This window comes from Mustelus asterias, chromosome 14 (genome assembly GCF_964213995.1).
Source record: "Mustelus asterias chromosome 14, sMusAst1.hap1.1, whole genome shotgun sequence".
Lineage (NCBI taxonomy): Eukaryota > Metazoa > Chordata > Chondrichthyes > Carcharhiniformes > Triakidae > Mustelus > Mustelus asterias.
The window spans coordinates 11,915,699-12,059,877 of record NC_135814.1 but is presented as its reverse complement, the minus strand read 5'-3'; the positions used below and the strand labels follow the sequence as shown (position 1 = coordinate 12,059,877).

General features: G+C 45.0%; 2 protein-coding genes across 5 annotated transcripts in view; one reads left to right on the top strand and one right to left on the bottom strand.

Annotated features, from left to right (window-relative positions):
* Positions 1–32,351: 32,351 nt before the first annotated feature.
* LOC144503506 (glycophorin-C-like) lies at positions 32,352–111,757 on the top strand. Of its 4 annotated transcripts, none has more exons than XM_078227892.1 (4): positions 32,352–32,800; positions 41,136–41,284; positions 99,929–99,994; positions 109,678–111,757. In XM_078227892.1, exons 2-4 carry the CDS (start codon positions 41,263–41,265, stop codon positions 109,872–109,874), a joined length of 285 nt encoding a protein of 94 aa, XP_078084018.1. In that variant the 5' UTR covers positions 32,352–32,800; positions 41,136–41,262; the 3' UTR covers positions 109,875–111,757. The 4 variants fall into 4 exon arrangements, with proteins under 4 accessions (XP_078084018.1, XP_078084021.1, XP_078084019.1 ...); XM_078227895.1 differs by lacking the exon at positions 32,352–32,800 and adding an exon at positions 32,875–32,981; XM_078227893.1 differs by lacking the exon at positions 32,352–32,800 and adding an exon at positions 32,875–32,997.
* Positions 111,758–140,060: 28,303 nt separating this feature from the next.
* LOC144504122 (contactin-associated protein-like 5) overlaps positions 140,061–144,179 on the bottom strand; it is an 824,359-nt gene continuing 820,240 nt past the window's right edge. Inside the window, exon 28 of the mRNA XM_078229298.1 lies at positions 140,061–140,257. Coding sequence (XP_078085424.1) covers positions 140,061–140,257 — 197 coding nt within the window. The remainder of the gene's footprint in view (positions 140,258–144,179) is intronic.

Sequence of the window (144,179 nt, the reverse complement as noted above, 5' to 3'; positions counted from 1 at the left end):
TTGTCCTAGAATGCCCCACAGGAGGAAGCATCCGCTCCATGTCGACTTTATCCATATCTTTTATCATCTTGTATACCTCAATTTGATCTCCCCGCATTCTTCTAAATTCCAGAGAGTATCGGCCTAAACTGTTCAATCTCTCTTCATACGACAAACCCCTCATCTCTGGAATCAATCTGGTGAATTAATCTAGTAAGAAGGGCCGGACTCACATATAAGGAATAGCTACTAGGGTGAGGTACCTGAGAGAGCTCTAGTGGAAGGCAATGCTTTCAGAAGAGGTGACGGCTGGAGGAGCACAAATCTGGTCACTCTAACAGAGATGGGCAGAGGGCAGTTAAGGATCAACCACACTGCTGTGAGACTCGGGTCACAAATAGTTTAGACTTGTAAAAAGAGCAGGTTAACGAATGTAAGAATGCAAGAATCAGGAGCATCAATTGTTGTAGGGTTTTGGATACAGTTCAGTAGATCTGAAGACGTCTTTGTAATCACATGTCGGTTAACTGTAAGGCTGGAATTTTCCAGACACCTCCCTGCTCCCTCGCAATTGGCCACCGGTGGCATCTCTTAGTCCCACCGAAGTCAATGGCAATTTGCGTGGCTTGCTGTTCCCGCTACTGGGGAACTCACAGCATGGTCGATTTTGGCAGGACTGGAAGATCCCACTGGTGGGAAGGGCTGGAATATCCCATTCTAAGCATTCATTGACTCTCAGAATTATTTATAAATGTAACATAAAGGGTACAGGCTCGGAGCTGTTTCTGTGCTTGCTTGTACACATGGCTCTGTCCAACACTAAACTGACCGTGGGTCATCTGCTGTCTTACACTCTTTAACCTGCTCTCTTATATCACTGCATGGGCAGTACTGTACTCAGCCCCACATTAACCCGATATGTACAAGGCCCTTATACTATGTCGATGACCCTCCTCAATCATAAATATGAACATGTGAACACAGAAATTAGGAGCAGGAGTAGGCCACTCAGCCCCTCAAGCCACCTCCACCATTCAATAAGATTATGGCTGATCTGATTTTAACTTTAATTCCACATTCTCACCTTCTCCTGGTAACTTTTCACTGCCTTGTTTATCAAGAATCCATCCAGCTCTGCCTTAAAAATATTCAAAGAATTTGCTTCCACTGTCTTTTGAGGAAGAGAATTCCAGAGATTCACTACCCTCTGAGGAAAAAAAAAATCCTCTTCACCTCTGTCCTAAATGGGCCACCCCTTAATTTTTAAACAATGACTTTCTAGTTCTAGATTCTCCCACAAGAAGAAACCACAACAACCCTGCAGTTTTGATTGAAACATTAAGGATTGGGTTGCACGGTGGCACAGTGGTTAGCCCTGCTGCTTCACAGCACCAGGGACCCGGTGTTCAATTCCGGCCTCAGGTCGCCATCTGTTTAGAGTTTGCACATTCTCCCCGTGTCTGCGTGGGTTTCCTCCGGGTGCTCGGTTTCCTCCCACATTCCAAAGATGTGCAGGTTGGGTTGATTGGCCATGTTTAATTGCCTCATTAGCGTCAGGGGGACTAGCAGGGTATACACATGGGGTTATGGGGATAGGGCCTGGGTGGGATAGTTGTGGGTGCAGGCTCAATGGGTTGAATAGCCTCCATCTGCACTGTAGGGATTCCATGATTCTTTCAGGATTTTTAGGATCCTCTTTTTAAATAAGTAGATTATTACTGTGGCGTTAGTGTACCTTTAAACGTTTTTTTAAAAATCATGTTCTCTGCAGTTGTAAGCAGACCTTTTTCAGTTTTGTTTTCTCATTGTTTCCGAGCTGTCTGGAGAAGTCCTTTTATTGCTACTTAAGTGGGCTTTTGCTTATTTTTACTCTGGGCCTCAGGTACTTTCTGGAATCAATTTTTATGATCCTGCATTTTTAAGAGGAAAACTGGTTGGCAGGTCAGATGACAAAAGCTCTTTTGTTTTCAGTTTTGAGCTGCTGTTTAGTTTGAGTTCAGAAGGGGTGGACATCAGACTGAAAGCAGTGTCTCTCTCTCTCTCTTTCTCTCTCTCTCCCCCTGATTTTGGAAATTCTGCTGGTTAGCTGAAAGCAAGGCTTTTTGCCGTCCTGGAATAGAGAATCTGCTGTTGGTGGCTTGATCAGAGTCTTCCTGATGTTCTGGGAAGCTGTTCTGACTTCAAACTGTACTGAGGGTATCCAGAGGGCTGCTAGAAGTTACAAGCTGAGATGTCAGGGTTTCAATTCTCCAACCGAAGGACTCAATTCCAGTATCACGTGAGCATTAGTCTTTGCTGTGTTAAATCTGTGTAAGGGGCTTATTTTGTCTAAAGGAAGTTTTGTCTGATTGGACCATCTTAGATATATTTGTTAAGGGCTATTCATTATTGTGGTTCTTTTGTTTTTGTTTGAAATTGATAAAAGTTATTGCTGGTTTTCTTTCTATGCATGTTAGCTATATTCTTAAATAAACTTTGTTTGATAAAAGCTCCTTAGTGGGTCATTTGAATCATACCTGAAGTGAAACATACCTTGCCTATCCTCGCCAAATTCAAGATGCAAAACTTATAATCCAGGCGGGCTCCATAGAACACTTCGGAATTTCTGACCTGAACCATAACAATTCCTGTAAATAGTACTCCAGATGTGGTCTCACCAATGCCCTGTATAAGTGAAGCATAACCTCTCTACCATTGCATTCACAATGAATTATAACATTGTACTAGCTTTCCTACTACCTGCTGTATGAAATGTGGATATTTGCAGATGATTACACAATGTTCAGATTGAAATGCTTGCGAGTCAGTGGCCACATGCGGTCGTCATAGAATTTTACAGCATGTTATTTATTTTCTTTAGCAAAGGGCCCCAAGCCAAGCAGTCACTTCCTGCACAGAAGAAGGCCATTTGGCCCATTGTTCCTGTGCCAAGCCTTTGTTCGTGATATCCAATCAATTCCGATCGCCAGGTGTTTTTCCATGTTTCAATGATTGCAAAAGACAGCTGAGGAAACCATTACAGATTACTGCACCGCTCGAGGCTAAGGCATCGCTGGAAGATAACGTTTTAAAACAAAAACAAAGTGTGAGAAGATGGAATTAATTTTTCAGCTGCTGTGCCATTCTAAGTAATTAACTGCTTCATTTAATAATTTTGTATTGGTCTGAATTCAGTTGCACACGAAGATTTAATGCACAATTATTTTGCCTGAAATGCATGAGTTATGTGCTGCACAGGGCAAGAGTCGTAGGTCACTGACTATCTGGCAAGTGTAATGGCTGGAATTTTCCTGCTGTTCCCATTGGCAGGATTTTCTGGTCCTTCTAATGTCAATCCCCTGCCACGGGGTTCCCGGTGGTGAGGGGTGCATAAAATGGGAAACCCCATTGACAATGGCGGGACCGTATGATCCTGCTTTCAGCCAATGACGGGTTGCCCCACTGCCATAGAACTATAGAACCATAGAATCCCTACAGTGCAACAGGTGGCCATTCAACGCATCAAATCTGCACCAACTTCCTGAAAGAGCATCTTACCCAGACCTACATCCACCCTATCCTCATAACCCCACACATTTACCATAATTAAGGAGCAACTTACCATGACTAAGTGGCAATTTAGCATGGCCAATCCACGCAACCTGCACATCTTTGGACTGTGGAAGGAAACCGGAGCAGCCGCAGGAAACCCATGCAATCAAAGAACAAAGAACAAAGAAAATTACAGCACAGGAACAGGCCCTTCGGCCCTCCAAGCCTGCACCAACTATGCTGCCTGACTTAACTAAAATCCCTTACCCTTCCAGGGACCATAACCCTCTATTCCCATCCTATTCATGTACTTGTCAAGGTGCCCCTTAAAAGTCACTACCTTATCCGCTTCCACTACCTCCCCTGGCAACGAGTTCCAGGCACCCACCACACTCTATGTAAAAGATCTGCCTCGTACATCTCCTTTAAACCTTGCCCCTCGCACCTTAAACCTGTGCCTCTAGTAATTGACTCTTCCACCCTGGGAAAAAGCTTCAGACTATCCACTCTGTCCATGCCTCTCATAATCTCGTAGACTTCTATCAGGAATCCCCTCAACCTCCATCGCTCCAATGAGAATAAACCAAGTTTCTCCAACCTCTCCTCATAGCTAATGCCCTCCATACCAGGCAACATCCTGGTAAATCTTTTCTGTACCCTCTCCAAAGCCTCTACATCCTTCTGGTAGTGTGGCGACCAGAATTGAACACTATATTCCAAATGCGGCCTAAATAAGGTTCCATAAAGCTGCAGCATGACTTGCCAATTTTTAAACTCAATATCCCGGCCGATGAAGGCAAGCATGTCGTATGTCTTCTTGACTACCTTCTTCACTTGCATTGCCACTTTCAGTGACCTGTGTACCTGTACACTCAGATCCCTTTGCCGATCAATACTCTTAAGGGTTCTGCCATTTACTGTATATTTCCTATCTGTATTAGACCTTCCAAAATGCATTACCTCACATTTGTCTGGATTAAACTCCATCTGCCATCTCTCTGCCCAAGTCTCCAACTGATCTTTATGCTGCTGTATCCTCTGATGGTCCTCATTGCTATCCACAAATCCACCAACCTTTGTGTCGTCTGCAAACTTACTAATCAATCCAGTTACATTTTCCTCCAAATCATTTATATATATTACAAACAGCAAAGGTCCCAGCACTGATCCCTGAGGAACACCACTTGTCACAGCCCTCCATTCAGAAACACACCCTTCCACTGCTACCCTCTGTCTTCTTTGACCGAGCCAGTTTTGTATCCACCTTGCCAGCTCACCTCTGATCCCATGCGACTTCACCTTCTGCACCAGTCTGCCATGAGGGACCTTGTCAAAGGCCTTACTGAAGTCCATGTAGACAACATCCACTGCCCTACCATCATCAACCATCTTCTTCACTTCCTCGAAAAACTCAATCAAGTTTGTGAGACGCGACTCTCACTAATATGTCCACTTATTTCCAAGTGGGAATAAATCCTGTCTCGAAGAATCCTGTCCAATAATTTCCCTACCACTGATGTAATGCTCACCGGCCTGTAATTACCTGGATTATTCTTGCTACCCTTCTTAAACAAAGGAACAACATTGGCTATTCTCCAATCGTCTGGGATCTCCCCTGTGGCCAGTGAGGATACAAAGATTTCTCTCAAGGCCTCAGCAATTTCCTCCCTTGCCTCTCTCAGTATTCTGGGGTATATCCCATCAGGCCCTGGGGACTTGTCCACCTTAACGTTTCTCAAGAACCCCAATACCTCCTCCTTTTTGATCTCAACATGACTCAAACTATCTACACACCCTTTCCCAGACTCGTCATGGAGAGAATGTGCAAACTCCACAAAGACAGTCAGCCAAGGCCGGAATTGAACCCGAGATCCTGGTGCTGTGAGGATAATAAAGGTGCCTACACGTCTATTGTTCAGTTTCACCTTAGACTTTGTAATTAAAGGTTTATGATGTAAAAGCAAATACAGGCTTTAAAAAGCTAAGCAGTTACTTATGAATCAGAGGTACATACTGTGGAGTAGAAGTATCTGAGTTCAGTTGAGAACCAAGTCATCAAGAAACAAAGCGCTTTTCACAGAAACTGCCAGTATTGTCAAACCAGTAAAGTAAGAAGCAGGAAGTAAGTCCCAGAAGCTAAATAATAGTCATGAAGTAGGGAATGAGGTGGCACAGTGGCACAGTGGCACAGTGGTTAGCACTGCTGTCTCACAGCTCCAGGGACCCGGATTCAACTCTGGCCTCAGGTCCCTGTCTGTGTGGAGTTTGCACATTCTCCCCGTGTCTTTGTGGGTTTCCTCCGGGTGCTCCGGTTTACTCCCACAGTCCAAAGATGTGCAGGTTAGGTTGATTGGCCATGATAAATTAACTCTAGTGTCAGGGGGATTAGCAGGGTAAATATGAAGGGTTACAGAAATAGGGCGGGATTGTGGTTGGTGCTGACTCACTGGGCCGAATGGCCTCCTTCTGCACAGTAAGAAGTCTCACAGCACCAGGTTAAAGTCCAACAGGCTTATTTTGTGGCAAATACCATAAGCTTTCGGAGCGTGCTGCTCCTTCGTCAGATGGAGTGGCCTCTGTTCTCCAACAGTGCAAACAGACACAGAAATCAAGTTACAGAATACTAATTAGAATGCAAATCTCTACAGCCAGCCAGGTCTTAAAAGGTACAGATAATGTGGTTGGAGGGAACATTAAACACAGGTTAAAGAGATGTGTATTGTCTCCAGACAGAACAGCTGGTGAGATTATGCAAGACCAGGGGCAAGCTGTGGGGGTTACTGATAATGTCACATAAATCCAACATCCCGGTTTAGGCCGTCCTCATGTGTGCGGAACTTGGCTATCAGTTTCTGCTCAGCGACTCTGCGCTGTCGTGTGTTGTGAAGGCCGCCTTGGAGAATGCTTACTGAAGATCCAAGGCTGAATGCCCGTGACTGCTGAAGTGCTCCCCCACAGGAAGAGAACAGTCTTGCCTGGTGATTGTCGAGCGGTGTTCATTCATCCGTTGTCGTAGCGTCTGCATGGTTTCCCCAATGTACCATGCCTCGGGACATCCTTTCCTGCAGCGTATCAGGTAGACAACGTTGGCCGAGTTGCAAGAGTATGTACCGTGTACCTGGTAGATGGTGTTCTCACGTGAGATGATGGCATCCGTGTCGATGATCCGGCACGTCTTGCAGAGGTTGCTGTGGCAGGGTTGTGTGGTGTCATGGTCACTGTTCTCCCGAAGACCGGGCAGTTTGCTGTGGACAATGGTCCGTTTGAGGTTGCGTGGTTGTTTGAAGGCAAGAAGTGGGGGTGTGGGGATGGCCTTGGTGAGATGTTCGTCTTCATCAATGACATGTTGAAGGCTCCGGAGGAGATGCCGTAGCTTCTCCGCTCCGGGGAAGTACTGGACGACGAAGGGTACTCTGTCCACCGTGTCCCGGTCCTTCGGCACTGCAGGGATTCTATGGTCCTATGAATGAAAAAAGGTGTCCCAGAAAGACTTGAGGTAAAAGGAACAAAGAACCAAAATCTGAACAAGGTACTGGTCACTGACGGTAAACAGAGGTTCCCACTTAAAGACAGGGCGGCAAAGCTGCAGATGGGGAGAAGTCGGCTAGCGAGAAGCCAGTCTTCCGAGACGGAAAAGGGTGGTCACAACTTATTACAGCCTGTGGAGCACTGTTGGTTTGTTAGCGTGGCTGGGTACCTGAGAGCTTGTGTGGAAGCTTGAATGGACGTGGCAATCCAAAGCAGAGGAATACTGAAAGGAAAGGTAGAAAACTGGAAACGGATCCATGTTGAAAGGATCCATCTGAGAGAAAGCCTCGGGTGGCAGAAAATTCCAAAGCGTGTCCTTCGAGATTGATGATTAGAAACCCTTGTGTGGAAGTCAGAGTTCCAGTGAGACCAGTTGGTTAACAGTGGGGGGCATTGGAGGAAAAATCCACCAAATTTATTTTGAATGGCATCTGTCACTTGGTTTCAGAGTGTGGTCTGTCTGGTCACTTTTCGATGATTTGTTTACATGGACCGCGTTCTTCCAGAGAGCATTAGAGTATAACATATATTCTGTAACTTGTGTTAACCTTTCAAATCTGTACATATCTATGAAGGTATAGCTGGTGTGAATGAGTGATGTAGTTTTGGTAATATTTTCATCTTTAATAAACATGTTATCCTTTTGTTAAAAGTTAATAATCGACAGTCCTGTGACTCTGGTCATCCACATCTCTAAATTTATTCATTAGTGTCACAAGCAGGCTGACATTAATACTGTAATGGAGTTACTGTGAAAATCCCCTAGTCGCCACACTCCGGTGCCTGTTTGGGTACACTGAGGGAGAACTTAGCATGGCCAATGCTAACCATCACATCTTTCGGACTGTGGGAGGAAACAGCAGCATCCATAAAAGTGGGCGGCACAGTGGCACAGTGGTTAGTGCTGCTGCCTCACAGTGCCAAGGACCCGGGTTCAATTTCCGGCTTGGGTGTCTGCATGTTTTCCATGGGTCTGCATGAGGTTCCTCTGGGTGCTCCGGTTTCCTCCCCCAGTCCGAAGGATGTGCTGGTTCGGTGCATTGGCCATGCTAAATTCTCCCTCAGTGTATCTGAACAGGTGTCGGAGGGTGGCGACTAGGGGAGTTTCACAGTTACTTCAATGCAATGTTAATGTGAGCCTACCTGTGATGCTAATAAATGAACTTTAAGTGTCAAAGTGTGCTATCTCTGAGTAAGATAGCAGCTCCAGTGGAAGGCATGTGTTTCTAATGTCAGAGGAACAGTGTCCAATCCAGGTATAAATTGATTAATCTAGTGCAACACTTCCAAAGGAGAGGATAAATGCGTGTGGCACAATTTGTCCAAATAAATCATCCTGACAACACAATCACAAAATAGATCCAATTTTCAGTAAAATAAAATCAAACACCCTGAGGAACTCGAGGGATCAGTATGCATAATCTTTTCTTGATTTTTCTAATTATGGCTCAGCATCAGCTCAAATAATGTGATTAGAAGTAGTTAGAAAGGTCAGTGAAACTGTGTACAGCTGTGCCTGTCTGTAGTTCTGATAGATTCCTGTCTCGCGGTCCCTTGCTATGTGTGGTTTCCATTTAACTTCAATCGCAGCTTGAGCACTGTAAATCATTTTAACTGCTGCAATCAAACCAAAGTATTCCCTTTTTTTGTGTGGGGTGGTGGGGAGGGAGGTGGCGGGGGTTGGAGGGGTTGTTGGGTGGGGATTACTAGTGGATGACTTATCAGTTATTTCTGTTGAATGGGCCTTGAAAATTTGAGTCACATTTTTAGGCTGTGGCTAGCTGTTCACAGATAATTGAATCCCAAGTTTATACAGTCACAAGATCACTCTGCATCAAAAAGGCCCACTTGTTCTCAGTCTTTCCGAACACCAATCTTCCCCTCCATTACAATATTGGGTTGTCAACTCAGGCCAGATGTATTCCTGGAGATTTCATAGGAACAAAACATATCGGCACAGGAGTCGGCCATTTGCCCCCTCGAGCCTGCTCTGCCTTTTAACGAGACTATAGCTGATCTTCCTCAACACCATTTTCTCCACACCATCCCTATATCCCTTGGTATTTTAATATCTCGAAATCTATCGATCTCTGTCTTGTATGTACACAGTGACTAAGTCTCTACAGCCCTCTGGGGTAGAGATTTTCAAAGATTCATTGTCCTCTGAGTGAAATAATTCATCCTCATCTCGGTTCTGAATGACCCACCTCTTATTCTGAGCCTATGAGTGGGATTTTCCAGCCGCGTTCACCCCAAAACCAGAGAATCCTGCCCAAGGTCAATGGACCTTTGCATGGTCCATGCCCCCTCCTTCCCCCCACCCCGCCCGCTACGATGCCTGTGGTGGGTAGGAAGGGAGAATTCCCTCCTATGTTCTCTGGTTGCAGACCCCAAGCCTGGGGGGAGCATCCTTTCAGGAGAATTGAATATAAAAGCAGGGAGGTTATGCTGCCATTGTACAGGACACTGGTAAGACCACTTTTTGGAGTATTGGGTACAGCTTTGGTCCTCTTATTTACGGAAGGATGCAATTGCATTGGAAGCAGTTCAGAGAAGATTTACTAGACTAATACCAGGAATGGGCCTGTTGTCTTATGAGAAAGGTTGACTTGTATCCACTGGAGTAAGTGGCAACTTGATTGAAACCCTTAAGGTCCTGAGGGGTCTTGACAGAGTGGATGTGGAGAGGATATTTCCTCTTGTGGGAGAATCTAGAACTAGGAGCCACTGTTTAAAAATGAGGGGTCACACATTTAAGACTGAGATAAGAAGAATCTTTTGCTCTCAGACAGTAGTGAGAAGTGGACTCCTTCCTCATAAGGCAGCGGAAGCAGAGTCTTTGAATATTTTTAAGGCAGAGGTAGATAGATTATGGACAACTTAAGGTGTGAAAGGTTATCGGGAGTTCCAATAATCTATAATCAATCATAATCTTATTGAATGTTGGAGCATCCTCGAGAGGTTGAGTTGCCTACACATGCTCTTAATTCCTATGTTCCTGCATCTGCTTGTTGAGCCATTAACAAATGTTATATGCTTTAATGTGGTCACCTAAATGCTGGAGAACATAGGCCCAGTCTCTTCAATCTCTCCTCATAGGACATACCCACCATTCTGGAGGTAGTTTGATAAACTTTCTCTATGACCATTATATCCTTCCTTAGGTGAGGAGGCCATGTCTCTACACAATGGACCATAACTTCGGAGCTCCCAGCATCAGATTTAGGGCATGTACCAAATTTGGAACAATCTGACCTATGGAACAACATACCCAGCCTGGCTGGAACCTCGACCTCTGACCCCAGACTGCCTCATCCCTGACCGCTATACCTCCCAACCTCCAAGCCCCCTGAACTCAGACCCCCTCCGTGATCTCAGACCCTCTCCCCAACCTCCGACCCCCTCCCTGTCCTTTGACCCCGCCCAGCCTCCAACTCCTCCAAACCCACCCAACCTCCAAACCCCCACATTCCCAACCCCTGATCACAAGCTGACCCCCGATCCTCACCTATTAGAACTTGGCCACCCAATTCCAGCATCTGGATAAAAGCAAATTATTGCGGATGTTCCAGAACCGAGCTCTTTCTTAAATGAATCCTAGCTCCTATCTCGACAATCCTTCCTGCAGAAGGATTCGCGCTGTTAAGCGGTCTGTCTTAAGATGAACCCGTACTCTGCTTGTAAATCTCTTTTCCCTTTATAAAATAATCTCAATAGGAGTTAATGTACTCGGACTTCCGAGTGGCCCTATTATGTTCTTCTGGGTTTCTGAAGATTTGAGCCGTGTTTTCTATTATCATCTCAGCACGATCGGGATTTATTTTAGTTCCCACTTGTTCTGGGCTTCTCAAGTAGAGGAAATGGTTTCTTTCCATCCACGCTATCGATGTTTTAGTCACCTTAAATATCTTAGTTGGATCACCCATCAGCCTTCTGTACTCATGATCACAAGCCCAACCTTCATAATTTGTCGTGGACCATAAGATCATAAGACATAGGAGCAGAATTAGGCAACTCATCCCATCGAGTCTACTCCATCATTCAATCATGGCTGATCTTTTTCTCATCCCCATTCTCCTGCCTTTTCCCCATAACCCCTGATCCCCTTATTAATCAAGAACTTATCTATCTCTTGTCTTAAAGACACTCAATGACCTGGCCTCCACAGCCTTCTGCGGCCAGCATCATACTGGTGAATGCGCATTACCCCATCTCCAATACCAATACATCCTTCCTGAGACGCTATCCGGAATTCCCCAAACTCATTGGCCCCACCACTGCAGCCAGCAAAAACGGCAAGTTTGGCACTCAGCCGAAACTCCACTCGCTGCAGCAGGACTGGAGAATCCCAACCGCGGGCGAGGTTGGAGACTTGTGGCCTCAGAGACCCGAGAGCAGAGAGAGGAACTGAAATAGCAGCCATGACAATTTCATAAGAAATTAAGAAAAAACATGCGGCAGCAAATATAGTTCACTAGCGTCTTAATTCTCCCACCAATTGCCCTGTTGTATTCTCAACATCTTAATATCTCCTTATGTATGCAGGTCGGTGTCTGACTTTGTCTGATAACACTTCTGTAAAGTGCTTTGGGACATTTTTCTCTGTTAACATCATTGAATATTGGAAATGAGAGTGTGATACTGCCCAGAAGGAGGCTGTTTGGTTCTCTATGCCTGTGCCACTTGTTTTAAAGAGTATCCAATTAGTCCCAATCCCCCGCTCCTTCCCAATAGTCCTGGAAATGTTTTTCTCTTCAAGTAGTTATCCATTTCCCTTCAGAAAGTCACTACTCAATCTGTTCCCACCAGGTGGGAGCAATTTACTGCATCATTCTTTCTTCCCTTCATATTGCCCATGGGTCTTTTGCAAATCATCTTAAACTCGTGCCCCTTTGTTCCGGAACTTTTCGCTACTGGAAACAGATTCTCTCGGTTTCAGCATTCTTCATCATTTGAGCATCTCAATCACATCCTCCCTTCGCCTTCTCTGCTCAAAGGAGAGCAACAGCAGTTTTGAACTGAATTGTATTAGTGGTTAGCATTGCTGCCTCACAGCGCCAGGGACCCGGGTTCGATTCCCGGCTTGGGTCACCTGTCTGTGCAGAGTCTGCACATTTTCCTGGTGTCTGTGTGGGTTTCCTCCGGGTGTTCTGGTTTCCTCTCAGTCCGAAAGACGTGCTGGTTAGGTGCAATGGCCATGCTAAATTCACCCTCGGTGTATGCAATCAGGCACCGTAATGTGGCGACTAGGTAATTTTCACAGTAACTTCAATGCAGTGTTAATGTAAGCCTTACTTGTGACACTAATAAATCTTAGAAACTTAGAATCTTAGAAACCCAACAGCACAGAGAGAGGCCATTCGGCCCATCGAGTCTGCACCGACCACAATCCCACCCAGGCCCTACATATCCCCCATATCCCTACATATTTACCCACTAATCCCTCTAACCTACGCATCCCAGGACACTAAGGGCAATTTTAGCATGGCCAATCAACCTAACCCGCACATCTTTGGACTGTGGGAGGAAACCGGAGCACCCGGAGGAAACCCACACAGACACGAGGAGAATGTGCAAACTCCACACAGACAGTGACCCAAGCCGGGAATCGAACCCAGGTCCCTGGAGCTGTGAAGCAGCAATGCTAACCACTGTGCTACCGTGCCGCCCTTTTTAAGTTCAAATAAACTTTAAACTTTAAAACTTGAATTTATTTATTATTGTCACGTGTTGGGATATAGTGAACAGCATTGCGAGCTGTTACAGACAAAACATATCATTCATTGAGTAAATAGGGGAGAAGGAAGGGATGGGATGCAGAATACATTCTCTGTAGACTCTCCACAACACTGAACCCTCTCATTCCGGGCACCATTCTAGTAAACCTCTTTTATAGTTTGTCTAAGACTTGAATATCTTTCTTAAAGTGTGGTGCCCAGAATTGAACACAATACTGCAGCTGAAGCCTAACTAACAGTTTATAAAGGTTTAGCATTACTTCCGAGCATGTGTATTCATTGCCTATAGTGAGAAGTCAAAGGATCCCATCTCATTTTAATAGTCTTCTCAACTTGTCCAGCAACTTTCAAAGATTTATGCACATGCACATCGTCAGCTCTCTCAGTTGCTCCACCTCTTTTAAAATTGCACCATTGTTCATAACTTCATGAGTTTTGCTCATTTTCTGACCAAAATGTGTCACTTCACACTTGCCTGATTTAAGTTAAATCAGCTACGTCTGGGCATTTCTTCTGAAATCTGTTACTGTTTACCTCAGCCTTTGCTGCATTTCCGGGTTTCGTGTCACCCACGACCTTTGAAGTTATGACCTGCATCCCCAGCTCATTAATATAGATCCCAAAAAAAAAAGCCGTGGTCCTAATGTTGGCCCCAGGGGATATCGTTAGAAACTTCCTTCCTGTCTTGTAAAAACAACCGATCGTCACTACTCTGCTTTCCATCCCTTGAGCAACATCATATTCACAATGTCCCTTTAATGCTTAAACTTTGCGAAAGAAAATGACTATTATGTAACACCTTTATACACATCAACCACACGACTGTCATCAACCCCCTCCATTATTTCCTCAAATAGCTTGATCAAGTCAGCCAAACGAGATTTGACTTCCTGCATTTTAATGGAAGATCTGGGGTGGTGATTCTCCAATCCCACTGCGCTAATAAATTAGCAGGCTGAAAAATTTCAATGGGGCCAGATTAGCGCGATCCGTGCTGGGCGTCCGGCCCGAGCGCCTCTCCCAGCACCAAATTTCAGAATGCCAGAATGCATTACCCATTCAGGGACTAATTTAAATATTACTTAATTGTGATTAGCAGGACTGGGACTGAAGTCTTCAGGGGAGCTAGCCTTTCCCATCCCGCTAGGAGTATTTCACTCCAGCAGGGTTTACAGTAGCTCCCCACTTTCGGGGAGCTAGTGGCCCAACCCTATTAGAGTGAAGGGGTGGCAATCGTGGCCCCCCCAGAGGGTCGGGCAGGGGTGGGGGGGGGGTGCCCCTTGGGCATTGGCACCTTGACAGTGCCAACTGGCCCCCCGGCACTGCCCAATGGGCAAAGTGCCAATGCTCGGGGGCAACTTGGCACTGCCTACCGGCCATGGGGCAGTGCAAAAGATGAGGCATATGGGGGGCAGGGACGAGGGGTGGGGCCTCATGGCGGTGGGGCTGAGGGGGCGATCAGTGGGGGTAGGAGGTCCAGCTGCTATTCTGCCTGAGGATCGGTGGGGGAAGGAGGAAGGCCAGTGATCAGGGCAGGCTGGGGGGATGGTCAATGTGCTGGTTGGGTTGGGACTGCAGGAAGGGTCGGGACTGTGGGGGGAGTAATTGTCGGGGCCTGCCAGAGGGTCAGGACTGGGGGGACCGGTTGGGGGTTAGCTGGAGATTGGGGCGGGCAGGCCGGGAGGGAAGGGTCAGGGCTGGGTCCGGGAATTGCTGGAGGGCCAACGATCGGGCCATTGTGGGGGTAGAGAACTGGCATTGCGGGGGTTACGAGAATGGTGAGCAACTAAACTGACCAGCAATCGGGAGGCCGGCAGTGCGGGGCCACAGCACATGTGCCGATCTCGGCACTAACAGATTGACGCATGCGCAGTGGCCCACTCAACGCGCTGATTTCAGCCTCTCTGGCGGGAATAGGCTCCATCCCCTGAAATATATTGATCTTCAGGCTGGTGGCCTCTGCAGTGCACAGAATGTGGGAGATTCTTCTTTGTACTCCCACTGAAAAAATCAACGTGAATTACTCCATCTTTCACGCGAATTCGACACTTAGAATTCTTTTGGGAGAATTCCGGCCATGATTTTAAGCAACATTGAAGAACAAATGGTTCTTTGATTCTTTTATCGAACCCCTTCCAGCAGGTGATGTTCCACCTTCCGTATCCTGAAAACTCCCAAACTATTCCAGCTCCCTGAAGGGGATAAATTTTCCGTGAGTAAATCTTTCAACAAGAGAAGATCCAGCGACTCCTTAACCTCGAACATTTCGAAGAGTGCGAGCGTAAGGTTATCTGTATTATTCATCGCAGGCTGGTTGAGTGCCAGAAGTGACAGGTCGGTTGTTCCACCAGGATTAGTAGTATATTGCCCTGTGGAGTCTTTGATTGTCTGTGTCTGCCCTCGTCCTTTTAAAAGCTTGAATCAAATTCCATTGGAATTCATCACATTGGCACCCTCTATCACTGTGTGACAGAAAGTCCATTTGTAAAAAGTGTTGGATTTCGGCACAACTTTGCCATGTGGAGTTATTGATTCGGGGAAGGATCTGCGCATGTCAGAAAGAGGTTTTCTAACAAGAGACAAGCAGGCCAGCTAAATAATTAGGTATCCTCCGGCGGTGGTCAATTTTCTCCCATTAATGAGGACTGATGAACTGACGGTTTTGTTAACAATCAGGGAGTTCAAATGTCACCAAGTCTCTGACGTCTCACATCTGTCTTGCATTCAGGAACGCTTTTAAGGTAATATTGTAAAGACTCAAAGAACTGATGAGCCTCCGGTCATTAGGGACCCCGTCAATAAGGAGAATGTTGATATATTCGTGCATTCTGTGGTTAAAAAAAAAATTCTCTCAGAGGATTTCGAGTTTTCGGAACTCTCTTCCTCAGAAAGCGGTGGTAGCAAAGTCTTTGAATATTTTTAAGGCAGAGCTAGATAGCTTGATAAACAAGAAGGTGAAAGGCTATTGGAGGGTAGGCGGGAAGGTTGAGTTGAGGTTACAACCAGATCAGCCATGTTCTTATTGAATTGCGAAGCAGGCTCGAGAGGCTGAGTGGCCTACTCCTGTCCCTAATTCCGATGTTTGTAAAAATGTCGCAAAGCTTTTTAGTTCCTGTGGATCAACGAAGTTTTCTCCTGAGGAAAACTAATTAGGGACGTTGGATGAATTTGATTTTAAATTCGAAGACTAAATCTGGAATTGAAAGCTAGGTATCAGTAATGATGACCATGAAACCATTGTTGATTGTCGTGAAAATCTATCTGGTTCACTAATGTCCTTTCGGGAAGGAAATCTGCCGTCCTTACCAGGTCTGGCCTACATGTGACTCCACAGCCACAGCAATATGGCTCACTTTTCAAATGCCCTCTGAAATAGTCTAGCAAGCCACTAGGTTGTATCAACCCACTACAGAAAAGTCAGAAAGGAATGAAACTGGACAGACCACCCTGCTATTGACCCGGGCACCAGAAATGATAACAGCGCACCAAGCCTAGGGTGGCACAGTGGCATAGTGGTTAGCAGTGCTGCCTCACAGCGCCAGGAACCTGGGTCAATTCTGGCTTCGAGTCACTGTCTGTGTGGAGTTTACACATTCTCCCCGTGTCTGCGTGGGTTTCCTCCGGGTGCTCTGGTTTCCCCCCAAAGGTGTGCAGGTTAGGTTGATTGGCCATGCTAAACTGACCCTAGTGTCAGGGGATTAGTCAGAGTTATGGGAATAGGGCCTGGATGGGATTGTGGTCGGTGCAGACTTGATGGGCCAAATGGCCTTCTTCTGCACTGTAGGGATTCTATGAAGCCCTGTCAAGTCCTCTTTACTAATATCTGGGGGCTTGTGCCAAACTTGGGAGAGCTTTCTCACTGACTAGAGAAGTAACAGCCTAATATCATCATACCCACTGAGTCATATCCCTCTTGGAAGGAATGATCATAGTATGGTTGAATTTAAAATACAGTGAGAAGGTAAAATCCAAAACCAGTGTCTTGTGCTTAAACAAAGGAGACTACAAAGGAATGAGGGAGGCCTTGGCTAAGGTAGACTGGGAGCAAAAACTTTATGGTGGGACAATTGAGGAACAGTAGAGGACTTTCAAAGCGATCTTTCACAGTGCTCAGCAAAAGCTTATACCAGTGATAAGGAAGGACTGTAGAAAAAGAGCTAATCAGCCATGGATATCTGAGGAAATAAAGGAGGGTATCAAATTGAAAGAAAATTCATACAAAGTGGCAAAGATTAGTGGGAAACTAGTGGATTGGAAATCTTTAAAGGTCAACAGAAAGTCACGAAAGAAGCTATAAAGAAAAGTAAGATAGATTATGAGAGTAAACTAGCTCAAAGTATAAAAACAGATAGCAAAAGTTTCGACAAATATGTAAAACGAAAAAGAGTGACTAAAGTAAATAGTAAATATTGGTCCTTTAGAGGATGAGAAGTGGGATGTAATAACTGGAAATGAGAAAATGGCTGAGGCATTGAACAAGTATTTTGTGTCAGTCTTCACAGTGGAAGACTCAAATAACATGCCAAAAATTGATGACAGGAAGGTTATGGCAGGTGAGAACCTAGAAACTATCATTATCACAAAAGAGGTAGTGTTGGGCAAACTAATGGGGTAAAGGTAGACAAGTCCCCTGGCCCTAATGGAATGCATCCCAGGGTACTAAAAGAGATGGCGGGGGAAATAGCAAATACACTGGTGGTAATTTACCAAATTTGTTGGACTCTGGGGTGGTTCCCGCAAATTGGAAAACAGCAAATGTGATGCCACTGTTTAAAAAGGAGGGAGACAGAAGATGGATAACTGTAGGCCAGTCAGCTTAACTTCTGTAGTAGGGAAAATGCTTGAATCTTTCATCAAGGAAGAAATAGCGAGACATCTGGGTATAAATTGTCCCATTGGTAAGACGCAGCATGGGTTCATGAAGGACAGGTTATGTTTGACTAATTTGGTGGAATTCTTTGAGAACATTACATTCGCAGTGGACAATGGGGAACCTGTGGATGTGGTGTATCTGGATTTCCAGAAAGCATTTGACAAGATGTCACACCAAACATTGCTGTATAAGATGAAGGTGCACGGTGTTACAGGTAATGTGTTGGCATGGATAGAGGATTGGTTAACGAACAGAAAGCAAAGAGTGGGGGTAAATGGGTGTTTTTCTGGTTGGTGATCAGTGGTGTGCCTCAGGGATCAGTTTTGGGACCGCAATTGTTTACAATTTGCATAGTTGATTTGGGGTTGGGGAACCAAGTGTAGTGTGTCAAAATTCACAGATGACACTAAGATGAGTGGCAGAGCAAAGTGTGCAGGGGACACTGAAAGTCTGCAAAGGGATATAGATCGTCTAAGTGAGTGGGCGAGGGTCTGGCAGATGGAGTACAATGTTGGTAAATGTGAGGTCATCCATTTTGGCACAAACAACAGCAAAAGGGACCATTATTTAAATGGCAAAAAATTGCAGCATGCTGTGTGCAGAGGGACCTGGGTGTCCTTGTGCAAGAATCACAAGGAGTTGGTTTGCAGGTGCAGCTGGTAATTAAGAAGGCAAATGGAATTTTGCCCTTCATTGCTAGAGGGATGGAGTTTAAAAACAGCGAGGTTATGTTGCAGCTGTATAAGGTGCTGGTGAGGCCACACCTGGAGTACTGTGTACAGTTTTGGGCTCCTTACTTGAGAAAGGATATGCTGGCACTGGAAGTGGTGCAGAGGAGATTCACTTGGCTGATTCCGGAGTTGAGAGGGTTGGCTTGTGAGGAGAGACTGAGTAGACTGGGGTTATACTCATTGGAATTCAGAAGAATGAGGGGAGATCTTACAGAAACATATAAAATTATGAAGGGAATAGATAAGATAGAAGCAGGGAAGTTGATTCTCCTGTGGATGAAACTAAAACTAGGGGGCATGGCCTCAAAATAAGGGGGAGCAGATTTAGGACTGAGTTGAGGAGGAACTTCTTCACACAAAGAGTTTTGAATCTGTGGAATTCCCTGCCCAGTGAAACAGTTGAGGCTACCTCATTGAATGTTTTTAAGGCAAGGATAGATAAATTTTTGAACATCAAAGTAATTAAGAGTTATGGTGAGCAGGCGGGAAGTGGAGCTGAGTCCATGAAAAGATCAGCCATGATCTTACTGGATGGCGGAGCAGGCTCGAGGGGCCAGATGGCCTACTCCTGCTCCCAGTTCTTAAGTTCTTATGTTCTTATACCTTAAAGACGATATCCCAGATGCCACCATCATCATCCATGGATAATGTCCTGTCCTACTGACAGGATAGACCTACCCAAGACCATTTCTGTTCCGTCGTATACAATTGGGAGGAATTGCCCTGGGAGTCCTCAACACTGACTGCAGATCTCATGAAGTCTCCTGGCATCTGATAGAACACAGGCAAGGAAGCTTCCTGCAGATTACCGCTGACCACAGATTCACCACCTCCTCTTCCCCTCCTCAGCTGATGAATCAGTCCACTCCCATGTTGAACACCAATGGGAGGAAGCACTGAGGGTGACAAAGGCACAGAATGTACTTGGGGTGAGGGACCTCAAATACCATCACCTCTATTGACCAAGCTGACTGGCTCCTAAAGGACATGGCTGTTAAACATGTGTCTGCAGCAAGTGGTGACCAGAAATTGAACGGGACCATATAAATACTGTGGCTACAAGAGCAGGTCAGAGGCTGGGAATTCTGTGAGCAAGTCACCACCTGATTTCCCAAACGCCTGTCCATCGACAAGCCATGATATGGAGATGCTGGCGTTGGACTGGGGTAGGCACTGTAAGAAGTCTCACAACAACAGGTTAAAGTCCAACAGGTTTATTTGGTAGCACAAGCTTTCGGAGCACCGCTCCTTCATCAGGTGAGTCACCTGATGAAGGAGCAGTGCTCCAAAAGCTTGTGCTGCCAAATAAGCCTGTTGGACTTTAACCTGGTGTTGTGAGACTTCTTACTGCATCTCCAAGCCACTAGTCAGAGGTATGGTGGAATACTTTCCGCATGTCTAGATGAGTGCAGCGACAAAAACATTGCAGCTCAAAACCATCCAGGGCAACGCAGCCTACTTGATATGCACCCCATTCACTAACATTCATTCCCCCCACCACAATGCACAGTGGCAGCGGTGTGCACTATTTGCAAAATGCACTGCAGCAACTCACCAAGGCTCCTTCGACAGCACCTTCCAATCCTGATATCCCTACCACCTAGAAGGACAATGACAGCAGATACCTGGGAACACCATCACCTGCAAGTTCCTCTCCAAGCTGCTCACTATCCCGACTTGAAACTATATCACTGTTCCTTCACAGTCGCTGCATCAAGATCCTGGAATTCTCTTCCTGGTAATACTGTGGGTGGACTTCAGGAGTTCAAGAAGTCGGCTCACCTCCAGCTGCTCTCGGGCAATTAGGGATTCGTAATAAATTCTGGCCGAGCCAGTGATGGCCACATACCATGAAACAATGTAAACCAGAGTAGGTTCTGAAACATGGTCATTTTCAATGCATTCCATCAATTCCAAAAGTGTTTGATAGGTTAAGCATAGAGAAGATGTTTGCTGGGAGTCCAAAATGAGGAGTCATCCACTTAAGGTATTCTCAAATAAATCCTCTTGGTAGGTCAAGGAAAATTTGTTTATGTACTGCGTATTTACATGAGGAAGTCATCACCACTACATGGAGTAGCTGAGGTGAATAACACTAGGGCGTTTAAGGAGAAACTGGATAAACACATGAAGGAAAAAGGAATAGAAGGGGATATTGAAGTTCAATGAAGTTGGGTAGAAGGAGGCTTGTGTGGAGCATAAACACTATGTGGAGCAGCCAGGAAATGGAAAGGCTGAAGGAGTTCCAAAGTTTAAGGGGGCTGCAAGCTGGGTTTTATTCGGCATCTGGAGAGGGGCCATGAGGATGTTTGCTTGTAAAATAGCAGCAGAGGGGAGCCTAATGTCTTTCTCCTGCCATAGGATATCAAAGTGGAGGGGAACCTCAGTGCCTCGGCTTCCCACTGGGTGGCTAATTAAACCATGCAGATGACAAATTAAGGCCACCTCTGTCCCCCGCCAGCACTTTACCAGGTTCAAGAGGTGCTGCCAGATGATGGCAGCACTGGGAGGTGGGCCAATGTCCTGGCAACGGCCTGTTAATTGGCCTCCGCTGGTGAAATGATGCCCAAATGGCCTGTTTCTGTGCTATAATTTCCATGACGAAATCAAAATCTCAATCAGCATTATTGACATCCAGATTGGAAGCAAGAAGTTTCAGGTTTAAAGTTTATTTATTAGTATTACAAGTAGGCTTACATTAATACTCAATAAAGGTACTGTGAAAATCCCCTAGTTGCCACACTCTGGCACCTGTCCGGGTACACTGAGGGAGAATTTAGCACGGCCAACGCACCCCTAACCAGCACGTCTTTTGGACTGTGGGAGGAAACCGGAGCACCCGGAGGACACCCACGCAGACACAGAGGGAATGTGCAATCTCCACACAGACAGTGACTCAAGCTGGGACTTGAACCCAGATCCCTGGCACTGTGAGGCAGCAGTGCTAACTACTGTGCCACCGTGCCACAGTGAAGAAATAACCAAAATGGCACGAAAACCCTTGTTCATTTATCTTCCATTCTGAATTCAGTGTTAGGCTGCAGAGAGGACTGTCAGGATGATTTCATATTAGTAAAAGCACTATTGTTCCCCAAGGGATTTTGGCGCCCGTGGATATAATGGAACACAGAGTAAAAATATTGTTCTTGACACTGATACATTGAAAGCAACTTAACTTTCAAGTTATAAGCAAAATGCTGCAGATGCCAGAAATCTGAAATAAAAACAGAAAGTGCGGGAAACACTCAACAGGGCCTGTGGCATCTGTGGAAAGAGAAAGAGTTAACAGTTCGAGTCCAATATAATTCTGCTTCAGAATGGCTGAGTATTTCCAGCTTTTATTGCCTTTCACATAATTTCTTTGCAGCAAGAAGTGCTTGTCAATATATTGGAGACAACTGAAACAGCGACAAGTTAGTCAAGTATCCCATTGCAGATACATTGTTTTCTTAAAGAGCCACACACATGTGAGCTTGCAGGCCTGGGCATAGGCCAACATGCACATTGTTTTCAATACTATGGAAACCTTTTCTATAACAACGCCTTAGGTTTAACACTGGAAAACATCTTAAGGCAGTTCACAGTGTAATCAAGCAGAAGTTGGCACCAAGCCACATGATTATATATTCGTGGAGCTGACTTCAGGACATGGCCAAAAAGGTAGTTTTACGGAGAAACTAAAAGGACAGAAGGGGGGGTTGGAGAGGCTGAGGGAATTCCAACGCTTAAGAGGGCTGCAAGCTGGGTTTTGTTAGCCATCTGGACAGGGACCGTGAGCAGGTTTGCCTGTAAAATAGCAGCAGAGCCCAATGTCTTGCTACTGCCATAGGATATCAAAGTGGATGGGAACGTCAGTGGCTCGGCTATTCACTGGGTGGCTAATTAAACCATGCAGGTGACAAATTAAGGCCACGTCTACCACTTTACCAGGTTCAAGAGATGCTGCCAGATGTTGGCAGCTCTGGGAAGTGAGCCAATGTTCTGGTAGCAGCCTCTTAATTAACCTCCGCTGGTGTAATGATGCCCAGGATCTTGCCCCACTCCCACATAGGATCAGGTCCTGGTTTTGATCCTGGCAATGGGACCACCTACTCGTTGAGAAAATTTCAAGTTTAGAAGCTACGGCTGTTAATGGTGGGGACAGCGAGATGTGAACACATAGAAATTTTGATTTGATTTTGATTTGATTTATTATTGTCACATGTATTGATATACAGTGAAAAATACTGATTCTTGCATGCTGCAAAGACAAAGCACACCATTCATAGAGATGGAAAGGAGAGAGTGCAGAATGTAGTGTTGCAGTCATAGCTCGGGTGTAGAGAAAGATCAACTGAGTGCGAGGTAGGTCCATTCAAAAGTTTGATGGCAGCAGGGAAGAAGCTGTTCTTGAGTCGGTTGGTACATGTCCTGAGACTTTTGCATCTTTTTCCCGATGGAAGAAGGTGGAAGAGAGTTGGAGGAATTGTTGAATCGTTCTAATGCTGGAGAAAGTTATGGAGAGAGCAAAGAGGTCATGGAGGGATTTGAATATAAAAATGTGGATTTAAATTTTGAAGAATTGCGGGAATTAACTTAGGTCAGCGAGAGTGGGATGATGATATTAGAGATATGACATGAGGAGGCATGGTAAAATATGGCGGAGAAATTCATAAAATGGTGCAATATCTATTCTCTTAGATTGAACGAAACCCAGATGAAGGAACTAGTTATGGACTTTAGAAAAAATCCAGTGAATGATATCTTTCTCATGAAGATTCATGACGTGGGCATTGAAATAGTTACTAACTACAAGTAGCTAGGTATCAAAATAGATGATAAGTTGAATGGGAGGGAACAGTGTACAAACCTGGTGACCAATCAGGGACATGCACAATTGTACTAACTCAGAAAATTAGAATCCTTTTGCGTAACTCCAACAGTCAGGAAACTCTTCTATATATTAGTAGTTGAGAGCTTTATCCTTCTTGAGTGTCGCTCCTGATATTATTGTGTTAGGGAAGTCTGATCTTTAAGGGTATTTCAATTATTGAACCAAGATGAAAGGATATTTGAAGAGCAAATCTTGACAAAATCTGTTCGTGAAGAGTATTGATGACTGTAAAGAGTATTGTGAACAAAGAGGACCACTCCTTGCCTCAGTATTACTGCTGACTGCATTCAGGGGAGTAGCTACAATCCCTCAGATGGAGGACAAGTTTGTTCCTGAACTGGTTTGTGCCTTTCTCTATAAGGTGGAGATGCCGGCATTGGACTGGGGTGGGCACAATAAGAAGTCTCACAACACCAGGTTAAAGTCCAACAGGTCTATTTGGAATCATGAGCTTTTGGAGCGCTGCCCCTTCCTCAGGTGAGTCACCTGAGGAAGGTGCAGTGCTCCAAAAGCTCATGATTCCAAATAAACCTGTTGGGTTTTAACCTGATGTTGTGAGACTTCTTACTGTTTCTCGATAAGAACTTTGAATAGGAGTTTGATGTCCAGATGAGGACATGCGCTCAGGCTGGAACTCACTGACATATTCTTTTAATGTATCAGATAGTTTTTATAATAGATATTTTAATTAAAGTTAGACCTTTGTAATAGAGTAATTTTCTTCCTTCTTATTCAGTTATATGTATTTTTTTCAACAAATGAGCAATATAACCAAAATGAATTTTCGTGTGGACAATAAAGCGAAATTAAATTGAAGTTAAATTGAAATTAAATTGCACAGAGACTCCTATGTTGAAGAGCCCACAGTTCCCTACTCACTTTCTCTGTTCATCCCACCCGCCCCCACCCCCTTCATACCCTCCATTACTACTACCTTATTTTTTTTCCTGGATGCACCTCTAGGTGGCAGTATCAAGCATTTGAAGGCCAGATGGGAGACGATGGCCAAGTGATATTGTCACTAGGTTATTAATCCAGAAACTCAGCGAATGTTCTGGGGACCTGGGCTCGAATCCCACCATGACAGTTGGTGGAGTTTGAATTCAATAAAAAATATCTGGAATTAAGAATCTGCTGATGAGCATGAAACCATTGTTGGAAAAACCCATTTGGTTCATTGACGTCCTTTAGGGAAAGGAATCTGCTGTCCTTACCTGGTCTGGCCTAGCTCTGACTCCAGAGCCACTGCCCTTTGAAATAGCCTAGCAAGTCATTCAGTTGTATCACCGTTTCAAGAAGGCATTTGGCACTTGTCCATTAGGATCTGATATGACATTGCCCAAGCGACCAGTGGATGTCTTCAACCCATCACACCCTGGATGTGTTTCAAACAGGTTTCAGTGTGACACCTGCTTCACAATCCCTCACTCCCACTCCATTGACTCTGTCTACACTTCCCGCTGCCTCGGCAAAGTAGCCAGGATAATTAAGGACCCCACGCAACCCCGGACATTCTCTCTTCCTTCGGAAAAAAGATGCAAAGGTCTGAGGTCATGTACCAACTGACTCAAGAACAGCTTCTTCCCTGCTGCCGTCAGGCTTTTGAATGGATCTACCTCAAGCTAAGTTGATCTTTCTCTGCATCCTAGCTATGACTGTAACACTACATTCTTCACTCTCTCGTTTCCTTCTCTATGAACGGTATGTTTTGTCTGTATAGTGCGCAAGAAACAATACTTTTCACTGTATGTTAATACATGTGACAATAATACATCAAATCAAAAAGTCACTCTCTGTGTGGAGTTTGCACGTTCTCCCTGTGTCTGTGTGGGTTTCCTCCGGGTGCTCCGGTTTCTTCCCACAGTCCAAAGATGCGTGGGTTATGTTGATTGGCCATGCTAAATTGACCCTAGTGTCAGGGGGATTAGTAGAGTAAATGTGCGGGGGAATAGGGCCTGGGTGGGTTTGTTGTCAGTACAGACTCAATGGGCCGAATGGCCTTCTTCCATACTGTAGGGATTCTATGATTGGCCATGATAAATTAACCATAGTGTCATGGGGGTTAGCAGGGTAAGTATGAGGGGTTACGGGAATAGGGTCTGGGTGGGATTGTGTTCGGTGCAGACGCAATGAGCTGAATGGCCTCCTTCTGCATAGAACATAGAACATAGAAAAGTTACAGCAAGTTGCGCCGAACATGTCCCTGCCTACTAGGCTTACCTATAACCCTCTATCTTACTAACTTCCATGAACTTATCCAAAAGTCTCTTAAAAGACCCTATCGAATCTGCCTCCACCACCACTACCGGCAGCCGATTCCACGCACCCACCACCCTCTGAGTAAAATACTTACCCCTAACATCTCCTCTGTATCTACTCCCCAGCACCCTAAACCTGTGACTTCTTGTGGCAACTTTTTCAGCCCTGGGTAAAAGCCTCTGAGAATCCACTCTATCAATACCCCTCAACATCTTATACACCTCTATCAGGTTACCTCTCATCCTCCGCCTCTCCAAGGAGAAAAGACCTAGCTCTCTCAACCTATCCTCATAAGGCATGCCACCTAATCCTTGTAAATCTCCTCTACATAAGAACATAAGAAATAGGAGCAGGAGTAGGCCATCTAGCCCCTCGAGCCTGCCCCGCCATTCAATAAGATCATGGCTGATCTGACATGGATCAGTACCACTTACCCGCCTGATCCCCATAACCCTTAATTCCCTTACCGATCAGGAATCCATCCATCCGCGCTTTAAACATATTCAGCGAGGTAGCCTCCACCACCTCAGTGGGCAGAGAATTCCAGAGATTCACCACCCTCTGGGAGAAGAAGTTCCTCCTCAACTCTGTCTTAAACCGACCCCCCTTTATTTTGAGGCTGTGTCCTCTAGTTTTAACTTCCTTACTAAGTGGAAAGAATCTCTCCGCCTCCACCCTATCCAGCCCCCGCATTATCTTATAAGTCTCCATAAGATCCCCCCTCATCCTTCTAAACTCCAACGAGTACAAACCCAATCTCCTCAGCCTCTCCTCATAATCCAAACCCCTCATCTCCGGTATCAACCTGGTGAACCTTCTCTGCACTCCCTCCAATACCAATATATCCTTCCTCATATAAGGGGACCAATACTGCACACAGTATTCCAGCTGCGGCCTCACCAATGCCCTGTACAGGTGCATCAAGACATCCCTGCTTTTATATTCTATCCCCCTCGCGATATAGGCCAACATCCCATTTGCCTTCTTGATCACCTGTTGTACCTGCAGACTGGGCTTTTGCGTCTCATGCACAAGGACCCCCAGGTCCCTTTGCACGGTAGCATGTTTTAATTTGTTTCCATTGAGATAGTAATCCCATTTGTTATTATTTCCTCCAAAGTGTATAACCTCGCATTTCTCAACGTTATACTCCATTTGCCATATCCTCGCCCACTCACTCAGCCTGTCCAAATCTCTCTGCAGATCTTCTCCGTCCTCCACACGATTCACTTTTCCACTTATCTTTGTGTCGTCTGCAAACTTCGTTACCCTACACTCCGTCCCCTCCTCCAGATCATCTATATAAATGGTAAACAATTGCGGCCCGAGTACCGATCCCTGCGGCACGCCACTAGTTACCTTCCTCCAACTGGAAAAACACCCATTTATTCCGACTCTTTGCTTCCTGTCGGATAGCCAGTCCCCAATCCACTTTAACACACTACCCCCAACTCTGTGTGCCCTAATCTTCTTCAGCAGCCTTTTATGGGGCACCTTATCAAACACCTTTTGGAAATCCAAAAACACCGCATCCACCGGTTCTCCTCCACCAACCGCCCTAGTCACATCTTCATAAAAATCCAACATGTTCATCAAGCACGACTTTCCCCTCATGAATCCATGCTGCGTCTGATTGATCGAACCATTTCTATCCAGATGCCCTGCTATCTCCTCTTTAATAATGGATTCCAGCATTTTCCCTACTACAGACGTTAAGCTGACCGGCCTATAGTTACCTGCCTTTTGCCTCCTTCCTTTTTTAAACAGCGTAACATTAGCCGTTTTCCAATCAACCGGCACTACCCCAGAATGCAACGAGTTTTGATAAATAATCACTAACGCATCCACTATTACCTCTGACATTTCTTTCAATACCCTGGGATGCATTCCATCCGGACCCGGGGACTTGTCCACCTTCAGTCCCATTAGTCTACCCAGCACTGCCTCTCTGGTAACATTAATTGTATTAAGTATTTCTCCTGCTGCCAACCCTCTATCGTTAATATTTGGCAAACTATTTGTGTCCTCCACCGTGAAGACCGACACAAAAAACTTATTTAAAGACTCAGCCATATCCTCATTTCCCACTATTAACTCCCCCCTCTCGTCCCCCAAGGGTCCAACATTCACTCTGCACCCTTTCTATGGCTTCCACATCCTTTCTGTACTGAGGCGACCAGAACTGGGCACAGTACTCCAGGTGGGGTCTGACCAGGGTCCTATACAGCTGCGGCATTATCTCCCGATTTCTGAACTCAATTCCTCTATTGATGAAGGCCAGTATTCCATATGCCTTCTTAACCACAGCCTCCACCTGTGACGCTGCTTTAAGCATCCTATGAACCCAGACCCCAAGATCGTTCTGATCTTCCACACTGCCAAGCGTCTTACCCTTAATATTATATTCTTTCATCCTATTCGACCTGCCAAAATGAACCACCACACACTTATCTGGGTTGAAGTCCATCTGCCACTTCTCCGCCCAGTCTTGCATCTTATCTATGTCTCGTTGCAACTGCTGACATCCCTCTACACTATCCACAACACCACCAACCTTTGTGTCATCAGCAAACTTGCCAACCCATCCTTCCACTTCCTCATCCAGGTCATTTATAAAAATCACAAAGAGCAAAGGTCCCAGAACAGATCCCTGGGGCACTCCACTGGTGACCGACCTCCATGCTGAAAAAGACCCATCTACAACCACTCTTTGCCTTCTGTGGGCAAGACAGTTCTGAATCCACAAAGCAATGTCCCCTTGTATCCCATGCCCTTCACTTTCTCAATGAGCCTTGCATGGGGCACCTTATCAAACGCCTTGCTGAAATCCATATAAACTACATCTACCACTCTTCCCTCGTCTATGTGTCTAGTTACATCTTCAAAAAATTCAATTAGGCTCGTAAGGCATGATCTGCCTTGGACAAAGCCGTGCTGGCTATTTCTGATCATACTATTCCTCTCCAGATGTTCATAAATCCTGCCTCTCAGGATCTTCTCCATCAACTTACCAACCACTGAGGTTAGACTCACTGGTCTATAATTTCCTGGGCTATCTCTTCTCCCTTTCTTGAATAATGGAACCACATCCGCAATCCTCCAATCCTCCGGAACCTCTCCCGTCTCCATTGATGATGCAAAGATCATTGCCAGAGGCTCAGCAATCTCTTCCCTCGCCTCCCAGAGTAACCTGGGGTACATCCCATCCGGTCCCGGTGATTTATCTAACTTGATGCTTTTCAAAAGCTCCAACACATCCTCTTTCCTAATGTACATAAGCTCAATCTTCTCACTCCACTGCAAGTCTGCACTGCAACTACCAAGATCCTTTTCCACTGTGAATACTGAAGCAAAGTATTCATTGAGTACCTCTGCCATTTCTACCAGTTCTATTCAGACTTTCCCACCGTCACATTTGATAGATCCTACTCCTTCACATCTTATCCTCTTGCCGTTAACATACTTCTAGAATGCCTTGGGGTTTTCCTTTATCCTGTCTGCCAAGGCCTTCTCATGACACCTTCTTGCTCTTCTAATTTCCCTCTTAAGTTCCTTCCTACTAGTCGTATACTCTTCTAGAGTTCTAACATTACCTAGCTCCCTGAACCTTTTGTAGGCTTTTCTTTTCTTCTTGACTAAATTTGTTACAGCTTTCATGCACCATGGTTCCTGTGACCAACCATAACTCCCCTGTCTCATTGGAACGTTCCTTGAAAATTTGCCACATTTCTTCTGTACATTTCCCAGAGAAAACCTCCTTCCAATTTATGCCTCTAATTTCCTGCCTAATAGCCTCATAATTGCCCTTACTCCAAATAAACACTTTCCTACCTTGACTGATCCTATCTCTCTCCAATGCTAATGTAAAGGAGATAGAGTTATGATCACTATCCCCAAAATGCTCTCCCACTGAGAGATCTGACACCTGCCCAGGTTCATTCCCTAATACCAAATCAAGTACAGCCTCTCCTCTTGTAGGCTTATCCACATACTGTGTCAGGAAGCCCTCCTGAACACACCTAACAAACTCCTCCCCATCTAAACCCCTTACCCTCGGGATATTCCAATCGATATTTGGGAAATTAAAATCTCCCATCACGACCACTCTGTTATTATCACATCTCTCCAGGATCTGCTTCCCAATCTGTTCCTCCACATCCCTGCTACTGTTGGGCGGCCTATAGAAAACACCCAGTAAAGTTATTGACCCCTTCCTGCTGCGAACCTCCACCCACAGAGATTCTGTAGACAATCCCTCTGTGGCATCCATCTTTTCTACAGCCGTGACACTATCCCTGATCAACAGTGCCACTCCCCCACCTCTTTTGCCTCCTTCCCTGTCCCTCCTGAAACATCTGAAACCCAGCACTTGAAGTATCCAGTGCTGTCCCGGAGATAAGGTCTCTGTAATGGCCACCACATCACACTTCCAAGTAGTGATCCACGCTCTAAGCTCATCCATTTTGTTCACTACACTCCTTGCGTTAAAATACTCACATCTCAACCCTTCGGTCTGAGCGCCCCCCTTCTCCGTCACCTGCCTGTCCTCCCTCTCACACTGTCTACAAGCCTGTTAGGGTCTCGCATTGTAGGGATTCTACGATTCAAGACATTGCGTGGGCGGAATTCTCCAGCTGCTCCTCACCTCGGGTTTACCTGTGCCATAGGCAGCCATCTGGACCTTCCAATTCAATCGATGTTGATGGCGATTTGCATTCCTCACGTTACCCTGACAGCAGGGGTCGAATTTGATGAGCATAGCAGATCCCGCCAGTGGGAAGGGCTGGAGAATTTAGCCCAACATGTCAGCATGGGTTTAAGTCCCACTTCAGACTGTTGAGCACAAAAATCAAGGTTAAAAACCCAAGTGCAGCACTGAGGGAATGTTGCACTGTTGGGAATGCTGACTTTGGGTGAGATGTTAGACTGAAGTCCTGGGCAGGATTTTCTGTGCACACCTGCCATATGTTTCGCCACGGCAGAAGTGATCTGCCATTGGCGCTGGCAGGATCTTCTAGTCCCGATATTGTCAATGGCATTTCCTGCTGAACGCACCCCTCGCTGCCGGGGAACACACGTCATGGGTGCGCCATTACCAGGATTGAAAGATCTCATCAGCATGAATAGCCCCATCTCTCCTCTCAAGGTGATACCAAAGACCATTTGGAACTATTTTGAAGAAGGGCCCTGAACCAATATTTAGTCTTCAATCATCGAATCCCTGCATTGCAGAAGGAATGATGTGGAGATGCCGGCGTTGGACTGGGGTAAACACATTAAGAAGTTTAACAACACCAGGTTCAAGTCCAACAGGTTTATTTGGTAGCAAAGGCCACACAAGCTTTCGGATCTCCAAGCCCCTTCTTCAGGTGAGTGGGAATTCTGTTCACAAACAGGGCATATAAAGACACAGACTCAATTTACATGAATAATGGTTGGAATGCGAATATTTACAGCTAATCAAGTCTTTAAGATACAAACTACGTGAGTGGGGAGAGCATAAAGACAGGCTAAAAAGATGTTTATTGTCTCCAGACAAGACAGCCAGTGAAACTCTGCAGGTCCAGGCAGGCTGTGGGGGTTACAAATAGTGTGACATGAACCCAATATCCCGGTTGAGGCCATCCTCGTGTGTGCGGAACTTGGCTATCAGTTTCTGCTCAGCGACTCTGCGCCGTCGTGTGTCGTGAAGGCCGCCTTGGAGAACGCTTACCCGAATATCAGAGGCCGAATCACGGGCACAAGAAGTGTTGTTAAACTTCTTACTGTGTTTGCAGAAGGAAGCCATTCATCCCATCAAACGTGCACTGTCTCTCTGACAGCGCATCTTATCCAGGCCCTAACCCCGTAACCCTACGTATTTACTCCACTAATCCGCCTAACTTCCAAATCTTGGGATATTGAGGGGCAATTTAGCATGGCCAATCAACCTAACCTGCACATCTTTGGACTGTGGGAGCAAACCAGAGCACTTGGAGGAAACCCACGCAGACACGGGGAGAATGTGCAAACTCCACACAAACAGTCACCCAAGGCCGGAGTTGAACCCGGGTCCTTGGCGCTGTGAGGCAGCTGTGCTAACCACTGTGCCACTATGCCGCCCACAGCAATCAACATCACAAAACAAATGATCTGGTTGGTATCATGTTGTACATTGTGGGAGCTTGCTATGCACAAATTGGCAGCTGTTCTTCCACCATTATAACAAAGCACTAGCTGTGACGTGCTTCAGGATATCCTCTGGTCATGAATGGCACATTATAACTTTCTTTCTGTGGCGACCGACTGCCAATCCTATTGCCTACATTGGTAAAACCCAAACATGTACATGGCTTTACTGGGATCTTATTTCAGATTCCAAGAATTCAGCAATTAAGGTGTTAATTCTTAAACTGACATTGCAACTTTTCTCTGCTTACAAATCTCCGGCTGGTCTGCTGAAACTAAATGTAATACAGACAATGAAGGTAACATCCGAAATGCCAGAAGGTCCGAAATCTGAACTAAATCAGTGTGAATGGTGCCTTTAATGAAGAAATATCTCTTTTGGATCTGAGAATGTCACATTAACGCAGGTCTGTGTTGCGATCCAGTATATTTTACGTTTGTTACTTATATCCAAAAGAAACCTAAGAGCGCTTACTGGATACTTTTTAATAAACCCTTTAAAATTCAACGCTTCTGGGTCCAAAACCAGAACTTCCTGTATTTTAGAGATGGGATGAGCTACATATATCACATGAATGCAGAATTGAGTTTCAGCATTTGTTAAGGTCATTGAGGTCCATTACTATGGGTGGAAAATTAATATGTAAAGGAGCTGTAAGCTGTATGCCTTCAGACCAGTTTTAAATGGAGAGGCAGGAGTGTCGCCCCGACCTTAACCTTACAGCTCCTCACACGGCTGGACAATATTGGAACAGCGCCAAGCTCCCACCAAAAGCAAACTGGCCTCTTGTCACAAAGCAGCCCTAGGGCGAAGGAAGGCAGCTGTTTCTAATTTGCATGGGAGGGGTTTGAGTTAACAGTTGGGCCCGGTCTCAAAAACTCACAGCAAATAGTGCAACAGGAACTCTCAAGTGACAGGCCGTAGGCCCTCCCAGTTTTTGAGCTCAGAAGAGCCTGCAGTCAGGTTCAAAGACAGCTCTTTTCCTTTTTTCACCCTTTATCCGGCAGGAAGGTTTCTTTAAAGAACTGCTCACAGAAGGAGAGCAACTTGAAGCTGTGAGATTTATTTCCTTCTCCTTCAGGGGAAGGAACCAAGAACTTCACGCGGCAGTACATAGCGGTGAGTTATTAAGTTTATTTTATCACTCTTCCCCACATCATGCTTATCAAGCATGTTCCCCACACGGTTAATGTGCATTAAGTTTTCTACAGAGCAGCTGGACAGTTTGTTTAGTTTCTCCCGTGATGAGTCTCTTTACTTCATAAAATATTTACTGGAGCACCGACCGGCACTAGTGGTTGTGAGTTAACCTTTTGGTATGTTGTGTGTCAGGTTACAAATATAAATTGAGTTCTTCCTTGTACCGTCAGCAGCCGAGAAGAACAATCTGTTTTAAACAAGTTTGACGAGGGAACTTTGTGTGTATAGATTTGGTAGCTGGGACTGCGTGGTTTTTTTTTGTATTAACTGCACAACAGGATAGTTGTCACAACTTTTCAGAGCTTTGGCCTGTCTGATTTTGTGGTTTGATTCCTTCGATTTCTGGCTGTTTTATGGCACAGAGCTTTATTTCTCACGGTGGGCTATTAATATCATTCTTGTGCACCGGTTCCCTTGACCCCTTATCTATTTTCCTGCAGCTGCCTCCCCACCCCCTACCCCCACCCCTTCCCCTATGAAAGGACAGTCTTTGCAAAAGTGTTTTCTGTTTTGTATATCAGCTGAAAGCTCCTTTTCTGATGAGTAGTTGTTTAATAGCATAGCCTAAGTTTTGCAGATCATTTAAATAGCACAGTACAGGAGAAGGCCGTTCAGCCCCTTTGAATCTGAGCTGGTTCTTTTACAAAGGGATTAATTCCTGGCTTCCCCCCTCTCATCCCAATCCCTGCAATTTTCTCTTCCTCCAGTATTTAGCCAATTTCCTCTCTGAGGGTACTATTGAACCTGTTTTCAGCACCCTATCAGGTAATAGAAATGCAAAAACAGGGGTGTACTGCTAAGGTTTTAGAAGGCTCTGGGGCATAGATAAGGAAGATAGTCAACATCTTTTCCCAAAGGTAAGGAAGTCTAAAACTAGAAGGCATAAGTTTAAGGTAAGAGCAGGGAGAGATACAAAAGGGTCCAGAGGAGCAATTTTTTCACTCAAGAGGGTGGTGAGTGTCTGGAACGAGCTGCCAGAAGGAGTAGTAGAGGCGGGTACTATTTTGTCTTTTAAAACGCATTTAGACAGTTACAAGATGGATATAGAGGCATATGGGCCAAATGTGGGCAATTGGGACCAGCTTAGTGGTTAAAAACTGAATGGCATGGACAATTTGGGCTGAAGGGCCTGTTTCCATTCTGTAAACCTCTATGAATCTAAGTCATTCATTTATATCGCTATACGGTAGAGTGCTGCTTGTGTAAAGCAAGTCTTGGTTGGTAGTTTCATTTGAATGAGGTGGCGATTAAGGAGCAGACGTTTGAATGGGGACATCCCATAACCCGTCTTTCTTTCGAGGTGTTTTTGAGGATCGAAAGAAAAGTAAAAGGGAATGGCGGGGCTAGGAGTGTAGGAGTGAATTGAGAGGTGACTCAGTTAGCAGAGAATGTCATGGAGGTGTTTAACATGATGAAGGGATTGTTTTCAGTGGTGAATTCTAGGAATGGGTCTATGGGGACAGAGAACTTGAGAGTGCTGATTTTCTCATCGCCAGCGAACAGTGCGCCACCTTGTGGCTGGGAGGCTGGCGAATTCCCCCCACAGTTGCTTGGTCTGGTTGGAGTTTCTTGATGTGAAGCACCATTTTTTTACTTTTTTTTAGGATGTGGGCATCACTGGAAAAGCCAGCATTTGTTGCCATCTCTAAATGCCCTTGAACTACGGCCATTTCAGAGGGCAGATAAAGTCAAGCACATTGATTCTGGAGTCAAATGTCGGGCAGCAAATTTCCTTCCCTGAAGGGACATGAGTGAACCAGATGGGTTTTTAACAATGATGGGATCATCATTACTTGAATTCATTCAATAAATTTGGAATATAAATTCTGAGGTGGGATTTGAACCCATGTGCCCAGAACAATAGCCTTGGCCTCTGGAACACGAGTCCAGCAACGTGACCTCTTGGCCACCATCTCCTCTATTGAAAGTAGCTTTCCAATTGCTACATATTCTGGTACAAGAATCGATGGAAAGTCTGTGGGTTGGTGCAATGACCAGCCTGTGCTGTGCTGTTCACCCCTCACCATCAAATCTGGCCATTGTAAGAAGGTTCTTTCTGAATTAATTATTCTGAGTGCTTCACGAACATAAGCATTAAGTGTCTCTACTAACCAGAGACAATTCGGATGCATTTCATCTTTTGATCATAAGTCATGGAAAACCAAAAGTATTTTTTTTTTATTGAAGCAAATTGTTCTGATGTCCATAGGAATTTATTTCAATGTTTTTTGTTCTTGGGTTGTGAGCATTGCTGGCAAAACGAATATTTTAAGGTGCTTATGGACTACCTTTTTGAACCCACTGCAGTGCATTGGGGCAGCACGGTGGCACAGTGGTTAGCACTGCTGCCTCACAGCACCAGGGACCCGTGTTCAATTCCGGCCTCGGGTCACTGTCTGTGTGGTGTTTGTATGTTCTCCCCATGACTGCGTGGGTTTCCTCCGGGTGTCCCGGTTTCCTCCCACAGTCTGAAAAATGTGCGGGTTTGGTTGATTGGCCATGCTAAATTGACCCTCGTGTCAGGGGGATTAGCAGGATAAATGTATGTGGTGACGGGAATAGGGCCTGGATGGGATTGTGGTCAGTGCAGACTCAATGGGCCAAATAGCCACCTTCTGTGCTATAGGGATTCTATCTGCCACAGGTCCTCCCAAAGTGCTGATGGGAGGAAGTTCTAGGGTTTTGGCCCAGTGACTGTGAAGTGATGGTAATATAGTTCCAAGTCAGGATGGTGTGAGATTTTGAACCTGCAGCTGGTGGTGTTACCTTGCGCCTATTGCCCCTGTTAATGGGATTGGAAGGTGCTGTCGAAGAAGCCTTGGCTATTTGCTGCAATGCACCTTGTAGATGGCACACACTAAGATGGTGAATGGAGCGCTGATCAAGCAGGCTGCGTTGTCTTGGCTGCCATCAAACTTGATTGCCAATGTTGGTGATCTCACCATGGGGAGCTGATGGCCTAGTGGTATTATTTTTGGACTATTAATCCAGAAACCTAGCTTATGTTTGGGTCCTGGGTTCGAATCCTGCCACAGCAGCCCGTAGAGTTTGAATTCACTAAAAAAGCCTGGAATTAAGAATTTACTGATGACCATGAAACCATTATCGATTGTCAGGAAAAAAAAACATCTGGTTCACTAATGTCCTTTAGGGAAGGAAATCTGCTATCTTTCCCTGGTCTGGCCTACATGTGACTCCAGATCCACAGCAATGTGGTTGACTCTCAACTGTGCTTGGGAAACTAGGGATGGGCAATAAATGCTGGCCAGCCAGTGACACCCATGTCCCATGAATTAAGAAAAAAATGGGGTATTGACATTTTCAAAGGTAATCCTTGGCCTGCTTCAAATTTAATCTGTCATGTTGTGTTTCACCTAACATTCTGTTGCTAGATGACAAAACAAAGAGTACAAAAGCAAGGAAATCAGTCACTGGTTAGGTCTGGGCTGGAGTACTACGTCTCATTCTGGGCACCACACTTTGGAAAGGATGTCAAAATCTTGGGGAAGGCGCAGAGGAGATTGACAAGAATGTTACCAGAGATGAGGGACATTAGTTATCTGGAGAGTCAGAGAAGTTAGGGTTGTTGGCAAGAACCGAGGAGGTTAGGAGGAAATTTAATACAGATGTTCAAACTTATTAAGTATTTTTATAGAGTAGGATTGGTAACCACACGACACGGATTTGAAGTAATTAGTTAAAAGTCCGGGAGAGTTGAGACATTTTAATGTAACAGGTTTTATGATTAGAAATGCATTGCCTGAAATGTTGTTAGGAAGGGATTCAATAGTATTTTTAAAAAGTACCTTGATATATATTTAAATTGGAAACATGTCGTCCAAAGATGTGCAGGTTAGGTGGATTGGCTAAATGGTTTGTTAGTGTCGGGAGATTAGCAGGGTAAATACGTGGGTTACAGGGATAGGACCTGGGTGGGTTGTTGGATGTGCAGGCGCGATGGGCCAAATGGCCTCCTCTGTACTGTAGGGACTTTATGAATTTCAAGGCAATGGGAAATGAGCAGGGGGGTGAGAATAATTGGATTGCTTTTTGTGAAAGAGCCAGAATAGGTATTGTAGATCAGGTGGTCATGTGGATGTTGGGATGAGGCAGGTGAAAAAGGGGTAATGTGTCAAGAGCGTGGGCATTCTCCCAGAGTGGGGACAGACACAGAGTGTGTAAGAGCTGCTCGATTGCTATTAATAAACATCTACTGTTTTGGTCCCTGGCCGCCAGTTATTGCAACTCAATACTTCTACAGGCCTGATGGGCCAAATGGCCTCTTCTCAACTCCACCGAACACACACTCCAACCTGCCCCAACTCTTTCATAATCTTATTTATAATCCAAGTTTCCTCACATTTTTCTTATTTGTGCAAAGTCTGCTTGTTGCATATCGTGGTCCCTTAAAGATTGCCGCATAGTCCAAAGATATGTGGGTTAGATTCAATGGCTGTGATAAATTGTCCATTAGTGTCAAGGGGATTATGGAGATAGGGTCTGGATAGGAATTTTGTTGGTGCAGGCTTGTTGGGCCGAATGGCCTCCTTCTACACTGTAGGAATTCTATGATTCTAGTCACACGTGCGCATCTTCAAGAATGTTGGCTGTGTGCACTGCGCAGTATATTCTGGGGCACTGCCGCACTCCTGGCTACCTCAGAGGGAACATTATTTAAAAACTAACTTTTTCTACGTTTGTTATGCAGGCTTTACTTGGGTGTCACCGATGTGCCCCACAAACATACCTGCATCTACATACTACTTTCGCTAACTGTAGCCTCAAACTGCAGTTCCCACTCCCTTTAGGTACAGCAGTGCTGATATACTCCAAGGGCCAACTGCGTTGTCCCAGATTTTCTGTGGCAATCCACTAGTTAAGGCAGAGTTCAAACACAACCTCACGCTATGGGAATGCAGATCCGAGCGAGAGCTGGTCAGCTTGCTTGAAATGCACGTCCACGGAGTGAGACTTTGAGCTTCCCTGGGAGCAGGACCTTGTAACATTTAACCTGTGGTGTTTGCTTAAATGGCCTTCCCTGGTAAATTATTACACCACACGTTGTTCAATCTCCAAACTGATCCTAAAGAAAATATTCTGGCTGCAGGGTGACTATTGTGTGTGGAGCAACTGTGGGTGGTGTGGCTAAACACCAGGTGAGTCAACCAAACATAGCAAGTGCAGTTGGATGTATGGAACACACCTGTCTGTCATAGATTGCAAATATAAACATTTCAATTGTTTTATTTGGTATGTCTCTTAATAGCTAGAATTAAAACCGAAGCTCTTTCCTTGATTGATATCAAAATAAAGACAGCCAGTTACCAATGGGGTACCAAGGGGTGGCACAGTGGTTAGCACTGTTGCCTCACGGACCTGGGTTCGATTCCAGCCTCGGGTCACCACCGTCTGTGTGGAGTTTGCACATTCTCCTCATGTCTGCGTGGGTTTCCTCCAGGTGCTCCTGTTTCCTCCCACAACCCAAAGATGTACGGGTTACGTTGATTGGAAGAGATAAATTGCCCCTTGGTGTCAGGGGGACAAGGAGGGTAAATATGTGGGGTTATGGGGATAGGACCTGGGTGGGATTGTTGTTGGTGCAGGCTCGTTAGGCCAAATGGCCTCCTTCTGAACTGTAGGGATTCTATGATTGGGACCAGATTGATTGATAAAGAAATTAAGTCAGAATATTGGATTATATTAAATAAGATAGACAGCACAGAAGCAGGCCATTCGGCCAACCAATTCATGCTGTTCATGCTCTACTTGAGCTTCCTACATTCCTCCTCCTCATCTAACTCTCTGTGCATAACCCTCGGTTGCCCTCTGACTTATGTGCTGTCTCTTTAAATCCATCCATATTACTCACTTCAAAAACTCCCTTTAGTGGTGAGTGCCAATTCCATTCATGGGATGGGCAATAAATGCTAGCCCAGCCAACGCACCACATTTAGCATTTCAGAGTCAACCACATTACTGTGGATCTAGAGTCACATGTAGGCCAGACCAGGTAAGGATGGCAGATGTCTTTCCCTAAAGGACATTGGTGAACCAGATGGGATTTTCCAACAATCGATGATTCTTTAATTCCAGATATTATTTTTATTGAATTCAAATTCCACATCTCCCATGGCAGGATTCAAACTCAAGTCCCTGGAATATGAGCTTTGGGATTAATAGCCTAGTGACAATACCACTAGGCCATGACTAAGGGTCCACAATTAAAACCTTGCACCTTTCAGTGGCATTGCCAATTAATTTAGGGTAATGTCTTGAGTTCATTGCACTAAACTGGACACAATAATGAACTGCATTGAAGCTACAAAACCATTTTTGTGGCTATTGATGCCAATGTGTTCTGTATAATTCTTCTGTCCAATTAGACATTTCTTTTCATGTGTCTTGGCACAAAGCCAATTGGGTTGTGATGCAATGGATACTCCAACAAAGATTCCACGGTGGCACAGTGGTCAGTGCTGCTGCCTCAGTGCTTGGGTCACTGTCTATGCGGAGTTTGCACATTCTCCTCATGTCTGCGTGGATTTCTTCTGGGTGCTCCGGTTTCCTCCCACAATGTGAAAGACGTGCTGGTTAGGTGCATTGGCCGTTCTAAATTCTCCCTCAGTGTAGCCGAACAGGCATCAGAGTGTAGCGATAAGGGGGTTTTCACAGTAACTTCATTGCAGTGTTAATGTAAGCCTACTTGTGACACTAATAAACAAACTTAAAAAACTTCAAGTGCACAAAGGCATGGCGAAACAAAAATTTAAAATGAGCCGATGTCATCTTTTTAAAAAGTTGTCCTCGGAGTCACAATCTGAATAAATGAGACATGAACTTGGGAATTATGGATCAGTTACCATAAAAGAAGTCAAACTATTATTTATGCAGCATCTTTCCCATCTATGGGATATATCTGAGTGGATAATCAACATTTAATAACCTTTCCATGTTAATATTTTGTAGGAAAATGTGGTGGCTGATTTGCACATTGCGAGGTCCCAGTAGCAAATAAGAGACCAGTTAATTTGTTTTGTTAGAGTTGACTGAATGCTCGTGGTCAGAACACTGGGCAAACTCTTGTTAATACACTGACCTGGGATGTGTTGTATGCCCTTGGGCAGTCATGCAGGACCTCAGTTTAACAGTTCACCCAAAATACAGCATCAGAATAATACAGTCCTGAAAACTTAGTGTGAACTTTGATTAGGTGTTTAGGTTTATAGTGGAACTTGAACTGACTATCTTCCGTCTGAATTGCGTGTTCATTCTCTCAACCAAACTGGCTCTTAAGGCTCAGCCTTGCTAACGTGGCTCAGGGCATTCTTAATATCGTGGGCAATGTTTTCAAGAATAACAAAATAGAAGCCAAATGGAGTTTCCATGTTTATCTAGCCTCCCCACCCCAATCCAATGAACATGATTCATGGAACAATGAACAATTGATCTTCAGAAAGCAAGTTAGCTAAATACAGATCACCAACTCCAAGCCAACAAAACCTCCAACGATACAAGCCTTTTCAATACTTTGAGGCAAGTATAACTTGTATTGTGAGCAAAGAAAATTGTCGAAGTCGGGAGGCCTTTGTCCGACATTTAATTTATAAACTGAACTATCCCTTACTGTGAGAGAATTAATTAAGAAAAAAGTATATATGTAGTTCAAAATGACTTGCATTTATTTCAACCTCAGGATGTTCCAACACCCTTTACAGGAAATGTGGGATGGTATCTTATTGGGGCATCAGACGTCTTGCTTGCTCAATGGAAAGCTGCTGAGAGCTGCTCTGCCTTTTTATCATGCAGGAAAGTCTGAAAAACCACATGCCAATCAGGCAATGCTGAGGCCATAAGTGGACCTTTCTTTGGAATCAAGACCCTGGCGGTGGAAGTCTCGCCTACTGGGAGCTCCTGGCCAATCGAAGGCTGGCAGCTCTTGTGCTGATGTGGAGATGCCGGCGTTGGACTGGGGTGAACACAGTAAGAAGTCTCACAACACCAGGTTAAACTCCAACAGGTTTATTTGGTAGCAAATACCATAAGCTTTCGGAGCGCTGTTCCTTCGTCAGATGGAGTGGAAATTGAAGCATTAGCCTAGATAATGTGCTCCAGTTTCTGGAGTGTGACTGGATGCAGAAGTGTTAGCGGGGCACTGGACACAGTTAATTTAACTGGAGAGATTGATGCCATGCCCCTGTCACGTGGCAATGACATTGCTGAAGCCAAATGAATGACATCTGCTGTTTCCTTCCAGTTGTAGAACAGTACTGCGGACCTGAAGGCATTCATCAGCTCCCCCTCTCCAACTGCTCGAGACCTCCTTGTCAACAGCTACACTTAACACTGCGCTTCTTACTGAAGACCAAGTCTGTTTGAGTTGGATGATGACTGCCCCTCCTGAAGGTAACCATGCTTTCTGGTTAGTTCATCTCAAATATGCTGGAGTTTGAGGGGAATTTGCTTGTCATTCAGAAAAAAAGAGATTGGTTGCTATGTTTTTAAGTAGACTGGAGTTAAGTTACTATACTCATTGGCAATGTATATTCCTCTGAAATGAATATTGCAATAAGACGTTTAACAAAACCAGGTTAAAGTCCAACAGGTTTATTTGGTAGCAAAAGCTACACAAGCTTTCGGAGCCTTAAGGCTCCGAAAGCTTGTGTGGCTTTTGCTACCAAATAAACCTGTTGGACTTTAACCTGGTGTTGTTAAACTTCTTGCTGTGTTTACCCCAGTCCAATGCCGGCATCTCCGCATCATCAATATTGCACCATGGTAGCGATGTCCGTTTTGGCACCAAGATTGTTTCCACCTCTGGAATATTGCCCATTTCTGTCCCTGTCTCAGTTTGTCAGCTAGAAATCCTCATCCATGTCTTTGTTAATGCTGAACTTCATTATTCTAGTCTCTTGGCTGGTATTGCACCTTTCAACCTCTAAGTATGAGCTTATCTAAAACCCTGCTGCACTTATCCGAAATTGTGCAAAGTCCTGTTAACTACTAACCCCATGCTTGCTGATCAAGAGTGGCTCCCATTCTTGCAATACCTTGCTTTAAAAAAAAAATCCTTATCCTTGCAAGATCCCCTGTGGCCCCTTCCCTATCGCACCGACATTATGCAGCAATATGACCCTCTGGGATTTCATGCTTTTCACTCTGTCCTCTGGGACATCACTGATTTTCATCATTGCACCATTGGTGGTTCTAGGCCCTAAACTCTGGAATTCCCTCCTTAACACTTTACCATTGTGGGCACCTCTTATCTTTCTTGCACACTCTCGCTCTCTATCTTTTTAAATGACTCCATTTAAACTTGCCTCTGACCAAGTCTTTGATTATCTCCCTCGGAGAAAATGCTGGAAATACTCAGGAGGCTTGGTCACACCTGAAAAGAGAGAAACAAGAGTGAAGTGGTTTTCATAGAAGGCCGCTGACTTGACAAACTCTATCGCCGGAAATTTACTGCCCCGCCCGTCACAGAATTATCAGTAACCCCCACAGCTTGCCCCCTGGGCTTGCAGAATCTCACTAGCTGTTCTGTCTGGAGACAATACACATCTCTTTAACCTGTGTTTAATGTTCCCTCCACCCACATTGTCTGTACATTTAAGACCTGGCTGGCTGTAGGATTCGCATTCTAATCAGTATTCTGCAGCTTGATTTTGTCTGTTTGCACCGTTTGAGAGCACATTTCCACTCCATCTGACGAAGGAGCAGTGCTCCGAAAGCTTATGGTATTTGCTAGCAAATAAACCTGTTGGACTTTAACCTGGTGTTGTGAGACTTCTTACCCAGTTGTTGCTGCCAGATGTTTGCGATTGTGGGTTAGATTGATAGTTAATTGTAGTGTTCCTGCTTGGTTTAGATCAACTAACTTAGTATAAAGCTTGGCTTTCTGGTTTGAGTGAATCCAGAACCAGCTGGAGTAATGCATTTATCCAGTGACTCAGTCAGGAGGCGTGTCCTGCATTTCCGTATCTAGTTTTTGCACATTGGTAACTCCCAATTGGACCACCTAACATAACCTGCTGCAGCGCTTAAATAGGCTGGCAAAGAACTCCCTATAACACAGATAAGGTTCTGTTATGCCAAATATTCAGCTGATGATTTAAAAAAACAAAATACTACAGATGTAGTAACTATGACAAAGTGCTGGATATACTCAGCTGGTCTGGCAGTATTTTATGGAGTGAGGAACATAAGAACTATGAGCAGGAGTAGGCCATCGAACCTGTTCCACCATTCAATAAAATCGTGGCTGATCTTTTCGTGGACTCGGCTTCACTTACCCGCCCGCTCACCATAACCCTTCATTCCTTTACTGTTCAAAAACCTATCTTTGCCTTAAAAACTTTCAATAAGGGAGCCTCAACTACTTCACTGGGCAGGAAATTCCACAGATTCACAACTCTTTGGGTGAAGAAGATCTTCCTCATCTCAGTCCTAAATCTGCTCCCCCTTATTTTGAGGCCATGCCCACTATTTCTAGTTTCACCCGCCAGTGGAAACAACCTCCCTGCTTCAATCTTATCTATTCCCTTCATGATTTTATATGTTTCCATACAATCTCCCCTCATTCTTCTAAATTCCATTGAGTACAGCCCCAATCTATTCAGTCACTTCTCATAAGCCAACCCTCTCAACTCCGGAATCAACCTAGTGAATCTCCTCTGCACTCCCTCCAGTGCCAGTATATCCTTTCTCAAGTAAGGAAACCAAAACCTTACACAGTACTCCAGGTGTGGCCTCACCAGCACCTTATACAACTGCAACATAACCTTGCTGTTTTTAAACTTCATCCCTCTAGCAATGAAGGACAAAATTCCATTTGCCGCCTTAATTACCTGCTGCACCTGCAAACCCACTTTGTGATTCTTGTACAAGGACACCCAGGTCCCTCTGCACAGTAGCATGCTGCAATTTTTTTTAAAACCATTTTAACAGTTAAGATTTTGAATTGAATACAACTTTCCTTCACTTCATGTTGCTTCTTTTAGGTTATAGAGAGGCGATCACTTTGTCTTGCAACTTAGTTCAAAATCTAAAGTCTTTGATCCCAGATATACATGGAAGACTCTTCCATATTTGTTGTGAAATGAGAATATTTACTTTGATTTAAAGTTGGAGGCTGGGAACTCCAGTTCCCAGTGAACCCTCGGCCGTTTGCACATGTTCCGGCTGGAAAATGGCCAAACTAGAATCATAGAACCCCTACGATGCATAAGGAGGCCACTCGGCCCATCAAGACTGCAGTGACTGTCTGACAGAGTATCTTACCCAGGCCCTATACCCATAACCCCACACATTTACCATGGCTAATCCATCTAACCTACATATGTTGGGACGCTAAGGGGCAATTTAGCATGGCCAATCCATCCTTGGACTGTGGGAGAATACCGAAGCACCCAAAGGAAATCTACGCAGACAGGGCAGAATGTACAAACTTCACACAGACAGTCACCCAAGATGGGAATTGAACCCAGGTCCTTGGTGCAATGAGGCAGCAGTGTTAACCACTGTGCCACCATGCGCCGTTCATTTTTTTTATCTTCAAGACAAAAACCGGCCTTGCACACCTGCATAGAAGAAAAGGAGTGAAGTAGTGTGAAACTGCAGTGGGTGGCCATTACTGAGGAAGGTGTCCTAAGATGCAAGACAGTGGTAGGGGGACAAGGAGATGACCCAGAAGAAAGTCCAAGCCAAGGACAAAGACAACGACCAGGAAGAGGTCCAAGAAGCTCATGTTGAAAGAAAGGAGTGGTGCAATAAGCTCTGAGTTGGAGAGACCTGCAAAAAGCAGACTTGAAGCAAAGTGGGCTCAAGGGAGGACCTGAAAATCAAAGGAGATAGCCAAAGGTTGTTAACCCATTACTGTGGACTTTTTGTAGCAGTAATGTTCTGCTTGGCATGGCTGAGGATCTGAAATTATGTTTGGAAGGTGACGTTTGGGTATATTTCCAGTGGAAAGCAATCTTGGAAGGCGAGTTGAACCCCCTGCAAGTTGGACCATCAAGTCTGCACCAACTCTCTGTCAGAGTATCTTACTCAGAACATTTCCCTGCAACCATATGTATTTACCCCACTAATCCCCCGACCTACACATCTTGGGATACTAAGGGGCAATTTAACATGTCCAATCCATCTAACCTGCACATCTTTGGAGTGTGGGAGGAACCTGGAGAAAACCCACGCAGATGTGGAAGAATGTGCAAACTCAACTCGGACAGTCACCTACGTCTGGAATTGAATCTGGGTTCTTGGCGCTGTGAGGCAGCAGTGTTAACCACTGTGCCACCCATTCTTAGTTGGTCTGGCCTACATGTGACACAAGTTAACTGCTCTCTGAAATTGGCCTAGCAAGCCATTCAGTTCAATAGCAATTGGGGGTCGGCCGCCCACTATCCGTGAATGAATGTTTTTTTTAAAAAAAAAAGCATCCATCATTTCAAAGATTCGCTTCCACCACCAACGTGTGATGCCAGGATTGTGTACCATCTACAAGATGCACTGTTGCAACTCACCTAGGCTCTTTTTGTCAGCATCTTCCAAACCCAGACCCCCTCCCACCTAGGAGGACGAGGGCAGTAAGGTCATGGGAGCATACTCCTTCCCAGCCGCTTATCAGCCTGACTTAGACTATATGTTTCTTGTTAATCACTGGGGTTAAATCCTATAACACTTTCCTGACAGCACTGTGGAATTACCTACACCAGAGACTGTGGCAGTTCAAGAAGGCGACCCACCAGCACCTTCTTCAGGGCAATAAGGGATGGACAATAAATACTGACCTAACCATGACTGAATAAAGAAAATGCATGATGCTGTCTTATAGTGTGTACAGTTTGTGTAAATCCAAAGTTAAAGCTTGAATTTGCACAAGGTGTTTATGAGCATCTTGAATGGTAGCAGCTGATATTGTATCAGTTGCTTCAAGATGTTGCCTTCCTCTTTCATTGAAATTTAATACACTTGAAGCAAATTGCGTCATCATCAAATATTTCAGAGCTGATCTGTCCTGGTTTTGCATGTAACCTACTGGCTGGAGCAGCAGCTGTGGAGACTGACTACAATAAGCTTTTGGGCTGAAAGATCAATTTTGGATGCAGTCTCGTACAGCTATTCCTCTGTTCGTACCAATAGAGTTGGGTGGCACTTGCATTGGACTGGATTGTACCATGCAGAGATCAATATGGTACTGAGGTGAGCTGACTTGGCAGATTCATGGGCCATTTCCGTTGAGCTAAAATGCCACCGGCTTCTACAGGGGTCAATTAGCTCAGTTGCAGCACAAGGCATCTGGGAGGTCCTGTGATGCAGTGGGGTGGTGTCTCTGTCTCTGAGCTAAAAGGCTCTAGGTTAAAGTCCCACCCCAGGACTTGATGGTCAATGGAGGTGTGTTCATAACGCAGTCAAACAGGTTGAGTGTCAACCTCTAAATCCTTCCCAACACATCAATGGCTGGCGGTAAGAGTGGGAGAGACTCCAGTTTAGCCATGCTTGATGTGGAGTGGCACCCCTTGAGCTATAAGCCTCTGGCGACAGACTAGCGACCTGTTCTGGGAATTATTAGCTATAGAAACAGATGAAAGTCTGCTTTGTGCACCACTAGGTATGGGAAGGGAATTGGAACAGGGTGTCTACAACTGAATATACTCTTCTTTTTCAGTGCAAGAACACTTGTCTACTGCTCGCTAAATAATAATAGTAGTTGCAGGAACGGTGCATTTACTGCGAGAGTTTCATTAGCAGCCAGTTCTGCTTTACTGCAATTGTGCAAGGGTCTACGTGGAGAACAAAAGCAAAATACTGCAGATGCTGGAAATCTAAAATAAAAACAGAAAATGCTGGAAAAACTTGGCAGGTCTGGCTGCATCTGTGGAGGGAAAAACCCAGCAATTTCTGTTGTTACATAGAGAATAGGCCAGCGAGGGAAAATGACTTCACAAGCCTATGCAGTGATGTCTAATGCACTCTTTTGTAAATGGCCAAGAAACAAAATGAGTGGAGTAGGGGGGCGAGGAGGAGGGAGCCTCTGGCCTCCTCACAGCATGTTCCTCGTGGTGAGAGGTCCACATCTTCTGGTCCTGCTGCTGTCACAGATGTCCCATTGACTGCACTCCACGAGGTCAGTAAACCCACGGGGAGGTGGGTGCGTGTGCCAGACCAGAAGATCCCACCGGTGTGAACAGCCAGGGAATTCTGTCCTAAGTCTGTTCATGTCACTGAAAACTAATTGCAGCACAAGCTCTTTGGTTTCTGACACTTTGCCCTCATTTGCCTGCAACACCATGTTTGTATATTAGTGATGATGGAGCTGCTGCCGGTGGTACAGACAATCTGAGTGCAGCATTGTTGGGCTCCTTTCAGTTTATAGAACACTTGTCACTTGAGTCAGGTTGAGGTTGTGGGTTCAAATTCCAAAACACCCTGTGACACAATTTGCAAAAGAGTGTGGGGGCAGATATTTTTTTTTTAGCCATCCCAATACCCTCCAACCTGGCCCCAACTTGTCCGCAATAAAATGGGTGAGGAGAGTGGGCAAAGCCCAAGATGGCATGCCCACCCATGCCCTAATTGAGGCACTTGCATGGCCAATTTTAGGCCACTTGAGGTCTACTTCCCACCTGCACTCCATGGGGGGTTGGGGAATTGAGGTGATGGGGTGGAAGGCCCCAACTTGCCTGATGGCATTTCAAAAGTACTCCATAGGTGCTGATATTATACAAGCCTGTTGGTTCCGCACCCCCACCCCCACCTCCTATCCCAAGACACCATTTCCAAATTGCTCTGAATCCAAATAAAGTGGGAAGTCCCACCTTGGAGATCTGCATGTGCTAAGAACAGTACTCTGCAAATAAAGAGGAAGCCATGTCAGAATAGCTTGTAACTGGCTGAACCATCCAGTCTGAACTTTGAAAGCATTTCAAACAGTGTTCATAGCTCTTCACATTTTGAATTTGAATACGCAGCAGATTCATTGTGCCTGTTTTGCCCTGTTTACTCATTGTTAAAGATAATTTTCAGAAATATTCCTCCATTGTACTCAAGGTCATGAAGTGTGGCACGTGGATTTTACCGTGATACGATCATTCCTGACACAGTTTAGATTCTGTTTTCACACACTGGGTGGATATATTGGGCTGGATTTTCATCTTTGAGGTGGGAATGGGAAGTTTGGAATGGTCCTGACACCACAAGCACTGTCCTGGCAACACCCACCCCACCGCCACACTTCCTGAGGAGATGGGCGCAGGCTGGAAACTGGGCCTATCTGCAAAGGTGGGCAGTCCAGAGGATCCTACCTCCATCAGCTGGGACATCAGCCCAATTTTTAACATGGGTTAGAGGCCCATACCCTGGGTGACCAACTGTTACATATTTTGACTGTTTTGTCCTAAGCCCCTTTTACTTCTAGAACAGAAGGTGGGAGATTGGTCCTGAGAGTCTATCCAAGTGGGAATGGAAAACAGTGAGTTGGGCAGCTATGAAATGATAATGCTTTGACTCAATAATTTGATTTTAAATCTCCTCCTTGCTGTTATGGACTCCCACACTCCCCACTGCCTCATAAACTGTCCGACCCGCCGCCACCACGCACGCATGCATGCGCATCTCCTCACCCTCTTGGCATTTCCCTCCCCACCCAGTACCAAGTGTCCCTTATTTTGTTTCATAAGAATTGGTCACCCTGTCCATAAAAACCGCCCCTCCCCTTTCATCCTCCACACCCACTCTTTGGTATGTATGTATTGAACCAATGAACTTTATAATGACACTGGGGAGTATTTGAAATGCTCATAAAACTATCAAAGTAAACAATCATCTATTCGAAAATAACTTTAAAGAAACAGATGGCCCGGTGGTATTATTGCTCTATTATTAATCCAGAAACTCGGCTAACATTCTAGAGATCCAGATTTGAATCCTGCCATAGCAGCTGGTGGAATTTGAATTCACTAAAAAAAAAATCTGGAATTAAGGGTCTACTAATGACCATGAAACCATTGTCAGAAAAACCCACCTGGTTCACTAATGTCCTTTTAGGGAAGGAATCTAGCAACCTTACCTGATCTGGCCTACATTTGACTCGAGTCACAGCTTTGTGGCTGACTCTCAACTGCCGTCGGGCAACTAGGGATGGGCAATAAATGCTGGGCAGCCAGCGACACCTGTGTCCCATGGGTGAATTTAAATGAAAAAACTCTCAGTAACTCTCATGACTGTTAATCAAACATGGCCATCGTAATTCCATTGACAAAAATCTTAAATCTTCTTGACAGCTCTTAATCCTGTCCAAATAAACCACTGGCATTGAAAATTACCCTAAAGAAAGGTTAAAAATCATAAACTGTCAGTTAAACAAAAGTTTAAAAAGTTCCATTGATGGCTGAGTAAACAATGTTGAACCCATTAGTGGGTTTGGAACTCAGCCAAGCACTCATAAGGGAAATCCATTGCACAGCTGTGTCAACAAAGACTCTAAAGTTGAATAAGTTGAAGCCTTTGAAGCACACTGAACAAATGGCTGACTCGTCAATGGAGGAAATCAGCCAAAAGGGCTTGATTCCATGGCCTGAAGTTCTAGGATGAAAGAGGCTGAGCCGAATGTGTTGATTGACAGCAGGCAATCAACTTTCATCCTCACTTGGATGGGAAGTCCCACCTTGGAGATCTGTCAGATTGGCCAGCAGCTGTCCTGTCTCTCCAGCCACAGCGCTGCAGTGGCTGGAAGAGGCACTGCATCAACATGCCCGGCACTAAGCATTGGGGCATGGAGGCCAAGTATGTGGCAGAGGCCACATCTGAAACTTTTGTTTTAAGGGACGTGAGAGTGGGAGACTACAAGAGGATAGACCACTGGGGAAGGAAGTCCAAAGGTGTCTGGTCCTGAAGGGGAGAGTGTCCCCAATGAGAAACAGGTGTCTGATGGAGGCCCTCCCTTCTCTCATTACCGCTCAAGATTTAGGATTTAATATTTTTCTATTGGATTTTTAAAATTCAAGGTGGCACCGGAGCGAGGTGACTTCTTGTGAGCTGTGGGCAGGATGCACTCTAATTCTTTCTATTACACTCGTTCCATGTTTCTAAAACACTATTCTAATTCTTAAACTCTCTTTAAGTTGATCTTTCCCTACACCCTAGCTATGACTGTAACACTATATTCTGCACTCTCTCCTTTCCTTCTCTGTGAATAATATGCTCTGTCTGTATAGCCCGCAGGAAACCATACTTTTCACTGTATGCTAATACATGTGACAATAATAAATCAAATCAAATATCTCCATCCCCTCCTTCCCTGCAGCTGAAATATCCAGTGTCCACTGGCTGACAATTTGAGGCTGGGCAGAGAAGGCCACCTACGGGCCTTTATTAGGGCATTGGTGTGCTCCCACCTCACTGCAAAATTGCTTCAGATTGGAGTGAATGTAAGAATTGGGAGCAGGAATAGGCCATCTGGCCCCTCAAGCCTGCTCCACCATTCAATAAGATCATGGCTGATCTTTTAGTGGACACAACTCCACTTACTTGCCCGCTCACTATAACCTTTAATTACTTTACTGTTCAAAAATGTATCTATCCTTGCCTTAAAAACATTCAATGAGGTAGCCTCAACTGCTTCACTGGGCAGGGAATTCCACAACCCTTTGTGTGAAGACGTTCCTCCTCAACTCAGTCCTAAATCTGCTTCCTGCTTATTTTGAGGCCATGCCCCCTAGTTCTAGTTTCACCTGCCAGTGGAATCAACTTCCCTGCTTCTATCTTATCTATTCCCTTCATAATCTGGTATGTTTCAATAAGATCTCGCCTCATTCTTCTAAATTCCAGTGAGTATAATCCCAGTCCACTCAGTCTCTCCTCATAAGCTAACCCTCTCAACTCCGGAATCAACCCAGTGAATCTCCCCTGCACCCCCTCCAGTGCCAGTATATCCTTTCTCAAGTAAGGAGACCAAAACTGTACATAGTACTCCAGGTGTGGCCTCACCAGCACCTTATCCAGCTGCAACATAACCTCACTGTTTTTAAACTCCATCCCTCTAGCAATGAAGGACAAAATTCCATTTCCTCCTTAATTACCTGCTGCACCTGCAAACCAACTCCTTGTGATTCTTGCACAAGGACACCAAGTTCCCTCTGCACAGCAGCATGCTGCAATTTTTTACCATTTAAATAATAATCGATTTTGCTGCTGTTCCTACCAAAATGGATGACCTCACATTTACCAACATTGTACTCCATCTGCCAGACCCCTCGCCCACTCACTTAGACTATCTATATCCATTTGCAGACTTTCAGCGTCCTCTGCACACTTTGCTCTGCCACTCATCTTTGTGTCATCTGCAAATTTTGACACACTACACTTGGTCCCCAACTCCAAATCATCTATGTAAATCGTAAACAATTGCGGCCCCAAAACTGATCCCTGAGACACACCACTAGTCACTGATTGCCAACCAGAAAAATATCCATTTACCCCCACTCTTTGCTTTCTGTTAGTTAACCCCCTGTTCTTTGTTCTTTCTTCTTGCTCAGTGATTTTGATGCACTCCTGGCTGGTGTCTCATATTTTGTCCTCTATAAACTTTAGTTCATCGCAAACTCTGCGGCCTGTGGCTTCCCCCACAGCAAGTCCTGTCCATGCTGCCCGACTGAACTAAAACCCCCTACCCTTCTGGAAAGAACAAAGAAAAAAAAACTTGATCTTGTTGATCTACATTAGCTCCCAGTCAAGCAATGTCTTGTTTTTCAAATTCTCACCCTTGTTTTTAAATCCCTCCTTGGCCTTACCCCCTCCCTATCTCCCTGATCTCCTCAAACCCCCCTGCAACCCTCCGAGATGTTGACTCCTGGCCTCTCGTGAAACTTAATTGCTCCATCATTTGGAGGCTCTGGGTGGGATTTTACAGCCTCATTTGTCCTGAAACCGTAAAATCCCATCCAAGGTCAACGGTCCGCCCCTCACCTTCTCCGATTCCCATGGTGGGTTGAACGGTAAAATTCTGGTCTCTGTCTCTGGGTGCCCTAAACGCCCTCCCTACACCTCTCCTCCTCTCTACCCTGTCTCCACCTTTTAAGTCACTCCTTCGAACTAGTCTTTGACTAGGTTTTTGGTTATCTGACCTAATATTTCCTTCTGTGGCTCAGTGACGTACTTTGTTTTACAAGCTCCCAATTGTATATTTTGGCAGGAAGAATGAAGGGAGATGAAATGACCTACATTGTACAGTCTTCAAGAGGTCTGGTGGAGGGTGCATGTAACTTGGAAGGTGACAGGGCCAGATGAGGAGGCGGTTAGAAAAATGTATGGCATCCTTGGTTTAGTTAATGGAGCTATTGCTCTGTGACAACTCCCTGCTGAGCATCTTATTATGGCGACGCCCAACCAAAATTATTCATGCCATCTTGGATCATCTCCTGTAAAAAAAACAAAAACAGCTTGGTGAATATTTGAGGGCGGCATGGTGACACAGTGCTTAGCACTGTTGCCTCACAGTACCAGGGATCCAGGTTTCATTCCCATCTTGAGTGACTGCCTGTGTGGAGTTTGCACATTCTCCCTGTGTCTGCAAGGGTTTCCTCCGGGTGCTCCAGTTTCCTCCCACAGTCCAAAAATGTGCAGGTTAGGTTGATAGGCCATGCTAAATTGCTGCTTAGTGTCAGGGAGACTAGCTAGGGTAAAAATGTGGGGTTACAGCAATGGGGCCTGGGTGGGATTGTTGTCGGTGCAGGCTTGATGGGCTGAATGGCCTCCTTCTGCACTGTAGGAATTCTATGGATTCTATGAATAGGAACAGGACCTCGCGCTTTAAGGAGAACATGGAGGAATATAAATGCAGAACTACTACTAGTGCCATGGGATGTCGGGTCAAAGAAATAACAGCTTTGGAAATAGATAATGTATAAAACTGAAGGTTAGATCAATTTAATTTCCAAGAACTTTGTTGAACCTTGCGACTTGGATGCCCAGGGATGCTGGAATCAATTTATTTAGCTTTCTGACAAAAGTTCCCGAGATTCTGCAGAAGAGAGGACAATGCACTTGGTCAATAGGGCGGCAGGGCGGCACGGTGGCACAGTGGTTAGCATTAATGCCTCACAGCTCCAGGGACCCGGGTTCAATTCCCGGCTTGGGTCACTGTCTGGGTGGAGTTTGCACATTCTCCCTGTGTCTGTGTGGGTTTCCACTGGGTGCTCCGGTTCCTCCCACAATCCAAAGATGTGCAGGTTAGGTTGACTGGCCATGCTAAATTGCCCCTTAGTGTTAAGGGGATTAGGCGGGTAAATACTGGATAAAAGCAAATTACTGCGGATGCTGGAGTCTGAATCTGGAGCTTTTGGCTTTTTAGTTTTGACAAAGGGTCATCTGGACTCGCAACGTCAGCTCGTTTCTCTCCTTACAGATGCTGTCAGACCTGCTGAGATTTTCCAGCGTTTTCTCTTTTGGTAGCAGGGTAAATACATGGGGATCGGGACTGGCTGGGATTGTTGTCAGTGCAGGCTCGATGGATCGAAAGATCTCCTTGTATGCCATAGGAATTCTCTGATATTGGGGAAAATAAAGCCTACAAAAAGAGCATCTTGTCTGTCTTTTACTTTCTCTTTCATAGTCTTTACAAAATGCAACTACTAATGTCAGCTGGATCCCCATGGATGTTTTACAACAATATCAAATAAATTGACATCCTCCCCTTTCTGTTCTCGACCATCTAGCAGGAAGAAGATGGCTTTCTCCAATCTAACATTCAGCTCTTCAGATCCGTTGTGCTGCTCAGTGAAATCATGACTGATCTGTGATCTGATGTTCGACGACACCGATGTGTCCAAATGCTTTGGAGAATTGGCCAGAGATACAATCAAACAGGGGCTTTTATCTTTCCTTTCTTGCTTTCCCTTTTCATTTCCTGCAAACTCCCCGCCAAAGCTAATTTTCTTCCAGTCTAGTCCAACTGGGATCTGTGTGAGTGTGTGTCTCGCTCTCTCTTGCTCGCGCTCTCTCTCTCTCTCTCCCTCTCGTTCTCTATTCCTCTCCACATCTACTTCCCTCATCAAAAACAAATATCCTGCTTTTCCCTAGACTGCAGGACTTGACCTTCTGTAATCTAAGGCTCATGATAACCTTAGATGCCATGACATCCAGCTGTTTTTAATTTGTTCCCCCTCTTGAGTGTTCTTGGACATGTGTTTTCAGCCAGTTCTGTTTCCTACACAAAGGCCATATAGTTGAATAGATTGAATAACCATTTTTTTTGGACTGTGTAAATAGCTTTCGCTCAAGGCTGGCATCTGAAAGCTAGCTTCAAAAGACTGAGCTCATTGTCTGAAAAAAAAAATGCACCAGAGATGGGTCACGTCTCCGCGCACTCGCTTCAGGATGTTTGCAGGACGAATCAGACAAGGAGAGTTTCCTGTTAGTTTTATCCTAGTTTATAATGTGTAGCGTAAAGACTTTGCTCAAGTGTAGAGAAACATGCACACTGAATGTTTTGGAAACGACATGGCCTGGTTTACAAGGGAGTCTAAACAACATTTTACCCCTCAGAATAATTGCCAAATAATTACTTCAAGACTGGTGTCAGTAATTAATTCACATTCTATGTTTTGAAAGAAGGCAAACTGGTTTGTCTTGTCTCCTGTCAGTCAGGTCATCCATAAAATTCAGTGTTTCAATCCATTTCTCTCCAGGGATTGGCTCTGGTGAAATGGGAGTATTGTAATCTGTGGTTAACATGTGAATGATGTTTTGCCGATCATTTAATAGGAATTTTGATCTGCTTTGCCGCATTGCAAAACATGGGGCAGGTTTCAAAAAGTCAAAGTTTATTTATGAGTCACAAGTAGGCTTACATTAACACTGCAATGAAGTTACTGTGAAAATCCCCGAGTCACCACACTCCGCCGCCTGTTCGGGTACACTGAGGGAGAATTTAGCACGGCCAATGCACCTAACCAACAGGTCTTTTGGACTGTGGGAGGAAACCGGAGCACCCGGAGGAAACCCACGCAGACATGGGGAGAACATGCAGACTCCACACAGGCAGTGACTCAAGGTGGGAATCGAACCCGGGTCCCTGGCGCTGTGAGGCAGCAGTGCTAACCATCGTGCTGCCAGGAAATCAGAAAGTGATTCTATTTTTGTTATCAAGTTGTATAAAACTTTAACCAAAAGAGAAAATGACAGAGTCATCTGGACTCAATGTTAGCTCTTTTCTCTCCTTGCAGATGCTGCCAGACCTGCTGAGATTTTCCAGCATTTTCTCTTTTGGTTTCAGATTCCAGCATCTGCAGTAATTTGCTTTTATCCATTATATAAAACTTTGCTGACTTTCAATCTTGTCTTTTTTTGAACAACTAGGAGTTCACTCAAATTGGTTGAAATGTGATTACCAGATAAGCTCTCAGTATATCACATCTAAACATTTCTGTAATCCAGAAAGCAATCATTCAAGCCCCTCTGCACTGTGATTAGACTTCCAAGATTCTATTCCTTGTCCTCCAGTCTCTCTAACTGATATCCAGTTCGAGGTACCTGCTCCGAATCTGCCCTGATCTCCATTCCCTCCATTACTGTTGAAGACACAATTTCTCATCCTCTCCATCTCTTCCCTCAGGAGTTCTCTCCCCTAAATCCACTTCACATCAAAGAAATTCCTGAACTTTGATTAAGCCTTTTTATTCTTCCCACTCACAAGCACCTTTCTATCTCGTACCTGTACTATTCATCATGGAATCCCTACAGTGCAGAAGGAGGCCATTTGGCCCATCCAGCCTGCACCAACAATAATCCCATGTATCTACCCTGCCACTCATCCTTTCCAAATATATCACAGCTTGGTATGTCTGCTGCTCTGAGCGAGACTGCAAGAAACTACAAAGGGTTGTGAATGTAGCCTAGTCCATCACCAAACCAGCCTCTTATCCATTGACTCTATTAACATGTCCCGCTGCCTCAGAAAAGAAAACTGGCATAATCGAGGACCATGTGCACCCTTGACATGCTCTCTTCCACCTTATTCCATCAGGACAAAGATACAAAAGTGTGGAATCACATAAAAACTGATTCAAGAACAGCTCCTTCCCTGCTGCCATCAGACTTTTGAATGGAACTGTCATACATTAAGCTGATCCCTTCTCTATATCCTAGCTGGGACTGTTACCCTATATTCTGCACCTTCTCCTTTCCTTCTCCCCACGTACTCTATGAATGCTATGTCTTGTCTGTATAGCACGCAAGAAATGGTTTCATGGTCATCAGTCGATACTGAATTCTGGATTTTTTAAATATTGAATTCAAACTCCACCATCCGCCATGGTGGGATTCGAACCCATGTCCCCAAAGTAAATATTGAAGAGGGCTGTGGATACAGAGGGCAGAATTTTCCCATCCCACCTGCCATGGGGATCGTGGCGGATGGGGGAGGGGCAGACCATGGAAAGGTCTGTTGACCTCGGGCGGAATTTTCCGGTTTTGGGGTGAGCATAGCCGGAAAACCCTGCCCATCAATTCCCTCCATCCCGTTGGTTCGTTAAATCTGTTACTCTCACTGGAACCAAGTTGTCCAATAACCATGTTGGTACTTGGTATGAAGGGAAAGGTGTGAACTGGTGGAAAGTTGAATGCAGAGGCAGTTAGATCCCTTGATGTTTCTTAGAACCAGCTGAGTTATTTTACGTATTATCTTTCCAAAGGGAGAATACCAAACTCTGAGCAGTGCAGCAGGAGGGAGGGAGAATCTGTCTGGATTTAAATAACCAGTGCTTGTAAAACACCAAGCTTGTTTGAGTGTAATTTTTAAGGCCATAATCGGCACAGTCTATGTGGTAAAAGTTTATGTTCATGTGCTGATGTAACGGGTGGAATTTTGCGAGAAAATTTCTAAGTGTCCAGCTAGCATGAAAATGGGAGATTTCCAGATCCATTTTTTTGGATGAGTTTTTACTCCCAATCTTATGCACTTCATGTATGAAAAAATGGGCTAGACTGTTTCTAGCTACTGGAGGCAGTGCGCAGAGCTCAAATTGCCAGCCAGCCTGACCGGACAACAGAAGGAGCTATTGCACATGTGCGGACCTCGGCCTGATAGAGAGAGAGAGAGAGAGAGAGCGCTGACAGGCCTCTGCTGCTGCAGCCAACCTCAACCCAAATCCAGACTCCTGCAATCGTGAGTGCCCTCAGTGGATCCCATGCCCCACACCACTCAAAAATATAACCCGCGCCACCCAGACCAATCATGCCCTACCTCTCCCCCCCCCCCCACCCCCCCCCCCCCCACCCAACCCATCCGCAGAATGGCAGCGCCTCCTTCTCTTCCTGATCGGGCACTCTAACATGGCCCCGCCCCCTTCATGCCATTCCCTGGCACTCCCTGGTGAGCTATGCCAAGGTCCTCTGTAGGCATTGCCAAGGTGCCTGGACCTCTTGGGCAAAGAGATATTGAACTGCGTATAACTCATGGGGTGACTGAACCAATCAAATCCACTTCCAAGCATTAGACTTTACTGCTGGCTGGAATGAGGGATGGGTTTATTTACCCTGAAATTATGCCTAATTATTCATCTGTGTCGTGCACTTCAAGCATTTCTGTTTGGAATTCTTTTCAGTTTGAGCATTTAAGGTATTTGGCAAGAAACATTGAGAATATATTTTTATGCGGCAAGTTGTTAGGCTATGGAATGCCAAGGTCCAAAAGAGTGGTGAAAGCAGGTCCTTTTTAATCATGTTTTTAAGGGAATTGCCCCGGAGTTTTATTTTACTCATGGGATGTCGCTGGTAAGGCCAATGTTTGTTGCCCTTGAACTGAATGGTCTGAGGCCATTTTGGAGGGCAGTTAAGAGTCAACCACATTGCTGTGGTCAGGAGTCACATGTAGGCCAGATCAGTTAAGGATGGCAGATTTCCTTCTCTAAAGGTCGTTAGTGAACGAGGTGGGATTTTATGACAATCGTCATGGTACGGTGGCACAGTGGTTAGCACTGATGCCTCACAGTCCCAGTGTTCAGCCAGCCAGCCTGATCAGACAGCAGAAGGAGCTATTGTGCCAGTACAGACCTAGGCCTGACAGAGCGCTGTTCAATTTTGGCCTGTGTGGAGTTTGCACATTCTCCCCATGTCTGTGTGGGTTTTCTCCGTGTGCTCCGGTTTCCTCCCACAGTCCAAAGTTGGGTTGAGTGGCAAAAGTAAATTGCCGCTTAGTGTCAGAGGGATTAGCAGGGTAAATATGTGGGGTTACGGGAATAGGGAGTGGGTGGGATTGTTGTTGGTGCAGACCTGATGGGCCGAATGGCTGCCTTCTGCACTCTTTAATAGTATACAATGAAAAGTACTGTTTCTTGCGCAAACAGACAAAAAGATACTGTACATAGGGAAGGAAAAAAGAGTGCAGAATGCAGTGTTACAACCATAGCTAGGGTGTAGAGAAAGATCAACTTAATGCGAGTTAGGTCCATTCAAAAGTCTGATGGCAGCATGGAAGAAGCTGCTTTTGAGTCTGTTAGTACATGACCTCAGACTTTTGTACCTTTTTCCCGATGGAAGAAGGTGGAGGAGAGAATGTCCAGGATGCGTGGGGTCCTTGATAATGCTGGCTGCTTTTCCAAGGCAGCAGGAAGTGCAGACAGAGTCAATCGATGGGAGGCTGGTTTAAGTGATGGTCTGAGCTTCGTTCACGACCTTTTGTAGTTTATTGAATTGTTGGTCAGAGCAGGAGCCATACCAAGCTGTGATACAACAAGAAAGAATGCTTTCTATGGTGCATCTGTAAAAGATGGTGAAAGTTGTTGCAGACATACCAAATTTCCTTAGTCTTCTGAGAAAGTAGATGCATTTGTGGGCTTTCTTAACTATAGCGTTGTGGTAAACCATCGTTGGTTCCCACTAGATAGTACTGAGCCAGGGTCTGGCCAGTGCTACAAGTATGTATATATGTTGCTGTTGGGGTTAGGGTTGGGCTGTTACACCTTGTATTATAGTTATTGTGGTACATCCCAGTCGGGATCCGCCTCCTGGGAGAGGTATAAAGGTCTCTGCTCTGTCTGGGACCCCTCAGTCTGGGATCGTGTATATAATTAGTAGCTGCCTTGTTACAGCAAATAAAAGCCTTTATTTCCTGAGCATCAAGCCTCGTGTGTGATAACGCGCATCAAGCGTATACATGGAGGGAACAGGACAGGTTATTGGTGATCTGGGCACCTAAAAGCTTGAAGCTATCGACCATTTCTACTTCGTCCCTATTGGTGTACATATATAGGGATAGGTATATACCGAAGGGCAAGAGTTATAGCTGGGGGAAAGGAAATTATGATGCGATTAGGCGAGATTTAGGATGCATAGGTTGGGAAGGAAACTGCAGGGGATAGGGCCAATTGAAATGTGGAGCTTGTTCAAGGAACAGCTACTGCGTGTCCTTTGATAAGTATGTACCTGTCAGGCAGGGAGGAAATGGTCGAGCGAGGGAACCGTGGTTTACAAAAGACGTTGAATCTCTTGTGAAGAGGAAGAAGGAGACTTATGTAAAGATGAGACGTGAAGGCTCAGTTATGGCGCTTGAGTTACAAGTTAGCCAGGAAGGACCTAAAGAGAGAGCTAAGAAGAGCCAGGAGGGGACATGAGAAGTCTTTGGCAGGTAGGATCAAGGAAAACCCTAAAGCTTTCTATAGGTATGTCAGGAATAAAAGAATGACTAGGGTAAGATTAGGGCCAGTCAAGGACAGTAGTGGGAAGTTGTGCGTGGAGCCTGAAGAGATAGGAGAGGTGCTAAATGAAGATTTTTTGTCAGTATCCATGCAGGAAAAAGACAATGTTGTCAAGGAGAATAATGAGATACAGACTATTGGACTAGATGGGATTGAGGTTAATAAGGAGGAGGTGTTAGCAATTCTGGAAAGTGTGAAAATAGATAAGTCCCCTGGGCTGGATGGGATTTATCCTAAAATTCTCTGGGAGGCTAGGGAGGAGATTGCAGAGCCTTTGGCTTTGATCTTTATTTCGTCATTGTCTACAGGAATAGTGCCAGAAGACTGGAGGATAGCAAATGTTGTCCCCTTGTTCAAGAAGGGGAGTAGAGACAACCCTGGTAATTATAGACCAGTGAGCCTTACTTCAGTTGTGGGCAAAGTTTTGGAAAGGATTATAAGAGATAGGATTTATAATCATCTAGAAAGGAATAATTTGATTAGGGATAGTCAGCACGGTTTTGTGAAGGGTAGGTCGTGCCTCACAAACCTTATTGAGTTCTTTGAGAAGGTGACCAAAGAAGTGGATGAGGGTAAAGTTGATGTGATGTATATGGATTTCAGCAAAGCGTTTGATAAGGTTCCCCACGGTAAGCTATTGCAGAAGATACGGAGACATGGGATTGAGGGTGATTTAGCGGTTTGGATCAGGAAGTGGCTAGCTGTAAGAAGACAGAGGGTGGTGGTTGATGGGAAATATTCATCTTGGAGTTCAGTTACTAGTGGTGTACCACAAGGATCTGTTTTGGGGCCACTACTGTTTGTCATTTTTATTAATGACCTGGATGAGGGCGTAGAACGATGGGTTAGTAAATTTGGGGATTACACTAATGTCAGTGGAGTTGTGGACAGTGCGGAAGGATGTTGCAGGTTACAGAGGGACATAGATAAGCTGCAGAGCTAGGCTGAGAGGTGACAAATGGAGTTCAATGCGGAAAAGTGTGAGGTGATTCACTTTGGAAGGAGTATCAGGATTACAGAGTACTGGGCTAATGGTAAGATACTTGGTAGTGTGGATGAACAGAGGGATCTCGGTGTGTATGTGCATAGATCCTTGAAAGTTGGCACCCAGGTTGATAGGGTTGTTAAGAAGGCGTACGGAGTGTTAGCTTTTATTGGTAGAGGGATTGAGTTTCGGAGCCAGGAGGTCATGTTGCAGTTGTAGAAAACTCTGGAATGGCCGCACTTGGAGTATTGCGTACAGTTCTGGTCGCCGTATTATAGGAAGGATGTGGAAGCATTGGAAAGGGTGCAGAGGAGATTTACCAGGATGTTGCCTGGTATGGTATGGTCTTATGAGGAAAGGCTGAGGGACTTGAGGTCGTTTTCATTAGAGAGAAAAAGGTTAAGAGGTGACTTAATGGAGGCATACAAGATGATCAGAGGATTAGATGGGGTGGATAGTGAGAGCCTTTTTCCTCGGATGGTGATAGCTAGCACGAGGGGACATAGCTTTAAATTGATGAGTGATAGATATAGGACAGATGTCAGAGGTAGGTTCTTCACTCAGAGAGTAGTAAAGGCATGGAATGCTCTGCCTGCAGCAGTAGTGGACTCGCCAACATTAAGGGCATTTAAATGGTCATTGGATAAACATATGAATGATATTGGAATAGTGTAGGTTAGATGGGCTTTAGATTGGTTTCACTGGTCGGCGCAACATCGAGGGCCGAAGGGCCTGTAATGTTCTATGTTGGGATTCTATGACAATGGTTTCATGTCACCATTAGAATTTTAATGACAGATTTCTATTGAATTTTTATTTTATCTTGCTGTGATGGGCTTTGAACCCGGGATCCCAGAGCATTACGCTGGGTCTCTGGATTACTAGTCGAGCAACAATGCCGCTACCCACTGCCTTCTTCTGAATGCCTGACAGTCAGGAAATCTTCACGGTAATGTGGGGGGAAGAAAACATGTGGGACTAATTGGATATCTCATTCCAAGAGTTGATCCCTGCGTGATGGGTTAAATGGCTTCATTTAGTGCTGGAAAGTTCTGTGATCTCATGATAGCATTAAGAACTTCCAGAATGAGCCAGATGCAGAGCGAAGTTTTATTTTCTGCTGGCTCATAGGAGGCCTAAAACTGGATTCCTTTCGAGTGTGTGAATTCATGCCACGAATCTAATATGTATAAAATTAATTAGTTCTGAACTAGAATGGTACGCAGCAAATGTCTGCAACACCCAATATTCTTTGCTTCCATTCTGTGCAAGAGCTTGCCCTCTGCTTCACTCTGAAATCATTTATTAATGTTGTGGGTGTAACGTTTAGTGGTGTTTTCTAAAACAGGAAGCTGCAGTTTCCGACTCTCAGTTGTCAAGGTGGGAAACCTGAAAACACATTTATTCCTCAAGTGAGTGATGTGTTTATGTTAAAAGTTCTTTTCTGACCAGGTTAACTGGAGCACACTTGTATCAACGCACCTCACACCCTTTGTTTATGTACATTATTTACTGATTAACTCCACTACCATTGGATGAAATTCAATCAGAGTACTTCCTCTCGTGGTTTCAGCTGTGGTCCAGTTGGTAATGCCCTCCCCTTCTTGGGTCAAGCGTTCTTAGGCTCAAGTTCCACTTCAGGGACTGCAATGCAAAATTATGAGCTTGACTCATCAGAGCAGTAGTGAGGGAGTGTTGCATTTCAGTCCTCCAAATGAGGTGTTAAACTGTAATAAGTCCTTGGAAGTCCCTTCACCAAAATCCCTTCATTTAGAAGTCTGACAACAGCATACAGAGTGCTTTCAGTTACAGGCTGCACTCAGAGCCCCAGAGGAACTGGCACTCCTGGTTAAATACAAAGCAAGAGGCTCCCTGATTGGCCTATCAATTTGACCCTTAATTAGGGAGTTCATATTCTAACAGGCCCACCTCAATTGCCTGATTAAAGTCATTACATAAACCAAGCCCCCCTCGGGTGGCTGTGAAAAATCCAGTGGCACTATTTGAGGAAGAAAAGGGGATTCTCCAAAATGTCCTGGCCTTCTTCGAAAATCACCTAAAACAGAGCCTGACATCTGCTGTTTGTGGGACTTTGCTGTGTTTGCTACGTTACCCTTCATGGGCAGAATCTTGCCTTGATGGCAGTGTTTCCCCTCCTGCGCTCCAGGGGGAGAAAAGTCCCAGTATATCCAGCCTCACCTTATAACTCCAACCATCAAGTCCCAGTAGCATCCTAGTAAATCTTTTCTGCACTCTTTCTAGTTTAATAATATCCTTTCTATGATATGACCAGAATTGTAGACATTTTCCAGGGAGGATACAAAGAAAAACAATGGTGGGGGGGGGGGCATCATCTCGTTAACTTTGAGCTGGAGAGTACTGATTACTGATAAATGTGTTTGTCATCTTCTCCATCTGGAGATGTGTTGGAGGTTTTCAAAATTATGATTTTATTTATTATTGGCACATGTATTAGTACATAGTGAAAAGTATTGTGCGCTATACAGACAAAGCATACCATTCACAGAAGGAAAGGAGAGTGCGCACAATGTAGTGTTACAGTCATAGCTAGGGTGTAGGGAAAGATCAACTTAATGCGAGGTAGGTTCATTCAAAAGTCTGATGGCAGCAGGGAAGAAGCTGTTCTTGAGTCGGTTGGTACGTGTCCTCAGACTTTTGTATCTTTTTCCCAACGGAAGAAGGTGGAAGAGAGAATGTCCGGGGTGCGTGGGGTCCTTAATTATGCTGGCTGCTTTGCCGACACAGTGGGAAGTGTAGACAGAGTCAATGGATGAGAGGCTGGTTTGCATGATGGATTGGGCTACATTCACGACCTTTTATAGCTCCTTGCGGTCTTGGGCAGAGCAGACAATTTCAAGTCAGTCAGGTCAAGTGTCTCCACGGTCCTAAGGATCACCAAATCAGTAAGAGATTGAATTATACCATTTGTTAGAGAGTTTAAAAGAGCTGGAATGAAGTTTTAGAAACATAGAATGAGAGTAAAAAATAGAATTAGAAGGTCTACTGGGCACAGCTTGCAAGAAGGCACCACCTCTGGCCCCCATCATGAGGGACCTGGGCAGTTGATGAGTGGATCAAAAAGGAGATGAGACAGATTTAAAATAATTGGCAAAAGAAGTCATGGAGACATAAGAAGAAACTGTTTTAGCATAGTGACTGGTTAAGATGTGGAAAGTGCTGTCAGAGTGTTGAAGACGCATTCAGTCGCATTGGGAATTGATGGTCTAGTGGTATTATCGCAACACTATAAATCCAGAAACTCAGCTAATGTTCTGGGGACCCGGGTTCAAATCCCACCACGGCAGCTGGTGGAATTTGAATTCAATGAAAAATATCTGGAATTAAGAATCTACTGATGACCATGAAACCATTGTCAATTGTTGGGGAAAAAAATCATCCGGAAATCTGCCATCCTTACCTGGTCTGGCCTACATGTGACTCCAGAGCCGCAGCAATATGGTTGACTCCTAACTGCCCTCCAAAGGCAACTAGGGGATGGGTAATAAATGCTGGCCAGCCAGCGACCCCCAAGTCCCACAAATGAATTTTTTAAAAGTCGAAGCATTTGAGAGGGAGTTCAATTATTATCTGAATGTGCGGTGTCACCGAGAGAAGGCAGGGGTGTGGCATTCAGCGTATCGTTTATTTTGCGGGTTGGAGCAGACATGGCTGGCTGAATGGCCACACTCTCTGCTGTGACCATTCTGCGATTATGTAATCTTGGGGTTAATTTCTTTGGGGGGGGGGGGAGGAATCACAATTCCCTGCTGATTTACAATGTGCTGTTCCTATCCGTATCACAATCACTTTTTAAAATGTTAGCGCTGATTTCCCTCCAGCAGAGTTCCTGTTGATGCTTCGTCGCTCTTGCTGTTTGGCTGTGTTTCCAGCTTTTCCTTCCAGTCTGAAGTGTATAATCACCTCATTATAACACTCAGCAGACATCCCTCGCTCTACAGATCTGCGTTCAGCTGCTGTCTGACCTGTTGACCTGCAGAGGAGGGAGAAAATGGTGACCGAGTCCGTAAGTTAGTCCAGGTCGACACTCTACTTAGAAAACATACCAAAATATTTTTCATAAAACTCCGCAGGTAACATAGTTTTAAAAAAAAGATCCAGGCTATTCAGGAGTGTCAACCGAGTGTCACTGGACTAGTAATCCAGGGATCTGGGTTCAAATCCCACCACAGCAGATTTGAATTCAGTAAAACAATCTGGAATTAAGAATCTGCTGATGACCATGAAATCATTGTCTATTGCCACAAAAACCCATCTGGTTCACTAGTGTTCTTGAAGGAAGGAAATCTGCCACCCTCACCTGGTCCGGCCTATATGTGACTCCAGAGCCACAGCCATGTGGTTGACTCTCAACTGTCCTCTGAAATGGAGGGCAGTTAGGGATGGGCAATAAATGCTGGCCCAGCCAGCAATGCCCATGTCCCCGAGGGAATTTTAAAAGAAGATTGAAAATGCTGGAAATACTCAGCAGATCAGGCAGCATCCAGAAAGAGTGAAACAGAATTAAATTTCAACATCTGCAACCTTGCAATAAAAAATTGGAAAAAGTTAAGAGAGATAACTGATTTTAAGTAAGTACAGAGGTTTTTGCTTCCAGTACTGAAGTTACAAAACACATCTTAACTACAAAGGATGGTAGAAGTATGGAAATTTCATCGTCAAATGCTAGATCAATTGTTAATTTAAATCTGAGATTGACAGATTTTTGTTCACCATGGGTCTTAAGGGATATGAAGGAAAGGTAATCTTGTTGAATGGTGAACAGTCTCGATGGGATGAAAGGCCTCCGGCCTTTTTCCTTGAAGCCCAGCCCTGCAGGAAAGTGAAAAGTTTTTATTTCTTTTCTATTCGTGGGACATGGGTATTACTGGCTGGCCAGCATTTATTAACCATCCCGAGTTGCCCTTGAACTGAACAGCTTGCTGCGCTATTTCAGAGGGTATTTGAGAATCAACCACATCACTGTGGCTCCGGAGTCACGTGTAGGCCAGACCAATTAAGGCCGGCAGATTTCCTCCTTAAAGGACATTAGTGAGACAGATCAGTTTTTCCGACAATCGACAATGGCTTCATGGTCATCAGTAGATCCTTATTCCAGATTTTTTAATTGAATTCAAATTCCACCATTTGCTGTGGTGTGATTCAAACCCGAGTCCCCAGAACATTAGTTGACTTTCTGGATTAATAGTCTCGCGATAATACCAGTAACTGGGATGAAATGTTTCTAAGATCAAGTCCTCTCACCATTTGATGTTCCGTTTGAGTATTTTAGATTGTCTAAATTTACCTGTCCCAGCATCAACCATCACTGCTTTCCTTTACACCTATCTAAATTCCTGACTTTTTATACTCATTCATGGGACATGGGCGTCACTGGCTTGCCAGCATTTATTGCCCATCCCTGGTTGCCCTTGACGGTCGTGGTGCGTCACCTTGAATCGCTGCAGTCCGTGTGGTGTGGGTTGACCCACAATGCCGTTAGGGAGGGAATTCCAGGAATTTGACCCAGCGACTGCGAAGGAACAGCGATATATTTCCAAGTCAGGACGGTGAGTGGCTTGGAGGAGGACTTGTAGGTGGTGGCATTCCCATGTATCTGCTGCCCTTGTCCTTCTAGATGGAAGTGGTCATGGGTTTGGAAGGTGCTGACTAAGGATCTTTGGTGAATTGCTGCACCTTCAGCACCACTTCAATTAGAAGCAAAACACTGTGGATGCTGGAAATCTGAAATAAAAACAGACAATGCTGGAAAACCTCGTAGTTCTGGCGGTGTCTGTGAAGAGAAAAACTGAGTTAATGTTTCAGATCCATTTGTCTTTTCTTCAGCACTCAATTAAAACCTAATGCTCACCCTGGTGCGCTTCCTAATCTTATTACAGGTATTGGGTTTCCCAGCTATAGAACTCTGTTTACCTGATCCTTTGCTTCTCAACCTGCAAACAAAATCCACAGATTAATTAAAATGCAACATTTATGTTGGTGTGAATATTTAACAGTCCTTGTAGAATAAGTTACTTTTAGTAGGGCAGATAATATTGTCCCGTGTTCCGTAATGCAGGTACATGCAGGCAAATTTACATGAGGGTTGTCATCCAGAATGAATTATGTAGTTCTATCCCCTTCCCTGATGTAGTTCTTGCAGCCTACGCATAGCTATGTGCGGTGTAAATTATACTCAACTGAGATAATAGTTTCAAGCTACACCCAACTAAACTATAACAAGGCATCATGGGGGCACAGTGGTTAGCATTGCTGCCTCAAGGTGCCAGGTACCCGGGTTTGATTTCTGGCCTTGGGCGACTGTGTGGAGTTTGCATGTTCTTCCCATGTCTGCGTGGGTTTCCTCCCACACTCCAAAGGTGTGCAGGTTAGGTGGATTGGCCATGCCAAATTGCCCCTTAGTGTCCCAAGATGTGTAGGTTATGGGGATTAGTGAGGTAAATAAGTGGAGTTATGGGAATATAGCCTGAGTAATATACTTTGGGGAGTCAGTGCAGACTCGATGGGCCAAATGGCTTCCTTCTGCACTGTAGGAGTTCTACAAATGGTTTAGTTTGATGTTGTAGTGCATTTTTTAGAAAGTGGCCATTTCCAAATCCTGTCGATTTAAATTTTACCAGGAAATATATCCAAATGGGCATCTCCTCCTCCTCGGTGACTAAAACACATCAAATTCACGTGATTATTTTTGGGTCATACGACATGTGAAAAGCTCCAAGGTTCATTCCCAACTTGCTGCCGTACTTAAATCTGTTCTTGAAGAAAGACATCACTTTGCAGATGTTCTGAATAGCACTGGATATCAGTGTGTATTGAATTCAGTTCATTTTCACCGTGGGACCTCGATCTGTATCAGACACAGATGAGTGCGTTGGCTCTGAACATTGTTAAGGGCTCAAAATGAAATGCATTTGGATAATTTCAACCAGTACCCAGCTGATATCAGTGTTATAATTGTTCTCTGCTCTGACACATCGGTACTGATATAAGCATAGCTCAGAGAAGCTATTAGCATTGGGGAAAAGTAAAATGTGGATATAATGCTATCCTTCTGAGGGCAAAACTGAGGCAGACTATCTGGATAATACAGAGCTATCAAATTATGTTTGATCTGCACTCTCTGACACAGCCTGATGTTTGTTATTCATGTTAGATTGTTCCATTGCCAGTATAGTTAGTGCTTGCCTTGCAGAAAGCATATGCTGCCTTTTTAATAAAATAAAACACCGGATGATCCAAAGCCTTTACTGACGTGAATTAGCCTAGTTCGAAGTGCACTATACTTGCAATGAGAGTGCAGCAATTATCAGAATAGAATCTCTAGTCAATGGGGAGAGCACAGAAGAATAATATTTGGAATGACTTGTGGGAATTAGAGTCAGAGGTTTACAGCATGGAAACAGGCCCTTTGGTCCAATTTGTCCATGCCACCATTTTATTTTAAACCACTAAGCTAATCCCAATTGCCTGCATTTGGCCCATATCCCTCTATACCCATCTTACCCATGTAGCTGTCTAAATGCTTTTTAAAAGACAAAATTGTACCCGCCTCTACTACCACCTCTGGCAGCTCGTTCCAGACACTCACCACCTTCTGTGTGAAAAAAAATTGCCCTTCTGGACCCATTTGTATCTCTCCCCTCTCACCTTAAACCTATGCCCTCTAGTTTTAGACTCCCCTACCTTTGGGAAAAGATGTTGACTACCTAGCTGAACTGTGCCCTAATTATTTTATAGACCTCTATAAGATCACCCCTATGCCTCCTACACTGCAGGGGGAAAAAAGTCCCAGTCTATCCAGCCTCTCCTTAAACTCAAAAACCATCAAGTCCCAGACGCGTCCTCGTAAAACTTAACTTGGTGTTAAATCTTTCTGGGACCCAGAATTCCGGTCCAGGTTGAGACCGAAGCATTGAGGGTGAGAAAGTGGAAACCTGGATCTGCCAGCGTTCTATCTTGAGCTTTCTTTATCTGGATTGCCCTTTCCCAATGCAATGGAGGTGGGGGTTTGGGTAGGTCTTTTTTTTTTCTTTCTTGGAATGTTGGTGCTGCTGGCTGGGCCAGCATTTGTTGCCCGTCCCTAACTGTCCTTGAACTGAGTGGCTTGCTTGGCCATTTCCGAGGAGAGTCAACCATATTGCTATGGATCTGGAGACTGATATGGGTCAGGCCAGGTAAGGATGGCGGATTTCCTTCCCTAAAGAAAAACGATCAATAATTTCCAGATTTATTAATTGAATTAAAATTCAATTTACCAATTCAATCCCATCAGCTGCCAATCCCCAGCTGAGGCAGCATGGTGGCACAGCGGTTAGCACTGCTGCCCCTCAGTGCCAGGGACCCAGTTTCAATGGCAGCCTCGGATCACTGTCTGTGTGGAATTTGCACGTTCTCCCCGTGTCTACGTGGGTTTCCTCTGGGTGCTCCAGCTTCCTTCCACACCAAGATCTGCAAGTTAGGTGGATTGGCCATGGTAAATTGCCCCTTAGTGTCAGGGGGACGAGCAGGGTAAATGCATGGGGTTATAGTTAGGGCCTGGGTGGGTTGTCGGTGCAGACTCGATGGGCTAAATGGCCTCCTTCTGCACTGTAAGGATTCTATTGAAACCATGTCCCCAGAGCATTACCCTGGGCCTCTGGATTACTAGCCCAGGGGGACAGCTATCCCTTGGCTGAACATACGTGCAGAACAGTGTGTGTATTTCTCTTGCTTGTTCTGGAAACTGTGAAAAGTAACCTGCCCTTAACTAATTATGATGCTAAGACCGTGCTAACATTATCTGGCAATGTTTCCATGGGAAACCAAAATCCCACAATGCAACTTATTGAAAAGAAGTTAGATAATAAGAAAATGCTTCACCTGCATGAGAGCAAACTTCTTGTAACAATGAGAAAACTGTGGTTAATGTTGTTTTTATCTCATGTCTGTTGACGTCAGTGAAGAGAAAATGTTTACTTGGGATAGGAACCGAGGTATATAAATGTGTATTATAAGACATAGGAGCAGAATTAGGCCGCTCGGCCCATCGAGTCTGCTCTGCCTTTCAACCATGGCTGATTGTTTTTTTTCTCATCCCCATTCTCCTGCCTTTTCCCATAACTCATGATCCCCTTATCAATCAAGAACCTATCTAACTTTGTCCTAAAGACGCTCAATGACCTGGCCTCCACAGCCTTCTGTGGCAAAGAGTTCCACAGATTCACCACTCTCGGGCTGAAGAAATTCCTCCTCATCTCTGTTTTAAAGGATCATCCCTTCAGCCTGAGGTTGTGCCCTCTGGTTCTAGTTTTTCCTACTAGTGGAAGCATCCTCTCCACATCCATACCCATATTGTCATTCCCATCTGTATATTTTCTACTTTTAAACTGAAGTGTCTCTAAGACCAGGAATAGGTTGGACTGAAAAACACACAGATATAGAATTGATTGAATGCTGCACAATGACATTGAGTTTGGCAGTTAAGATGTATCTCTGGTTGGGGGAGAGGGAGGCTCGATCGCTCACTCGCTGGGATAAGGGGGACAGTGATGTGTGTGTGCACCATTGTTCCCACTTTTCGCTTCCGGGCAACTTTCTCCACTTTCTGCGGCTCGGGAGCAATCTGACACGGGCACGCTTTTTAAATGTTTTCTAACTGCGCATGCGCAGTTCAGAGCTCCAATCGTTTTGGCCGCGCTAAGCCCTGCCCACAGTGCAAATGGGACTGGCGATTTTTTTTTTTTCCGGCTGAGTACGCATGGGGGCGCCTGAAAGCGGATTTCCAAGTCGGATCTGCATTACGCCCAGATTCAGCACTTGGAATGAAAATGGTAAAATCAGGCCCAATGTCTCTCATTGAAGCTTTCAAAAATGATGGGTAAAATTTACTTCAGATGAGGGGTAGGTTCCCGCACAGGTCGACGAGCTGGTGGGTGCTCCCCATCGCCTCCCTTTGGGGAAGGCCCAGTCAGAGGATCAAAGGATATGGGGGGGATGGCGGGATCAGGCTTTTGATTTGATTTATTATTGTCACATGTGTACAGTGAAAAATCTTGTTTCTTGCGCACTACACAGTCAGAGCATACCGTTCATAGGGAAGGAAACGAGAGAGTGCAGAATGTCGTGTTACAGTCGTAGCTAGGGTGTAGAGAAAGATCAATTTAATATAAGATAGATCCATTCAAAAGTCTGACAGCAGCAGGGAAGAAGCTGTTCTTGAGTCGGTTGGTATGTGACCTCAGACTTTTGTATCTTTTTCCCGATGAGAATACGTCTGGGGTGCATAAGGTCCTTGATTATGCTGGCTACTTTTCCGAGGCAGTGGGGCATGCAGACAGAGTCGATGGATGGGAGGCTGGTTTACGTGATAGACTATTGAGTTAGATGATTAGCCATGATCAGAATGAATGGCAGAGCAGGCTCGAAGGGCCAAATGGCCTCCTCCTGCTCCTATTCTCTGTTGCTATGTTAAGTGACCAGCAGCGCGCCTTCCCAGAATCGAGGATGCAAGGATAGAAATCCCATACCAACCAAGACAGGCAATGGCTCTTGGCAACCTAAGTAATAAATAAACTTTAAAAATGTCACAAGTAGCTTATATTAACACTGCAAAACTGTGAAAATCCCCTAGTCGCCACACTCCAGCGCCTGATCGGGTACACTGAGGGAGGATTTAGCATGGCTAATGCATCTAACCAGCACGTCTTTCAAACTGTGGGAAGAAACCCACGCAGACATGGAGAGAACATGCAGACTCCGCACAGACAATGACTCAAGCTGGGAATCGAACCCAGGTCCCTGGCGGTGTGAAGCAGCAGTGCTAACCACTGTGCCACCATGGCACCCTTTTTGCAAAATCATCCGCTTTTGCAAGGTTGGGTCCCCCCACACCCACGCGAGTGTCTGAGCCTCAAGCAGACATGAAGATGCTTGCTATTGACTGCCCGAATAGCGACCGTTCTCCCTGCCACTGATTGAATACAAGCTGCAGTGAGATAAGGCTGTTAATGGGCAATTAATTTGGTGGGAAGGGTGGCGGGATGTCCATGCAAAAGCCTTCCCAGTTCAGTCCTAATCAAAGAACAAAGAACAATACAGCACAGGAACAGGCCCTTCGGCCCTCCAAGCCCGCGCCGCTCCCCGGTCCAGGATTGAATCCTGAATCCAGGATCCCCGCCCAATTTTCCAGCCTATCTACATACCAATATCCTATCCACCGAGCTGTCCCTCACAGCTACGATGCTTTGTTCATCACAACCTATTAACTCACCCCCACCCCCCCATTCCAGACCATGTGATCTCCAGGGAGAGGCGAAAACCCAGAGTGAAAAACCCAGGGCCAATATGGGGGAAAAAAAAATCTGGGAAATTCCTCTCCGACCCCCTGAGGCGATCGAAACAAGTCCAGGAGATCACACTGGCCCTGATCGGAAAATGCTTCCCAACCCTAGTCATTTTCACTTCCACGAACACCATATGAATTCCCTGCCCCCGAGACAGGTTCCCAACTATCCGCAGACACGCTCTGTACTGTCACCAGCAAGATGATCATAGAATGAAGCCTTGAAACGAGAAACAAGGAACAATTAGCCCGCGCCGCTCCCTGGTCCAAACTAGACCACTCTTTTGTATCCCTCCATTCCCACTCCGTTCATATAGCTGTCTAGATAAGTCTTAAACGTTCCCAGTGTGTCCGCCTCCACCACCTTGCCCGGCAACACATTCCAGGCCCCCACGACCCTCTGTGTAAAATATGTCCTTCTGATATCTGTGTTAAACCTCCCCCCCTTCACCTTGAACCTATGACCCCTCGTGAACGTCACCACCGACCCGGGGAAAAGCTTCCCACCGTTCACCCTATCTATGCCTTTCATAATTTTATACACCTCTATTAAGTCTCCCCTCATCCTCTGTCTTTCCAAGGAGAACAACCCCAGTTTCCCCAATCTCTCCTCATAACCAAGCCCCTCCATACCAGGCAACATCCTGGTAAACCTCCTCTGTACTCTCTCCAAAGCCTCCACGTCCTTCTGGTAGTGTGGCGACCAGAACTGGACGCAGTATTCCAAATGCGGCCGAACCAACGTTCTATACATCTGCAACATCAGACCCCAACTCTTATACTCTATGCCCCGTCCTATAAAGGCAAGCATGCCATATGCCTTCTTCACCACCTTCTCCACCTGTGACGTCACCTTCAAAGATCTGTGGACTTGCACACCCAGGTCCCTCTGCGTCTCTACACCCTTTATGGTTCTTCCATTTATCGTGTAGCTCCTCCCTACATTATTCCCACCAAAATGCATCACTTCGCATTTATCAGGATTGAACTCCATCTGCCATTTCCTTGCCCAAATTTCCAGCCTATCTATATCCTTCTGTAGCCTCTGACAATGTTCCTCACTATCTGCAAGTCCTGCCAGTTTTGTGTCGTCCGCAAACTTACTGATCACCCCAGTTACTCCTTCTTCCAGATCATTTATATAATCGAACCAGAGGTGGCAGGGTCCCACCTGGTTCAAGGCTCCTTCACCTTCAAACTGTCCTTGACAGAGGGCATTAATTTCACCACATATCTCAGCTCCCCGTATCCCCTCTACAATATTGGTCCCACCTCCTCTTCAGGGACATGAATATGGTGAGAGTAATTCCTACCAGCCATTATATCCAATGTGAAAGTGAATCAGAAAGGAGCAACCTTCACTGAGTACTTTTTTAAAAAACTCATTAATGAGACATGGCTGGCCAGCATTTATTGCCCATCCCTAGTTTCCTGAGGGCAATTGAGTCAACCGCATTGCTGTGACTCTGAAGTCACATGTAGGCCAGACCAGGTAAGGACGGTAGATTTCCTTCCCTAAAGGACATCAGTGAACCAGATGGGTTTTTCCAACAATCGGCAATGGTTTCATGGTCATTGGTGGATTCTTAATTCCAGATTTTTATTGAATTTAAATTCCCCCCATCTGCCGTAGCGGGATTCGAACCCAGGTCCCAAGAACATTAGCTGAGTTTCTGGATTAATGTCCAGCGATAATACCACCAGGCCATTGCCTCCCCTAAATATTGGCAGATAAACTCCAAACATTCTAAACTGTCCAATTTCCAGCATTTGGTTAGATGCTTCGAAACCTCAGCAAAACTTGCGGAAAAGTTTTTTTAAAAAATTATCTGAAAACAAGACCCATTTGTGAACAAATGGATGTACTGAGAAAGAAAGTTTTGCACATTTACTGGTAAACGTATCAAGGTTTAAATTCCTTGTCTCGCTTTAAAAATTCAAATTGAACTTACAAAACCTCTATGCAAAATGGGACCTATCTAATCTTGTCCTTCCCATTCTAGCACTTTGTCAAGTGGATCCAGTACTTTAACTGCAACTTTTCCTCATAACTTTCTGAATATATATTTTTCTTTAGAAAGAATTGGAACTCAATGCATAGTGACTGCCCTACACACAATAGCTAAGGATTCACGCAGAGGAACTGAAACATGACAAATATCGAAAGCAAAATCTATATAAACAGCAAATATCCCATGGTATTTTTAGAAGTGCCCTCTTAATATTTTCCTCGCATATACCATTAAGTGAGAGGTGAATATGGTTTTACTGAAGACCCTACCATGAAGTCAGGGGACATGATGGCCTAGTGGTATTATCGCCAGACTATTAATCCAGAAACTCAGCTAATGGTCTGGGGACCTGGGTTTGAATTCAATAAAAATAAAATCTGCAATTAAGAACCCACTGATGGCCATGAAACCATTGTCAATTGTTGGAAAAACCCATCTGATTCACTAATGTCCTCTTTAGGGAAGGAAATCTGCCGTCCTTACCTGGTCTAGCTGACATGTGACTCCAAAGACACAGCAATGTGGTTGACTCTCGACTGCCCACTGAAATGGCCTAGCAAGTTGTTCAGTTCAGGGCAACTGGAGATGGGTAATGAATGCTGGCCCAGCCAGTGACGCCCATGTCCCATGAATGAATTTTTAAAAAGTTGGTGGATGTGAAGTCATGCCTCTGTTTCCACACATGGCATCTTTCTCCACCTTTACTGAGCTACCAATTGGAGGCACTAAGTGGAGTTCTTTTCCATTGCGCGATGAGAGCAAGTTCCTGAGATTGATGTCGACTCTCAGCAGAATGTTTGTGTGACACCATGGCCAAGGCCTTCATTCAAGTGTTACACCTCACAGATATGGTACTGGAGGTGGGGACCTCATTGCCATACTGTCTCACCCTGTAGGCCCGTGTATAGCCTTTCTGTCATGCTGCAAACTGAGGCCCCTAAGCAGGAAACATGATAACTGTGCGGGCTTGCTTGTGGGCTCCTGAGGGGGAGGGGTGAGGGGGGGTACTATAAGCGCCCCCCTCCTCCCCACCTTGCAGCCAATCTCCATCATCTCCTCCACCCTGCATGCCACCCATCCAAGTATAATGCGCCTTTGGCTGGGATCCCCTGACGAGACTGGGCCTTGAGTGAGTATTATACTGGCAGCAGCCACCGGCTCCCAGTGGCGCTGTGGCTCAATAGAGCTGCTGACCTCAATGTCCAACAGGTTTATGACGCACTATCAATTTACGAGGACTCCAGCGAGTGAGTGAAAATAACAGGCTTTTAATCACAAAGAACTGGAACACACACTTGTAGCTAACCTGGCCCAGACTGAGGCAGGGGGGAGGAACCGTCACCTTTATACCTCGTTCAGGTGGAAAGGGAGGAGTCTCGGGTCAGGTGCAGCAGGGGTGTGTCCAGGCATACAACATGTAATTACAGTGGGTCACCACAGTTTATTTGGTAGCAAATGCCACTAGCTTTCAGAACAGGCAGTCCCTTGGGCGGCATGGTAGCACAGTGGTTAGCACTGCTGCTTCACAGCTCCAGGGATTTGGGTTCGATTCCCGGCTTGGGTCACTGTCTGTGTGGAGTTTGCACATTCTCCTCGTGTCTGCGTGGGTTTCCTCCGGGTGCTCCGGTTTCCTCCCACAGTCCAAAGATGTGCGGGTTAGGTTGATTGGCCATGCTAAAAATTGCCCCTTAGAGTTCTGAGATGCGTAGGTGAGAGGGATTAGTGGGTAAATATGTAGGGATATGGGGGTAGGGCCTGGGTGGGATTGTGGTCAGTGCAGACTCGATGGGCCGAATGGCCTCCTTCTGCACTGTAGGGTTTATCTATCTTATCTATCTTCGTCGGGTGGAGTGGAGAAATGCTCACAAACAGGGCGTACAGAGACACAAACTCAATTTACAGAATAATGATTGGAATGCAGTCTTTACAGATAATCGAGTCTTAAAGGTACAAACAATGTGAATGGAGGGAGCATTAAGCACAGGTTACAGAGATGCGTATTGTCTCCAGACAGGAAAGCCAGTGAGATTCTGCAAGTCCAGACAAGCTGTGGGGGTTACAGATAGTGTGACATGAACCCAAGATCCCGGTTGAGGCCATCCTCGTGTGTGGAACTTGGCTATCCGTTTCTGTCAGCGACTCTGCGCTGTCATGTGTCGTGAAGGCCGCCTTGGAGAAGGTGTAAGTGTTCTCCAAGGCGGCCTTCACGACACACGACAGCGCAGAGTCGCTGAGCAGAAACTGATAGCCAAGTTCCACACACGAGGATGGCCTCAACCGGGATCTTGGGTTCATGTCACACTATCTGTAACCCCCACAGCTTGTCTGGACTTGCAGAATCTCACTGGCTTTCCTGTCTGGAGACAATACGCATCTCTTTAACCTGTGCTTAATGCTCCCTCCATTCACATTGTTTGTACCTTTAAGACTCGATTATCTGTAAAGACTGCATTCCAATCATTATTCTGTAAATTGAGTTTGTGTCTCTGTATGCCCTGTTTGTGAGCATTTCTCCACTCCACCTGACGAAGGGACTGCCTGTTCTGAAAGCTAGTGGCATTTGCTACCAAATAAACCTGTTGGACTTTAACCTGGTGTTGTTAAACTTCTTACTGTGTTTACCCCAGTCCAACGCCAGCATCTCCACATCATGACCTCTGAATGTCCCAGGGATTTCGGCGGGCAGGACCTATACTCGGGTGGTTCCTTAATCTGGTCAGTGGCAGTCTTTGTCCTAGATTACTGTACAGGACCTTGGTGTGACCACATTTGGAATATTGTGTGCAGTTCTGGTCACCTCACTATAAGAAGGATGTGGAAGCGCTGGAAAGAGTGCAGAGGAGATTTACCAGGATGCTGCCTGGTTTGGAGGGTAGGTCTTATGAGGAAAGGTTGAGGGAGCTAGGGCTGTTCTCTCTGGAGCGGAGGAGGCTGAGGGGAGACTTAATAGAGGTTTATAAAATGATGAAGGGGATAGATAGAGTGAACGTTCAAAGACTATTTCCTCGAGTGGATGGAGCTATTACAAGGAGGCATAACTATAGGGTTCGTGGTGGGAGATACAGGAAGGATATCAGAGGTAGGTTCTTTACGCAGAGAGTGGTTGGGGTGTGGAATGGACTGCCTGCAGTGATAGTGGAGTCAGACACTTTAGGAACATTTAAGCAGTTATTGGATAGGCACATGGAGCACACCAGGATGATAGGGAGTGGGATAGCTTGATCTTGGTTTCAGATAAAGTTCGGCACAACATCGTGGGCCGAAGGGCCTGTTCTATGCTGTTCTGTTCTATGTTCTATGACATGCCCCTGTGGTATTTAATGTGTCGCAAGAATTCTCACTGGCTCCTCAGTGGTGAACAAGATCCCCCGTCTTTCATTAAATACCACCCAAGGGCTATAAATTAGTAACACATTGAACTATGCATTTTATTTTAAACTGCATGTTCAAAAATGAAGCCCAGACTTCAAAAATGTATGATGTTTGTAGGGATTTAGACAAGAGTTGACATGGACATAGAATCCCGACAGTGCAGAAGGAGGCCATTTGGCCCACCAAACACAATCCCACCCAGGCCCTATTCCCGTAACCCCACATATTTAACCTGCTAATCCCCTGACACTAGGGTACATTTAGCATGGCCAATCAACCTAACCCACACATCTTTGGACAGTGGGAGGAAACCGGAGCACCCGGAGGAAACCCACGCAGACACGGGGAGAACGTGCAAACTCCACACGGACAGTGATCCGAGGCTGGAATTGAACCCAGGTCCCTGGTGCTGAGGCAGCGTGCCGCCCCAAAAGTCGACTCCGGTGAACCCTCAACCTTTGAATGTCTCACCAAACAACGACTAGCAGTCCAACATGCATCCTTTGTGCCACAGAGTTAATTTTGGAACTCATTTGTGTATTCCACCAGAAAATGAATATTGTATGAATGTGTTCTCTCTCAGCTGCACAGTCGTGGATCAGTCCAGAAATTGCCCTGCAGCAAACGCACAAGATATTGTCCCTTTAAGATGCATGCATATGTAGCCACATGGCAACTTTAAAGGGACAGTGTAGTGTGATAAGCAGGCCATGCACAGTGAAGAGAAACTGGAGAGAAAATTTGACAATATGACCTTATTCATCTGGGATGGATGCCAGTGGGGGTGTTTGAGGGGGTGGGGAGGTGGGGGGAATGGATGATGTGACTTTCTGACATGACATCATGGAAGTAAAGGTTTGCCAGACGGCCCGCTGAAGTTAAATGTAGAATGTCATTTAGTCGGGGTTCAGCTCGCTCGATTTGGGGTGGCATACCAAACATGGTGAGTATGGGGGTGGGACAAATTGGACATTGGTTGGGGGGGGGTCAGCTGATTATAGGTCTGCTGCCTATAGGTAAGTTTTTTTTTAGGCAAGCTGGGGCGGCACGGTAGCACGCTGATTAGCACTGCTGCTTCACAGCTCCAGGGTCCTGGGTTCGATTCCCGGCTCGGGTCACTGTCTGTGTGGAGTTTGCACATTCTCCTCGTGTCTGCGTGGGTTTCCTCCGGGTGCTCCGGTTTCCTCCCACAGTCCAAAGATGTGCGGGTTAGGTTGATTGGCCAGGTTAAAAATTGCCCTTGGTGTCCTGAGATGCGTAGGTTAGCGGGATTAGCGGGTAAATATGTGGGGGTTGGGCCTGGGTGGGATTGTGGTCGGTGCAGACTCGATGGGCCGAATGGCCTCCTTCTGCACTGTAGGGTTTCTATGAAGTGTTCCTCTTGACCCACAAGCAGTGCAATAAAGACACTTTTCCTCCTGGCCCCTTTTACCTGTCAGAATTCCGAAGGCTGGAAATTCCAATCCCTGTATGTTGAAAAAAGAAGTGTTGTTCAACGAGAGGCAGGTGCCCAGCCAAAAAAAGATCCGAGTGAGGAAGGAGGACTCTAGATTCTTCTTTTCTCTCCATATGAAAAACGTATTGCTTATTGTGTGTCAGCTTTGTAAAACAAAGCAGCAACTCTACCTGCTGTGGGGAGCACAATACACCAAGCTGTCATAATCACGTCAAAGTATTTACTTTCAAAAGTGATGAAGTTGGAAATTTTCTGGAGGTGATCTGGCACAGGAGATTCGCAGAGCACTTGGCAACCTACCCATATGTCCTCACCAACAACAGCTAGGTTTTAATTGCCTTCAGGTTGTTGTTTATTGACAGCAGTTGGTCATGTGGGTCAGATCAGCCTCAAAACAACTCCACTTTGACAACACACTGTGTGTTATATGCACACTGTCATCAAACTGAATAATGACTGGCTGTAAACGGTACCACGAGTTCATGGAATCCCTAAAGTGTAGAAAGGGCTGTTCAGCCCATAGAGTCATAGAGGTTTACAGCATGGAAACAGGCCCTTTGGCTCAACTTGCCCATGCCCCTTTTTTAAAACCCCTAAGCTAATCCTAATTGCCCGCATTTGGCCCATATCCCTATATACCCATCATACCCATGTAACTATCTGAATGCTTTTTAAAAGACAAAATTGTACTACTACCTCTGGCAGCTTGTTCCAGACACTCACCACTCTGTGAAAAAATTGCCCTCTGGATGCTTTTGTATCTCTCCCCTCTCGCCTTAAACCTATGCCCTCTAGTTTTAGACTCCCCTACCTTTGGGAAAAGATATTGACTATCTACCTTGTCTATGCCCCTCATTATTTTATAGACCTCTATAAGGTCACCCCTCAGCCTCCTATGCTCCAGGAAAAAAAAGTCCCAATCTATCCAGTCGCTCCTTATAACTCAATCCATCAAGTCCCGGTAGCATCCTGGTAAATCTTTTCTGTATTCTTTCTAGTTTAACAATATCCTTTCTATAATAGGGTAACCATAATTGCACACAGTATTCCAAGTGTGGCCTTACCAATGTCTTGTACAACTTCAATAAGACATTCCAACTCCTGTATTCAATGTTCTGACCGATGAAACCAAACATGCCGAATGCTGCCTTCACCACCCTGTCCACTTGTGACTCCACTTTCAAGGAGCTATGAACATGTACCCCTCGATCTCTTTGTTCTGTAACTCTCCCCAATGCCCTACCATTAACTGAGTAAGTCCTGTCCTGGTTCAATCTACCAAAAATGCATCACCTCGCATTTGTCTAATTTAAACTCCATCTGCCATTTGTCAGCCCACTGGCCCAATTGATCAAGATCCCGTTGCAATTGGAGATAACTTTTTTTCACTGTCCACTATGTCACCAATCTTAGTATCATCTGCAAACTTACTAACCATGCCTCCTATATTCTCATCCAAATCATTAATATAAATGACAAATAACAGTGGACCCAGCACTGATCCCTGAGGCACACCGCTGGTCACAGGCCTCCAGTTTGAAAAACAACTCTCTACAACCACCCTCAGGCTTCTGTCAAGAAGCCAATTTTGTATTCATTTAGATACCTCACCCTGGATCCTGTGAGATTTAACCTTATGCAACAACCTACCATGCGGCACCTTGTCAAAGGCCTTGCTCAAGTCCATGTAGAGAACATCAACTGCACTGCCCTCATCTACCACCTTGGTTACCCCTTCAAAAAAAACTTTTTGGAGGGGTAACCAAGAAGGTAGATGAGGGCAGTGCAGTTGAACCAAGTCTTCAACTCTCTGACATCTTCCCATCCCACGTCCTATCCGTGTAACCCCAAACATTTACCCCACTAATCCCCCTAACCTGCACATCTTTGGACACTAAGAGGCAATACAGCATAGCCAATCCACCTAACCTGCACATTTATGGGAGCGAACTGATGCACCCTGAGGAAACCCATGCAGACATGGGGACAACATGCAAACTCCACACAGTCACCCAAGGCTTGAATTGAACCCAGGTTCCTGGCACTGTGAAGCAGCGCTGACCACTGTACCACCATGCTGTCCACCGTTCTTTGTGCTTGGGCTATTAATTTTCTTTTAAAATATTCTTGGTCTCTGGCTCTGAAGTCAACAAAATTTGAGATTGGAACCAAAACAGAATGATTTTCCTTTGGATAAGGTGTGGGTAGAAAGAGAAAAGGAAGAAATCGGTTCCCAAATCATGTGTGTAATTTAAGAACACAATCTCAGGAGCTATTTCTATGTGTGGGAGAATATACCACTGAAGGAGGCCACTCTGCCCATTGTGCCTGTGCTGCCTTGTTATAACAGTTGTACAATTAATCCCACTCCACCGCCCCACACCCCCTTCTGTCCCCATAGACATTCACATTACTCTTTGCAACTATATATCCAATATTCTTTCAAAATCACTGCTAAATCTTCCAACCATCCCTGCAGACGGTGTATTTCAGATCATCACTGACTGTTTTTTAAAGATTTTTCATTCCTTTCCTGGATTTATTTTCAATTGTCCTAAATCTCTGTTTAATAGGCTTTCTGCCAATGGAAACCTGCCTCTCTCCATCCACACTATCCGAAACCCTTCACAATTTTGAATGTCTCTTTTAAGCCTCCCCTTAACCCATTCTGCTGTACAGGCAACAGCAGAGATTTGCAGAAGGTGCTGGAAAAAGCCGGCAGGTCTGACAGTATCTGTGGAGTGAGAAACCGAGTTAACGTTTTGAGTCAAGTGAGACTCTTCTTCCAAATAAAAGAACGGAGTGGAGGGTACAGGTCAAAAGCACTGGCCTCATTAGTCTTCCCAATATGTGAAGATGCCAGCGTTGGACTGGGGTAGGCACAGTAAGAAGTCTCTCAACACCAGGTTAAAGTCCAACAGGTTTATTTGGTAGCACGAGCTCAGGTGAGTGACTCCCCTGATGAAGGAGCAGCGCTCTGGTGTGTGAGACTTCTTACTGTTCCCATTATGTAGTTGATGTAAATTACTGCCTGTGGTGAACCATTGTTGGTTACCACCAGGAGTGCTGAGCCATGGTTTGGCCAGCACTATGAGTCTGTAGATATGTTACTGTTGGGGTTAGGGTTGGGCTGTTCTACCTGTTAATATAGTCCTATGGTACACCCCAGTTGGCTCCGCCTTCCGGGAGAGGTATAAAGGTCACTGCTCTGCCTGGTGATCCTTTAGTCTGGGATTGTATATTGTATATAGTAGCTCCGTTATTGTTGGCAATAAAAGCCTTTATTTCCGGGGTACATCCAGCCTCCCGTGTGATTTATCGCGCATCACTGCCCATCCATGGGAGTTGGCTATTCGGCCTTTTGAGCCTATTCTGCCATTCAAACAGATGATGACTGATCATTTCCCTTTTGCGCCATTTTTCCCACCATTCCCCGTATCCCTTGTCCTTCGAACAGTAGAATTCTGACGGCTCATTGAAACTGCACCGACCCATGTTGAGTTAGGTGGATTGGCCATGCTAAATTGGTCTTTCATTTCCAAAGCAGTGCAGGTTAGGTGGATTAACCGTGGTAAATGTGTGGGTTTATGGGGATAGGGCGGAGGAGAGGTGGGCCTGGGTAAGATGCTCTTTCGGAGACTCGTTTGGTTGAATGGCCTCTTTCTGCACTGTAGGGATTTTCTTGTTCCGTGATGCTGGCTGAGAACTTTGGCTGTTCCATAATTTAGGCATCTGTTTTCCCCTCTTTTGTTGATGGGGTTACATGGAGAAAGGTATCATTTTAGCAAGGTAACAAAGCTCCTGACTAAAGGACAGTCTGGCATTGTCTTAATTAATTGAGCTTCACTCCTACGTCAGCATAGAATGTTTGCCCTGACTGGTATTATAAGTTTATTTCCATTCTGGATGCAACTAAAGGCTGGCTAATGGATTTCTTTTATCTTTCTGGGGTCCTGGCTTCCAGTGTTAGAAAATAGATAGAAAATGCTCGTTTGAGTTTACAGTGACTCAGATCTAACCACCCACTTCACTAAGCCCATCCCCACCCAATGTTTGGGGGCACACTCGCATTCCGATTTCCGGAGATGAACACCCTTTCAAGGGCAGTGAGTGACCGACACTTTGCTTATTTGAAATATAACTGATGCCATGGCAGTACCTGTATTGCTCGGGTCATGCCTCTGTCAACTTAATTTATGTGCAGCAGGAAAAGATGTCGCTCTTAGTGCAGCAGACCAGCATAATCCTACTGGCAGAGGGGCTAGCTGATCATGTGATTTTTGATTTGATTTATTATTGTCACATGTATTAACATACAGTGAAAAGTATTGTTTCTTGCGCGCTATACAGACAAAGCATACCGTTCATAGAGAAGGAAACGAGAGAGTGCAGAATGTAGTGTTACAGTCATAGCTAGGGTGTAGAGAAAGATCAACTTAATGCAAGGTAGGTCCATTCAAAAGTCTGACAGCAGTAGGGAAGAAGCTGTTCTTGAGTTGGTTGGTACGTGACCTCAGGCTTTTGTATCTTTTTCCCGACAAAAGAAAGAATGTCCAGGGTGCGTGGGGTCCTTAATTATGCTGGCTGCTTTGCCGAGGTAGCGAGAAGTGTAGACAGAGATGGGAGGCTGGTTTGAGTGATGGATTGGGCTACATTCATGCTATGTAAGTTGGACCCTTAGTTCCATTCAGGCTGTACTTCATACAGAACACAGCTAGATTGCTATAGTTTGGGTTGCTAATCCTCCCACCCCCCAGAATTGCCCTAGAGATTCCAAGAATGGAAGATTAATCATCTGGAAACTGCTACAAGCAAAGCCTGGTGCTTTAGAATCCCCTCAGTGCAGAAGGAGGCCGTTCGGTGCATCTGTATCGTCTCGTCAACAGAGCATCTTACCCAAGCCCTACCCCCATCACTCCACCTATTTACCCCACTAATCACCCCAGCCCCACATCTTGGGGATTTAAGGGGAAATTTAGGATGGCCAATCCACCTAACCTGTTTGGGGCAGCACAGTGGCACAGTGGTTAGCACTGCTGCCTCACAGCGCCAGGGACCCAGGTTCAATTCCAGCCTCGGGTGACTGTCTGTCTGTGTGGAGTTTGCACGTTCTCCCCATGTCTGCATGGGTTTCCTCCAGGTGCTCCGGTTTCCTCCCATACTCCAAAGATATGTGGGTTAGGTTGATTGGCCATGGAAAATTGTCCCTTATTGTCAGGCGGACTAGCAGAGAAGATATTTGGGGTTACGGGGGTAGGGTCTGGGTGGGATTGTGGTCAGTGCAGACTCAATGGGCCAAAAGACCTCTTTCTGCACCTATAGGGATTCTATGATCTCTGGACTGTGGGAGGAAGCCGGAGCACCTGGAGGAAACCCTGTAGACATGGGGAGAACGTGCAAACTCGACACAGACAGTGACCCAAGGCTAGAATCGAACCCGGGTTCCTGACACCGCGAGGCAGCAGTGGTAACCACTGCGCAACCCTTCCTTAATTTCCCTTGAGCAACTCTGTGTGAATTTGTTATTGAAAGTGGGGTGAAAGGGAGCCTGCTGGATAATGTGCAGCCATTGGAGGGTGAGCGGTCATGTGATGAGCCTTCAGGAAGGTATCCAACTACAGTTGGCAACACTGACCTTAACAAACGTGCTGAGGAAATAGATGCCTTCATGATTTGATACTGGGGAGGTACACACAACTGAGTGGTGACTGCTGAATTATAAATCTGTCCTAATAAAGTGGTCTTCAATTATTCTGGAGTGTTTAAGCAGTGACTATACTTAACCCTCCAGCACATGCAGTCTCGTAAAGGTCGAGGGGTTGGAGTGGAACACGTTGTGAAAGGTACACCTTGTGCTTCTATCAAGTCAAGCTCCACAAATCTAGTTATAGAATCATAGCTTCCTACAGTGCAGAAGGAGGCCATTCAGCCTATCGAGCTTACACTGACCACAATCCCATCCAAATCCTATCCCCATAACCCCCATGCATTTAACCTAGCTAGTCCCCCTGACATGAAGGGGCAATCTAGCATGGCCAATCCACCTAACCCGCACATCTTTGGACTGTGGGAGGAAACCGGAGCACCCGAAGGAAACCCATGCAGACATGGGGAGAATGTTCAAACTCCACACACAGTCACCCAAATCCAGGCCCCTGGCGCAGCGAGGCTGCAGTAATAACCACTGTGATGTTTAACATTGAGTAACTGTTTTGTCTTCCTTTTCCTCATCCATCCTATCTTAAGGGATCAAGTTTGTGATCTTAGGCTGTGCTCCAGAGCATGTGTGTTTTCAGCCTTTGTGACATGGGCGGGTATATGAGCTAATAACATCTGTGGTGTATCTCCTTTAATATGACTGGGATAACATAAATGGGTAGCAGATCTTTGGTTATTTCTTTTCAAGCAAAGGGTCATTCTCAGCAAAAAAAAACACACCTACATCCAGCATTTTACAGACACCAACTATACAGTCAACGGTGATATCTGGCAACATTATATCTGGTCCCTCAGGGACCAAATGTCCAGAACCAAACTTGTGTACATTTTCATTCATCGCAGTAACAGTAATTGGGCAAAAGATTTTCTATTTACACTATCATGAAAACAGGTCAAGGCGGTACATAATCCAACAACTAGACCTTTGGTTATGCTGTGGAAAGACAAATTGCTTGTGCTCTATCATACTAATGTCAATTGGGACGAGCAATAAAAAAGAGGTTCAGATGGTTTCAGTTTTTTCTCGATGTGCAAGTGATTGATAATGTCTTTATTGGTTTTGACAGAAACAAAACTAGATATTGAATATTTTACACAGAGAATGTTTGAGCAGCTTGGGACTTCCATCTGTCAGACCACAGTTTATCAGCTATCTCCCTCCTCTTGGGTCAGTATCATTTATGCAGGCAGCCAGCCAAGATGACAGGGTTATTTTTCATCACTATGTATGGAAAATCAAACAAGTGATGATCCCTTGCTGATGCTTTCATAAAATTGTTGTTTTGTTGATCAGGTGGCTGCCAAAAAAGGTTTTCAAATGGAACCCTACAAAGGTTACTATGCAGAAAGAGGCCATTCAGCCTGTTTCTGGGTTAGCTGTCTTCCAGAACATACAAACATAGCCTGCTCCGCCTCTCAGTAAGATATTGGCTGATCCTAATTGTAACCTCAGCTCCACATTCCTGCCTACCCCTGATATTACACCACCGCCCTTCCCACCCCAACTCTTGTGTATCGAGAATCTACCGACCTCTGCCTTTAAATACTCATAGAAACCGTACAGTGCACAAGGAGGCCATTCAGCCCATCGAGTCTGCACCGACAACAATCCCACCGTGGTCTTCTCCCCGTAACCTCACACATTTTACCCCACTAATCCCTCTAACCTATGCATCCCGGGACACTAAGGGGCAATTTAGCATGGCCAATGCACCAAACCCGCACACCTTTGAACTGTGGGAGGAAACTGGAGGACCTGGAGGAAACCCACGCAGACACGGGGAGAACATTCAAACTCCACACAGTGACCCAAGCCAGGAATTGAGCCTATGTCCCTGGAGCTGTGAGGCAGCAATGGTAACCACTGTGTCACCATGCCACCCATTCAAAGACTATTTTTCCTGTTCCAAAGACTCATGGCCGTCTGAGAGGAAAACAAATTCTCCTCCTCCTCTGTCGTTGGTGGGCTTTCTTAACCATGCCGATGCAATAGTTAAGAAAGCCCACCAAAGCCTCTACTTTCTCAGAAGACTAAGGAAGTTTGGCTCGTCTGTGACAACTCTCTCCAACTTTTACAGATGCATTATAGGAAGCATTCTTTCTGGTTGTATCACAGCTTGGTATGGCTCCTGCTCTGTCCAAGACCACAAGAAACTACAAAGGCTCGTGAACGAAGCCAGTCCATCAGTCAAATTAGCCTCCCATCCATTGACTCTATCTACATTTCCTGCTGCCTCAGAAAAGCAGCCAGCATAATTAAGGACCCCACACACCCTGGACATTCTCTCTTCCACCTTCTTCTGTCAGGAAAAGGATACAAAATCTGAGGACACTTACCAACTGACTCGAGAACAGCTTCTTCCCTGCGGCCATTGGACTGTTGAATGGACCTACCTCGCACTGAGTTGATCTTTCTCCACACCCGAGCTATGACTGAAACACTACATTCTGCACTCTCTCCTTTCTTTTGCTATGAATGGTATGCTTTGTCTGTATAGTGCGCAAGAAACAATACTTTTCACTGTATACTAATACATGTGACAATAATAAATCAAATCTTAAATGGCTGACCCCTTGTACCTTGAGCAGCGACTCCTAGTTCTCAATTTTCCCACAAGAGGAAATATCCTCTCCACAGCCACCCTTTCAAGATCCCTCAGGATCAAAGATGTTTCAATTGAGTCGCCTCTTGCTCTTCTAAACTCAGCAGACACAAGCCTAGCCTCTCCAACCTTTCTCTTAACACTGGCCCGTTCCAGGTATTAGGCTGGTAAACCTCTGAACTTCTTCCAACACATTTCAATCTCGCCTTAAATAAGGTGACCACTACTGTAGACAATACTCCAAATGTGGTCCCACAAGTGCCCTATACAACTGAAGCATAACCTCCCAACTTTTGTATTCCATTCCTTTTGCAATAAATAAGAACATTCTATTAGCTTTCCTAATTACGTGCTGTATCTGTATACCAGCCACCTTTGATTCATGCACTAGGACACCCAGATCCATCTGAATCTTGGAGCTGTGAAATCTCTTTACCATTTAATCATATGCTTTTTTATTCTTCCCACTAAATGAACAATTTCACATTTTCCCACATTATACTACATTTGCCAGATCTTTGCCACTCGCCCTACCTATGTATCCCTCTGTAGCCTCCTTTTGTCCTCTTCGCAACTTACTTTCTGACCTGTGTCATGAACAAACTTAACAATTATACCTTTGGTCCCTTCACCCAAATAATTAATATAAATTGCCAAAGGTTAAGGCTCCAGCACTGATCCCTGTGCCATATAACTTGTTATATCTTGCCAACCAGAAAAGACTCATTTATGCCCACTCTGTTACCCCTGCTACACCATGAGCTTTTATTTTCCACAATAATCTTTGATGTGGCACCTTATCAAATGCTTACTGGAGATCTAAATGCAGTGCATCCATTAGTTTTTATCCACAGCATGTTACTACTTCAAGGAACTCCAAAAAATTGGTTAAACATTAGTTGCCTTTCACAAAACCATGTTGACTCTGCCTGATTACCTTGAATTTTGTAACCTTAATTTTCCAAGTGCCCTGCCATAATGTCTTTAATAATAGCTTCTAACATTTTCCCTAAGCTAACTGACCTGTCGTCTCCTGCTTTCTGCCTCCCTCCCCTTTTTTGAATAAAGAAGTGACATTTGCTAATTTCCAGTCTAATTGAACCTTCCCCAAATCTAGGGAATTTTGGGAAATTAAAACCAATGCAGCAACTATTTATCTAGCCCCCTCTTTCAAGATTCTAGTTGAAGTCCTTTAGGACCCGTGGACTTGAGTGGCTGTAGCTCCAACAATTTGCTCAGCAGCAATTTTCTAGTCATTTTTAATTTTTGAGTTCCTCCCTGCCTCCCATTTCCTGATTTTTACAGCTATTTCTGGGGCGTTACTTGTATCCTCTATAATGAACGTCGATTGAAAATACCTGTTCAATTCATCCGTCATCTTATCATTTTCTATTAATTTCCCAGACTCAGTTTTTATAATCTGGTAACACTCACTTCAACTATTTTCTTTCAAAATAACTATAGAAACACTCGCTATCTGTTTTATAAGGTAACTTTCTCTTATACTCTAACTTTCCCCCTCTGGACAGAATATAAATAAAATCAAAGAATGACTAAAAGATGAATACAATCTTCTGACCAACCATCCATGCTTGTGCAATGATATGCCTTTTCTTTTAAGTTTGATACTATCCTCATTTATTATTCATTTATTGCATGTGGGTGTTGCTGACTGGGCCAGCATTGATTGCCCATCCCTAGCTGCCCTTGAGAAGGTCTAGGTGACCTACCTTCAACTATTAATGGTAAATCGTTCCCTTTTTGAATTTTCCTTTCTTCATTGTAATGTATCTATTCTGTGTATTTTGAAATATCCCCTTAAATGTCTACCACTGCATCTCTCCTGACCCATCCTATTTACAGGTCATGCTGCATCTGTACTGAACCTTGGCATGGCTTCATTTGGAATTCGGCCTTTTGGCTAAGATCAAGTGTAGTATGGATCTGCTGCACTTGGTTGAGGTCATTAGGTTACACTGAAGCTTCATATGTTTCATATGAAGCAATTTTTAAAAGCGGCATCTCGGCCTTTTGGCTAAGATGCAAATGAGCTCAAGTCTTGGAGGAGGAACCTCCCCCTTCTCCAATCAGCTTGGCTCATGTAGATCAGGCCCAGGACAGGGTGGTTTGGTCGCTTGCCCTGTCTTGTCAGCCTGGATCTGAAATGTCTCAACTTGTTGAGACTCTGAATTGGATTTGATTTGATTGAATTGGAAAAGTATTTTTTTTTTTAAATTATGTACAATTCTGGTCACCACACAAAACCAGAAGGACGGAGATGCTTTGGAGAGGATACAGAAGAGGTTTACCAGGATGTTGCCTGGTCTGGAGGGTATTAGCTATGAGGAGAGGTTGGATAAACTCGGTTTGTTCTCACTGGAACGACAGAAGTTGAGGGGCGAATTGATAGAGGTTTACAAGATTGAGTGGCATGGACAGAGTGGATAGTCAGATGCTCTTTCCTCGGGTAGAAAAATCAAATACTAGGGGACATAGGTTTCGGGTGCATGGGGAAAAGTTTAGAGGAGATGTGCGAGGCAAGTTTTTTTTTTACACACGAGGGTGGTGAATGTCTGGAACCTGCAGTCCAGGGAGGTGGTGGGAGCAGGTACGATAGCAGCATTTAAGGGGCATCTAGATGAATGCATGAATAGGATGGGAATGGAAGGATATGGACTCCGTAAGTGCATACGGTTTTAGTTTAGACCGGCATTATGATTGGCACAGGCTTGGAGGGCTGAAAGGTGTGTTCCTGTGCTGTACTGTTCTTTGTTCTTTAACCTAATTTACTAGTTGGCTAGCTCTGATTTCATGCCCTCATAATTACCCTTATTTAAGTTTAAAATGTTAGTCTTGGGCCCTTTCCTCCCTCCCTTAAACTGAATGTAAAATTTAATCATTATGATCAATGCTACCTAGGGGTACCTCCACAATGAGGTTATCAATGAATCCTATCTCATTGCACACTACCAGGTTTGGTATAGCCTGTTCTCTGGTTGGCTCTACAATGTCCTGTTCTAAGAAACCATTCTGAACACATTCTATAAACCCTTATTGAAGCTAGCTTTTCCCATCTGAGTTTTCCAGTCAGTTTAACTAGTCCCATTCCCCCATCCCTCCTCATAATTCAGCCAATGTTCTCTATTTATACATAGAACATAGAACAGTACAGCACAGAACAGGCCCTTCGGCCCACGATGTTGTGCCAAGCTTTATCTGAAACCAAGATCAAGCTATCCCACTCCCTATCATCCTGGTGTGCTCCATGTGCCTATCCAATAACCGCTTAAATGTTCCTAAAGTGTCTGACTCCACTATCACTGCAGGCAGTCCATTCCACACCCCAACCACTCTCTGCGTAAAGAACCTACCTCTGATATCCTTCCTATATCTCCCACCATGAACCCTATAGTTATGCCCCCTTGTAATAGCTCCATCCACCCGAGGAAATAGTCTTTGAACGTTCACTCTATCTATCCCCTTCATCATTTTATAAACCTCTATTCAGTCTCCCCTCAACCTCCTCCGCTCCAGAGAGAACAGTCCTAGCTCCCTCAACCTTTCCTCATAAGACCTACCCTCCAAACCAGGCAGCATCCTGGTAAATCTCCTCTGCACTCTTTCCAGCGCTTCCACATCCTTCTTATAGTGAGGTGACCAGAACTGCACACAATATTCCAAATGTGGTCTCACCAAGGTCCTGTACAGTTGCAGCATAATCCCACGGCTCTTAAACTCCAACCCCCTGTTAATAAAAGCTAACACACTATGTGCCTTCTTCACAGCTCTATCCACTTGAGTGGCAACCTTCAGAGATCTGTGGATATGGACCCCAAGATCTCTCTGTTCCTCCACAGTCTTCAGAACCCTACCTTTGACCCTGTAATCCACATTTAAATTAGTCCTACCAAAATGAATCACCTCACATTTATCAGGGTTAAACTCCATTTGCCATTTTTCAGCCCAGCTTTGCATCCTATCTATGTCTCTTTGCAGCCTACAACAGCCCTCCACCTCATCCACTACTCCACCAATCTTGGTGTCATCAGCAAATTTACTGATCCACCCTTCAGCCCCCTCCTCTAAGTCATTAATAAAAATCACAAAGAGCAGAGGACCAAGCACTGATCCCTGCGGCACTCCGCTAGCAACCTGCCTCCAGTCCGAAAATGTTCCATCCACCACCACCCTCTGTCTTCGATCAGATAGCCAGTTACCTATCCAATCGGCCAACTTTCCCTCTATCCCACACCTCCTTACTTTCATCATAAGTCGACCATGGGGGACCTTATCAAACACCTTACTAAAATCCATGTATATAACATCAACTGCCCTACCTTTATCAACACACTTAGTTACCTCCTCAAAAAATTCAATCAAATTTGTGAGGCATGACTTGCCCTTCACGAATCAGTGCTGACTATCCCGGATTAATCCGCATCTTTCTAAATGGTCGTAAATCCCATCCCTAAGGACATTCCTTATCCAATTCCTTTTTGCTTGGGCATTTCTTTCTGCTGTGAAGTGGTTGTGGCTGCTATTCCTTGTAGCCCTCTCCCTCTCTTCCCCCTGTGGTCAATAACATCCCCTTGGTGACCTTACTCTTCCTAATCAGTTAGCTGGGATTATTAATGTGCTTAGAACTGAAGGAAGGGGCTTTCAAAATGTCATGAGTCCAATTATGTCAGCGTATTCTGCAAATGCATAAGTGGAAAAAATACTGAGTGGACAAAAGTATTCATTAGAGCCCTAATAATCCACTAGGCTGATTCACCATACAGTGTACATTGGCCTGTACACAAAGCAGCAATCTATCACTGATCAAATCATAAATCACAGAAGGAGGCCATTCAGCCTATCTCACCTATACTGGCTTTTTGAGAGAACTATCCAATTGGTCCCACCGCCTCCTATAATTTTCCTTTTTGAACTATTATATTTAATCCACTTTTGAAAGTTACTATTAAAGCTGTTGGCAGCATCCTTCTAAGTATTGCATTCCAGGCCATAGCGTGCTGTAGCTACAAGAGCAGATCAGAGGCTAGGAATTCTGAGTAACTCGCCTCCTGACTTCCTAAAGCCCATCCATCATTGAGAAGACACAAGTTCGGAGTGTGATGGAGTACCCTCCACTTGCCTGGATGAGTGCAGCTCCAACAACACACTCGAGAAACTCAGGACAAAACAACCTGACTGGCTGACACCCAACCACTGCCTTGTCTGTTTGTTAGGAATGGAAGAAAAAACCATGTTCTGTTTCAGAGTGAACTGAGATCAGGTGATGCTCATTGAAGATTGTGTACTTGAGAGCTGGGTTTTCCCCAGTTGGGTGTGGATAGAGGGGAAAGTGGAAACTGGTGTTTTGTACTGAACTATAATATCAGAATAAATAGGCTAGGAATACTGCAGCAAGTAACTCACCACTTGACACCCCAAAGCCAGTCCACTTGCCTTTATAGGACAGGGCATAGAGTATAAAAGTTGGGGTCTGATGTTGCAGATGTATAGAACGTTGGTTCGGCCGCATTTGGAGTACTGCGTCCAGTTCTGGTCGCCACACTACCAGAAGGACGTGGAGGCTTTGGAGAGAGTACAGAGGAGGTTTACCAGGATGTTGCCTGGTATGGAGGGGCTTGGTTATGAGGAGAGATTGGGGAAACTGGGGTTGTTCTCCTTGGAAAGACGGAGGATGAGGGGAGACTTAATAGAGGTGTATAAAATTATGAAAGGCATGGATAGGGTGAACGGTGGGAAGCTTTTCCCCGGGTCGGTGGTGACGTTCACGAGGGGTCATAGGTTCAAGGTGAAGGGGGGGAGGTTTAACACAGATATCAGAAGGACATATTTCACACAGAGGGTCGTGGGGGCCTGGAATGTGTTGCCGGGCAAGGTGGTGGAGGCGGACACACTGGGAACGTTTAAGACTTATCTAGACAGCTATATGAACGGAGTGGGAATGGAGGGATACAAAAGAGTGGTCTAGTTTGGACCAGGGAGCGGCGCGGGCTAATTGTTCCTTGTTTCTCGTTTCAAGGCTTCATTCTATGATCATCTTGCTGGTGCCAGTACAGAGCGAGACTGCGGATAGTTGGGAACCTGTCTCGGGGGCAGGGAATTCATATGGTGTTCGTGGAAGTGGAAATGACTAGGGTTGGGAAGCATTTTCCGATCAGGGCCATTGTGATCTCCTGGACTCGTTTCGATCGCCTCAGGGGGTTGGAGAGGAATTTCCCAGATTTTTTTTTCCCCATTTGGCCCTGGGGTTTTTCACTCTGGGTTTTCGCCTCTCCCTGGAGATCACATGGTCTGGAATGGGGGGGTGGGGGTGAGTTAATAGATTGTAATGAACAAAGCATCGTAGCTGTGAGGGACAGCTCGGTGGATAGGATATTGGTATGTAGATAGGCTGGAAAATTGGGCGGGGATCCTGGATTCAGGATTCAATCCTGGACCGGGGAGTGGCGCGGGCTTGGAGGGCCGAAGGGCCTGTTCCTGTGCTGTATTGTTCTTTGTTCTTTGTTCACTATCTACAAGGCACAAGTCAGGAGTGTGATGGAATATTCCCCACTTGCCTGGATGGGTACAGCTCCAACAACACTCTAACTTGACACCATCCAGGACAAAGCAGCCCATTTAATTGGCATCACATCCACTCCCTCCATCACTGATGCTCAATACTCAGCTGCTACTATCTACAAGATACACTGCAGAAATTCACCTTAGACAGCACCTTCCCAACACACGGCCACTTCCATCTCGAAGGACAAGGGCAGCGGATACATGGGAACACCACCACCTGCAAATTCCCCTCCAAGCCTCTCTCCATCCTGACTCGGAAATATATCGCCATTCTTTCGCAGTCACTAGCTCAGAATCCTGGAATTCCCTCCCTAACAGCATTATGGGTCAACCCACAGCATGTGGACCGCAACGCTTCAAGAGGCAGCTCACCACTACCTTCTCCAGGGCAACTAGGGATGGGCAATAAATGCTGGCCAGCCAGTGACACCCATGTCCCACGATTGAATAAAATGTAGTTGCGAATCATAATGTCACCCGCTGCCTAATTTGGTAAATGGATATCCTTCTGTTTAAGACCTTGATCACTTATTCCCTCTGTCAGCGGTGAACAGTGGCAGTAATGTGCGCCATCTACAAGGTGCAATGCAATGACTCACCAAGGCACCACCTCTATTTGCCTCGTTATTTTTTTTCTTTCCGTGCCTGATCCTGTGTTAAATTTGCCTACAGTAATTAATTCATGCTCCCTCTCGGCACATCCAAGATGCTGGGTGGGATGGCAATCAAACAGGTTGGCTTTGTCCTTTTGTTCAAGGTTCCAGAAGCACTGTTATTAGCTTGCACAACCAGCCGAAAAAACAGTTAAAAGTCTAAAATCTGGACAAACAAGTCTAAATCTGAGATGACCCAATCCAGTGAAATTTGAGTCAGGGAGTATTGTAAGTCCAGCTAGCACTGTGATAAATTAGCTATTCAAATACTTCCTTTTCACAGTGTGAACAATAATAGTCTGAGCGCAATGCGTTAGACACTACGCACTGATCTAGAACAACCTCGGTCATTTTCCCACTGTTTCTTCCTGTTAGAGATTGAGAGAGGCCGATTCGGAGCAAGAGGCCCCCCTTTTTACTGCCCCTCGCCCAACTTTCCATATTATCTTCCAGAACATTTGTTCAGTGGGTGTGGCCATTTGTGCATGTGCATTCAATTAACATTTCCAACTTATTAGATAGTGCTCTCTGTTGTCCATATAAATGACTAGGAGTGTTTTTTATTGGCAGTCAAACCCATTGTTGTCTACATTTACCAAACTGCTAGCCAAAAATAATACTCCCTGAACTGCGTTTTCTGAACTCTTGTACTTTTGTGCTTTTATCCCATTCATGTCCTTTTCCAAAGATTTTTTTTAAAAAAATATCCTCTCCCTTCTTGGCTAAAGGCTGGGGAAAATTTACTGATCAGCATTTGTACTACGGGAAGTATCTGCAATGTGGGCTATCTCTGGGAGTGGATACACGAAGCACCACAGGGGGACCTGAGCACTTCCTCAGTAAGGGTAGAGTCTCCTCACAACATTCCTTTCCTGAAGGCACTGATCCTTTGTCAAAATGTTTTACAACTGCCGAGAATCCAGCCAGGTGACCGTTTAAAAGAACAGAAGTGATCTGCGTGTAGACTGTGCTTATCACGATCTTGCGTCTCCCAGATGATACAAAGATATGTAGAGGGACAGATAGTATTGAATGAAGCAGGGGGGCTGCAGAAGGACTTGGACAGGTTAGGAGAGTGGGCAAAGAAATAGCAGATGGAATACAATGTGGATATGCACTTTGGACGGAGGAATGGAGGCATAGACTTTTCTAAATGGGGAAATGTTTAGGAAATCAGAAGCAGAAAAGGACTTGGGAGTCCTTGTTCCAGATTCTCTTAAGGTTAACATGCAGGTTCAGTCGGCAGTTAGGCAGGCAAATGCAATGTTAGCATTCATGTCGAGAGGGCTAGAATGCAAGAGCAGGGATGTACTTCTGAGGCTGTATAAGGCTCTGGTCAGACCCCATTTGGAGTATTGTGAGCAGCTTTGGGCCCCATATCTAAGGAAGGATGTGCTAGCCTTGGAAAGGGTCCAGAGGAGGTTCACAATGATTCCTGGAATGAAGAGCTTGTCGTATGAGGAACAGTTGAGGACCCTGGGTCTGTACTCGTTGGAGTTTGGAAGGATGAGGGGGAGATTTTATTGAAACTTACAGGGTACTGCGAGGCCTGGATAGAGTGGATGTGGAGAGGATGTTTCGACTAGTAGGAAAAACTGGAACCAGACAGCATAACCTCAGACTAAAAGAATGATCCTTTAAAACAGATGAGGAGGAATTTCTTCAGCTCGAGAGTGGTGCATCTGTGGAACTCTTTGCTGCAGAAGGCTGTGGAGGCCAGGTCATTGAGTGTCTTTAAGACACAGATGGACAGGTTCGTGATTTAATAAGGGGATCAGGGGTTATGAGGAAAAGGCAGGAGAATGGGGATGAGAAAAATATCAGCCATGATTGAATGGTGGAGCAGACTCAATGGGCCGAGTGGCCTAATTCTGCTCCTATGTCTTATGGTCTTAAAATGTCTGGCAGACACTCAAACATTTGTGAAGTTTAACCATTATTATACTGTATGAAATATGTTCCCATCAATTGTTTTAATTGTCTATGAGTAGCGTTGGAAAGGGTAACATCTACTCCCATCCCTAATTGCCTTTTCAGATATAGCAGTGAGCCACGCAGCCTTGAACTGCTGCAGTCCATATGCTGCAGGTACACCACTGTTGGGGGTAGAGCCCAATAAGTTGACCCAGGGCGGAAGAGTCAATTTCTAGCGGGCGCAGGTTTAAGGTGCGAGGGGCAAGGTTTAAAGGAGATGTACGAGGCTGAGTTTTTTTACAGAGGGTGGTGTAGTGGAAGTAGTGGAAGCAGATACAATAGTGACTTTTAAGGGGGCTCTTGACAAATACATGAATAGAGGGATATGGTGCCCGGAAGAGTAGGATTTTAGTTCAGTCAGGCAGCATGATCAGTGCTCACTTGGAGGGCCGAAGGGCCTGTTCCTGTGCTGTAATTTTCTTTGTTCTTTGTTCAGTGATGTATTTCTAAGTCATTGCCCATTGCCCTTGTTCTCCTAGCTAGTTGAATTCACAAGTATTGAAGCTTCTGTCAAAGGAGGCTTGCCAAATTGCAGCAGAGCATCTTGTAGCGCTAGTGATGTCTGCACATTGTAAATGAATTTAAAATGCATCAGATTCTGCTATGCGATCCACCCCTCCCTCCCCTGATCCCTTGTGCACATTTAAAGAAACTGACTTCTGTGGAAACCATGCATTAGCTGCGAGAGACGGGAGTCAAATTCACTTCAAATAATGCATGAAAATCCTGTTCGGTTATGAATATTTCTGATTGGCTCTTGCCCTGTTGTATCTTGGTATAGGCTATTGTGCCTTTATTTTATTCCATTTCCAGCCTGTATGTAAATAACTCGTGCTTTGTTATGATAGTATGAATATAGGTACTTCTCTGAGTAATGTATTGTCTGAGGAATTCTGCAAAATCCATCCCTGCTGGAGACTACTGTGCTTTGTGTGTTTGTCTCGAAATTATTAGATTTTGCAATAGACATGGAGTATGAAAGCAGGCACGGATGACAGGAAACACCAAACAAAGGATATACCGAAGCCTCATTTTAAAAAAAAAATCATTGTGTGTCTGAATTCCTAAATCTCTCCTTTTCTTTTCCAACCCTATAAAGTTTTATCATTTAATGTATATTTCCTCTCCACCAAAACTTTCTTACGAAAGCAAAATACCGCAGGTGCTGGAAACTCATTAGGAAGGCCCTGACGTCTTTCATAGAATCCCTACAGTACAGAAGGAGGCCATTGGGCCCATCGAGTCTGTACCGACCACAGTCCCACCCAGGCTCTATTCCCGCAACCCCACGCATTTCCCTAGCTCATCCTCCTGACACTCGGGTCAATTTATCACGGCAAATCAATCTAACCCGTATACCTTTTGGACTGTGGGAGGAAACCGGAACACCCGGAGGAAACCCACGCAAACACGAGGAGAATGTATAAACTCCACATAGACAGTGACCCGAGGTCGGAATTGAACCGGGTCCCTGGCGCTGTGAGGCAGCAATGCTAACCACTGTGCCGCCCCAATGTCCCATTGCTGGTGATCCATGTCGGGGAGGGGGTGGGGAAGCAAGCCACCGACTTCCAATTTTGGAGCCAGGAAGGAGGGTGCCCTTCCAAAATGGTGCCCGAGAGCTTTGCAGCCAGATTCACTAGCACCAAATTTTCAATCCTCTCTGGCAGCGGGAATGGCCAGAGAATATCGGACATAGCTTTTTTTGGGGGGGGGATATTCTGCCCCTTGTGTGGAGAGAAACTGAGGTAACGTTTCAGGTGGTTGTCTCTTAGAGCTGCCTTCTCAAGTTACATTGCTCTTTTATTCAATCTCCCAACATGTCTCCCACAGCTGCATCTGGTAGTCTGAACTGTTGGCTGCATTTTTTGTTGTTATTTGTGAATATGAATATGTCCTATACCTGACTGAAGATTGTGTGGGCACATTGTGTCTGTTTGTTGTTTCACTTCCCGCAGCTAGTGGTACACAAGGCAGGCTTTCATCTGTTTCCGTTTGAGTGATTTTTCCCTATCACCAGAGGGGCGCTCTCTACATCGTGTGAATGACCGGGAGAGTCTCCTGCTCTTACCGCCAGCCATTGGTGTGTATTGGAAGGATTTTGCAGTTTGACACTCCATCTGTAGGCAACATTACAAACACACCTTCCTTGGCCATCCAAGTGCTAGGGTGGGACTCTAAAATGGAGCTGCCTGCTCAGAGGTAGGGACGCCACCCACTGCACTGCAAGAACTGTGCCCAGAAGTGCCATCCCTAATTTTAAATGCTCCATCATTAGTGACTGTCTGCATCGACAAACTCTCTAATTCCCTTGGTGCACGCTCTCTCGCACTTGCCCTTCCTTAAAACAGATCACCTCACATGTACAATCTCCTTCATGTGGAAGTTTGATTGTTACTCCAGTGAAGTTATGTGGAACATTTAAACGACACAAAATGTGGCACAGTGGTTGGCACTGCTGCCTCACAGTGCCAGGCACCCGGGTTCGATTCCCGGCTTGGGTCACTATTTGTGCGGAGTTTGTACATTCTCCCCATGTCAGCGTGGGTGTCCTCCGGATGCTCTGGTTTCCCCTCTGTCTGAAAGACGTGCTGGTTAGGTGCATTGGCCATGCTAAATTCTCCCTCAGTGTACCCGAACAGGTGCCAGAGTGTGGCGACTCGGGAATTTTCACAGTAACTTCATTGCAGTGTTAATGTAAGCCTACTTATGACTAATAAATAAATGTTACATTGCTTAAAAGTGCAATATGTGTTGCAATCTTAGACATGCATACGCTCTCCTGTCAACTTTTATCAAAGCCCAACATATGATGGGAACTGACACCCCACCCATTATTAGATATGAGCAATTAAAATTCTGGTCTAGCCAGCAACTTCCATAACCTGTGAAAGAATAAAACAAAAACATCCCCGTTGTACAACCACCACCACAGAATTTATTTCTGGTAGCATTGATTTGGAGGAGAATGCTGACAAGGGCACAAGGAACTCTCCCCTTTAAATGTTGCCCTGAGTGTAAATGCAGTTTAATATCTCATTGACATTATGGCATTATCAACAGCAGTGCAGTATCTTGGAACCACCCTGCACAGTGTCAAATCCTGGAATAGGACTTGAATCCATATTGAGAGTATACCAATGGTGAAATTGATGCAAATTGCAAGAAGGCTTCCTTATTCAGATTTATTTTGGGGTGGGGGGGGTGATGTTGGGGTTCAGGCAGCAGATTTGTCATGGGTGTGCAGTGGTTATCACAGATGCCTCACAGCGCCAGGGATCCAGGTTCAATTCCGGCCTCGTGTTACTGTTTGTGTGGAGTTTGCACATTCTCCACGTGTCTGCGTGGGTTTCCTCCCACACTCCAAAAATGTGCAGATTAGGTGGCTGGCCGTGATAAATTGTCACTTAGTGATATGTAGGTTAAGGGAATTAGCAGGGTAAATGCGTGGGGTTGTGGGGATAGGGTGGTGGGGGTGGGCCTGGCTAAGATGCTCTGTCAGAGAGTTGGTGCAGACCCGATGGGCTGAATGGACTTCTTTTGCATTGTAGGGATTCTATGATCTTGATGATTATTGTGTTGACCTCTCTGAAGTTTCCAATGATGATATTTGAGTGAACTGATTCTCTGATGTGCTCTATTATAGTGAATACTGCTTTAAAAGACGTGCCTGAGAGTAACAGTGACGGAATGGATTCTGCACTCATTGGAGGTAAGGTGTTTGTCTTCGAAGTTCATTAGCCAACAAGAAGTCAACTCATTTTAAGGCAAATAGATCCGTAATGATACTCTGAGCGACTGTGTGCAATATTATGGTTCCCCGTGCCACATTGCCGATGTCCTGGGGGAAATTGATTTGGATGATGTAATGAAATGAGCAAAGAGGCGCAGTTTACACAAACTGTGAACATTTTCAATTGTGTTCCAAGGGAAATCTTGCCAAGGCATTTCCGCTCCAATGGAGAGTGTGGGGCTGAGCCCTCATGGAGTGCTCCCAAGTATGAGGACCTCATCCCAAGTGGCTTTCTGAGCATGACCTAATTTTGGGGGTCGGTTTAGCTCAGCTGGCTGTGCAGCTGGTTTGTGGTACAGAGCGATGCCAACAGCGTGGGTTCGATTCCCGCACCAACTGAGGTTATACATGCTTGAGGTATGACAATCCTCAGGTTAAATCACCCCCTCAAAGCAATCGATGGTCATCTGGGACTATGGCAATATTAACTTTTCGTACATGATGTCCGAGTGTATCATATTCTGCTGGCCACAATGTAGCCAGGAAAAGGTCAGCTGGTTCAGCCTGCTTATAGAATCATGGAATCATAGAATCCCTATAGTGCAGAAGGAGGCCATTCGGCCCATCGAGTCTACACTGACCACAATCCCACCCAGCCCCTATCCCCATTACCTCATGTATTTACCGTGCTAGTTCCACTGACACTAAGTGGCAATTTAGCATGGTCAATCAACCTATTTGGACTGTGGGAGGAAAACGGAGCACCCAGAGGAAACCCACGCAGACATGAGGAGAATGTGCAAACTCCACACACAGTGACCCAAGCCGGGAATCAAATCCAGGCCCCTGGTGCTGTGAGATGGCCGTGCTAACCACTTTCACTGTGCCACCCTAACCAAGTACCAGTCATGCTGCACATTCCATGACCACCCCCGCACCCACCTCCGCCATCGCTCCTGCCATCCGTCCCATGCCTGGGATGTGGGCACTGAAAATCTCCCTTCTGACCCCTGAAGCTAAGTTCCAGCAAATGAAGTCTGAACTCCCAGTGCTCACTTTATTCTCTAAGTAGTGAGCACAGCCTGGAACTCATCCACCTGAAATATGTTTGAGTGCCATTCATGATATGTAACCTCCGGTCTGAGGGATGGTCACGTCGGGAAAGGGGGCTGAGAATTAGTGCTACCTTCCAGTATGAACTAATGTCTTGAGGGAGTGATGAAGCTAATTCTGTCTGTGAGTGAAAAGAGAATACTGAAACCATTCTAGATTTAAAAGAAAAATAAATCTGCAGAATGATTTCTGTATTGAGCAGAATTTCGATGATTTGGAGTTTGAAGCATGATCAAGATGGTGGGGAGTGGGGGGGGGGGAGTCCAGAACTAGGGGTCATATTTTGAGGATATTTTGACGTGAGGAGAAATTTCTTCACCCAGAGAGTGGTGATTGTGTGGAATTCACCACCACAGAATGTAGTTGAGGCCAAAACGTTGTGCGATTTCAAGAAGAAATTGGATATAGCTCTTGGGGATAAAGGGATATGGGGAAAAGGAGGATCAGGATATTGAATTTGACGATCAGTCATGATCATATTTGATTTATTATTGTCACATGTTTTAGAATATAGTGAAAAGTATTGCTTCTTGCACGCTATCCATACAAAGCATACTGTTCATAGAGAAGAAAAGGAGAGAATGCAAAATTTTGTGTTGCAGTCATAGTTAGGGTGTAGAGAAAGATCAACTTAGTGCGAGTTAGGTCCATTCAAAAGTCTGACGGCAGCAGGGAAGAAGCTGTTCTTGAGTCGGTTGGTACGTGACCTCCGCCTTCTGTATCTTTTTCCCGATGGAAGAGTGTATGCCCAGGGTGTGTGGGATCCTTAATTATGTTGGCTGCTTTTGAGGCAGCGGGAAGTGTAGTTAGTGTTAATGGATGGGAGGCTGGTTTGCATGATGGACTGATTCACCATATTGAATGATGGTGCAGACTCGAAGGGCCGAATGGCCTGCTCCTATTTGTAATTTCTAGGTTTCTATTCAGACATGAGAGAATGATGGCTCTGAACACAAGGCTGATTCACCGAGGGGGAGGTATTGGACAGAGAGCAGGACAGCAGGCAGCCAGTTAGGCAGGAATTCAATGGTATAACTCTGGCTTCATAAATCATCAGAGCAATGCAGTTACAGAATCAAATTTACAGCCTTGGGTTATCCACCAGCTGGATGTTTGGTGCAAAGCCCAACAACTTCAAGTCTCCAGCTGCCTTGTTGTTGCAGAGTCGGGAAGCAGGGTGGATGCTGCAGGCAGTGTGATGTCAGTGGATTGGTGATGAATCCAACAGTGACTTCATGCAACCTCTTGCTCTCTCGGGATCATGTCTCTTTGCTAAACTGGAACTAATGCCATAAACTCAGGATTTGCAGATTCCTTCCTGGAGGAAATTTCCAACTATGTCCATCTGTGTTTCTGTCTCGTTGCTATGATCTTTTTTCATGCTCTGTCTCACTTGCCCAAATCAGTGAGATCCCAGGTAACTCCTGATCCACGCAATTGTTCAAATGTCTTTCTCAAATTGGCTTTTTAAATTATACCAAATCTCTCTCTCAGCTTTTTGCATGTCTCCTATCTCAATTAATGTCGTCTGTGTTTCTGTCTTGCTCGCTCGCGTCCGTTGTGGTGATTGGCCCTTTAAGGGCAACACAGCAGAATAAGAGTCACATGGCCATGGCAATTGGGACTTTGGAATCACCCCATGGTGAGAGGCGCTCCTGGGAAAAGAGACATTTTGGGAGCTAGCTATAGCTGAGGCTGCTGTATAATTCTTATTAATAAATGTCTTTTGTGTTCATTAATGAAGTCTCTGAAAGTGTATTTTTACACTGACATTACCTCTGATCATAATAAGATACTCACAGGTGTTGGGCCAAAGTCTGAAAAAGAAAGTACTCACCAGAATGCCTCTCTTGGTGCATAGACCCATTTGACTCCTCCACAGAGGACTTTGTACGATATATCGAGCGGCTTGGGTATTATTTCCAAGAAAACAAAATAGGGGAGGAGGCAAGACATAAAGCAATTCTCCTAAGTGATTGTGGAACTCAGACCTATAACCTTGCGTAAAATTGTCCAACTCCTGTATATGATATTTAGTGAGAACTGAGTGAATTAGTTATTGAAGATTGTACAAAGAATTTGAGGGGAAGGGATGTGGGGATTGTCCCTTTAGGACAACACAGCAGAGTAAGGGTCTCATGGTCTGCATAACCAATCAGTGTGGAATCGCTCATGGTGAGAGAGGTTCCTAAGCAAAGAAACAGTTTGGGAGCTAGCTACAGACGTGAGGTTGCTGGACAATTTTTGATTAATAAATACCTTTTCGTGTCTGTGAAAGTGCTCGCACGTTTGCTTGCTCTCCATCTGTTTGGCTCGCTGTCTGTTACTGGCCCAGTCACTAAGTGCACACAAGGTGAGATGGCCATGTGGTGGTAGATTTCCACTTCTCAATTCTTGATCTTCATCTGCACCACTGCCCCCCCCCCCCCCCCCCCCCCCCCCCACCCACCAGCCCTTCAGGCCAACTGCCTTACCCATCTGTATCTCTATCTGCTGTTCACACATTCTGATCACTTAATGGACACTTATAACCTTCATCCTCATTTACTTTCCCTTTCGGCAGGGTGGCACAATGGTTAGCACTGCTGCTTCACAGCTCCAGGGGCCTGGGTTTGATTCACGGCTCGGGTCATTGTCTGTATGGAGTTTGCACGTTCTCCCCATGCCTGCGTGGGTTTTTTCCGGGTGCTCCAGTTTCCTCCCACAGTCCAAAGATTTGCGGGTAAGGTGCATTGGCCATGCTAAATTGCCCCTTAGTGTCCCAGGATGTGTAGGTTAGAGGGCTTAGTGGGGTAAATGTGTGGGGTTGTGGGGATAGGGCCTGGGGTGGGATTATTGTCGGTGCAGACTCGATGGGCCGAATGGCCTGCTTCTGTACTGTAGTGTTTCTGATTCTCCAATTACAGCTCCCCTGACCCCACCCTCATAGTATTAATCTTGTCCTTTTTTTTTGCTCTCGGCTCTGACGAAGGGTCATCCAGAATCGAAACGTTGGTTCTATTCTCTCTCCACAGATGCTGTCAGACTTGTTGAGACTTTCCAGCATTTTTCTGTTTTTGCTTCGGATTCCAGCATCCGCAGTATTTTGCTTTTATGTTAGATTCTTGATTAGCGAGGGGCTGAAAGGCAGGAATTTGGGGTTGGAGTTTCAATCAGATCAGTTACCAGCTTTTGAAGGGCAACTAGGGATGGGCAATAAGGAGTGACTCGGCCGTCATTGGAGGTAAAATCAGATTAAGGTGTGCTTGGTTCCTCAATCATTGGTCTCGCTGTTTTCCAAGAGTGGCACAGTGATTAGCACTGCTGGCTCACAGCGCCAAGGCTCCAGGTTCGATTCCAGCCTTGGCTCACTGTCTGTGTGGAGTTTGCACATTCTCCCCGTGTCTGCGTGGGTTTCCTTCCACAGTCCAAAGATGTGCGGATTAGGTTGATTGGCCATGCTAAATTGACCCTAGTGTCAGGAGGATTAGCAGGGTAAATATGCGGGGTTATGAGGATAGGGCCTGGATGGGATTGTGGTCGGTGCTGACTCGATGGGTCGAATGGCTCCTTCTGCACTGTAGGGATTCTATTATCCCATGAACAATACCACTATGCCAATGCCTTCTGTGCTGTAAAATTTATGATTCTCGGAGTGGAAAGCCTGCCTGAATTTAATTGGAGTGATTTGAGCTAACTGCTGCCCTGAGCTGAGTTTTGCTGATGTCAGTCCCTGAATCAAGTCTGGATCCCCACTTCTCTAGCTAACTCTCTGAGCTGAAAATAGCAATTTTTAATTGATTAAAGCAATACTGCTTTGTGGCACAGTGGTTAGCAATGCTGCCTCAGTGCCAGGGACCCGGGTTCGATTCCCGGCTTGGGTCACTGTCTGTGTGGAGTCTGCACGTTCTCCCTGTGTCTGTGTGGGTTTCCTCCAGGTGATCCGGTTTCCTCCCGTGGTCCAAAGATGTGCAGGTTAGGTGAATTGTCCGTGCTAAATTGCCCCTTAGTGTCAGGGAGGCTAGCTAGGGTAAATGCACAGGGCTACAGGGATAGCGCCTGTGTAGGGTTGTTGTCAATGCACGCTTGATGGGCCGAATGGCTGCCTCCTATATGGATTCTATCATTTCTAAACCTGAAAGAAATACTTCCCACCACCCCTCACACCAAGAAGAAAAGTTATTTGTGACAAACCTTTATTAATTTAGAAGGAAAATTGTTAATCATCGGGAGACGATGATCATTTTGAAGCCTAAAAGTTTTGGTAATTGAAGCATTTTAGCTGACACATTTTGTACAACTTTTCAGTTCTGCTTTTGAGGTTGATCTTGAGTGGGAATGAATGGTGTTGTAGACAGTTTGCCACTGTTGTCATGGTGTTTTAGAATCTTCCCTTTGACAGTGTTCTAACTTGCTTGCTTTAACTCCTCATTCATCTTGCTTCTTACCTTTGGGTCTAGCCCTGTACCGTGACCTCCAGATGAACCAGTTGAAAACAGTGCAAGGTCGACAGCCCATTAGATGTTCTGAGCCAACATAAATCCAATGTATTGATCTGAGCTCAATGAGGAAGTTTGAAGTTGACACAAAGTAAATTCGGACTGACAAATGGGGTGAGAAAATACTTCCTCACTCAAGCTGTCTTAATGTTTGGGATAGTCGGCAAGGAGTGTAAAGGGTAAAAATATCAAGTTGTCGCAGCAGTGGCACCGTTGTGGCAAGCGCAGTATACCCCAACACTAAAGCGACAAACTTGCTGAAGGTGCAGCAATGGTTAATCTTTTTGTAGTTTATAAGGGGCAAATGTTTTTTTGATTTGATTTATTATTTGAAATTTGATTTCAAATGAACTTCATAGAATCCCTACAGTGCAGAAGGAGGCCATTCGAACCATCGAGACTGCACCGACCACAATCCCAACCAGGCCCTATTCCTGTAACCCCACATATTTACCCTGCTAATCCCTCTGTCACTAGGGTCAACTTATCATGGCCAATCAACCTAACCTGCACTTCTTTGGACTGTGGGAGGAAACAGGAGCACCCGGAGGAAACCCACGCAGACACAGGGAGAATGTGCAAACTCCACACAGACAGTGACCTGAGGCTAGGGTCACTGGAGCTGTGAGGCAGCAATGCGAACCACTGTGCCGCCCCTACGCCTGTAACAAGTCCAAACTTGTTGGACTATGACCTGGTGTCGTGTGACACCATCTTGCCTACCCCAGTCCAACACCGGCATCTCCACATCATGATTTATTACCGTCACATGTATTGGAATACAGGGAAAAGCATTGTCTGGATAGCACGCAAGAAACAAAGCATACAGTTCATAGAGTACATAGGGGAGAAGGAAAGGAGGGAGACAGAATTTAGTGTTACTGTCAATGTTAGGATGTAGTGAATATATGGTAGGTCCATTCAAAAGTCCGATGGCAGCAGGGAAGAAGCTGTTCTTGAGTCGGTTTGGGTCAACGATGAATGCAGTTTTTATATGCTCTGCTCAGCATGGTGTTGATGTATACATTTCAGTGGCGCACATTTTCTGATCTCAGACTTTTGTATCTTTTTCCTGATGGAAGAGGGTAGAAGAGAGAATGTCCAGGGTGCTTGGGTCCTTAATTATGCTGGCTGCTTTTCCGAGGCAGCGGGAAATGTGGACTGAGTCAGTGGATGGGAGGCTGGTTTGTGTGATGGGCTGGGCTACGTTCACAACCCTTTGTAGTTTCTTGTGGTCTTGGTTAGCGCAGAAGCCATTTGAGCTGTGATACATCTGGAAAGTATGTATCCTTTTATTGTGGGTTAAGACAGATGTATTTGTAATAAGCAAGTCTGATGGTGATACGTGGACTTGCAAAGGTTTAATAATGAGCAGAGATTATAAAAAGTAGACCTGTTTTCTCTAGAATTTAGAAGGTTAAGGGGTGATCTGATTGAAGTTGTCAAGGGACTAACAGAAAAAGACAGGGTAGATAAAGGTAAACTAATTTCACTGGTTGGAGATTCTGGAACTAGGGGGCATAGTCTAAAAATCAGGACCTGATCATTCAGGAGAGATGTTAGGGGGCACGTTTACACACAAAGGGTGGTAGAGGTTTGGACCTTCCACAAACAGCAGTTGATGCCAGATCTGTTGCTAATTTTAAATCTGAGATGGATAAATTTTTGTTAGGCAAAGGTATTAAGGGACAGGGACCAATGGCAGGTACCTGGAGTTCGGGCACAGATCAGACACAACATCGCTGAATGGTGCAACCGGCTCGAGGGGCTGAATGGCCTACAACTGTTCGTATATTATTTTCCGAAGCTGTAATTCAATCAGATGATTTTGAAGCACATTCATGAGACCACAATCAAGCCAAACCTTCCACACGGCAGCTTTGGGACCCTGGAATTAAGTTAGTGGTTTATGGTCACTGCCAGATTGTTTTTGTTTTCCGTTTTCATCTATTCCAGCACTGGAGCCAACATTAGTACTTTTCCCAAAAGAAGGCTTCACGAATCGCATTTGGCCATTGCAAGGTTTTATTGTTCAAGCCCTAAAGGATTTTCCATTTCTTTATTCCCTTCCAGAAACTCAATCAAGTTAATTGTTAACATTGTCAACATCAAAGGGCCAAGTTTTTAATCAGACGCAATCTTTTTCATAAGACCAATAGACATTGGAGCAGAATTAGGCCACTCAGCCCATCGAGTCTGCTCCGCCATTCAATCATGGCTGATTTTTTTTCTCATCCCCATTCTCCTGCCTTTTCCCCATAACCCCTGATCCTCTTATTAATCAAGAACTTATCTATCTCTGTCTTAAAGACACTCAATGACCTGGCCTCCACAGCCTTCTGCAGCAGAGTTCCACAGATTCACCACTCTCTGGCTAAAGAAATTCCTCCTCGTCTCTGCTTTAAAGGATTGTTCCTTTAGCCTGAGGTTGTGTCCTCTGGTTCTAGTTTTTCCTACTAGTGGAAACATCCTCTCCACGTCCACTCTATCCAGACCTCGCAGTATCCTGTAAGTTTCAATAAGATTCCCCTTCATCCTTCAAAACTCCAATGAGTACAGACCCAGAGTCCTCAACCATTCCTCATACGACAAGCTGTTTATTCCAGGAATGAATTTTCAATTTTGTTTGCAAACGTAGCAACATGCCTATCCAGTGGATCTTGAAAACAAGAGGGCTTTTGTTAAACGTGTTTCAAATTGCCAAGTTCCTAGAGGATTTTATTATCATGTCACCTGCTTAATAGAGACAGTGGCGATATGACTTTTGTTTTGCTATAATGCACTTCCAGAAGCACTTTATTTGTTTGTGTAGCTCATCTGACACTAAGGCTGGAATTCTCCAACCTTGCCTGTAGCTGGAATTGTCCGGTTCCGCTGCTGCGAGTGGAGACTTGGCTGAATGCCAAATTCTCCGTTCTTGCTTTCAGAGGTGGCAGGGCTGGAGTGGTGAATTCCGGTCCAAGAATTGGCCGAGTTGAAATTTCCTTTCAGCGGCACTTTGGGAAGACCAAATGCACTGGACTGGATTTGGAGCGTTGGCCAGGCCTGGGACAGAGATGGGTGGGTGGGTACTAAAAATAGCATTGTCGACTGGCCTGGGGATGGTCACCAGGCTAATTCCAGGGATGGCGGGACTGATGTACGAGGAGAGATTGACTAGGGTAGGATTGTTTTCACTGGAGTTCAGACAAATGAGGTGGGATCTCAGAGAGACTCATAAAATTCTAACAGGACTCGACATGGTAGATGGAGGAAGTATGTTCCCGATGGTGGGGGTGTCCAGAACCAGAGGTCACAGTCTGAGGATTCAGGGTAGACTATTTAGCATGGAGATGAGGAGATATTTCTTCACCCAAAGCGTGGTGAGCCTGTGGGATTCATTACCCCAGGAAGTGGTGGATGCCAAAACATTGAATGTATTCAAGAGGCGGCAGGATATAGCACTTGGGGTGAATGGGATCAAAGGCTACGGGGAGAAAGCAGGATTAGGCTACTGAGTTTGACGATCGGCCATGATCGTGATGAATGGTGGAGTAGGTTCGAAGGGCCGAATGGCCCCCTCCTGCTATCTTCCATGTTTCTATGGCATGCCCATTTCCTGGATCCATTCCCATCCCCAGGCCTATTTTCCTGGGATTGAGATGGGGGAGGGGGTTTGCTAGTGGCAAGACTGCCCACCAGCAGATGGGTAGCAAATTAGGCTTTTAATGACCATTTAAGGATAATTAAAGGAGGCCAGCTGAGATTTTTCAGTCAGCTTCCAACTCACAGGCAGCAGACTGGGAGAACAAACATTCTGAGCAAACCCATAAGCCCTCCCCTTCAAACATTTATTTCATTTGTTTTTGAAAATGGCTATTGAATCTGCTTTCACCAGCGTTAGAGGGAATGCATTCCTCGCTATGTTAAATTGATTTCTTCCCCTTTCGTTCTGTTGTTGGTTGTGTATATTATTCCAACATTTTCTAATGTGTAAATACTATGTTGTAACTTCTCAGTGCTGAACCAGTTAAGAATGTTCTTCTGCATCTGTTTCCGAGACACTTAAATCTTTCCACTTTTTGCCAACAGGTATCATAGCTGCGGTGGTCTTTGTGGTCATTTGCCTTCTTGTGGTCCTAATCCGCTACATGTACAGGCACAAAGGCACGTATCACACCAACGAAGCCAAGGGCACAGAGTTTGCAGAGAATGCGGATGCCGCTTTGAAAAATGACCCCAACTTCCAAGACGCAGTGGATGAAAGCAAGAAGGAATACTTCATCTGACAGCGGGCAGTCCTGTTAGTTAGTGGCTGATTGTTAACACTACAACTAGGACATGCTGTTCCCTCCTGAGGGGGGGGGAAAAGAAATAACAAGTGGACAAATTAATTTTTAACTCCTCTCTTTCCGGGAGAAAGTCACGACATTGGTGCTTTATTTGCTCGTACGACAACACGCTCTTGGAAAAGACAATTCTATACACGCCTGCAACATTGTTTTTTTTTATATTGTGTTTCCAAAGTACCACTAAAGTGCCAGCGTACAGACATTATACTAGTGTAACCTGTTACCTTTAACAACCTGCTTTATGGGAGTGAGATAAACCTAAATATTGATGTACCACTAACAAAAGTAACTTTCTTTCAGACCTCAAACTTTATATCTGGAGCCAGGTGGTTGCAATGCAGAACATTTTTAAACACCAATCTTAGTAAATACTTTCACTATGTATTCCATGCTTGGAGCAGAGGTATCGTAAAAGATTGTATGACCATACATACTTAAATATTTACCAAAGCGAAGTCCTCTGGTTCAGTAGGAGCAAGCAATATAGGCTGTGAAACTGAGTAATGCTGACCAGGTAGTAAGGGCCTAGTTTCCATTCCTGATCGATGGTGGGGTAGTTAGTAGTAGGCAGCACCCTGTGTTTGCCCTCCATTTGTGATGTCGGAGGGTTGGGTTAGTTAGCAGTTAACAGCACCCAATGATTATCCTCCGTTCATGTGATGACAGAGGAGTGAGATCAGCTTCTCCTGATAAACACCCATCGCCTTATGTAAGGTGAACTTACGCCAATGTTTCAATGAGAATGCAATTTGAAGTCCATCTGTGACAAAGTATTGAAAGCCTTCAATGATCTCTCTCTCAGTTTGTGTGTGTGTGTATGGAGTACAGCCATTTTGTCCAGATGCAGTTATGTTGGCACATGGAGTGAATGAAGGGATAAGGAGAGGAGGGATGGGCCATCTCCAACCATGGCGCTTTCTAACTGGTTACACTGAGAGAATACCAACATTGGATCACCACTGTGGGGTGGCAGCGGATCACAATGAAGTGTGTCAATCTATGAGTGATGTATCTTTATTTTATATCGCATAGCCTTGATATGGTAGAATGGATCTCATTTTAGACTCTTGTGTGGATGTGCACTGAATCTCTTCCTTTTCCTGCCACAAGCCTTGGTATATGTAAGTGCTGTAACATTAGGGAAATGAAGTTACCTATTTTTCAATCAATATTTTTTTTTTATTGAATACTGCACAAGCCTTCGATTTCTATTTGAGCTTTTAGTATTTTACTGTGAATGTTGTGTGCCTTTTACTTTTTGTGTGTTTTAAGAATATGAAGGATATCGGATAATGGGATAATTTTATTTTTCAATTTTTGTATGAAGCTCTTCCTCAACCTCCTGGGTTGATTTTGATATATTCCTGGGAGATTAATTGATTCACCACCACCCCTACCCCGTCTCCCCGCTGCCTCCAAGCATCTTGTCTAATCAAACTACCCTAACCCTCCTCTCCCAATAGATGAAAGTGCTCAAGGGCAACGAATCTCTTCCTAATTTTTCTCCCGTATTGCTTACGGCAGTGTCCAGGAGATGAATCTTGAATTACTGTGACGATTTCAGAATAATGCTGGACGGTTGGAAACTCCGGCACCCAATTCCCATGTCCGTGCCTGACATCCTCCTGCGATTTATGCAACAATTCCTGTGTGGTAAACTGACATTGAATCTAGCTCTTGACATCATCTCCCCTTCTTGGCCGAGAATGTTCACTGAAAACCAAGACAATGGAATCTCCAACTCTGGGCCTTGGTAATGGATTTTGAAATCGGCTTTATTTTGGAGAATTGTTTCTCTCCTGTCAAGGTTCCTCTTCTTTCTTTTTAAAAAAAATGTCTAGCTTCTCTGGACCAGAACACACATTATGGAGGGAGAGGAAATATGCATATTAATATTAAACATACACATGATTTTTCTCAACCTCTAGAAATGAGCCCTGTGGCTATTGCTGTGTAGTATATATCCTCAACAATAATCATGTAATCATGAGGTAATATACACTTGTATGGAAACAGCAATAATTTTTTGTGTACTTCCAACTGGAATCAGTAGAAATAAAACCTCTCCTAACTAAACCTGGATTTGATCTGATCATTTTCATTCTGGTTATTAGTGATAAGTCCTGTTTTGTCTCCCCCCGCCGCCCCCAAAATCTTGGGACCTGGAGAGGATGTTTCCATTAGTAGGAAAAACTAGAACCAGGGGGCACAGCCTCAGACTAAAGGAATGATCCTTTAAAACAGAGATGAGGAGGAATTTCTTCAGCCAGAGAGTGGTGAATCTGTGGAACTCTTTGCCGCAGAAGGCTGTGGAGGCCAGGTCATTGAATGGCTTTAAGACAGAGTTAGATAGGTTCTTGATTAATAAGGGGATCAGGGGTTATGGGGAAAAGGCAGGAGAATGAGGATGAGAAAAATATCAGCCATGATTGAATGGCGGAGCAGACTCGATGGTTCGAGTGGCTGAATTCTGCTCCTATATCTTATGGTCTTATGGTTCATAGCTGTTGAGCTGGAGACTGAACCGAGACGCTGTGATACATTAGGCAGTGAAAGGTTTCCTGGATACTTCATCCGAGAAGGCACTCGCACCCCAAGCTAGGGACTTTACATTTGGTCCATGGGCAGGGTGGAGATCCAGGGATCGCGATAGAGGAGCAACAGCGCCTTGCAATTTCCACCAGGTTCAATAGTGTTGCAGCTTGCGAGAGAAGGAGCTGCAGAGCGGATGAGCAAACTGACAATGCACCATGGTTCAGGAAGCCATTCAAGTGGGGATTGTGAAAAGGAATGCAGTTTTAATAGGGGACGGTGTTATTAAAGGGATAAATGTTGCCCTCACCAGCTAAGAGAGTGAGTGCTAAAGAATGTGTTGCCTGTCCAGTATCAAGATTAGGAACACTTCCTTGGGGCTGAAGCGTAACTCGGGGTGGGAGGAGAAGGAACCAGGTGCCATCGTCCAAGTGAGTTCCAATTACATGGGTTTGACTCAGGGTAGAGTTGTCCCATTTTGGGACTAATTCCCATGGGTGGGAAAGTGAAGTGTTTCCCAGTGTGGAGGCCAGTGGGAAAACACAGCAAATTTTCCAGCTGGGACCTCATTAAACATAGAACAGTACAGCACAGAACAGGCCCTTCGGCCCACGATGTTGTGCCGAGCTTTATCATTTCCCCATTAATTATGCAACTGAGTGTTTTGCACCAGATTTTGTGGCAGGTGAGGCTCGATGGTGTGTACTGTATTGTCCTATCCGGGTGCCATGTTAAAAAGGTGCCCAACATCACTGACCTGCTATTAATGGGCCTCCTGAAAATGAGGATGGATCTTCAGGAATACTCTGACACTGGAAGATGGACTCTGTCGAGGACACCAGATTTGGAAGGTCCAATTGAAGATACTTCACCATCCCAGTAGTGTGGTGTTGCGGGTGTCCTCCATCCTGAACTCTGGAGGAAGTCTCAGGCATTGTTCAGGTGAGTTCTGACATCTGCACACCACCTTATAGGAATTGGGAGCAGAAGTAGGCAAATTCGGCCCTTTGAGCCTGCTCTGCCATTCAATCAGATCATGGCTGTTCCCCATATCCCCTTATCCCTTTTTTATTAGATATATACCTATCTCCTTCTTGAAACCATTCAATGATTCAGACTCCATCGTGCTATGGGGCAGCGAGTTCCACAAATTCACCACCCTCTGCGAGAAGTAGTTCCTCCCCATCTCAGTTTTAAATCTACCGCCTCCCAATCTATTCCTGTGACCTCTTGTTCCATATTGTTCCGAATGTGTTTTGAACCAGCGAGTTTTCCCCATTGGGGCTGTGCAGAATCGAGTGTTGGTGGCTGGACATTCATCTGCGTCCCATTAGCAGGATGCAAATAAGTTTCATGCCGACCTCCAATGGGTTTCCCAACCCGCCATGGCGGGCACCAGGAGACGATCCTGCTGTAAATTCATGCTGGCGTAAAACTGATCTTTGCACCCCGTTCCAACTCACCATTGAACCCATTGGGAGAATTTCACCCAACCAATGGATTTGACCGAGGGGGTATGAACAACTTTGGGGTCATATTAAAATACAGAACCAGAGGGGTAATTATTTCTGGATTGCTGCCTGAGCCAAGATCAAATTGACATCGGGTAAATAATTAATTAATGGCTCAGAATATGGTGATGGAGAAATGGGTTTTGATACATGGGGCACTGGCACCAGTACTGGGGAAAGAGGGAGCTATACCACTTGGATGGCTCTCACCTGAAAAAAAGTGGGACCAGTGTCCAGTGGATTATAGGCTCATAGGGAAATACAGCATGGAAACAGGCCCTTCGGCCCAACCAGTCCATGCCAACCGTGGTGCCCTCCCAACTCATCCCAATTGCCCACGTTTGGCCCATTTCCCTCTAATTCTTTCCCATCCATGCATTTATCCACATGTTTTTTTCAAAGTTGCTATTGTACCTGTCTCAACCACTTTCTCTGGCAACTCATTCTATATTCGTACCACCCTCTGCATGAAGAAGTTGTCCCTCAGGTCCCTTTTAAACCTTTCCCCCCCTCACCTTAAACCTATGCCGTCTAGTTTTGAGTTCCCCTTCCCTGGAAAAAAGACTCTGTGCGTTCATCCTATCTATGCACCTCATGATTTTATACACCTCAGTAAGGTCACCCCCCACTCTCCTATGTTCGTCCTAGCCTGGCCAACCTCTTCCTATAACTTGGTCCCACTAGTTCTGACAACATCCTCGGAAATCTTCTTTGCAGTTTATCAATGTCTTTCCTATAACATAGAACCAGGGCTATAGAATGGGTTTTAAACTAGATAGTGGCAGGGGAATGTTTGCATAACATTTGGAAGGCTTAAAGAGGAAAGACAAGACAATAGTGTAGGATAGCAATATGGGTAATGGTAATCACAGTGTGACAGAATGGGACAGAGCTCACACATATAGTCAGAGTATGGAAAAATGGGAAAAAGACAGAATTAACAGCACTGCATTCAAACAAAGATGAATGAATTGATAGCATAAATAGTAATAAATGAGTGTGACTTGATAGCTGTTGCAGAGACATGGGCGGAATTCTCCAGATGTTTGCACCCTGCTGCCGCTACAAGCAAGGATGGAGAATTTGGCACTCAGCCAAATCTCTGTTCACTGTAGCGGGACCAGAAAATCCCGCCAGCGTGAACGGCCGGAGAATTCTGGCCACAATTGCTAAAGTCACCATGGCTAGGACCTCAATATTCAAGGATACTCGACATTTCAGGAGAGCAGGATGAAAGGAAATGAGGTGGGTCAGCTCTGTTAATAAGGAGTCGATTAGTACAGTAGGGAGAAATTATCTTGGTTCCATGGATTCTCTTATAGAATCAGTTTGGATGGAGTTAAGAAATATCAAAGAAAGTAAGTCACTGGTGGGAGTATACGTCCCCGAACAGTAGATACACATTTGGACAGAATGTAGGTCTAGAAATAATTGGGCCTTTTGAGACATGTACTGCAATAATAAAAGGAGATTGTAATCTTCAAATAGATTAGATGAACCAAACTGGCAAAGGTAGCCTGGAGGATGAATCTGTAGAATATATTCAGGACAGTTTCTGAGAACAATATCTTCTGGAACCAACCAAGGAGCAACCAACCAATAGTCTACCCTGTATCCTCAGATTCTCATTCTCATTCTCAGGCTGTTACTAGTATGATAATGCAAGGGTCAGGACTGGGGCCAGAGTTGCTCACTATCTAATAAATGATTTGAATGTGGGGGCGAAATGTGATGTGCCCAGATTTGCTGATGGCATAAAATTGGTTGGGATTATAAGTTGAGAAGGATGCATGAAGGCTTCAAAGGGAATTGGACAGGCTAAATGAATGGGCAAGAATATGGCAGATGGAATATAATGTGAATAAGTGTGAAGTTATCCATGTTGGTAGATTTAAAGGAAAGGCAGGGAATTTCTGAAATGGTGAGAGGTTGCGAAGTGTGGATGTCCAAAGGGACACGGGTGGCCTTGTTCAAGAGGCAATAAAATTTAGCATGCATGAGCAGCCATGAGTTATGAAAATAAATGATATGTTGACCTTCATCGCAAGGGACTTTGAAATAGGTGCAATTGTACAGATCCTTCGTGAATCTGTACCTGCAGTATTGTGTACAGTGTTGGTCTCCTTCTGGTTCCTGTTAGTTAATCTATCCATGCTGGTAAATCACCCTCAATACCATGTGTTCTTGTGCAGTGACTTTTCAAGTGGAACCTTATCAAACACCACCTGGAAATCCAAATACTCAATTTACAAAATAATGGTTGGAATGCGACCATTCCAATCATTATTTTGTAAATTGAGTTTGTGTCTTTATGTGCCCTGTTTGTGAACAGAACTCCCACTCACCTGACGAAGGAGCAGCGAGCGCTCCGAAAGCTAGTGGCTTTTGCTACCAAATAAACCTGTTGGACTTTAACCTGGTGTTGTGAGACTTCTTACTGTGTTTACCCCAGTCCAACGCCGGCATCTCCACATCCTGTCTCCATCAACAGGGATGAATTGGAAATGGTCGCAAGCTTCAAGTTTCTAGGTGTCCAGATTACTAGCAAACCTGTCCTGGTCCCTTCATGCCAATGCTATGGTTAAGAAAGCTCACCAATGCCTGCACTTTCTCAGGAGACTAAGGAAATTTGGCATGTCAGCTACGACTCTCACCAACTTTTACAGATGCACCATAGAAAACATTCTTTCTGGTTGTGTCACAGCTTGGTATGGCTCCTGCTCTGTCCAAGACCGCAAGAAACTACAAAAGGTCATGAATGAAACCCAGTCCATCACCCAAACCAGCCACCCATCCATCGACTCTGTCTACACTTTCTGCTGCCTCAGAGAAGCAGCCAGCATAATTAAGGACCCCATGCACCCCGGACATTCTCTCTTCCAACTTCTTCCGTCAGGAAAAAGACACAAAAGTCTGAGGTCACGTACTAACCGACTCAAGAACAGCTTCTTCCCTGCTGCCATCAGACTTTTGGATGGACCTACCTCGTAGTAAGTTGATCTTTCTCTACACCCTAGCTATGGCTGTAACACTACATTCTGCACTCTCTCCTTTCCTTCTCTATGTATGGTATGCTTGTCTGTAAGAAATAATGCACAAGAAATAATGCTTTTCACTGTAAATATATGTGACAATAATAAATCAAATCAAAGGCCTTGCCTGCTCCTTACAAAAGGGTGGCAGGAGGCCACTGAAGGAATTATTCAGCTCCCCCTCTCTGCAAAACTGCCAATGGGGAACTGCAAAACTCTTCCCATTTTATTTTGCAATGGTAGTTATATAGAATGGATACATGTGATGAATAATAGCTGCAGGGACCTGGTACTAACTGATATCCATGGCTATTGCTCTGCTGTCCACAAATCTACAAATCTCTCTGACAAGATTTAACAGAGGCTTAAATTATTGGTTTTGTTTTCTGTGGGGGAATAGCGCTGCAGAAATGGAAAAGGCTTATTTTGCAAGATTACTTTGTTTCATAGCAACATATTTAATAACACCTGCCTTCGCTTCAGACACTTCTTAAAATTAAATTTTCAAGATTTGGATCCATTCATATTCGATGCTTCCATAGACTGCAGGGTGGAAGGAAACATAGAAATATAGAAGATAGGAGCAGGAGGAGGTCATTCGGCCCTTCGAGTCTGATCCCGTTCGCGCCCAGTGCTATATCCAGCCACCTCTTGAATACATTCAATCTTTTGGCATCAACTACTTCCAGTGTATTGAATTCCACAGGCTCACCACTCTTTGGGTGAAAGAATGTCTCCTCATCTCCGTCCTAAATGATCTACCCTGTATCCTCAGACTGTGACCATTGGGAACATCCTTCCTGCATTGACCCTGTTAGAATTTTATAAGTCTCTATGAGATTCCCCCCCTCATTCGTCTGAACTCCAGCAAAAACAATCCAATCTCTCCTCATCAAAGAACGAAGAACAGTACACACAAGAACAGGCCCTTCGGCCCTTCAAGCCTGCACCGATCACGTTTACCTATCTAAACCAACCGCTTATATCCCTCTATTCCCCGTTTGTTCATATGCCTATCAAGATGAGTCTTAAATGTGGCAGTAAATATATGTGACAATAATAAATCAAATCAAAGGCCTTGTCTGCTCCTTACAAAAGGGTGGCAGGAGGCCACTGAAGGAATTATTCAGCTCCCCCTCTCTGCAAAACTGCCAATGGGGAACTGCAAAACTCTTCCCATTTTATTTTGCAATGGTGATTATATAGAATGGATACATGTGATGAATAATAGCTGCAGGGACCTGGTACGAACTGATATCCATGGCTATTGCTCTGCTGTCCACAAATCTACAAATCTGTCTGACAAGATTTAACAGAGGCTTACATTTTTGTTTTCGTTTTCAACTACCTCACTTGGCAGTGCATTCCAGGCCACCACCACCCTCTGTGTAAAAAAACTTCCCCGTATATCTCCACTGAATCTTTCCCCTCTTATCTTGAACTTGTGCCCCCTTGTGATTGTCATTTCTGCCCTGGGAAAAAGCTTCCAACTGTTCACCCTATCGATATCTCTCATAATTTTATAAACTTCTATCAGGTCGCCCCCTCAGCCTCCATCTTTCCGGGGAGAACAATCCCAGTTTATTCAATCTCTCCTCATAGCTAATACCCTCCATACAAGGCAACATCCTGGTAAACCTTTTCTGCACTCTCTCCAAAGCCTCCGAATCCTTCTGGTAGTGTGGAATTGGAACATAGTATTCCAAATGTGGGCGAACCAATGCTTTATACAACTGTAACATAATTTGCCAACTTTTATACTCGATGCTCCATCCGATGAAGGCAAGCATGCCATATGCTTTCTTCATCACCTTTTCCACCTGTGCTGCCACTTTTAAGGATCTGTGGACCTGTACTCCCACATCTCTCTGTGTGTCTATGCACCAGATTGTTCTGCCATTTATTTTATAGCTCCCACCTGAATTGGATCTATCAAAATGCATCACCTCGCATTTGTCCGGATTAAATTCCATCTGCCATTTCTCCACCCAATTTTCCAGTCTATCTACATCCTGCTGTATTCTCTGACAATCTTCATCACTATCCACAACTCTGCCAATCTTAGTATCATCCACAAACTTGCTAATCAAACCAGCTATGTTTTCTTCCAATCAGTCCCGCCATCCCCAGAATCAGCCTGGTAAACCTTCGCTGCACTCCCTCGAGAGCAAGAACATCCTTCCTGAGAAAAGGAGACCTAAACTACACACAATATTCTAGGTGTGGCCTCACCAAGGCCCCATATAATTGCAACAACACATCCCTGCTCCTGTAATCGAAACTTCTCACAATGAAGGCCAACATACAATTTGCCTTCTTTACCCCCTGCTGCACCTGCATGCTTCCCTTCAGCGACTGGTACACAAGGACGCCCAGGTCCCACTGCACACTTCCCTCTCCCAATTTACAGTCATTCAGGTAGCAACCTGAAGGAGAAGCTTCACCAAGGATACTTTTATGCTGCGATCTCTGTTAACAATGACATGCACTTAGAACACATATTTCATGACCGTAAGACATTGCAAAGAATTCTACAGTCAATAAAGTACTTTGGAGTTATTACTATAACGTAGGAAACTTAACAGTCAACTGTGCTGTGTGCAGCTTTGGTCTCCTTATTCGGAAGAAAGATATAACTCTTTTAGGAGCATTTCAGAGAAAGTTCACTCAACTCATTGCTGGGATGATAGGCTTATCCTCTGAAGAAGGGTTAAACGGATTGTTCCCAAAGGAGTTTAGAAAGATGCCCTGAGCGATCTTTTATGTTCATCCGGGAGTGTAGATAGATGGGGGAGTGGTTTAAGAAAAACATGGCATGTCCAACATTGTAGCACATCCTTGGTACTGCGTTGATGTGTCTGTACACCACTGCAGAACTAAAGATGTGTATAGGCGTTAGTCCCTAAGGCGCAGAAGGAGGCCATTCAGCTCATCAAGTCTGCACCAATTCTCTCACAGAGTATCTTACTCAGGCCCTCTCCCCCACACTATCCCTGTAACCTCACACATCTGCCATAGTTGATCCATCTAACCGACACATCTTGGGACAATATGTTGGAATGTCCCATGGCCAATCCACCAAACCCGCACATGCCTGGACACTAAGGGACAATTTACCATGGTGAATCCACCTAACCTGCATACCTTTAGATAGCAAGGGGCAATTTAGCATGGCCAACTCACCTAACCTGCATACCTTTGGAGTGTGGGAGAAAACTCATGCAGACACAGGGAGAACGTGCGAACACCACACAGACAGTCACCCAAGGCCAGAATTGAACCCGCATCCCTGGCACTGTGAGGCAGCAGTGCTAACCACTGTGCCACATGTCAACCTGGAATTGGACTTGAAGCCATAACATTGTGACTCCGAGACACAAGTGTCACCACTGATCTAAGACTGAACTCTGTGCACCAGATTCTTGTGTTTACTTTACTATAACTTGCTCACTTATCCTGGAGGCAGAACTGTGGACACCCATTTTAGAATGTCTCAGATTTTCTTTACTCAGAGAGTGGTTGGGGTGTGGAATGGACTGCTTGCAGTGATAGTGGAGTCAGACACTTTAGGGACATTTAAGCAGTTATTGGATAGGCACATGGAGCACACCAGGATGATAGGGAGTGGGATAGCTTGATCTTGGTTTCAGATAAAGCTCGGCACAACATCGTGGGCCGAAGGACCTGTTCTGTGCTGTACTGTTCTATGTTCCATGTACATTGGGTTAGAGAGTTGGTTTTGAGTGGAGTGCAGCCAATAGAGGGAGACTCTTAAGGTGATTCTATAACATAGCATGCAGAGTTGCTTCTTTAAATGTGTTTTGATTTGTTCATTACAATCCAACTATTGGTTCATTATAATCCAGCCATAAGTGGATTCTCTCTATCCTTCTTTCTGAACAACAATAAGTGAGAAATGAACATTTTCTTTCCCTTTTTGGAGCGGCATGGTAGCACAGTGGTTAGCACTGCTGCCTCACAATGCTAGGGACCCAGGTTTGATTCCCACCTTGGGTGATTCTCTGTGTGGAGTTTGCACGTTCTCCCCGTGTTGGTGTGGGTTTCCTCCAGGTGCTCTGCTTTCCTCCCACACTCCAAAGATGTGTGGGTAAGGTGGATTGGCCATGCTAAATTGCCCCTTAGTGTCGAGGGACTATTTAGCATGGAGTTGTTGGGGATAGGGCCTGGATGGGATTGTGGTTGGCACAGACTCAATGGGCTGAATGGCCTCCTTCTGCACTGTAGGATTCTATGATTCTAACCAATTCAGAAACAGAGGCTGGCCTAGGAATTATTTATTGAATGTGGGCTAGGCTATTTGTTCTGGACAGCAATCAGGATGTTGAGGTTCTGCTGCGGATGAATTATGTAGAGAGAGAGCATCAGTGGATATATGAGACCAGGATCACATGGAAACACCTGGCCTGTAACATCCTACCAAATTGTTTGCTCCATTGTGTCTTATCGGGGAATGACTAAAGAACTCATAGTTTGTTCCAATTAAGCAAAGTAGATTCTTCCTGCCCTTCTATCTGAACATCGGTGACTAGAAAGCCAGAACATTCTTTTATGAAAACATTTCCACTCTGATTTATGGACAGCACGGTAGCACAGTGGTTAGCACTGCTGCTTCACAGCTCCAGGGACCTGGGTTTGATTCCCGGCTTGGGTCACTGTCACTGCCCGGTGGGGGGGGAAGGTCAGGATTGTCAGGGGGTGGAAGGGTGATGTCAGGGAGATCGAGTCTGGCCAGTGGTAGGAAAGATTGGAGCTGGTCCACGGGAAGTGGGAGAGGGACATCGGGGCTGGCCAAGAGGCAGCCGGGAGGTCAGTGATCGGAGGGGTGGGGGGATCAGCAGGCCAGCAATGAGGGGCTGGGTGCTGGCCAACGATTGAGCTGGCCAGCTATCTGGTGGCCGGCAGTGCGGGGCCACTGAGCATGCACCGATCTCCGTGCTGACAGATCAGCACAAGCGCAGTGGCCCGCTCAGCGCTATGCTGCCGGCCTCTCCAGTGGGAATAGGTCCCACCCACTGATTTTCAGAGGGAATCCCGCTAGGGCACTCTGCAGTGTTCAGAGTGTCGGAGATTCAATCTGAAAATCCTGCTAAAAAAATCCAGCAGGAGTTATTCACGTAAATTGGGGACTTTGAATTTTTTTGGGAGAAGCCCAGCCTTTATGTTGCAGCTGGAGTACCATGTAGTTTTGGGGCCCACATTTTAGGGAGGGAAGGCAATGGCCTAGTGGCGTTACCACTCCACTATTAATCCAGAAACTGAGCTGATGTCTGGGCACCCGTGTTCGAATCCTGCTGCAGCAGATGGTGGAATTTAAATTCATTGATTTAAAAAAAAAAGTCTGGAATTGAGATTTTATTGCTCACCATGAAACCATTGTCGATTGTTGGAAAAACCCATCTGATTCACTAATGTCCTTTAGGGAAGGAAATTTGCCGTCCTTACCTGGTCTGGCCTACATGTGACTCCAGAGCCACAGCAATGTGATAGATAGAAGATAGAATCCTTATAGTACAGAAAGAGGCCATTCGGCCCATCGCGTCTGCACTGACCACAATCCCACCCAGGCCCTACCCCCATATCCCTACATATTTTATCCGCTAGTCCCTCTAACCTACGCATCTCAGGACATTAAGGGGCAATTTTAGCACGGCCAATCAACCTAACCCGCACATCTTTGGACTGTGGGAGGGAACCGGAGCACCCAGAGGAAACCCACACAGACACGAGGAGAGTGTGCAAACTCCACACAGACAGTGACCCAAGCCGGGAATCGAACCCAGGTCCCTGGAGCTGTGAAGCAGTAGTGCTAACCACTGTGCTACCGTGCCGCCCGTGGTTGACTCTCAACAGTCCTCCAAGAGCAACGAGGGATGGGCAATAGATGCTGGCCAGCCAGCGACGCCCACGTCCCACAAATGAATAAGAAAAAAGGATGTGCAGGCATTGGAGCGAGTGCAGAAGTGGTTTCCAAGAATGGTTGGAGTGATGAGGAACTTCAGTTATGAATTAATTTTGGGGAAGTTTGCTTGGTCCTATTTTCTTTCTCCTTTTTTGATTTGCACGGACACGATTCTCTGAATGGTTGTAAATAAATTTACATAATAGATTGCGAATCTAAGATTTTAATGGTGGGTTAGCAGCATCAGATTGGTAGCATAAAATGGCAGAATTGACATAAGAGTTAGCAACCTAACACGTCTGGTAACTTGAATTTTTGCCAATGTATATGTTAAATGAGCAAAGCCTTCAGATGGTGAGGAATTGGGAAGCAGCCAGAATAGTCAGCTGTGCCCAGAGCTGATAGTCTTGTCAGTGAATTCTTCTCTGAACGGGGAATCACTTCAGATAACACATTATATAAAAAAAACGTGATTCAGTGCAGGCTGATTCAAAACCTTGAAGTATTTCTTACTTCTGGGAGGAAACCAATTTAATTCTGGAAGGCAGCCCACCAGTTAGCCATTTCAAAACACACAGATACACAGAAAGAAAACTGATAGGGGTGAATTTTCTCACTCTGCCCGTGGAGCGGGCGAGGGGCGGACCATGGAAATCTCTGTCGACCTCGGGCGGGATTTTACGGTTTTGGGGCGAACGTGGCTGGAAAATCTCACCCATAGTCTTTACTAATTCTTTAATTGATGAGACTTATTAATAAACTAGACAGTGAAAATCTCTTTTGCTTCTGCTGAGATTTTGTTTAAAAACACACCCAAACATTTTTTGACACAAAAGGGTTGAGTTCCTTTTGGAGGATCCCCCTGGGATGAGACAGAGATATCGAATATGACCATGTTGGATTTGTGAGTATAATTTTCTTTGAGACTTTGAGACCTTAAGATCTAGGAGCAGAATTATGCCATTTGGCCCATCTAGTCTCCTCTGCCATTCAATCATGGCTGATCTGATACTCATCCCCATTCTCCTGCCTTCTCCCTGTAACCCTTGATCCCCTTATTGATCAAGAACCTATCTACTTCTGTCTTAAAGACACTCAATGACCTAGCCTCCACAGCCCTCTGTGGCAATGAGTTCCACAGATTGACCAAAGAATAAAAGCAGTGGTCCATATCACAAGTACAAACTTACAATTTTGTCACATTTGAGGAGGACCAGACATGTCAAAGTGTGTCATTAGATGGGCCGAATGGCATAATTCTGCTCCTATATCTTAAGGTCTCAAAGTCTCAAAGAAAATCACAAATCCAACATGGTCATATTCGATATCTCTGTCTCTGGCAGAAGAAATTCCTGCTCAACTCAGTTTTATGTTTTGATTAGCTTTGGTTACCATTTATAACTTCATGTATAAGCTGTAACCTGTTATGGGCTTCAATAAAATGTATATACTTTGAAGCATATAGGATGTCCAGTCTGAAATATTTATTATCTCAAGAATCCACTAATTAGTCCAGAAGTCTTTGTAAGATTTTGAAGAGCTAGTATCAATAATCTTACAAAGGAATTAGCCTACAAAGACGTGCCTCAATGTATGTCTTATCCTAAAGTAATTTTGTGGGCTTTGAGACCCCTGGAAGAGAGGACTTGTATTTGAGCACCCAGTTAAAGACCGTGGGTGGGATTTTGTGACTGCGCTCGCCCTGAAACCAGAAAATCCCGCCCGAGGTCAACAGACCTTTCCATGGTCCGCCCCTCGCCTGCTCTGATCCCCGCGGTGGGTGGAACAGGAAAATTCGCCACTATGTTCCTTGAAGTAGTCTCACAACACCAGGTTAAAGTCCAACAGGTTTATTTGGTAGCACGAGCTTTCGGAGCGCTTCTCCTTCATCAGGTGAGTGAAGAGCCGGGTTCACAAACAGAGCATATATAGACACAAACTCAATTACAAGATAATGGTTGGAATGCGAGTCCTAACAGGTAATCAAATCTTTACAGGTGCAGACAATGTGAGTGGAGAGAGGCTTTAGCACATGTTGAAGAGGTGTGAATTGTCTCCAGCCAGGACAGTTAGTGAGATTTTGCAAGCCCAGGCAAGCCGTGGGGGTTACAGATAGTGTGACATGAATCCAAGATCCCGGTTGAGGCCGTCCTCGTGTGCGGAACTTGGCTATCAGTTTCTGCTCGGCGATTCTATGTTGTCGTGTGTCTTGAAGGTCGCCTTGGAGAACCCTTACCCGAAGATCAGAGGCTGAATGCCCATGACTGCTGAAGTGTTTCCCGACAGGGAGGGAACACTCCTGTCGTGCGATGTCCATTCACTCGTTGTCGTAGTGTCTGCATGGTCTCACCAATGCAGAAGCTACGACAATGTTCCTTTAATGCTTAGAAAACTCTTTTAGTTGAGAATTTCAGCTGGCAATCAGTGTGAGGGAATTGTCTTATCTTGCGAGGAGGTAAAGATAATAGAACCATTGACCTTGCCTCTTTCTGTGTTGTAACCTTTCTACCGTTCTAATTGGTTAGATGAAGGGGATGCGGCAGAAATATTGTTTTCAGAAGGACTTTGATAAAATGCTGCACAAGAAACTCGTTCCAAAAATGCAGGCATTCAATGTGAAAGGAAATGTGTCGCCACATATCAAACATTGATTGATCAACAGGAAAACAAGAATTCAGGTTAATAGGCTTTGTTTGGATTGGCAAAAAGGTTGAAAGTTGACAACAGAGGTGAACCGGAGGTCGGTTAAAACTTTCAGGGAGAAGCTATGGGGAATTGACGAGTTAATTTGCTGAGTTTCCATGTGGGGTGAAGACACCTATCTGGAGGCAATGTGCGCCTATAGAATTACCCCTCAAAACTGTCTTTTGTTTAATATTTCACTTTATAAATAAATTGCTATCTTGTGGAATATCACAACTTCGAAGGTCCACGCACAATTTTTATATTTCTTGCTGCGACTGTTTTTTCTCTCACCGAGTGTGATGCATTGATATTGTTAGTTACGTGCTGCACACTCCCAGTTCACAGGTTTCAATTGCAAAGAGTAAGAAGGTGTTGGGTCTTGACTGAAAGATTAAACTGTGTCAAGTAGAATGGCAGTCAGCACCAGCACAGAGGACGAGGGCTGTGCTGGATCATTGGCTTTGGCTTTGAATTCGATAAAAAAGATGCAGTGTTGAACTGTTCTCATGTGATACACTTGTGGCCTGTATTGAGTCCTCAATAATCATTTTATGAGCAACATGGGAAGCAAAAGTACACTATTTAATGCACTAAGCTCTGATCTTCCCGATCTCCATAATCTCCTGCAGCACTACAACCCTCTGAGATCCCTGCAATCCTTTAATTCTGGCCTCTTGCCCCTCATTTTCTTTATTTTTTTCATTCTTACTTTTCAGTGCAGAAAAGGCCCCTTCGGCCCACCAAGTCTGCATCGACAATGTCCATCACTAAAGGCACACTAATACCATTTTCCCGCACTCGTCCCATATCCTTGAATGTTATAATATTTCAAGTGCTCATCCTAATATTTTTTAATGGTTGTAAGGTTTCTGGCCTCCACTACCTTCCCAGACAGCGCATTCCAGATTCCCACCACCCTCTGAATGAAAATATTTGCCACATCATTGGCGGCCGCTCCTTCAAGGGTCTTGGGATTTCCTCCCTAAAACTCTCTGCCTCTTATCCCTTCTACTCATAGAATACTTAAAGTGCAGAAAGAGGCCATTCAGCCCATCAGGTTTGCACCAACTCTGACATCAAAGAACAAAGAACAATACAGTACAGGAACTGGCCCTTCGGCCCTCCAAGCCTGCGCTGATCATGTTGGCCTATCTAGACCTGTCTCCCCATTCCCTGCCTGTTCATGTGTCTATATCCAGATAAGTCTTAAATGTTGCCAACGCGTCTGCCTCAATCACCTCACTTGGCAGTGCATTCCAGGCCCCCACCACCCTCTGTGTAAAATATTTCCCCCGCGCATCTCCACTGAACCTTTCACCCTTACCTTGAACTTGTGCCCCCTTGTAATTGTCATTTCTGCCCTGAGAAAAAGCTTCCAACTGTTCACCCTATCTATACCTCTCATAATTTTATAAACTCTCTCTCCTCAGTCTCCGTCTTTCCAGGGAGAACAATCCCAGTTTACTCAATCTTTCCTCATAGCTAATACACTCCATAGCAGGCAATTTCCTGGTAAACCTTTTCTGTACACTCTCCAAAACCTCCACATCATCCCACCCAGGCCCTATCCCCGCAACCCCACATATTTACCCTGCTAATCCCTCTAACATACACATCCCAGGACACTAAGGGGCAATTTAGCATGGCCAATCAACCTAACCTGCACATCTTTGGACTGTGGGAGGAAACCGGAGCACCCGGAGGAAATCCATGCAAACACGGGGAGGACGTGCAAACTCCACACAGTGACCCAAGACCAGAAATTAACCCAGTGCTAACCACAGTGTCACTGTGCCACCCCCTTTAAGACACTTTAAAACATATCATTTTCCCACCCTAATATCTCCTGTGGTTGCTGTTGAATCCTCTTTGAAAATCACTCCTGTCAAGTTCCTTGGTTTGCTTTGGGCATTACTTACAACTGCAAGTTGAAGTTGGTGCTGTAATCTAAATTCGAAACAACCTCCACATTTCAGTTGATGGTGCATTCGGTCAGAGTTGTCAACGTTCTGCTGTGACCCTCAGTTCCAGTTGAGTTCTTTGTCTTGTGACCCACTCTCAGGCACTGGTAAAACAAGGGTTCGACACACACATATACAATTTGTGACTTCACTGATGCCAATAGGTCTAAAATGAAGCCAGTCATAGAATTCCTACAGTGCAGAAGGAGACCATTCGGCCCATCGAGTCTGCACCGACCACAATCCCACTCAGGCCCTATCCCCGCAACCCCACATATTTACCCCGCTAATCCCTCTAACCTACACATCCCGGGACACTAAGAGGCAATTTAGCATGGAAAATCAACCTAACCTGCACATCTTTTGCACTGTGGGAGGAAACTGGAGCACCCAGTGGAAACCCACGCAGACACAGGGAGAACGTGCAGACTCCGCACAGTGACCCAAGCCAGGGATCGAACCCGGGTTCCTGGCACTGACAAAAGATCATCAGTCTCTGTAGGCCCTGTAGTTGGAATAAAGTTGTTTCATTTTCTTTCTGGATGAACAGAGGATCTGTATTCTTAGCAGCATTCTGATATTACCTGTCAGTTGACAGCAAGCGTTATCCAACTGTGACAACATCCTACAATGGACAAAACTCTCAGAATCTAGCAAGCAGTGGGCTACAGATGATGATATACGGTTTAGGATTAAAAGGATTATATCCACTGGTGTTTGGAAGAGTGAGAGGGGATCTCGTCGATAGTTATAAAATTCTAACAGGATTAGACAGGGCAGATTCAGAAAAAATGTTCCCGATGGTGGGGGGAGTCCAGAATTAGGGGTCATAGTTTGAGGATAAGGGGTAAACCTTTTAGAACTGAGGTGGGAAGAAATTTCTTCACCCAGAGGGTGGTGAATGTGTGGAATTCACTACCACAGAATGTAGCCGAGACCAAAATGCTGTCGGATTTCAAGAAGAAATTAGATATCGCTCTTGGGGCTAAAGGGATCAAGGGATATGGGAGGAAGGGGGATCAGGATCTTGATTTTGATCATCAACCATGATCAAAATGAATGGCGGAGCAGGCTCGAAGGGCCGAATGGCCTACTCCTGCTTCTAATTTCTATGTTTCGATGTTTAAGACATGACATTTTCCGATGTTTCCATAAGAGCTTGAAAGTCTGGAATCATCTTCTTCTCAGCATTTCCCAAAGCCACAACCTATACAAACTGGAAGGACGAGGGCAGCTCGCATATTGGAACGCAACCGCCTCCAAGTTTTCCTCCAAATCACACACCATCCTGTCATGGAAATATATTGATGTTCCTTCATTATAGTTGTGTGAAAATCCTGGGAATACCTCCCTGACAGCACTACGGGTGTACCTATGCCACACAGTCAGCAGCGGTTCAAGAAACTGGATCATTATCACCTTCTGAAAGGCAATCAGAGTTGATCAATAAATGATGGACTTATCAGTGACGTCCACGTCCCCTGAATGAATAAAAATGACAAAGAGAAGGTGCTTAAATTCAGTCGACATCCTGATGTTGAGGGATGTCTATTCTACGCAGTTCAAAACATACAATGATATCTAATCCATAACAGACAATAAAATTCACAATTTATACCCTCTCCAACTAACTTTCAAAGAAAAACCATGAATGAAAGAAGATATGGTAGATCATAGCGATTACAGTATGGGTGGCACGGTGGCACAGTGGTTGGCACTGCTGCCTTACAGCGCCAGAGACCTGTGTTCAATTCTGGCCTTGGGTGACTGCTTGTGTGTGTCTGTCTTAGTGAACCAGATGGGGTTCACTACAATCGACAATGGTTCAATGGTCATCATTAGACTTTTAATTCCAGATTTTTATTGTATTCAAATTTCACCCATCTGCCGTGGTGAGATTTAAATCTGGGTCCCCGGAGCATTACTCTGGGTCTCTGCATAGTCTCCCTGTGTCTACGTGGGTCTCCTCCAGGTGCTCCAGTTTCCTCCCACAGTTCAAGGATGTGAGGGTTATGCGGCTTGGCCATAATAAATTGTCCCGTTTTGTCAGGGGGAATAGCAGGGTAAATATGTGGGGTTATGGGGAAAAGGCCTGGGTGGGATTGTGGTGGGTGTGGGCTCGATGGGCCGAATGGCCTCCTTCTGCGCTGTAGGGATTCTAGATTCTAATCATCTAACAAAATGAAAGACAGATTAATTTCACCAAATGCTATGTATATTAAAAAGATTGATGTGGAGATGCCGGCGTTGGACTGGGGTGGGCACAGTAAGAAGTCTCACAACACCAGGTTAAAGTCCAACAGGTTTATTTGGTAACACAAGCCACAAGCTTTCGGAGTGCTGCTCCTTCATCAGGTGAGTGGGAGTCGTGTTCACAAACAGGGTATATAAAGACACAAACTCAATTTACAAGATAATGTGCCAACCCTCTCTCCACTCACATTGTCATTACCTTTAAGACTTGATTACCTGTGAAGACTCACATTCCCACCATCATCTTGTAAATTGAGTTTGTGTCTTTATATGCCCTGTTTGTGAACACGACTCCGACTCACCTGATGAAGGAGTAGCGCTCCGAAAGCATGTGGCTTGTGCTACCAAATAAACCTGTTGGACTTTAACCTGGTGTTGTGAGACTTCTTACTGATAAAAAGATTGACAACTGAAAGCACAAACCCACAACTTATGAACTTCGTAGTGAAATGTGAATCTATAATTTCAATAATGAATCCATTACAGCAGTGACAAACTTCGAAAGGGCTTTCGGTCATTAAGAAGGCAAGACTGATGGTTCTTGATTTCAAAACTAAATGTTAAAATTCCAGCTGTAGGATGTTGGATTTAAAGACAAATAGAGATAGATGAAGAGTTTAATTTGATTTGTTGCTGTCACATGTATTGGGATATAACGCAAGATATTGTTTCTTATGTGCTATACAGGCAAAACATACCATTCATAGAGTACTTGGGGAGAAGCAAAGGAGAGGTTGCAGAATATAGTGTTGCTGTCACAGATAGGGTGTAGAGAAAGATTAGTTTCATGTATTATTCTTTGTATTGTTAAATATTGTCGATGCAGATTTAATGGATCGAATGGCCTCCTTCTGTATTGAAGGGATTCTACATGGTAGGTCCATTCAAAAGTCTGATGGAAGCAAGGAAGAGTTGACATTTTTTTAAGACCTTGCAAAAGATGTAAGAGGATCTCAAGAGTTTAGTGTGCTGAATAATGTACTCTTGCTTCCCATTTCACTCACAGAATGATTATTGCGGAGTTAATACAGGTCACGAGTGTGTCACATGAAGAAAGTTCAAGAAGAATCCCTATAGTGCAGAAGGAGGCCATTCGACCCATCGAGTCTGCACTAACCACAATCCCACCCAGGCCCTATTCCCACAACCCCACATATTTACCCTGTTAATCCCCTGACACTAGGGTCAATTTAGCGTGGCCAATCAACCTAACCCGCATATCTTTGGACTGTGGTAGGAAACCGGAGCACCAGGACAAAATGCACACAGACACGGGGAAAACATGCAGACTCCACACAGACAGTGACGCGAGGCCGGAATTGAATCCGGGTCCCTGTGAGGCAGCAGTCCTAACCACTGTGCCACCATTCCTCTCCTTTTGCCAGAGATCAGAGCCATGGTCAATGATCCAGCCCAATCCTCTTCCTCTTCACTAATGCCGACTGGTTCTTACAACTAAGTTCCACAAATAGATTGGATGGTGCCATTGAGGATGGTGCTTGAGGTTGCACGAAAGGCTTCCATAGCCATAGTTTGATTGAAAACCCACACAAGGAAAACGAATATTGAATTCACAAGATGACTCTAAGGGACCATAATGGTAAATGAGTCAAAAAGGAGTTCCAAAAAATTCACTTTTTATTAAATACACCTATTTCGGTACCAATAGTCACCAGTCCCGGAGACATAGAAAAGAAATTACAATCTACTAATTAATACTGCATTGCGTTTTATAAATATATTTTACTTGCACATGACTGTACAGAGTAACAGGAAATTAATTACTTCATTACTTGATTGGTGCTGAACAAAATACTTTAAACATTGTGGAATAAAAAAAATGAACAATAGCAAAATACCAAGTAACAATATTACTGCTACATCACACTGTTTTATAAATTATCTACCCCATCAATCGCCATTTAGAACAGCATAGTGTCTGAGAGTACAGAATGAGAAACAGATATGCATCGTCACATTTCATTTTGATACAGAAAACGGTAACTTTCAAACCTATGTTGGAGAGAGACAGATAAACAGATTTCAACATCATAACCTGTGGCCTGGTTTGTTAAGAGGAAGAAGGAAAGAGGAATTTAGGACTTTATAATTCAAACTAATCTTCCACTTGCTTACCAAAGAAAATTGTTTGAATATTTTTTAATGGCAATTTTTTTTTCTTGCTGAATGGACTTCAGAATAAGAGCACAGACCATAACTCCTGTATTGCACTTGTGCCAATGTTAGCTCTAGCTATTCATCATTGCATCATTCAATATGATTCTTTTTCAAGTACTTATCCAGTTCTACATTGAATGGAGGTAACTTCTGCCCCCAAAAGCCTCTTGGGTTACGTTGTTCATTGGGACCTCTCCAATGTTGTAATCATTCAATGTGCTTCTTTTTCAAGAACTTATCCAGTTCCACATTGAATGAGTATAGCTTCTGCCCCAAAAGCCTCTTGAGCTATTGGGACCTCTCCAATATTGTAATCTTGTGTGTCCTTTGCTGATTCTGGTGGGGAGTGGGATATGATTTAATTCCCCCAGCCCCGGAGGCTGATGGAGAACATCTGACCATGAATTAGCATTCTACCACTCCAAACCACCTCCCATCAAAGTAAATACCCCCTTATGGCTTTAAAAAAACAAGTTAAATGTATTTTCTCTTGGTTAGACATGTTGAAAATTGTTCAAATAGAAAATGCAATTTTTGGGGTGGCACAGTGGCACAGAGGTTAGCACTGCTGCCTCACAATGCCAGGGACCCGGGTTCGATTCCAGCCTTGGGTGATTGTCTGTGTGGAGTCTACACGTTCTCCCCGTGTCTGCGTGGGTTTCTTCCGGGTGCTCCGGTTTCCTCCCACACTCCAAAGATGTGCAGATTAGGTGGATTGGTTGTGCTAAATTGCCCCTTTGTATCCCAGGATGTGTAGGTTAGGGGGATTAGCCATGGTAAATGGATGGGGATATGGGGATGGAACGGAGGAGAGAACCTGAGTAAGATACTCTGTCAGAGAATCAGTGCAGACCCCGATGGGCTGAAGGGCCTCTTCTGCACTGTAAGGATTCTCTGATTAGTTCTCTTCTTCAAAGTCGGTAGCAAGAAAAAAGACAGCGGCAACCTTCCAATGTGGTACCTCTGTCAACTGAGCTGATGTAGAGTGAACACGGTTCTTTTAGCTTTGTATTATGTTAGAAGTGGGGTTAATATTTTATACAGATTTCTTTAATTTATGATTTCTGCCTGTGAAACAAGCCGCTGTTCGAAGATCGGTAGTGTCAGTTTTAATTTCCAGGAAACATTCAGAGAGAGTTTAAAGTTATCAATGACTGGAGCTGATTAGCAGTCAGCGACAAGCTTTCTCGAGTCCTAATCCCATAGATATCTCAGCTCTCCACCAATGACACCTCCGCTCAAGTTAAGGGATAATTTGCCTACAGGAGAATTTCGCGTCCCTGCACCGGTCTCAGTGATTCGACTGGCAGCTCAGTCAACGTAAAGCCGTGAGGAAATAAGGGGAATGATTCCTCTTAAAACCTCAGTGTTGGCAGCAAAGCGTGATGAGGCAGTGTGGAAACATGCAGATTCTCACATCACCAGAGTGGAAGATAGGTTGTAAAGGTGGCGTTTGGAACTGATTCTTCAGAATTCAGCAAAGCCTAGCCAATCGTCCCTTCAAACCCTGTAACAAAATGGATTCTCTACTAATACAGTTTTGCCTATATGCGATTATTATCAGTCATAGTGCTTATTGTATACATGTGTTCAATAATAGTTATCAATGTCTATGCTAATGATTAGTGATTTATATGCTGAAAAGACAATTGAATAAATATTTAATGTGCAAAGATTTGTAGGTCCAAGGAATAAGGGCATAAATGTGGCACCAATTGTATTAGTCTTTCAAGGAACCAACAAAGGCAGTCTGGCCTGAATGGTGTCATTCTGTGCTGACTGGTTCCATGATTGTACGTGCAATTATTGATAACAATAGCTATCATTGTACACTTAATTCCTACGAAAGCCAATAAATGCTTTTGAACCTTGCTACCTTTAAGAATTACTTATAAGCTTATAAATAAGAACATAATTTCCCTAACAAATATCTCACACTCTGCCATCTAAGTTGCACAAACCAGCAATGCCAATTCATAGAGTAACTGCAGTGCAGAAATCTTAGAAGAAATCTTAGAAACCCTACAGCACAGAAAGAGGCCATTCGGCCCATCGAGTCTGCACCGACCACAATCCCACCCAGGCCCTACCCCCATATCCCTACATATTTACCCACTAATCCCTCTAACCTACGCATCCCAGGACACTAAGGGCAATTTAGCTTGGCCAATCAACCTAACCCGCACATCTTTGGACTGTGGGAGGAAACCGGAGCACCCGGAGGAAACCCACGCAGACACGAGGAGAATGTGTAAACTCCACACAGACAGTGACCCAAGCCGGGAATCGAACCCAGGTCCCTGGAGCTGTGAAGCAGCAGTGCTAACCACTGTGCTACCGTGCATTCGTGCAGAAGGAGGCCATTCGGCCCATCGAGTCTACACCGACCACAATCCCACCCAAGCCCCATCCCCACAACCCCATGGACTTACCCTAGCTAGTCCCCCTGACACAAAGGGGCAATTTAGCATGGCCAATCTAGCTAACCTGTACATCTTTGGAGTGTGGGAGGGAACCCACGCAGACACAAGGAGAATGTGCAAATTCCACACAGACAGTGACCCAAGCCAGGAATCGAACCCGGGTCCCTGGCGCTGTGAGGCAGCAGTGCTAACCATTGTGACACCTTGCTGTCCCTTCTCAAAGTTTAGTTTCTTAAAATGTCCTTCACCTCGGGGGGTATTCTGTGAGTTTTTGTTGCTTTATTGAAAGCACAGGTAAACCTCCCTATTCGCAGCCCACCCAGTAGTGCTGAGATTATGCACAGTTCCACAGTTGCTCACCATTAAGGGGAGGGGGGGGGGTGCTCAGTTGGTTGAAGATTCAGTTAACTTAGTTTAGTTTCTTTATTAGTGTCACAAGTAGGCTTACATTAACACTGCAATGAAGTTACTGTGAAAATCGAGTCGCCACACTCCGCCGCCTGTTCAGGTACACTGATGGAAAATTTAGCATGGCCAATGCACCTCACCGGCACGTCTTTTGGACTGTGGGAGGAAACCAGAGCACCCGGAGGAAACCCACGCAGACAAGGGGAGAACGTGCAAACTCCACACAGACAGTGACCCAAGCCGGGAATCGAACCCGGGTCCCTGGGGCTGTGAGACAGCAGTGCCACCGTGCCGCCTACTGCATCAGCTAGAACCAGAGGTAGTTCACAAGATCACCCAGGAATTACAAAGAACTGTCTTTAATATACTGTATATGACAGGTGTTTCCCCAATTCAGCATACCCAATGAACAAACCAAATCGATTTTCCCATGTCATTCCAGCTGTCTGTTACCCATCACTGGCAGCACTGGATTATGAAATCGCTCTATATTATATTTGAGACTGGAAATTGCAGTTATTATGATATAAATGCCACCCACCCCCACCCCCCCCCTCTCCCCCCCCACGCCATTTCATGCTGACCTATTCAGCCCACCCAAGGTACGACTCCCATCAAGAAGGCTGATCTGGAAAACTCCTCCCACTCAGGACCTCAACACAAATTCCACCTGGACAAATGAATGGGAATCATTGGACACAACAAACAAGTGCCTGGTCTCAAACTCAACCCAACGACTGTCTGGTTTCAACCTTCCAAGGAAAGAGTGGTCCTCCCTCAAGAGGTTCAGGACCGGCCACCGTCCTTACTTAGCCAATCTCCACAGATGGGGCATGAGTGCCAGCCGTCTTTGTGTTTGTGACAGAGCAACATATGCATCACATCACAGAAGAGTGTGCAATCCACAAACTCAGTGGAATCCTATCACACTCAACACAGCATGATCGGAAGGAACTGCTTGGCTTAGGTACATTGCATTTGCTAAATAAACAAACAAATAAATAAATAGATGAATAAATTACTGTAAAGACAACATCATGGGACAGAAATCCATTTTTTTGGATGCATTAACAAGTGGTATCATATTAGCTGTATATAATGTCCATTCTGCTTACAAAGTCAATGGATATGGAAGCGTAATGGTCAGCTAAATGACGCCTGTTCTGCACTCCCACCCAATACAGATTTCAAGCCCATAAAATCCACAGGCTACAGGAGTAAAGACTTAAAAGTTGCTGCCTTTGCAGAAAATCAACACTTCTGAAGGACAACCACAAGGCTATTTTTAAGTGACAATGACTTATAAAGTATCAACAGAAGAAAGTGAAGAAAATGAATGCTTGTGGCTGATGTCCTCACAGCTTGGGATTAATGTCTGAAGATCAGACCAAGGAGATTGCAGTACCTCATAAAGGAAAAATCAATACATATACTTGCAAGACAGCAATAATGATTCAGCACATGTTTGTGTTCACTTGAGAGGTGATTACATTTGCAGGAAATGTTTCAAGAGCCCCATGTCTATTTTGTTTATGTTCCATAGCACAATATTAAAGAAGATGCTTGCATTTTGTTTGCAAGCAAATGCTTATGATATGTACCATCCTACATGACATCCTCATGAGATGGGCTCAGATGAGGAAGGCATTTGATCTCTGTGTAATTTAGCTGTTTCTTAAATGAGCCCAGTACCCGACCTAGCTGGTAAAACCCATTCTGACCATTGATCATCCTTGATGAAGATTAATTATGCCTCCTTCCAGTCTGTTCTTTTTCCAAGCAAAGAAGATGAGGCATCTTCTCCAGTGAAGAGTAAGCCAATTTAAAATAGAATACTGAAACATTGGAATGTGTCAATAGATGAAGGGGGTCCTGGGAGTGTGTTACTATTTTTTTTATTCATTCGTGGGATATGGGCGTTGCTGGCTGCCCAACATTTATTACCTAAGGGCAGTTGAGAGTCAACCACATTGCTGTGACTCTGGAGTCACATGTAGGCCAGACTGGGTAAGGACGGCAGACTTCCTTCCCTTAACGACATGAGTGAAGCAGATGGGTTTTTCCCGACAATTGACAATGGTTTCATTGTCATCAGCAGATTATTAATTCCAGATATTTTTATTGAATTAATATTCCACCATCTGTCGTGGCGGGATTCAAACCCGGGTCCCCAGAACATTAGCTGAGCTTCTGGATTAATACTCTAGCGATAATATCACTAGGCCATCGTCTCCCAACGATGACAACATTTTATAAGCAGATTGATGATATTTACATGGAGACACTAGGTCTAAGTCCAATATATTTGGGGTTGGATCCTGGTTGTGTGTTAATATTTAATAGGCATTACTAGGGTGCTGGGAAAGGTCAGATCGGATTAAAGGCAGACATCAGAAAAATGTAAAGGATGCCAAATGAAGAAATCTCCTTCACAGGTCCCCCTCTCTTTTATGCTATCTCCCAGGAGGTTTGTGAGCGAGGGGGTAGGGTGGGAGGGGGAGAGGTGTGGGCGTTGGTTGGGTTGATGCAGTATGAAAGGGGAGGAGAACTTTGGGAAGCAGCGGCTTGAAGCGTCCCAGTCATGTTTCTCTGACCATCGTAAGTATGCCTGATAGAACAATGGTCTCTTCTGTCCGTTGTTCATGTATAATTTTTTATTCAGTCATGGGACATGGGTGTTGCTGGCTGACATTTATTGCCCACCCCTAGTTACCTTTGAACTGAGTGGCCTGCTAGGCTATTTCAGAGGGCAGCTGAGAGTCAACCACATTACTGTGGGCTCTGGAATCACATGTAGGCCAGACCAGGTAAGGACAGCAGATTTCCTTCCCTAAAGGACATTAATGAACCAGATGGGCTTTTTCGACAATTGACAATGGTTTCATGATCATCAGTAGAACTTTAATTCCATTTTTAAAAATTGAATTCAAATCCCACCATCTGTTGTGGTGAGATTCGAATCCAGGTCCCCAGAACATCAGCTGAGTTTCTGGATTAATAGTCTAGCAATAATGCCACTAGGTCATCGCCTCCCAGTCAAAGGTGGCTTCCAGTAACAAGAGAGGCAATGGGCTCCCTGTCTCACTTTCCTGTGTCCATGGTACTCTGGCATGTCAACTAGTTTGTGCTTGGAGTGGAGTTCTGCTGTACATCACAAAAATAATTTACAAAGCACTTTTTAAATATATCTATATATATATATTTATGTGTGTATGTGTATGAGTGTACTGATCTATGTGGTGAACTTTGGAATAAAGGACTCAGCTCCATCTGGCACCATGATATCTGAGAGAGGTAACACCCCCCATGTTACTAAATTGTAAGACTAGGCATGGCTCCTTCCAGTTATGCTCTTCCTCCGGGCAAACCAAGTGGTCATTTCATATTCCGGGTACGAGAAAGAACGCGTTATTTTTACAGAAATATCGCTGAGGTCAGGTCACAGGATTAGACCCAAGAGTTTCATAAAATGGCATCAAATAAAAGCAGTGAAAAATTACCATTATGCAGGAAGTGGCGACTGTGAACTCTCGACCTGTTGTCTTTTCACTGGGGGCAAGGTTGTGGATGCGGCAATTTCCCATAGGGTGGATTCCAAACCAATTCGCATAACTAATATACCAAGGTCTACCCGCACCTGCTTACTCTATCTCCGTGTCAGTCAGTTCACTCAACTTTCCTTGATTACAGGTTGACTTGAGTTAGTAGCACAAGCACATTTGATCCCCATTCAATCAAATATGAATAGGTTAAATCTTGGGCCTTTGCTGAGATTACAACTGAGTGAGCAATAGGAACATTAAATTTGACTCTAGCAATCTTCACCAAGAAGAGGAAAAATGTCAGGATTCCTGTGGCTCGTCACAAGTGCATGTGCTTGCGGGATAAGGCCATTGGATTGGCTGTGAAGTTTTGGGTGGTTACATCGGAACAGGACTGAGTTATTCCACCCCTCAAACCTGTCCCTCCATTCAGATAGATCTTGGATGACCTGAATTTTAACTCCATTAGTTGCCTTGGATGCTTAAGATTCTAATACCCTTACCCATCAAAAATCTGTCAATCTGAGCTCTAAAATATTTAATTGACTACCCTCCCCCGCCCAGCCTCAATAACCTTTTAGTGGAGAGAGTTATAGATTCCCATGACCTCTTGTGTGCTTCCTGGCATCACCTCTGAGCCGCCATAGCTCGAACTTTAAGATCAAGCCTTTTCGTTCTGGATTCTTCCATCACAGAGAATAGTCCTCTTTCTACAATATCTCTAACACCTCAGTTGGGTGACTGCTCCGTTATCTATACTGAAGGAATGCAAGTCTAGTCTGTGCAATCTGCCCCCAGAACTTAACCCTTTTAGCCCAAAATAGCCTGACTGTATTCAGCGTCCAAACTCTTGGCTCAAGGATGGCTCTGTATTTTAAAATGCTGACCTTTATTTACAAATCCTCCGAGGTTTCACCCCATCCCGATCTCCATAATAACTCACTTTCAACACTGGCCTCTTGCACATCCCCGATTTTAATCGCTGCACGATTGGCTTCAGCTCCTTTGATCCTAAGTTCGGGAATTCCCTGCCTGAAACATTCTGCCTCCCTAGCTCTTGTTCCTTCTTTTGGACTCCCGTTGGCGCCTCCCCCTCTAACTAAGCCCTTGGTAACCTGTCCCAGTATCTCCTTATGTGGTTCAGGGTCAAATTATTATTCAGCAACACTCCTCTGAAATACCTTGGGATTTTAGACTATGTTAAAGGTGCTTGTGACACAAGTTGTCATTGATGCTGTATCAAGAGTTCGAGCGTGGTCAGGAACCTTTCCCCCAGGTCTGAGTCAGCACTGAATTGGTGGGGAAAATATGGGTGGGAGAAACAGCAATAGGGGTAAAACAGAAAATAAAAATGAATAGCTGCTTATCTTTCATGCAGTACAGATAATGGTAATTTTTGTTCTCTGCTGTCTTCATATAGAGTTTACAAAATTCTTATTTCTACTCCCCTGAGCTGACCGTAGAGTTAGCAGGAAACAATAGGTTATATTCCTGTCTTGTCAAAGCAAACAGAAGTGTAAACCAGTCATTTGTCATGTGCCATGTACTTTGAACATAACTTTTGGCCATTTAGTCTGCAGAGTCCGGAGCTAACTCATAGCACAGAAAGCGAGTCCCAGCTGTTAGTGTTATCTATCTGCTGCTGTAACTGTGGTAGTGCGGAGAGCCTGTGTTGTCGTCAGATGAAATACTCCTTCTTGCCTTCGCTGACGGAGTCCTGGTAATTGGCGTGGTTCTTCAGTGCGGCGTCCGTGTTCTCAGTGTATTCCGCCCCCTTCATTTCGTTGGTGCGGTATGTGCCTTTGTGTCTGTACAAAAAGCGACCCATCACAGCGACGACGCAGAAGACGACAAAGATGACCAGCGCTATCACACCTGCGAATTTCACAAGGATGGGTGTTAGTAAAGAGGAGCCAGACACTTACACAACAGAAACTGTCCGTTCAGAGTACTGTAACAACAACCATTTGCGTTTAGATAACACCTTTCACATAATAAAACATCCCACTGCGTATCACAGGAGTACCATCAAACAAAGTTTCAAACCATGCCATATAGGGGCGGCACGGTGGCACAGTGGTTAGCACTGCTGCCTCACAGAGCCAGGGACCCGGGTTCAATTCCCAGCTTGGGGCACTGTCTGTGTGGAGTTTGCACATTCCCCCCGTGTCTGCGTGAGTTTCCTTCGGGTCCTCCAGTTTCCTCCCACAATCTGAAAGACCTGTTGGTTAGGTGCATTGGTCATGCTAAATTCTCCCTCAATGTACCCAAACAGGTGCCGGAGTGTGGCGGCTAGGGGATTTTCTAGTAACTTCATTGCAGTGTTAATGCAAGCCTACTTGTGACACTAATAAATAAAAAACCTAATGTGGGAATATAGGTGACCAAAGTTTTGCTCAAAGAACTAGGGCCGGAATTCTCTGGCCATTCACGCCGGTGGGATTCTCCAGTCCCGCCAGCATGGGGTGACATCAATGGGAATTCCCATTGACAGTGGCGGGACCAAAGAATCCCACCGCTCATGAACAACGCGCCACCTCCCGGCCACCGAGAAACATGCAGCTGGGAAGCTGGAGAATCTCACCCTTAAGGCCATCTTAAAGGAGGAGAGAGAGGTAATGAAATGCAGAGGCATTTGGAAAAGTAATTCAGGAACTTAGGATCAAGGCATCTAAATGCATAAACCCCAATAGAAGGTGAAGGAAATCTGGGTTAGAATTGGAGGAAGACCAAGTTCTTGAGAACCGCTGAAAGAGGTTCCACAGAGGGCCAAACTATGCAGGAGAATGAATGCAAGTAAAGTTATGAAACTTATGGAAGTTGAGATGTTGCCAGACTGGAAATCAATGTGGACTAGCAGACACAGGGATAATTGATGAGCAGGGCCTTGCGCAAGCCAAGATGTGGGCAGCAGAACATTGGATGAATTGGCACAGAGATACAATGCACACAGCTGTCTGATGTGAAAAATAACATGAGGAGGAAAAATGTCCACGGGCGCTGGCCCCTCTCACAGTGTATAGGTTAAAATAATATTTACAGTAAATCTGTTTAAGGTTGTTCTACAAATATCAATTCTAATATCTTCATGGAAACCCTAGTGTGTGCCTCCCCTCCCTGCTAGGCTTCTCCCATAGATTTAAGGAATGATTCTATGGAAAAGAAGACAACAACTGCACATCAACACGAGAGCTAAATTGGACCACAGGAACATAGAAATAGTGAGATGAAAATAGACCAAGGATCACTGAGTTCACCTTCTAGCAGTCGCACAATAAAATGATAATGTACTTGATGACCAAGCATCCAAACATGTGTAGGTAATGGCTGAGTATTATTGCTGGACTATTAATCCAGAAACTCAGATAATTGTCCTGGGGATCTAGGTTCGAATCCCACCATGGCAGATAGTGGAATTTGAATTCAATAAAAAATATCTGTAATTAAGATTCTACTAATGACCATGTCAATTGTCGGAAAAACTCATCTGGTTCACTACGGGTGGCACGGTAGTACAGTGGTTAGCACTGTTGCCTCACAGCACCAGCGAAGCCAGTTCGATTCCTGGCTTGAGTCACTGTCTGTGTGGAGTCTACACGTTCTCCCTCTGTCTGCGTGGGCTTCCTTCAGGTGCTCCGGTTTCCTCCCACAGCCCAAAAGACTTGCTGGTTAGGTGCATCGACCTTGCTAAATTCTCCCTCAGTGTACCCGAACAGGCGCTGGAGTGCGGCGACTAGGAGATTTTCACAGTGGCTTCATTCCAGTGTTAATGTAAGCCTACTTGTGACACTAATATATCAACTCAACAAACTAATGTCTTTTAGGGAAGGAAATCTGCCATCCTTACCTGGTCTGGCCTACATGTGACTCCAGAACCACAGCAATGTAGTTGACTCTCAACTGTCCTCCAAGAGCAACTAGGGATGGGTCATAAATTCTGATGTGGAGATGTCGGCTTTGGACTGGGGTAAACACGGTAAGAAGTCTCACAACACCAGGTTAAAGTCCAACAGGTTTATTTGGTAGCACAAGCTTTCGGAGTGTCGCTCCTGAACTCACCTGAAGAAGGAACGACGCTCCGAAAGCTTGTGCTACCAAATAAACCTGTTGGACTTTAACCTGGTGTTGTGAGACTTCTTACTGTAATAAATTCTGCCCAGCCAGCAATGCCCATATCCCATGAATGAATAAAAGAGAACATCAATCAAACTCTTTCAATTAGCCTACGACAATCCAGACATTGGCATCGCTGCTTGGCAAATTGCCACTTCCAGCTGAGAATATTCCAGCGGAACGTGGTTAAGGATGTAGGGTAGGATCTACGTATGTCTGGGTGTTGTATTTCCACACATTTTTGTTAATATCAGCCATATCATGTCAGAATTGGCCGAATCAGCACAAAAGATCAAGGAATAATAAATAGATGCAAGTGAGCTGCGTCCAAAGCCACTTACGTTTGTATTTTTTCACTATTTTTATACTGTTTAAAGATCCAAAGCATCAAAATCAGGCCCCGTATTCACAACCGGTCACCCAAGCCAAAATTCCAAGATTGCAATAGGCGATTAAGCATTGGGGACGATCGGCGTACAAACAGTGTGAAATTGGGCATGGGCTACCCCAGAAGTGGGGACCACAAGTTGTGGCCCACCCCACTAGCTGAATGTCCTTTGGGGCCTCAATTTGCTCACAGGAATCTCACTTTGGGCCCATCCCAGAATGACGGTGTGCAAGTCTCCTCGTTCCTCTGGTTGTGAGGGCTCAATGCAAAGTGGGCTTTCAGTAAATTAATTTGAACGCCAATAGGCACAGTGTTATCCTGGGATTGTCCTAGCGTTTCCAGGAATTAAAGATTAATCTCTCTGAGATTAATCTGATGGAAGCACAATCTGTGAGAAAAAATATTAGAGACAATAATAAAACTTTGTGGGAGGGATTTTCCGGCCGCCCTCGCCCCAATGCCGGAAAATCCCACCCGAGGTCAACGAACCTTTGCATGATCCGTGTCCCGCCTGCTACAACTCCCATGGCGGGTGGGACGGGAAAATTCACCTTGTGTTTTTTTGTATACTTTAGTTCATAGATTGTAAAAATATTGGAGACGTGGGTTTGTTGATTGGGCAAGGCAAGAGGTCATGCGATGAGCCTTTCCTCTGTCTTTTCTTTAGTTGTGTGGTAACCCGAAATGATTACAGGACAACCTTGTTCACCAATCTCCCTTTGAAGACTGCCTTGTGTGGGAAATAGGTAAAAAAAACACACACTGGGGCACATCAACAACAACAACAGGGTGGCACAGTGGCATGGTGGTCAGCACTGCTGCCTCACAGCGCCAGGGACCTGGGTTCGATTCCCGGCTTGGGTCACTGTCTCTGCGGAGTCTGCATGTCCTTCCCGTGTCTGCGGGGGTTTCCTCCGGGTGCTCCAGTTTTCTCCCACAGTCTGAAAGATGTACTGATTTGGTGCATTGGCCATGCTAAATTCTCCCTCAGTGTACCCGAACTGGTGCCGGAGTGTGACGACTAGGAGATTTTCACAGCAACTTCATTGCAGTGTTAGTGTAAGCCGACTTGTGACACTAATAAATAAACTTTAAAACTTTAAATTTGCATTTATTAATGGCTCAAGTGGAAAAGTTGTCCCATTCTTTTTGCAAAGAGAAGGTGGATGGATGGGCAGTTTCCAGTGGGGGCGGGGGGGGGGGGGGAGAGAGGGGGTGGGGTGGTGGGGGGGGGAGGTGGTCGGGGAGTCGGGGGGGTGGGTGGGAGGTGGTGGGGGAGTCGGGGGAGTGAGGTGG

Bases quoted from the DNA above. Each gene is read 5' to 3' on its own strand.
- LOC144503506 (XM_078227892.1), top strand. From the start codon at position 41,263: ATGATGACTGCCCCTCCTGAAG. The intron at 41,285-99,928 runs GTAACCATGCTT...GCTCTATTATAG, and splicing joins GATGACTGCCCCTCCTGAAG to TGAATACTGCTTTAAAAGAC. The intron at 99,995-109,677 runs GTAAGGTGTTTG...TTTTGCCAACAG, and splicing joins GGATTCTGCACTCATTGGAG to GTATCATAGCTGCGGTGGTC.